At 33.0% G+C, this 144179-nt stretch overlaps 2 protein-coding genes across 3 annotated transcripts; both read left to right on the plus strand.

The window, feature by feature from the left end:
* Positions 1–43672: 43672 nt before the first annotated feature.
* LOC143057343 (uncharacterized) lies at positions 43673–75772 on the plus strand. Its single transcript, XM_076230645.1, has 16 exons — positions 43673–43725; positions 50194–50439; positions 51093–51204; positions 52984–53128; positions 53761–53842; positions 54551–54626; positions 55472–55644; positions 57116–57257; positions 57789–57889; positions 59121–59240; positions 60108–60267; positions 62508–62693; positions 63260–63311; positions 71480–71597; positions 72341–72433; positions 73773–75772. The coding sequence occupies exons 2-16, from the start codon at positions 50237–50239 to the stop codon at positions 75550–75552; spliced, it is 3543 nt and encodes a 1180-aa protein (XP_076086760.1). The 5' UTR covers positions 43673–43725; positions 50194–50236; the 3' UTR covers positions 75553–75772.
* A 4053-nt stretch (positions 75773–79825) lies between these two features.
* Positions 79826–100916, plus strand: LOC143057731 (phospholipid scramblase 1-like). 2 transcript variants are annotated; one of them, XM_076231104.1, is made up of 11 exons: positions 79954–80095; positions 82146–82193; positions 84798–84839; positions 91060–91182; positions 91555–91638; positions 92685–92761; positions 93153–93283; positions 96842–96962; positions 98830–98935; positions 99396–99451; positions 100061–100916. In XM_076231104.1, exons 2-11 carry the CDS (start codon positions 82166–82168, stop codon positions 100100–100102), a joined length of 810 nt encoding a protein of 269 aa, XP_076087219.1. In that variant the 5' UTR covers positions 79954–80095; positions 82146–82165; the 3' UTR covers positions 100103–100916. The 2 variants fall into 2 exon arrangements, with proteins under 2 accessions (XP_076087220.1, XP_076087219.1); XM_076231105.1 differs by lacking the exon at positions 84798–84839 and having other exon boundaries at positions 79826–80095.
* The last annotated feature ends 43263 nt before the right edge of the window (positions 100917–144179 follow it).

A 144179-nucleotide genomic window follows, 5' to 3' on the forward strand; every position in this document is an offset into this window, starting at 1 on the left:
CTATGCTATCAGAATGGACTTTCTTAGTGTTGTGCTATAAGAATGGATTTAACTTTATGCTTTAAAATTGGCTTTAATGTTTCACTCTAAATATGTACCTAGTGTTCTGCTTTACAATTACTCCTAATGTTATGCTATTAAAATTGACCTAGTGTAAAGCTCTTATAATGTACCTAGTGTTCTGCTATACAATTAAACTAAATGCTTTGCTATAAGAATGGACCTAGTTTATTGCTATAAAAATGTACCCATTGGTTCGCTATTAAGCTTTGAGTAAGAATACACCTTCTCATACATGTGATTAAGAAGGGATACATCATATGTGTCTGTATGGCTTAGGGTGGCGCTTTCTCATACATCTGCTAGAGATCCCAAGCTTGTCTCATATGCATCTGTTTGAGAGAGGGCACAGCTTTGCAAACATATCAGAATATGGTTCCAGTCTAATCTACATTTTATTGAGTAATTGTATAGCTTCTCATTCACCTGATTGAGTCCTAGTACTTAAAAAGTATTTCGATAATTGATCCCATGTATAATTGTAGTTGTGTTCATAGTGGTTTGGTTTAAATAATGGACCTATTGATATGCAATAAGAATGGACGACTTAGTGTTCTGCTATAAGAATCAGCATAATGCTTTGCTTTAAGAATGAACCTAGTGTATTGCTATACTAATGGACCTAGTCATTGGCTATGGGAATGGACCTAATACTATGCTATCAGAATGGACTTTCTTAGTGTTGTGCTATAAGAATGGACTTAACTTTATGCTTTAAAATTGGCTTTAATGTTTCACTCTAAATATGTACCTAGTGTTCTGCTATACAATTATTCCTAATGTTATGCTATTAAATTGACCTAGTGTAAAGCTCTTATAATGTACCTAGTGTTCTGCTATACAATTAGACTTAATGCTTTGCTATAAGAATGAACCTAGTTTATTGCATTAAAAATGTACCCATTGGTTCGCTATTAAGCTTTGAGTAAGAATACACCTTCTGATACATGTGATTAAGAAGGGATACATCATATGTGTCTGTATGGCTTAGGGTGAAGCTTTCTCATACATCTGCTAGAGATCCCAAGCTTGTCTCATATGCATTTGTTTGAGTAAGGGCACAGCTTTGCAAACATATCAGAATATGGTTCCAGTCTAATCTACATTTTATTGAGTAATTGTACAGCTTCTCATTCACCTGATTGAGTCCTAGTTCTTAAAAAGAAGTATTTCGATAATTGATCTCATGTATAATTGTAGTAATGTTCATAGTGGTCTGGTTTAAACAATGAACCTATTAATATGCAATAAGAATGGACGACTTAGTGTTCTGCTATAAGAATCAGCATAATGCTTTGCTTTAAGAATGAACCTAGTGTATTGCTATAATAGTGGACCTATTCATTGGCTATTAGAATGGACCTATTTATATGCTATAAGAATTGACTTGCTTAGTGTTGTGCTATAAGAATGGACCTAATTTCATGCTTTGTAATTGGATTGAGTGTATCACTCTAAATATCTACTTAGTGTTTTGCTATATAATTATACCTAATGTTTCTTTTATTAAAATTGACCCAGTGTGAGTCTCTTATAATGTACCTAATTTTCTGCTATAAAATTGGACTTAATACTTTGCTATAAGGATGGATCTAGTTTATTGCTATACAAATGTACCCAGTGGTTTGCTTTTAAGCCTTGAGTAAGAATACACCTTCTCATACATGTGATTAAGAAGGGATATATCATATGTGTCTGTATGGCTTAGGGTGAAGCTTTCTCATACATCTGCTAGAGATCCCAAGCTTGTCTCATATGCATCTGTTTGAGCATAAGCACAGCTTTGCAAACATATCAGTATATGGTTCCAGTATAATCTACATTTTATTGAGTAATTGTACAGCTTCTCATTTATCTGATTGAGTACTAGTAGTAAGAAGTATTCTAAATGCCAAAGTATAATTGTAGGAATGTTCATAGTGGTCTGCTTTAAAGAATGAACATTTTGAAATGCGATAAGAATGGACGACTTAGTGTACTGCTATAAGAATCAGCCTAATGTTATGCTTCAAGAATGAACCTAGTATACTGCTATAAGAATCAGCCTAATGCTATGCTTCAAGAATCAGCCTAATGCTATGCTTCAAGAATGAACCTAGTGTATTGCTATAACAATAGACCTAGTAATTGGTCATGATAATGGACTTAATCCTATGCGATAAGAATGGACGACTTAGTGTACTGCTATAAGAATAAGCCTAATGCTATGTTTCAAGAATGAACCTAGTGTATTGCTATAATAATGGACCTAGTCATTGGCTATGGGAATGGACCTAATGCTAGGCTATAAGAATGGACTTTCTTAGTGTTGTGCTATAAGAATGGACTTAATTTCATGCTTTCGAATTGGCTTTAGTGTATCACACTAAATATCTACCTAGTGTTCTGCTATACAATTATATCTAATGTTAAGCTATTAAAATTGACCCAGTGTGAAGCTCTTATAATGTACCTAATGTTCTGTTATAAAATTGGACTTAATGCTTTGCTATGAGAGTGGATCTAGTTTATTGCTACACAAATGTACCCAGTGGTTCGCTGTTAAGCCTTGAGCAAGAATACACCTTCTCATACATGTGATTAAGAAGGGATACATGATATGAGTCTGTATGACTTAGTGTGAAGCTTTCTCATACATCTGCTAGAGATCCCAAGCTTGTCTCATATGCATCTGTTTGAGTAAGGGCACAGCTTTGCAAACATATCAGAATATGGTTCCAGTCTAATCTACATTTTATTGAGTAATTGTACAGCTTCTCATTCACCTGATTGAGTCCTAGTTCTTAAAAAGAAGTATTTCGATAATTGATCTCATGTATAATTGTAGTAATGTTCATAGTGGTCTGGTTTAAACAATGAACCTATTAATATGCAATAAGAATGGACGACTTAGTGTTCTGCTATAAGAATCAGCATAATGCTTTGCTTTAAGAATGAACCTAGTGTATTGCTATAATAGTGGACCTATTCATTGGCTATTAGAATGGACCTATTTATATGCTATAAGAATTGACTTGCTTAGTGTTGTGCTATAAGAATGGACCTAATTTCATGCTTTGTAATTGGATTGAGTGTATCACTCTAAATATCTACTTAGTGTTTTGCTATATAATTATACCTAATGTTTCTTTTATTAAAATTGACCCAGTGTGAGTCTCTTATAATGTACCTAATTTTCTGCTATAAAATTGGACTTAATACTTTGCTATAAGGATGGATCTAGTTTATTGCTATACAAATGTACCCAGTGGTTTGCTTTTAAGCCTTGAGTAAGAATACACCTTCTCATACATGTGATTAAGAAGGGATATATCATATGTGTCTGTATGGCTTAGGGTGAAGCTTTCTCATACATCTGCTAGAGATCCCAAGCTTGTCTCATATGCATCTGTTTGAGCAAAAGCACAGCTTTGCAAACATATCAGTATATGGTTCCAGTATAATCTACATTTTATTGAGTAATTGTACAGCTTCTCATTTATCTGATTGAGTACTAGTAGTAAGAAGTATTCTAAATGCCAAAGTATAATTGTAGGAATGTTCATAGTGGTCTGCTTTAAAGAATGAACATTTTGAAATGCGATAAGAATGGACGACTTAGTGTACTGCTATAAGAATCAGCCTAATGTTATGCTTCAAGAATGAACCTAGTATACTGCTATAAGAATCAGCCTAATGCTATGCTTCAAGAATCAGCCTAATGCTATGCTTCAAGAATGAACCTAGTGTATTGCTATAACAATAGACCTAGTAATTGGTCATGATAATGGACTTAATCCTATGCGATAAGAATGGACGACTTAGTGTACTGCTATAAGAATAAGCCTAATGCTATGTTTCAAGAATGAACCTAGTGTATTGCTATAATAATGGACCTAGTCATTGGCTATGGGAATGGACCTAATGCTAGGCTATAAGAATGGACTTTCTTAGTGTTGTGCTATAAGAATGGACTTAATTTCATGCTTTCGAATTGGCTTTAGTGTATCACACTAAATATCTACCTAGTGTTCTGCTATACAATTATATCTAATGTTAAGCTATTAAAATTGACCCAGTGTGAAGCTCTTATAATGTACCTAATGTTCTGTTATAAAATTGGACTTAATGCTTTGCTATGAGAGTGGATCTAGTTTATTGCTACACAAATGTACCCAGTGGTTCGCTGTTAAGCCTTGAGCAAGAATACACCTGCTCATACATGTGATTAAGAAGGGATACATCATATGTGTCTGTATGGCTTAGGGTGGAGCTTTCTCATACATCTGCTAGAGATCCCAAGCTTGTCTCATATGCATCTGTTTGAGAGAGGGCACAGCTTTGCAAACATATCAGAATATGGTTCCAGTCTAATCTACATTTTATTGAGTAATTGTATAGCTTCTCATTCACCTGATTGAGTCCTAGTACTTAAAAGTATTTCGATAATTGATCCCATGTATAATTGTAGTTGTGTTCATAGTGGTTTGGTTTAAATAATGGACCTATTGATATGCAATAAGAATGGACGACTTAGTGTTCTGCTATAAGAATCAGCATAATGCTTTGTTTTAAGAATGAACCTAGTGTATTGCTATACTAATGGACCTAGTCATTGGCTATGGGAATGGACCTAATACTATGCTATCAGAATGGACTTTCTTAGTGTTGTGCTATAAGAATGGACTTAACTTATGCTTTAAAATTGGCTTTAATGTTTCACTCTAAATATGTACCTAGAGTTCTGCTTTACAATTATTCCTAATGTTATGCTATTAAAATTGACCTAGTGTAAAGCTCTTATAATGTACCTAGTGTTCTGCTATACAATTAGACTTAATGCTTTGTTATAAGAATGGACCTAGTTTATTGCTATAAAAAATGTACCCATTGGTTCGCTATTAAGCTTTGAGTAAGAATACACCTGCTCATACATGTGATTAAGAAGGGATACATCATATGTGTCTGTATGGCTTAGGGTGGAGCTTTCTCATACATCTGCTAGAGATCCCAAGCTTGTCTCATATGCATCTGTTTGAGAGAGGGCACAGCTTTGCAAACATATCAGAATATGGTTCCAGTCTAATCTACATTTTATTGAGTAATTGTACAGCTTCTCATTCACCTGATTGAGTCCTAGTTCTTAAAAAGAAGTATTTCGATAATTGATCTCATGTATAATTGTAGTAATGTTCATAGTGGTCTGGTTTAAACAATGAACCTATTAATATGCAATAAGAATGGACGACTTAGTGTTCTGCTATAAGAATCAGCATAATGCTTTGCTTTAAGAATGAACCTAGTGTATTGCTATAATAGTGGACCTATTCATTGGCTATTAGAATGGACCTATTTATATGCTATAAGAATTGACTTGCTTAGTGTTGTGCTATAAGAATGGACCTAATTTCATGCTTTGTAATTGGATTGAGTGTATCACTCTAAATATCTACTTAGTGTTTTGCTATATAATTATACCTAATGTTTCTTTTATTAAAATTGACCCAGTGTGAGTCTCTTATAATGTACCTAATTTTCTGCTATAAAATTGGACTTAATACTTTGCTATAAGGATGGATCTAGTTTATTGCTATACAAATGTACCCAGTGGTTTGCTTTTAAGCCTTGAGTAAGAATACACCTTCTCATACATGTGATTAAGAAGGGATATATCATATGTGTCTGTATGGCTTAGGGTGAAGCTTTCTCATACATCTGCTAGAGATCCCAAGCTTGTCTCATATGCATCTGTTTGAGCAAAAGCACAGCTTTGCAAACATATCAGTATATGGTTCCAGTATAATCTACATTTTATTGAGTAATTGTACAGCTTCTCATTTATCTGATTGAGTACTAGTAGTAAGAAGTATTCTAAATGCCAAAGTATAATTGTAGGAATGTTCATAGTGGTCTGCTTTAAAGAATGAACATTTTGAAATGCGATAAGAATGGACGACTTAGTGTACTGCTATAAGAATCAGCCTAATGTTATGCTTCAAGAATGAACCTAGTATACTGCTATAAGAATCAGCCTAATGCTATGCTTCAAGAATCAGCCTAATGCTATGCTTCAAGAATGAACCTAGTGTATTGCTATAACAATAGACCTAGTAATTGGTCATGATAATGGACTTAATCCTATGCGATAAGAATGGACGACTTAGTGTACTGCTATAAGAATAAGCCTAATGCTATGTTTCAAGAATGAACCTAGTGTATTGCTATAATAATGGACCTAGTCATTGGCTATGGGAATGGACCTAATGCTAGGCTATAAGAATGGACTTTCTTAGTGTTGTGCTATAAGAATGGACTTAATTTCATGCTTTCGAATTGGCTTTAGTGTATCACACTAAATATCTACCTAGTGTTCTGCTATACAATTATATCTAATGTTAAGCTATTAAAATTGACCCAGTGTGAAGCTCTTATAATGTACCTAATGTTCTGTTATAAAATTGGACTTAATGCTTTGCTATGAGAGTGGATCTAGTTTATTGCTACACAAATGTACCCAGTGGTTCGCTGTTAAGCCTTGAGCAAGAATACACCTGCTCATACATGTGATTAAGAAGGGATACATCATATGTGTCTGTATGGCTTAGGGTGGAGCTTTCTCATACATCTGCTAGAGATCCCAAGCTTGTCTCATATGCATCTGTTTGAGAGAGGGCACAGCTTTGCAACATATCAGAATATGGTTCCAGTCTAATCTACATTTTATTGAGTAATTGTATAGCTTCTCATTCACCTGATTGAGTCCTAGTACTTAAAAGTATTTCGATAATTGATCCCATGTATAATTGTAGTTGTGTTCATAGTGGTTTGGTTTAAATAATGGACCTATTGATATGCAATAAGAATGGACGACTTAGTGTTCTGCTATAAGAATCAGCATAATGCTTTGTTTTAAGAATGAACCTAGTGTATTGCTATACTAATGGACCTAGTCATTGGCTATGGGAATGGACCTAATACTATGCTATCAGAATGGACTTTCTTAGTGTTGTGCTATAAGAATGGACTTAACTTATGCTTTAAAATTGGCTTTAATGTTTCACTCTAAATATGTACCTAGAGTTCTGCTTTACAATTATTCCTAATGTTATGCTATTAAAATTGACCTAGTGTAAAGCTCTTATAATGTACCTAGTGTTCTGCTATACAATTAGACTTAATGCTTTGTTATAAGAATGGACCTAGTTTATTGCTATAAAAAATGTACCCATTGGTTCGCTATTAAGCTTTGAGTAAGAATACACCTGCTCATACATGTGATTAAGAAGGGATACATCATATGTGTCTGTATGGCTTAGGGTGGAGCTTTCTCATACATCTGCTAGAGATCCCAAGCTTGTCTCATATGCATCTGTTTGAGAGAGGGCACAGCTTTGCAAACATATCAGAATATGGTTCCAGTCTAATCTACATTTTATTGAGTAATTGTATAGCTTCTCATTCACCTGATTGAGTCCTAGTGCTTAAAAAGTATTTCGATAATTGATCCCATGTATAATTGTAGTTGTGTTCATAGTGGTTTGGTTTAAATAATGGACCTATTGATATGCAATAAGAATGGACGACTTAGTGTTCTGCTATAAGAATCAGCATAATGCTTTGCTTTAAGAATGAACCTAGTGTATTGCTATACTAATGGACCTAGTCATTGGCTATGGGAATGAACCTAATACTATGCTATCAGAATGGACTTTCTTAGTGTTGTGCTATAAGAATGGACTTAACTTTATGCTTTAAAATTGGCTTTAATGTTTCACTCTAAATATGTACCTAGTGTTCTGCTATACAATTATGTCTAATGTTATGCTATTAAAATTGATCTAGTGTAAAGCTCTTATAATGTACCTAGTGTTCTGCTATATAATTAGACTTAATGCTTTGTTATAAGAATGGACCTAGTTTATTGCTATAAAAAATGTACCCATTGGTTCGCTATTAAGCTTTGAGTAAGAATACACCTGCTCATACATGTGATTAAGAAGGGATACATCATATGTGTCTGTATGGCTTAGGGTGGAGCTTTCTCATACATCTGCTAGAGATCCCAAGCTTGTCTCATATGCATCTGTTTGAGAGAGGGCACAGCTTTGCAAACATATCAGAATATGGTTCCAGTCTAATCTACATTTTATTGAGTAATTGTATAGCTTCTCATTCACCTGATTGAGTCCTAGTACTTAAAAAGTATTTCGATAATTGATCCCATGTATAATTGTAGTTGTGTTCATAGTGGTTTGGTTTAAATAATGGACCTATTGATATGCAATAAGAATGGACGACTTAGTGTTCTGCTATAAGAATCAGCATAATGCTTTGTTTTAAGAATGAACCTAGTGTATTGCTATACTAATGGACCTAGTCATTGGCTATGGGAATGGACCTAATACTATGCTATCAGAATGGACTTTCTTAGTGTTGTGCTATAAGAATGGACTTAACTTATGCTTTAAAATTGGCTTTAATGTTTCACTCTAAATATGTACCTAGAGTTCTGCTTTACAATTATTCCTAATGTTATGCTATTTAAATTGACCTAGTGTAAAGCTCTTATAATGTACCTAGTGTTCTGCTATACAATTAGACTTAATGCTTTGTTATAAGAATGGACCTAGTTTATTGCTATAAAAAATGTACCCATTGGTTCGCTATTAAGCTTTGAGTAAGAATACACCTGCTCATACATGTGATTAAGAAGGGATACATCATATGTGTCTGTATGGCTTAGGGTGGAGCTTTCTCATACATCTGCTAGAGATCCCAAGCTTGTCTCATATGCATCTGTTTGAGAGAGGGCACAGCTTTGCAAACATATCAGAATATGGTTCCAGTCTAATCTACATTTTATTGAGTAATTGTATAGCTTCTCATTCACCTGATTGAGTCCTAGTACTTATAAAGTATTTCGATAATTGATCCCATGTATAATTGTAGTTGTGTTCATAGTGGTTTGGTTTAAATAATGGACCTATTGATATGCAATAAGAATGGACGACTTAGTGTTCTGCTATAAGAATCAGCATAATGCTTTGTTTTAAGAATGAACCTAGTGTATTGCTATACTAATGGACCTAGTCATTGGCTATGGGAATGGACCTAATACTATGCTATCAGAATGGACTTTCTTAGTGTTGTGCTATAAGAATGGACTTAACTTTATGCTTTAAAATTGGCTTTAATGTTTCACTCTAAATATGTACCTAGTGTTCTGTTTTACAATTATTCCTAATGTTATGCTATTAAAATTGACCTAGTGTAAAGCTCTTATAATGTACCTAGTGTTCTGCTATACAATTAGACTTAATGCTTTGCTTTAAGAATGGACCTAGTTTATTGCTATAAAAAATGTACCCATTGGTTCGCTATTAAGCTTTGAGTAAGAATACACCTGCTCATACATGTGATTAAGAAGGGGTACATCATATGTGTCTGTATGGCTTAGGGTGGAGCTTTTTCATACATCTGCTAGAGATCCCAAGCTTGTCTCATATGCAACTGTTTGAGAGAGGGCACAGCTTTGCAAACATATCAGAATATGGTTCCAGTCTAATCTACATTTTATTGAGTAATTGTATAGCTTCTCATTCACCTGATTGAGTCCTAGTACTTAAAAAGTATTTCGATAATTGATCCCATGTATAATTGTAGTTGTGTTCATAGTGGTTTGGTTTAAATAATGGACCTATTGATATGCAATAAGAATGGACGACTTAGTGTTCTGCTATAAGAATCAGCATAATGCTTTGCTTTAAGAATGAACCTAGTGTATTGCTATACTAATGAACCTAGTCATTGGCTATGGGAATGGACCTAATACTATGCTATCAGAATGGACTTTCTTAGTGTTGTGCTATAAGAATGGACTAAACTTTATGCTTTAAAATTGGCTTTAATGTTTCACTCTAAATATGTACTTAGTGTTCTGCTATACAATTATTCCTAATGTTATGCTATTAAAATTGACCTAGTGTAAAGCTCTTATAATGTACCTAGTATTCTGCTATACAATTAAACTTAATGCTTTGCTATAAGAATGGACCTAGTTTATTGCTATAAAAATGTACCCATTGGTTCGCTATTAAGCTTTGAGTAAGAATACACCTTCTCATACATGTGATTAAGAAGGGATACATCATATGTGTCTGTATGGCTTAGAGTGAAGCTTTCTCATACATCTGCTAGAGATCCCAAGCTTATCTCATATGCATCTGTTTGAGTAAGGGCATAGCTTTGCAAACATATCAGAATATGGTTCCAGTCTAATCTACATTTTATTGAGTAATTGTACAGCTTCTCATTCACCTGATTGAGTCCTAGTACTTAAAAAGTATTTCGATAATTGATCTCATGTATAATTGTAGTAATGTTCATAGTGGTCTGGTTTAAATAATGGACCTATTGATATGCAATAAGAATGGACGACTTAGTGTTCTGCTATAAGAATCAGCATAATGCTTTGCTTTAAGAATGAACCTAGTGTATTGCTATACTAATGGACCTAGTCATTGGCTATGGGAATGGACCTAATGCTTTGCTATCAGAATGGACTTTCTTAGTGTTGTGCTATAAGAATGGACTTAACTTTATGCTTTAAAATTGGCTTTAATGTTTCACTCTAAATATGTACCTAGTGTTCTGCTATACAATTATTCCAAATGTTATGCTATTAAAATTGACCTAGTGTAAAGCTCTTATAATGTACCTAGTGTTCTGCTATACAATTAGACTTAATGCTTTGCTATAAGAATGGACCTAGTTTATTGCTATAAAAAAAGTACCCATTGGTTCACTATTAAGCTTTGAGTAAGACTACACCTGCTCATACATGCGATTAAGAAGGGGTACATCATATGTGTCTGTATGGCTTAGGGTGGAGCTTTCTCATACATCTGCTAGAGATCCCAAGCTTGTCTCATATGCATCTGTTTGAGAGAGGGCACAGCTTTGCAAACATATCAGAATATGGTTCCAGTCTAATCTACATTTTATTGAGTAATTGTACAGCTTCTCATTCACCTGATTGAATCCTAGTACTTAAAAAGTATTTCGATAATTGATCCCATGTATAATTGTAGTTGTGTTCATAGTGGTTTGGTTTAAATAATGGACCTATTGATATGCAATAAGAATGGACGACTTAGTGTTCTGCTATAAGAATCAGCATAATGCTTTGCTTTAAGAATGAACCTAGTGTATTGCTATACTAATGGACCTAGTCATTGGCTATGGGAATGGACCTAATACTATGCTATCAGAATGGACTTTCTTAGTGTTGTGCTATAAGAATGGACTTAACTTTATGCTTTAAAATTGGCTTTAATGTTTCACTCTAAATATGTACCTAGTGTTCTGCTTTACAATTATTCCTAATGTTATGCTATTAAATTGACCTAGTGTAAAGCTCTTATAATGTACCTAGTGTTCTGCTATACAATTAGACTTAATGCTTTGCTATAAGAATGAACCTAGTTTATTGCTATAAAAATGTACCCATTGGTTCGCTATTAAGCTTTGAGTAAGAATACACCTTCTGATACATGTGATTAAGAAGGGATACATCATATGTGTCTGTATGGCTTAGGGTGAAGCTTTCTCATACATCTGCTAGAGATCCCAAGCTTGTCTCATATGCATTTGTTTGAGTAAGGGCACAGCTTTGCAAACATATCAGAATATGGTTCCAGTCTAATCTACATTTTATTGAGTAATTGTACAGCTTCTCATTCACCTGATTGAGTCCTAGTTCTTAAAAAGAAGTATTTCGATAATTGATCTCATATATAATTGTAGTAATGTTCATAGTGGTCTGGTTTAAACAATGAACCTATTAATATGCAATAAGAATGGACGACTTAGTGTTCTGCTATAAGAATCAGCATAATGCTTTGCTTTAAGAATGAACCTAGTGTATTGCTATACTAATGGACCCAGTCATTGGCTATGGGAATGGACCTAATACTATGCTATCAGAATGGACTTTCTTAGTGTTGTGCTATAAGAATGGACTAAACTTTATGCTTTAAAATTGGCTTTAATATTTCACTCTAAATATGTACCTAGTGTTCTGCTATACAATTATTCCTAATGTTATGCTATTAAAATTGACCTAGTGTAAAGCTCTTATAATGTACCTAGTGTTCTGCTATACAATTAAACTTAATGCTTTGCTATAAGAATGGACCTAGTTTATTGCTATAAAAATGTACCCATTGGTTCGCTATTAAGCTTTGAGTAAGAATACACCTTCTCATACATGTGATTAAGAAGGGATACATCATATGTGTCTGTATGGCTTAGAGTGAAGCTTTCTCATACATCTGCTAGAGATCCCAAGCTTGTCTCATATGCATCTGTTTGAGTAAGGACATAGCTTTGCAAACATATCAGAATATGGTTCCAGTCTAATCTACATTTTATTGAGTAATTGTACAGCTTCTCATTCACCTGATTGAGTCCTAGTACTTAAAAAGTATTTCGATAATTGATCTCATGTATAATTGTAGTAATGTTCATAGTGGTCTGGTTTAAATAATGGACCTATTGATATGCAATAAGAATGGACGACTTAGTGTTCTGCTATAAGAATCAGCATAATGCTTTGCTTTAAGAATGAACCTAGTGTATTGCTATACTAATGGACCTAGTCATTGGCTATGGGAATGGACCTAATACTATGCTATCAGAATGGACTTTCTTAGTGTTGTGCTATAAGAATGGACTTAACTTTATGCTTTAAAATTGGCTTTAATGTTTCACTCTAAATATGTACCTAGTGTTCTGCTATACAATTATTCCTAATGTTATGCTATTAAATTGACCTAGTGTAAAGCTCTTATAATGTACCTAGTGTTCTGCTATACAATTAGACTTAATGCTTTGCTATAAGAATGAACCTAGTTTATTGCATTAAAAATGTACCCATTGGTTCGCTTTTAAGCTTTGAGTAAGAATACACCTTCTGATACATGTGATTAAGAAGGGATACATCATATGTGTCTGTATGGCTTAGGGTGAAGCTTTCTCATACATCTGCTAGAGATCCCAAGCTTGTCTCATATGCATTTGTTTGAGTAAGGGCACAGCTTTGCAAACATATCAGAATATGGTTCCAGTCTAATCTACATTTTATTGAGTAATTGTACAGCTTCTCATTCACCTGATTGAGTCCTAGTTCTTAAAAAGAAGTATTTCGATAATTGATCTCATGTATAATTGTAGTAATGTTCATAGTGGTCTGGTTTAAACAATGAACCTATTAATATGCAATAAGAATGGACGACTTAATGTTCTGCTATAAGAATCAGCATAATGCTTTGCTTTAAGAATGAACCTAGTGTATTGCTATACTAATGGACCTAGTCATTGGCTATGGGAATGGACCTAATGCTATGCTATCAGAATGGACTTTCTTAGTGTTGTGCTATAAGAATGGATTTAACTTTATGCTTTAAAATTGGCTTTAATGTTTCACTCTAAATATGTACCTAGTGTTCTGCTTTACAATTACTCCTAATGTTATGCTATTAAAATTGACCTAGTGTAAAGCTCTTATAATGTACCTAGTGTTCTGCTATACAATTAAACTAAATGCTTTGCTATAAGAATGGACCTAGTTTATTGCTATAAAAATGTACCCATTGGTTCGCTATTAAGCTTTGAGTAAGAATACACCTTCTCATACATGTGATTAAGAAGGGATACATCATATGTGTCTGTATGGCTTAGGGTGGCGCTTTCTCATACATCTGCTAGAGATCCCAAGCTTGTCTCATATGCATCTGTTTGAGAGAGGGCACAGCTTTGCAAACATATCAGAATATGGTTCCAGTCTAATCTACATTTTATTGAGTAATTGTATAGCTTCTCATTCACCTGATTGAGTCCTAGTACTTAAAAAGTATTTCGATAATTGATCCCATGTATAATTGTAGTTGTGTTCATAGTGGTTTGGTTTAAATAATGGACCTATTGATATGCAATAAGAATGGACGACTTAGTGTTCTGCTATAAGAATCAGCATAATGCTTTGCTTTAAGAATGAACCTAGTGTATTGCTATACTAATGGACCCAGTCATTGGCTATGGGAATGGACCTAATACTATGCTATCAGAATGGACTTTCTTAGTGTTGTGCTATAAGAATGGACTAAACTTTATGCTTTAAAATTGGCTTTAATGTTTCACTCTAAATATGTACCTAGTGTTCTGCTATACAATTATTCCTAATGTTATGCTATTAAAATTGACCTAGTGTAAAGCTCTTATAATGTACCTAGTGTTCTGCTATACAATTAAACTTAATGCTTTGCTATAAGAATGGACCTAGTTTATTGCTATAAAAATGTACCCATTGGTTCGCTATTAAGCTTTGAGTAAGAATACACCTTCTCATACATGTGATTAAGAAGGGATACATCATATGTGTCTGTATGGCTTAGAGTGAAGCTTTCTCATACATCTGCTAGAGATCCCAAGCTTGTCTCATATGCATCTGTTTGAGTAAGGACATAGCTTTGCAAACATATCAGAATATGGTTCCAGTCTAATCTACATTTTATTGAGTAATTGTACAGCTTCTCATTCACCTGATTGAGTCCTAGTACTTAAAAAGTATTTCGATAATTGATCTCATGTATAATTGTAGTAATGTTCATAGTGGTCTGGTTTAAATAATGGACCTATTGATATGCAATAAGAATGGACGACTTAGTGTTCTGCTATAAGAATCAGCATAATGCTTTGCTTTAAGAATGAACCTAGTGTATTGCTATACTAATGGACCTAGTCATTGGCTATGGGAATGGACCTAATGCTATGCTATAAGAATGGACTTTCTTAGTGTTGTGCTATAAGAATGGACTTAACTTTATGCTTTAAAATTGGCTTTAATGTTTCACTCTAAATATGTACCTAGTGTTCTGCTATACAATTATTCCTAATGTTATGCTATTAAAATTGACCTAGTGTAAAGCTCTTATAATGTACCTAGTGTTCTGCTATACAATTAGACTTAATGCTTTGCTATAAGAATGGACCTTGTTTATTGCTAAAAAAATGTACCCATTGGTTCGCTATTAAGCTTTGAGTAAGAATACACCTGCTCATACATGTGATTAAGAAGGGATACATCATATGTGTCTGTATGGCTTAGGGTGGAGCTTTCTCATAGATCTGCTAGAGATCCCAAGCTTGTCTCATATGCATCTGTTTGAGAGAGGGCACAGCTTTGCAAACATATCAGAATATGGTTCCAGTCTAATCTACATTTTATTGAGTAATTGTACAGCTTCTCATTCACCTGATTGAGTCCTAGTACTTAAAAAGTATTTCGATAATTGATCCCATGTATAATTGTAGTTGTGTTCATAGTGGTTTGGTTTAAATAATGGACCTATTGATATGCAATAAGAATGGACGACTTAGTGTTCTGCTATAAGAATCAGCATAATGCTTTGCTTTAAGAATGAACCTAGTGTATTGCTATACTAATGGACCTAGTCATTGGCTATGGGAATGGACCTAATACTATGCTATCAGAATGGACTTTCTTAGTGTTGTGCTATAAGAATGGACTTAACTTTATGCTTTAAAATTGGCTTTAATGTTTCACTCTAAATATGTACCTAGTGTTCTGCTATACAATTATTCCAAATGTTATGCTATTAAAATTGACCTAGTGTAAAGCTCTTATAATGTACCTAGTGTTCTGCTATACAATTAGACTTAATGCTTTGCTATAAGAATGGACCTAGTTTATTGCTATAAAAAATGTACCCATTGGTTCGCTATTAAGCTTTGAGTAAGAATACACCTGCTCATACATGTGATTAAGAAGGGATACATCATATGTGTCTGTATGGCTTAGGGTGGAGCATTCTCATACATCTGCTAGAGATCCCAAGCTTGTCTCATATGCATCTGTTTGAGAGAGGGCACAGCTTTGCAAACATATCAGAATATGGTTCCAGTCTAATCTACATTTTATTGAGTAATTGTACAGCTTCTCATTCACTTGATTGAGTCCTAGTACTTAAAAAGTATTTCGATAATTGATCTCATGTATAATTGTAGTAATGTTCATAGTGGTCTGGTTTAAATAATGGACCTATTGATATGCAATAAGAATGGACGACTTAGTGTTCTGCTATAAGAATCAGCATAATGCTTTGCTTTAAGAATGAACCTAGTGTATTGCTATACTAATGGACCTAGTCATTGGCTATGGGAATGGACCTAATACTATGCTATCAGAATGGACTTTCTTAGTGTTGTGCTATAAGAATGGACTTAACTTTATGCTTTAAAATTGGCTTTAATGTTTCACTCTAAATATGTACCTAGTGTTCTGCTATACAATTATTCCTAATGTTATGCTATTAAATTGACCTAGTGTAAAGCTCTTATAATGTACCTAGTGTTCTGCTATACAATTAGACTTAATGCTTTGCTATAAGAATGAACCTAGTTTATTGCATTAAAAATGTACCCATTGGTTCGCTTTTAAGCTTTGAGTAAGAATACACCTTCTGATACATGTGATTAAGAAGGGATACATCATATGTGTCTGTATGGCTTAGGGTGAAGCTTTCTCATACATCTGCTAGAGATCCCAAGCTTGTCTCATATGCATTTGTTTGAGTAAGGGCACAGCTTTGCAAACATATCAGAATATGGTTCCAGTCTAATCTACATTTTATTGAGTAATTGTACAGCTTCTCATTCACCTGATTGAGTCCTAGTTCTTAAAAAGAAGTATTTCGATAATTGATCTCATGTATAATTGTAGTAATGTTCATAGTGGTCTGGTTTAAACAATGAACCTATTAATATGCAATAAGAATGGACGACTTAATGTTCTGCTATAAGAATCAGCATAATGCTTTGCTTTAAGAATGAACCTAGTGTATTGCTATACTAATGGACCTAGTCATTGGCTATGGGAATGGACCTAATGCTATGCTATCAGAATGGACTTTCTTAGTGTTGTGCTATAAGAATGGATTTAACTTTATGCTTTAAAATTGGCTTTAATGTTTCACTCTAAATATGTACCTAGTGTTCTGCTTTACAATTACTCCTAATGTTATGCTATTAAAATTGACCTAGTGTAAAGCTCTTATAATGTACCTAGTGTTCTGCTATACAATTAAACTAAATGCTTTGCTATAAGAATGGACCTAGTTTATTGCTATAAAAATGTACCCATTGGTTCGCTATTAAGCTTTGAGTAAGAATACACCTTCTCATACATGTGATTAAGAAGGGATACATCATATGTGTCTGTATGGCTTAGGGTGGCGCTTTCTCATACATCTGCTAGAGATCCCAAGCTTGTCTCATATGCATCTGTTTGAGAGAGGGCACAGCTTTGCAAACATATCAGAATATGGTTCCAGTCTAATCTACATTTTATTGAGTAATTGTATAGCTTCTCATTCACCTGATTGAGTCCTAGTACTTAAAAAGTATTTCGATAATTGATCCCATGTATAATTGTAGTTGTGTTCATAGTGGTTTGGTTTAAATAATGGACCTATTGATATGCAATAAGAATGGACGACTTAGTGTTCTGCTATAAGAATCAGCATAATGCTTTGCTTTAAGAATGAACCTAGTGTATTGCTATACTAATGGACCCAGTCATTGGCTATGGGAATGGACCTAATACTATGCTATCAGAATGGACTTTCTTAGTGTTGTGCTATAAGAATGGACTAAACTTTATGCTTTAAAATTGGCTTTAATGTTTCACTCTAAATATGTACCTAGTGTTCTGCTATACAATTATTCCTAATGTTATGCTATTAAAATTGACCTAGTGTAAAGCTCTTATAATGTACCTAGTGTTCTGCTATACAATTAAACTTAATGCTTTGCTATAAGAATGGACCTAGTTTATTGCTATAAAAATGTACCCATTGGTTCGCTATTAAGCTTTGAGTAAGAATACACCTTCTCATACATGTGATTAAGAAGGGATACATCATATGTGTCTGTATGGCTTAGAGTGAAGCTTTCTCATACATCTGCTAGAGATCCCAAGCTTGTCTCATATGCATCTGTTTGAGTAAGGACATAGCTTTGCAAACATATCAGAATATGGTTCCAGTCTAATCTACATTTTATTGAGTAATTGTACAGCTTCTCATTCACCTGATTGAGTCCTAGTACTTAAAAAGTATTTCGATAATTGATCTCATGTATAATTGTAGTAATGTTCATAGTGGTCTGGTTTAAATAATGGACCTATTGATATGCAATAAGAATGGACGACTTAGTGTTCTGCTATAAGAATCAGCATAATGCTTTGCTTTAAGAATGAACCTAGTGTATTGCTATACTAATGGACCTAGTCATTGGCTATGGGAATGGACCTAATGCTATGCTATAAGAATGGACTTTCTTAGTGTTGTGCTATAAGAATGGACTTAACTTTATGCTTTAAAATTGGCTTTAATGTTTCACTCTAAATATGTACCTAGTGTTCTGCTATACAATTATTCCTAATGTTATGCTATTAAAATTGACCTAGTGTAAAGCTCTTATAATGTACCTAGTGTTCTGCTATACAATTAGACTTAATGCTTTGCTATAAGAATGGACCTTGTTTATTGCTAAAAAAATGTACCCATTGGTTCGCTATTAAGCTTTGAGTAAGAATACACCTGCTCATACATGTGATTAAGAAGGGATACATCATATGTGTCTGTATGGCTTAGGGTGGAGCTTTCTCATAGATCTGCTAGAGATCCCAAGCTTGTCTCATATGCATCTGTTTGAGAGAGGGCACAGCTTTGCAAACATATCAGAATATGGTTCCAGTCTAATCTACATTTTATTGAGTAATTGTACAGCTTCTCATTCACCTGATTGAGTCCTAGTACTTAAAAAGTATTTCGATAATTGATCCCATGTATAATTGTAGTTGTGTTCATAGTGGTTTGGTTTAAATAATGGACCTATTGATATGCAATAAGAATGGACGACTTAGTGTTCTGCTATAAGAATCAGCATAATGCTTTGCTTTAAGAATGAACCTAGTGTATTGCTATACTAATGGACCTAGTCATTGGCTATGGGAATGGACCTAATACTATGCTATCAGAATGGACTTTCTTAGTGTTGTGCTATAAGAATGGACTTAACTTTATGCTTTAAAATTGGCTTTAATGTTTCACTCTAAATATGTACCTAGTGTTCTGCTATACAATTATTCCAAATGTTATGCTATTAAAATTGACCTAGTGTAAAGCTCTTATAATGTACCTAGTGTTCTGCTATACAATTAGACTTAATGCTTTGCTATAAGAATGGACCTAGTTTATTGCTATAAAAAATGTACCCATTGGTTCGCTATTAAGCTTTGAGTAAGAATACACCTGCTCATACATGTGATTAAGAAGGGATACATCATATGTGTCTGTATGGCTTAGGGTGGAGCATTCTCATACATCTGCTAGAGATCCCAAGCTTGTCTCATATGCATCTGTTTGAGAGAGGGCACAGCTTTGCAAACATATCAGAATATGGTTCCAGTCTAATCTACATTTTATTGAGTAATTGTACAGCTTCTCATTCACCTGATTGAATCCTAGTACTTAAAAAGTATTTCGATAATTGATCCCATGTATAATTGTAGTTGTGTTCATAGTGGTTTGGTTTAAATAATGGACCTATTGATATGCAATAAGAATGGACGACTTAGTGTTCTGCTATAAGAATCAGCATAATGCTTTGCTTTAAGAATGAACCTAGTGTATTGCTATACTAATGGACCTAGTCATTGGCTATGGGAATGGACCTAATACTATGCTATCAGAATGGACTTTCTTAGTGTTGTGCTATAAGAATGGACTTAACTTTATGCTTTAAAATTGGCTTTAATGTTTCACTCTAAATATGTACCTAGTGTTCTGCTATACAATTATTCCTAATGTTATGCTATTAAATTGACCTAGTGTAAAGCTCTTATAATGTACCTAGTGTTCTGCTATACAATTAGACTTAATGCTTTGCTATAAGAATGAACCTAGTTTATTGCATTAAAAATGTACCCATTGGTTCGCTATTAAGCTTTGAGTAAGAATACACCTTCTGATACATGTGATTAAGAAGGGATACATCATATGTGTCTGTATGGCTTAGGGTGAAGCTTTCTCATACATCTGCTAGAGATCCCAAGCTTGTCTCATATGCATTTGTTTGAGTAAGGGCACAGCTTTGCAAACATATCAGAATATGGTTCCAGTCTAATCTACATTTTATTGAGTAATTGTACAGCTTCTCATTCACCTGATTGAGTCCTAGTTCTTAAAAAGAAGTATTTCGATAATTGATCTCATGTATAATTGTAGTAATGTTCATAGTGGTCTGGTTTAAACAATGAACCTATTAATATGCAATAAGAATGGACGACTTAGTGTTCTGCTATAAGAATCAGCATAATGCTTTGCTTTAAGAATGAACCTAGTGTATTGCTATACTAATGGACCTAGTCATTGGCTATGGGAATGGACCTAATGCTATGCTATCAGAATGGACTTTCTTAGTGTTGTGCTATAAGAATGGATTTAACTTTATGCTTTAAAATTGGCTTTAATGTTTCACTCTAAATATGTACCTAGTGTTCTGCTTTACAATTACTCCTAATGTTATGCTATTAAAATTGACCTAGTGTAAAGCTCTTATAATGTACCTAGTGTTCTGCTATACAATTAAACTAAATGCTTTGCTATAAGAATGGACCTAGTTTATTGCTATAAAAATGTACCCATTGGTTCGCTATTAAGCTTTGAGTAAGAATACACCTTCTCATACATGTGATTAAGAAGGGATACATCATATGTGTCTGTATGGCTTAGGGTGGAGCTTTCTCATACATCTGCTAGAGATCCCAAGCTTGTCTCATATGCATCTGTTTGAGAGAGGGCACAGCTTTGCAAACATATCAGAATATGGTTCCAGTCTAATCTACATTTTATTGAGTAATTGTATAGCTTCTCATTCACCTGATTGAGTCCTAGTACTTAAAAAGTATTTCGATAATTGATCCCATGTATAATTGTAGTTGTGTTCATAGTGGTTTGGTTTAAATAATGGACCTATTGATATGCAATAAGAATGGACGACTTAGTGTTCTGCTATAAGAATCAGCATAATGCTTTGCTTTAAGAATGAACCTAGTGTATTGCTATACTAATGGACCTAGTCATTGGCTATGGGAATGGACCTAATACTATGCTATCAGAATGGACTTTCTTAGTGTTGTGCTATAAGAATGGACTAAACTTGATGCTTTAAAATTGGCTTTAATGTTTCACTCTAAATATGTACCTAGTGTTCTGCTATACAATTATTCCTAATGTTATGCTATTAAAATTGACCTAGTGTAAAGCTCTTATAATGTACCTAGTGTTCTGCTATACAATTAAACTTAATGCTTTGCTATAAGAATGGACCTAGTTTATTGCTATAAAAATGTACGCATTGGTTCGCTATTAAGCTTTGAGTAAGAATACACCTTCTCATACATGTGATTAAGAAGGGATACATCATATGTGTCTGTATGGCTTAGAGTGAAGCTTTCTCATACATCTGCTAGAGATCCCAAGCTTGTCTCATATGCATCTGTTTGAGTAAGGACATAGCTTTGCAAACATATCAGAATATGGTTCCAGTCTAATCTACATTTTATTGAGTAATTGTACAGCTTCTCATTCACCTGATTGAGTCCTAGTACTTAAAAAGTATTTCGATAATTGATCTCATGTATAATTGTAGTAATGTTCATAGTGGTCTGGTTTAAATAATGGACCTATTGATATGCAATAAGAATGGACGACTTAGTGTTCTGCTATAAGAATCAGCATAATGCTTTGCTTTAAGAATCAACCTAGTGTATTGCTATACTAATGGACCTAGTCATTGGCTATGGGAATGGACCTAATGCTATGCTATAAGAATGGACTTTCTTAGTGTTGTGCTATAAGAATGGACTTAACTTTATGCTTTAAAATTGGCTTTAATGTTTCACTCTAAATATGTACCTAGTGTTCTGCTATACAATTATTCCTAATGTTATGCTATTAAAATTGACCTAGTGTAAAGCTCTTATAATGTACCTAGTGTTCTGCTATACAATTAGACCTAATGCTTTGCTATAAGAATGGACCTTGTTTATTGCTAAAAAAATGTACCCATTGGTTCGCTATTAAGCTTTGAGTAAGAATACACCTTCTCATACATGTGATTAAGAAGGGATACATCATATGTGTCTGTATGGCTTAGGGTGGAGCTTTCTCATACATCTGCTAGAGATCCCAAGCTTGTCTCATATGCATCTGTTTGAGAGAGGGCACAGCTTTGCAAACATATCAAAATATGGTTCCAGTCTAATCTACATTTTATTGAGTAATTGTACAGCTTCTCATTCACCTGATTGAGTCCTAGTACTTAAAAAGTATTTCGATAATTGATCCCATGTATAATTGTAGTTGTGTTCATAGTGGTTTGGTTTAAATAATGGACCTATTGATATGCAATAAGAATGGACGACTTAGTGTTCCGCTATAAGAATCAGCATAATGCTTTGCTTTAAGAATGAACCTAGTGTATTGCTATACTAATGGACCTAGTCATTGGCTATGGGAATGGACCTAATACTATGCTATCAGAATGGACTTTCTTAGTGTTGTGCTATAAGAATGGACTTAACTTTATGCTTTAAAATTGGCTTTAATGTTTCACTCTAAATATGTACCTAGTGTTCTGCTATACAATTATTCCTAATGTTATGCTATTAAATTGACCTAGTGTAAAGCTCTTATAATGTACCTAGTGTTCTGCTATACAATTAAACTTAATGCTTTGCTATAAGAATGAACCTAGTTTATTGCTATAAAAAATGTACCCATTGGTTCGCTATTAAGCTTTGAGTAAGAATACACCTTCTGATACATGTGATTAAGAAGGGATACATCATATGTGTCTGTATGGCTTAGGGTGAAGCTTTCTCATACATCTGCTACAGATCCCAAGCTTGTCTCATATGCATTTGTTTGAGTAAGGGCACAGCTTTGCAAACATATCAGAATATGGTTCCAGTCTAATCTACATTTTATTGAGTAATTGTACAGCTTCTCATTCACCTGATTGAGTTCTAGTTCTTAAAAAGAAGTATTTCGATAATTGATCTCATGTATAATTGTAGTAATGTTCATAGTGGTCTGGTTTAAACAATGGACCTATTGATATGCAATAAGAATGGACGACTTAGTGTTCTGCTATAAGAATCAGCATAATGCTTTGCTTTAAGAATGAACCTAGTGTATTGCTATACTAATGGACCTAGTCATTGGCTATGGGAATGGACCTAATGCTATGCTATAAGAATGGACTTTCTTAGTGTTGTGCTATAAGAATGGACTTAACTTTATGCTTTAAAATTGGCTTTAATGTTTCACTCTAAATATGTACCTAGTGTTCTGCTATACAATTATTCCTAATGTTATGCTATTAAAATTGATCTTATGTAAAGCTCTTATAATGTACCTAGTGTTCTGCTATACAATTAGACTTAATGCTTTGCTATAAGAATGGACCTAGTTTATTGCTATAAAAAATGTACCCATTGGTTCGCTATTAAGCTTTGAGTAAGAATACACCTGCTCATACATGTGATTAAGAAGGGATACATCATATGTGTCTGTATGGCTTAGGGTGGAGCTTTCTCATACATCTGCTAGAGATCCCAAGCTTGTCTCATATGCATCTGTTTGAGAGAGGGCACAGCTTTGCAAACATATCAGAATATGGTTCCAGTCTAATCTACATTTTATTGAGTAATTGTATAGCTTCTCATTCACCTGATTGAGTCCTAGTACTTAAAAAGTATTTCGATAATTGATCCCATGTATAATTGTAGTTGTGTTCATAGTGGTTTGGTTTAAATAATGGACCTATTGATATGCAATAAGAATGGACGACTTAGTGTTCTGCTATAAGAATCAGCATAATGCTTTGGTTTAAGAATGAACCTAGTGTATTGCTATACTAATGGACCTAGTCATTGGCTATGGGAATGGACCTAATGCTATGCTATCAGAATGGACTTTCTTAGTGTTGTGCTATAAGAATGGACTTAACTTTATGCTTTAAAATTGGCTTTAATGTTTCACTCTAAATATGTACCTAGTGTTCTGCTATACAATTATTCCTAATGTTATGCTATTAAAATTGACCTAGTGTAAAGCTCTTATAATGTACCTAGTGTTCTGCTATACAATTAGACTTAATGCTTTGCTATAAGAATGGACCTAGTTTATTGCTATAAAAAATGTACCCCTTGGTTCGCTATTAAGCTTTGAGTAAGAATACACCTTCTCATACATGTGATTAAGAAGGGATACATCATATGTGTCTGTATGGCTTAGGGTGGAGCTTTCTCATACATCTGCTAGAGATCCCAAGCTTGTCTCATATGCATCTGTTTGAGAGAGGGCACAGCTTTGCAAACATATCAGAATATGGTTCCAGTCTAATCTACATTTTATTGAGTAATTGTATAGCTTCTCATTTACCTGATTGAGTCCTAGTACTTAAAAAGTATTTCGATAATTGATCCCATGTATAATTGTAGTTGTGTTCATAGTGGTCTGGTTTAAACAATGGACCTATTGATATGCAATAAGAATGGACGACTTAGTGTTCTGCTATAAGAATCAGCATAATACTTTGCTTTAAGAATGAACCTAGTGTATTGCTATACTAATGGACCTAGTCATTGGCTATGGGAATGGACCTAATGCTATGCTATAAGAATGGACTTTCTTAGTGTTGTGCTATAAGAATGGACTTAACTTTATGCTTTAAAATTGGCTTTTATGTTTCACTCTAAATATGTACCTAGTGTTCTGCTATACAATTATTCCTAATGTTATGCTATTAAAATTGACCTAGTGTAAAGCTCTTATAATGTACCTAGTGTTCTGCTATACAATTAGAATTAATGCTTTGCTATAAGAATGGACCTAGTTTATTGCTATATAAAATGTACCCATTGGTTCGCTGTTAAGCTTTGAGTAAGAATACACCTGCTCATACATGTGATCAAGAAGGGATACATCATATGTGTCTGTATGGCTTAGGATGGAGCTTTCTCATACATCTGCTAGAGATCCCAAGCTTGTCTCATATGCATCTGTTTGAGAGAGGGCACAGCTTTGCAAACATATCAGAATATGGTTCCAGTCTAATCTACATTTTATTGAGTAATTGTACAGCTTCTCATTCACCTGATTGAGTCCTAGTACTTAAAACGTATTTCGATAATTGATCCCATGTATAATTGTAGTTGTGTTCATAGTGGTTTGGTTTAAATAATGGACCTATTGATATGCAATAAGAATGGACGACTTAGTGTTCTTCTATAAGAATCAGCATAATGCTTTGCTTTAAGAATGAACCTAGTGTATTGCTATACTAATGGACAACGTCATTGGCTATGGAAATTGACCTAATACTATGCTATCAGAATGGACTTTCTTAGTGTTGTGCTATAAGAATGGACTTAACTTTATGCTTTAAAATTGGCTTTAATGTTTCACTCTAAATATGTACCTAGTGTTCTGCTATACAATTATTCCTAATGTTATGCTATTAAATTGACCTAGTGTAAAGCTCTTATAATGTACCTAGTGTTCTGCTATACAATTAGACTTAATGCTTTGCTATAAGAATGAACCTAGTTTATTGCTATAAAAATGTACCCATTGGTTCGCTATTAAGCTTTGAGTAAGAATACACCTTCTGATACATGTGATTAAGAAGGGAAACATCATATGTATCTGTATGGCTTAGGGTGAAGCTTTCTCATACATCTGCTAGAGATCCCAAGCTTGTCTCATATGCATCTGTTTGAGAGAGGGCACAGCTTTGCAAACATATCAGCATATGGTTCAAGTCTAATCTACATTTTATTGAGTAATTGTACAGCTTCACATTTATCTGCTAGAGTACTAGTACTTAATAATATTTCGAAAATGGATCCAACGTATAATTGTAGGAATGTTCATAGTGGTCTGCTTTAAGGAATGAACCTATTGCAATGCGATAAGAATGGATGACTTAGTGTACTGCTATAAGAATCAGCCTAATGCTATGCTTCAAGAATGAACCTAGTATATTGCTATAATAATAGACCTAGTCATTGGCTATGAGAATGGACCTAATGCTATGCGATAAGAATGGACGACTTAATGTACTGCTATAAGAATCAACCTAATGATATGCTTCAAGAATGGACGACTTAGTGTATTGCCAGAATAATGGAACTAGTCATTGGCTACGAGAATGGACCTAACTATGTGCTATAAAAATTAACTTTCTTAGTGTTGTGCTATAAGAATGGACTTAATTTTATGCTTTAAAATTGGCTCTAGTGTATCACTCTAAATATGTACCTAGTGTTCTGCTATACAATTATACCTAATGTTATGCTATTAAAATTGACTTAGTGTGTGGCTCTTATAGTGTACCTTATACTCTGCTGTAAAATTGTACTTAATGCTTTGCTATAAGAGTGGATCTAGTTTATTGCTATACAAATGTACCTAGTGGTTCGCTATTAAGCCTTGAGTAAGAATACAATTAGTGTATTACACTTATAATGTACTTAATATGCTGCTATAAGATTAGACCTAATGCTTTGTTATGATTATGTACCTTGCAATAAAGATTTGTGTAAGAATACACCTTCTTTTTAACATGTGATTAATAAGGGATACATCATATGTGTTTGTATGGCTTATGGTGAAGCTTTCTCATACATCTGCTAGAGATCCCAAGCTTGTCTCATATGCATCTGAATAAGTAAGGGCACAGCTCTGCTTATCAGAATATGGTTCCAGTCTTATCTACATTTTATTGAGTAATTGTACAGCTTTTCATTCATCTGATACTTTATGGTATTTCAAAAATGGGCTCAATGCTTTACTGTAATAATGTATACAGTGGTATGCCTTTAAGAATGAACCTATTACTATACTATAAGAATGGACTTGGTGTACTGCTATAAGAATTGGCCTAATGCAATGCTATACGAATAAACCTAATGTATTGCCATAATAATGTACCTAGTCGTTTGCTATTAGGATGGATAAAATGCTATGCTTTATAGTCTAGAGAATTAAATGTTCGTATTTAATGAAACCATTTCATTGTGCACATTTTGGTTATCTATATAACCCCGTGTCTTTAGTGTCTTTAAGAAATGGCGGCGGCGGATTTGGAAATGAATGTTTAGCAAATGAAAGTGTGCAATGTTAAACCACAAATCAACACATTATCCAATGAAACCTAAAATATTGGTCATGGTCAAATGAAACCGGCCAGACATGTATGTACACCTTATGATACAATATTTCCATACACCAACTATTGTTGACTTACTGATAGTATTTGAGATAAAATAACACATACATATGACATGTCATCAGTTTATTTCAATTAAAGGAATAAATTTTATTAACTTCAAATAAAATCCTTCAATTAAAACTTTTTACCATAGATTGATGCCTTACATTTCTAATACTGAATCAACTATTTTACAAGTTTATAACAGTTTACTACCATACAGATTTCATTTAAACATAAACATAACTGTATAATTTTAATTCAAATCCCATGTGATTTTATAATGTCCCATGGGAGTTATATGTCCAATGTGGTTTTTTTTTTTTGTCAATTTATTGGATTTTGTTTTGTCCAATGGGATAAATAAAATCCACGTATCATATTGCCTTGGGATTCTATGTGATAATGCAAAATCTTACGATTTTTGTCGAGCCTTCGACTTTAGTCGAAAAAGCGAGACTAAGCGATCCTACATTCCGTCGTCGTCGGCGTCGTCGTCGTCGGCGGCGTCCACAAATATTCACTCTGTGGTTAAAGTTTTTGAAATTTTAATAACTTTCTTAAACTATACTGAATTTCTACCAAACTTGGACAGAAGCTTGTTTATGATCATAAGAAAGTATCCAGAAGTAAATTTTGTAAAAATAAAATTCCATTTTTTCCATATTTTACTTATAAATGGACTTAGTTTTTCTGCGAGGAAACATTACATTCACTCTGTGGTTAAAGTTTTTAAAATTTTAATAACTTTCATATACTATCCTTGATTTGTACCAAACCTGGACAGAAGCTTGTTTATGATCATAAGATAGTATCAAGAAGAAAATTTTGTAAAAATAAATTTCCACTTTTCCGTATTTTACTTATAAATGGACTTAGTTTTTCTGCGAGGAAACATTACATTCACTCTGTGGTTTAAGTTTTTAAAATTTTAATAACTTTCATAAACTATCCTTGATTTGTACCAAACTTGGACAGAAGCTTGTTTATGATCATAAGATAGTATCAAGAAGAAAATTTTGTAAAAATAAATTTCCACTTTTCCGTATTTTACTTACAAAAGGACTTTTTTTTGCCAGAAACAAAACATTCACTCTGTGGTTTAAGTTTTTAAAATTTTTATTATCTTCTTAAACTATCCTGGATTTCTACCAAACTTAGACAAAAGCTTGTTTCTGATCATAAGATATTATTCAGAAGTAAATTTTGTAAAAAAAAAATCACTTTTTCCGTATTTTACTTATAAATGGACTTAGTTTTCTTCCAGTTAACATTACATACAGTCTGCAATTAAAGTTTATAAAACATTTATTAGATTCATAAACTATCCTGGATTTTTTACCAAACTTGGAAGCTTCTTTCAATCAAAAGACAGTATTGAGAGGGAAATTTTTATTGATGTTTTTCCTCTTTTTTGTCGAATCTGCGATTAACAGCAAAAGTAGGCGAGACACTGGGTTCCGTGGAACCCTTACAAACTTTTTAATCCATGCGATCATGAAAATCCCATATTGTTTGGGTTTTTTTTTTAAATTCAAATTCCATATCAACTTTCTAGTCTAGAGCTTTAAAAACTAGGTATTTATCCTATCTTGAAAGTCGAACTCAACGTGTAGCAATTGGCCCCGTATTGTCAGATGTAATAAACATTAAATATTGCGTTCCGCAAGGTTCGGTTTTGGGACCCCGATTGAATTGTATTTTTGCAAAACCGATCAGTGAAATATGTCGGCGACACAACTTTAGCTATCATGGGTATGCTGATGACACGCAAGTCTACCCAGTTATCAAACCACTCGATAATTGGGACAACATATCTTCCCGTCTAGAGACTTGTTTAGCTGACATTAGTAACTTTTTTAACTTTGTTCTTATCGTTGTAGTATAATATGCCTTTTAATTATGATTATTTATTTTTTAACTTTTCTGTTCCTTCTGTTTTTTATATGTGTTTCAAAATTTTATATCATTCTTATTGCATTGATTGTTTTAATGTTTAACACCTTTTTTTTTTTTTTTTTTTAACTGCATTGATTGTTTTATGTTAAGCGCTTAGAGTAATTTTAATTAGATAATGCGCTATATAAATATTGTAAATATAATATTGTAAATATAATATTGTAGATATAATATATTTAACTAATTTCAATTTATTGTGCTTATTTTGGTTATTCATATAAACTCGTATCTTGAAAAAGGACAGCGGCGGATGTGCAAATGAGTGTTTGGCAAATTGAAGTGTCCATGCAGTGTTAAACCGCAAAAACAACGCATTGTCCAATGAAAAATGAAATAAGGGTCAAGGTCAAATGAAAACGGCCAGACAGACATGTACACATCACGTTACAATCTTTTCATACACCAAATATGGTTGACTTATTGATGATAGTATCTGAGATATATAACACATTCATATGAAATGTCATCATTTTATTTCAACTAAAGGCATAAATTTCATTAACTTTATTTTAAATAATTCAAACCTTTTTATTACAGTTTAGTGACATGCTTTCTTATACTGCATCAACTAGTTTACAAACTTATAACAGTTTACTACCATACGAAATTCATTGAAACATAAACATAACTGTATATTTATAATTCAAATCACATGGGATTTTATTTGTCACGTGCTATTTTATTTGTCCTATGTGGTTTTGTTTGTCCCATGAGAGTTTTTATCATTGTACAAATTAAATCCTATAGGACTATAACTATCCCATGGAATAATGTAAAATTCCACGTTATTTTTTAAATCCATGGGATACTGATAAATACCTAAAATAAGGTTCAATTGTCAAATAAAACCGGCTAGACAGACCTATACACCTTACAATACAATCTTTCCATACACCTATTACGGTTGACTTGTTGCTTAAAGTATCAGAAACATGGTTTTGATTACTGATCCATGAGATGAGGTCGAGATCAGATCAACTCTAACAGACATGTGGACCTGACAAGCTATCAATCAATTAAATATCGTTAGCATGTAATGAAAATAACAGGAAAAATGAAAAACGAGATAAAACTTAAGCATACATAAATGAACGACTCCAATCCAGATACTCATATAAAAGGGGTCCATTCAAGTACGTGTGCATTAACCCAACAATGATGTTTTAATGTTACTTCGAATCCCTTCGTTTTATAATTTTGCATATACATTCGGGGATTTGCATTTCTCCTTGTGTTGCCTATTTGTTGATCAATGATTGCTTGATGGTTGGGTCACGTACAGTGACAAATATTTCATGCATGTGCACGACCAGAACATATTTACAATAAATACAAATAGGTTAGTCCTGGTATAGAAGCTGTCTAGAATGAAAGTTAGAAAATATGGACTTCCCGGGTTGGGAACTTGAAAATGAGGACATATTGGATAGTGACAGCCAAACGGACGTCCTGCTATTGCAAAGGTAGCCATATGGTTTTCCTATTCATCTTTGGTAGTTTGCCTACATTTATAAAACTGTAACCTTTTAGAATAAGAATGAAAATTTCCTTACCTTTCATTTAAATAATGTCCATCTGTTTTAGATTCTAAAATGCTGTTTTCCTTGTCTTTGTCCCTGTCCGTATGGTTGATAGCTGAAAAAAGAATATTGACGTAAAGACACGGGCGGTTCTATTTTTTTTTTCTGTCGTTGCTTAAAGGTGTTCTTGTGTGAACTTAAAAGGAAATAGAATTCAAAAATGATACTATTAGTCAGAAGAGCATTAGTTAGGTAACAAAATAACCTAAAAATATTGATATGTTGTTGAGCTCCTTTTCGATTTTTTTTAAAGGACGGAAAAAGGCTGACTCGGACTTTTACCTTATATTTGCATAATTATTATTTGGGTCTTAAATTAAAAGAAAAGAAATCTAGATAGATATAAGAAGATGTGGTATGAGTGCCAATGATCCAGCTCTCCATCCAAGTCACAATTTGTAAAAGTAAACTGTTAGAATCTGCTTATATTTTAGTAAATGACCTTCGATGAGTTATTGAAGTCTTATATGAAAAGAAAATTTGTAAGGGTTCCGCGGAACCTGGTGTCTCGCCTACTTTTGCTGTTGTCTATGTTTTAAGAGTGATAGAAGAATGCACATGATATACTTACAGTTAGTGAAATTAAAGAAAAGTCGCAGGCTCAACACAAATGGGGAAAAAATATTAAATATTTTATCTAGATACATTGTACTATCTTTTGATAGAAAGAAACTTCTGTCCAAGTTCGGTAAAATTCCAGGATGGTTTATTAATCTAAAAATGTTTTAAAATCTTTAACTGCAGACTGTATGAAATGTTAATTGGAAAACAATGAGTACATTTATATGTCATGAAGGGATAAAAAGGAAATGTATTTCTACAAAATTTCTTTCTAGATAACAAGCTTCTGTCCAAGTTTTGTACAAATCCAGGATAGTTGGAGAAAGTTATTATTTTTTTTAAACTTAAACCACCGATCCTACTTAAAAGCGCCCGGTTATAAGTGTAATGTTAATTAACAGAAAAACTAAGTTCATTTATAAGAATTATAAGGAAAAACAGGAAACATATTTTTAAAAAAAACTTCTGGATACTATCTTATTATCATAAACAAGCTTCTGTCCAAGTTTGGTAGAAATCCAGGATAATTTAAGAAAGTTATTGAGATTTCAAAAACGTTTAGCATAGAGTGAATATTTGTGGACGCCGACGCCGACGACGACGACGGAATGTACTAAGATCGTTATGTCTCGCTTTTACGACAAAAGTCGCAGACTCGACAAAAATGGATGTAATGAGTTAAAATATTTACACTGTATCGTAGGGAAAAAAACGTAGTCCGAACATCTTACAAAATGCCCTTGACCTGACCGAAGTACACCCTTAACTTTACATTTGTGGCGGAATTTCTAACTTAAAATATTCAAATTGTAAATTCTAATCAATAAAATAAGTGAATGCACAGGGACGTTTAAATCTCGAAGATGGTGTCTACTGGTGACTTTAGCCTTGATCTCTGACTTTTCGGAAAACATTGTAATTTTAAACATTTGAAATTACATACCAAAATATTATTTCGAGCCACGAGGGCACATTTATTTATTTCATTTTATATCTAAGTCATAACTTCATCAAAAATTCAACGTCTGATAATTTTCTGTATCATATCCAAAAAAGAGTGATCATGGGGATGAAAGATACCAGACTCATAGATCGAAAATAAACTGACAACGTCATGGCTAAACTATATAAAGATAAACAGACAAACAACAGTACACAAGAAAAAAAATTGAAAACGAAAGCCTATGCAACACGAACCCTTAAAAACTGAGGGTTGTCTCGGGTGCTTCGGAAGGGTAGTCAGATCTTGCTCCAAATTTGGCACTCGTCGTGTTCCTCATGTTATTACAAACTCGGTAAATAGAAACTTTAAAGAGGAGGTACATGAATGTTGTCAAAAATAAGTGTAATAAATATCAACATATTTTTTTACTTTGTTTCGATACTCCATGTTTGTATTATTTTCTGACGTAACAGTCATATCATTGTTTGGATTTTAAACTAACAAAATTCTTATTCATACAACCATTATAATGATCTCGGGAAATATGAAGAGTAAATATCTACCTTGTACATGTGGTCTTTAGAACAGTTTCAAATGTAACATCATATATTTTGCTTCTTTAAAATTGTCCGACGGGAAGTAGCCTTCTAACCAAACTTGAGGGTAACAAACGCCAAACCAATGAAAACCCACAAAACAAGACACACCCTCGGAATTCAAAAACTACTCACTGCATTTGACCACAGCCTTGTTGATCAAATAACTTTCACCAATTGGAGACAAGGATAGCCTACGGATACATTATAGTTAAAAAATAAATAAAACGGACATTCATTTTAATTTGACAAAGTACGTGAAATATTGTTTTTGAAAGGTATTTTTAGAACATATATATTAGTATACCAACTTCGAAATCTTAAATATACGACGTAGACGTAACCGTCACAACTACATTTATAACGGACGTACACCTGATATATAGAATTTAAGGACTCCCGGATTTGAATCTTTATGAAACTTATCATTAAAGATATTTGATCATGTTTCCCGACTCAAGGGGAAAGGTCCAAACTTACTTAGTAGACACACTTTCGACAGCGGTAGACTAACATCCCCGCCCTGCTTCAAATGACCTACGTTCCTGTCTAAAATGTGCATGAAATATTTGCAACAGGAAAACTTCTAAATTATATAACTATTTAATCAGTATATCTGCATGATTTGGGGTGTGGGGTGGGGTGTGTGGATGATTTAACAAATTATTTACATCAACGCCATACCATTTGCCGGTTAATGTAACCGTGATACATGGTTTGTAACAGATTAACTGTAATGAGAGTATGGATGGCGGTTCTTTCATTTCAGCACTGTCTCTTTAATGACCTTTAATTTGTTCGCCCAGTATATGTTTACCCTTATCTTTAACGTTTGCGGTTATTGTTTATAAATAAGCACCCCATTATTCTTCCTTTTTTTTCTCTTTTTTGTACTATAATCGTATTAATTTGGGTTTTTTTCTTTCAGTATTCTTCATGTAATTCCGTATATCCAATCCACACTCTCATTAATCATATGGTTAAGTCATAGTTATTGACCAAGCAAGTCGGTATATGGGATTTAAAAGAGGGATGAAAGATACCAAAGGGACAGTCAAACTCATAAATCGAAAATAAACTGACAACGCCATGGCTAAAAATGAAAAAGACAAACAGACAAACAATAGTACATATGACACAACATAGAAAACTAAAGAATAAACAACACGAACCCCACCAAAAACTAGGGGTGATCTCAGGTGCTCCGGAAGGGTAAGCAGATCCTGCTCCACATGTGGCACCCGTCGTGATGCTTATGTGATAACAAATCCGGTAAATAGTCTAATTCGGTAGGTCACATTCATGAAAGGGAAGGGGATTGTAGTTACTACGTAAAGAACATATCCGATATCATTTGTGAAACGGTTATTCCATAACGGTCAACCAACTCGTGATGGCGTCCGTAAAATTTACGATGGGATGATTTCAACCTCACCATTTGGAACTCTTGGTTTAATAGCTTCCTTTTGAGCAGCAACCCTCTTTCAAGAAAATCATGATAGGAAATGCAAGCACGGGAATATCGTATCAATTGGAAGATATATACCCCGTATGCAAGTGCTACTGGAATGTTAATTGCAACTTAGAAATGGAAAGTTCACAATTGGAAAGCTGAAATCATCTCTTTTGTCGTACAGTTTTGTTTTCAACCGACCCTCATTGTCAATTTCTAAATGTATATAAGTCAAGATATGAGGCCGACTTAACTGTATCTGTAGTATCCTTTATCTCTAGTTCGATGGGATAGCTGCATTCCACATAGTCACCAAATTTTGAATTATTTAGTGAAAGAACATCATCTATATAGTGGAAAGTAGAGTTATTGGCCAATCAAATCGGTATATTGGATTTAAACTGCACGGCTTGTATGACCCTAATTAACCCGAACGACGTAGGAGTTCGAGTTAAAGGGTCACACGAGCCGTGCAAATTAAATCCAATATACCGATTTGATTGGCCAATAACTGTTTTAACACATGATGAATTTACGTGAAGTTTTAGAAATGTAGACGATATTTCACAATCTACGGATCCTAGGAAAGTTTCTTGTAGGGTAAAGAGAGGAGGAAAATACGACTTTGGTAAGTTTTAAATTAATAACTTTTTTTTTAATTTTTAGACTTATTCTAAAATTGCGATTTAATGGTAGATTTTTTTTTTTTTTTCGTTTCTGTTAAACGTATTCACAATTTTTATTTAATTAATGACGATTACTAGACTTTGACAAAATTTATTACAGGGGCGGATCCAGCCATTTTAAAAGGGGGTCCCAACCCAGAGTAACTATTATATGTTCCCATTAAATGCATTGATCGTCCGATCCCCTCCCCCTGAATCCGCCACTGCGAATTATATACTTTCAAATCGGTGTATGAAAAAAAGGGTTATTGAGTTTGGAATAATTGCGTTTGAATTTCTTTCTCTCAATGATATGCGTAGAGAAAGATGTAATATTACCTAAATTTAAAATGTTAGATAAACAAAAAATACGTTTCTCTTTCCAATCTTGTACTCCCCCACCCCACAAGTTTCTTTTCATCTACTGTATGAGTTTTTAATACACGTCCATCTAAATGAAGTCTGATTGATCCCCAGTTAATCCCCCTGTTTTGAAACAATCTTAATAAATATGATCCTCATTAAATTCGATTCAAAAATAGTCACTTTATAGGAATTAATATATTTATATATACATCAAAGTCGTTATAACTTCCATTGAGTCTAAAACTAATCCAAATCAGATTTCTGTTATTCGGATATTCTTACATACATTTCTTTTTGGGCAGAAACTTGCGAGGTTGTTTTCTCAACTGACATCACCCAATCGTTAAGAGGACGTAGAAGTAAAAAAAAGAGAAGTTTATTTAATCAACTTCATCATATAAGCATCTGGGCGACTATCAACTTCATATGTGTTAATTGCATCCTTCAATTCAGTTTCTGCTTGACAAACTGACTTGTCCACGACTGTTTCAGTGCCGTTCATTTTAAGATGATCTTTAAAGGTACGCCATCGCTAGCATTATAGACTCTGTGTGTTCTAACTGCATTGTATCAATGGTATCTACAAGTTTTTTTCTGGGCCTCTGTTTCGCCTGCAGTCTTGTCCTGGATTCAGTACTGTCCCGCCAGCCTCAGCTTCTAGTTTCTCCTTCTCATCCCTTTGGCTAAAATGGCTAAAATGGAAATTTATTTGGATGAGTGTAGAATATTGACAAGAAATGATATTGGTAGAAATCAATGTGAATCAATCACTTTAAACTTTCACGAAGTAGATGGGCTTCATATTATATATGTTCCAAATGGAATCAATATCCTGGAATATTATTTCCACTAGAATTAATATTGCAGTAGATGTTCATTACGGAATAAATGGTACAGAAAATGTAATCCATCGGGAACAGATATTATAACATTCCCAAGACAGTTCTTTTCCACGGCACTATCCTTAATATGAAAAAAAAATTGCACAGCCTGCAGTGAGGTTTTTTTTTTTCGTGCCACATGTTATGCTGTTTTGCTTTTTTCCAAACTTGATATTTTGACTTGGTTTTAGCAAGGATTTGTAACTATACAAATCCTTGGTTTTAAAAAACTTCTTACAATACAAATCCTTGGAAAAACCACAGGGACTCGGTTAGCAGACTTAAATTTTGTTAATCAATGTTTCTTAATTTTTGTTTAGTATTTCCTGTTTATTTGTATTACATTATTCACGTATTTGACGTTAACAACAATATTTCTTTGTTTTTCAGCAATGTGCAGTTTACTATCCATATCCGTATACTGAAAAAACCTAGGTATGGATAGTAAACTGCACATTGCTGGAAAACAAAGAAATATTGTTGTTAACATCAAATACGTGAATAATGTAATACAAATAAACAGGAAATACTAAAAAAAATTAAAAAAACATTGATTTACAGAATTTAAATCTGAGGCTTGTTTAGGGGGGGTATCAATATCCCATATCCCATTAAGTTTTTATCCCAATATCCCGTATTCCTATAATATTTACCCCTAATATCCCAATAAATATTTTTTACAAATATCCCATATCCCTAAAACTATTTTGAAATATCCCAAAAAATCATTATAAATTCATTCCCAAGCCCATATTTTCCTCATCATCACAACGTCAACAATTTTGACTGGGAAAACAAACTGTGTTAAAGGAAATTTACAGTGCATACTTCCAGTGTTAAATATCTATAGGTCACCGTACGACCTTCAACAATGAGCAAAGCTCATACCGCATAGTTAGTTATAAAAGGTCTTGAAATGACAAATGTAGAACAATTCAAACGAGAAAACTAACGGCCTAATTTATGTATAAAACAAAGAACAAAAACAAATATGTAACACAGCAACAAACGACAACCACTGAATTAAAGACTCCTGACTTTGGACAGGCACATACATACAGAATGTGGCGAGGTTAAAAATGTTAGCGGTATCCCAACCCTCCCCTTAACCTGGGACAGTGGTGTATCAGTACAACATACGAACTATACAAATCAGTTGAAAAAGGCTTAACTCATCAGATGGATACAAATAGATATACATCCAACAAAAACAGAGAGTGGACGTGACCGAGTACTTGTACATCCCATCAACAAAAAGACACTAAGTACAGATCTGAGAGTACTCGCAGTTACTTACATCTAGTTCAAAGTCAATTACAACTAATAACCAGATGCTCCGCAGGGCGCAGCTTTATACGACCGCAGAGTTCGAACTCTGAACATTGGGGCAAGTATTGACACAACATTCAAGCTTGATACAGCTCTGAATTTGGATTGTGATTAAATAGTTGACACAACACAGGTTTCTGACACATAATGAATGTGGTCTAAGAACTTAAACTTTAAAACTTTAAATTTTAAATTGAACATTACCTATTATCAATGATTATGGTCCAATATCCAAAATCTAAATACATTGTTAGATTCAGCATATCAAAGAACCCCAAGAATTCAATTTTTGATGAAATCAAATAAAGTTCAATTTTGGACCCTTTAGACCTCAATGTGGACTAATCTGATAACCGGGCCCAAACATCAAAAATTTAAATACATGCATGGTTAGATTAAGCATATATCAAAGAACCCCATATATACAATTTTTGTTGAAATCAAACAAAGTTTAATTTTGGACCGCAATTTGGACCAACTTGAAAACTGGGCCTATAATCAAAAATCTTAATACAGGTTTAGATTCAGCATATCAAAGAACCCTAAGGATTCAATTTTTGTTGATATCAAACAATGTTTAATTTTGGACTACGATGTGGACCAACTTGAAAACTGGGCCCATGATAAAAAATCTAAGTACATATTAAGATTCAGCATATCAAAAAAAAAAAAAGAATTTTATTTTTGTTGAAATCAAACTTAGTTTTAATTTTGGACCCTTTGGACCTTAATGTAGGCCAATTTGAAAGTGGGACCAAAAATTAAGAATCTACATACACAGTTAGATTCGGCATATCAAAGAACCCCGATTATTCAATTTTTGATGAATTCAAACAAAGTTTAATTTTGGACCCTTTGGGCCCCTTATTCCTAAACTGTTGGGACCAAAACTTCCAAAATCAATCCCAACCGTCCTTTTATGGTCACAAACCTTGTGTTTAAATTTTATAGATTTCTATTTACTTTATACTTAAGTTATGGTGCGAAAACCAAGAAAAATACTTATTTGGGCCCCTTTTTTGGTCCCTAATTCCTAAACTGTTGGGACCTCAACTCCCAAAATCAATACCAACTTTCCTTTTGTGTTCATAAACCTTGTGTTTAAATTTTATAGATTTCTATTTACTTTATACTTAAGTTATGGTGCGAAAACCAAGAATAATGCTTATTTTGACCCTTTTTTTGGCCCCTAATTCCTCAACTGCAGGGATAAAAACTCCCAAAATCAATCCCAACCTTCCTTTAGTGGTCATAAACCTTGTGTCAAAATTTCATAGATTTCTATTTACTTAAACTTAAGTTATAGTGCGAAAACCAATAGTCTTCGGACGCCGACGACGACGACGGACGACGCCAACGTGATACCAATAAACGACCAATTTTTTTTCAATTTTTGCGGTCGTATAAAAAGTAATGCATCTGAGACTAAATTATCAATCATTACACATCAAGCATCCAATGGCACGGTAAACAAAAATGAGGATGTGCTATCCCGTTTGAAATAAGTTTTCTACAGGTTGAACCAAACTTCAAAACCAAATCTAGAATTTAAAAAAGATTTTAAGTGATTTGTGGTAATGAAATCCCTGACTTAATAATTTACCAGTAATACATAAATTTCGTTCATTAAAATCCAAAACGTCACAACAGACACGGGCATAGCGGAGGTGTTGTGATATACAAACACCGTAAGATAGTGCCAAACGAACATCACCATCCAAAAAAGGAAAATTAACAATAAGGAACGAAGTATGGAAAGCAAAACAAATACTTTTAAAATTATCAGTACATATGAGCATATAAATATCGAAAATAGATCAATACTTTTAGCTTGGGTTTGGATGACTTCTAAATAAAACGGCCATAAACTTAATTAAAATCAACAAACCACTAAAATGACCTTTAATATTAAACGTTTTTAGGCAATTCTATCAAGTGAGATGTAAATATTTCTGTACTTAACTTTTAAATTCCACTTATTTTTTTTCATGTTAAAAATTCAATATCCTTATAAATGCATCGATATCCCATATCCCATTTACTTTTGAGACAAATATCCCATATCCCTAAAATTAAAATGGCAAATATCCCGTATCCCAATATACCCTATACAAGCCTCAAATCTGCTAACCTCAAAAATTGATGAATACGAAACATGAACGTATCCGTACAGAGATTGTTTTTAAATAATTATGTAACATGAGAACTTCCGGTATGTGAAAGACCAAAACAAAATTATCCAAACGGTTTGTTTTATGTTTCCTTCATTGGCAATTTATTGTTTCAACAATACAGATGCTAAACTTGTCCTACTTGTATTGGGTGTATCCATAATTTTAAGGTCGGAAAATGTAAACAAGATAAACAACATTCTTTCAACATTAGCATTTTTTGTAAATAATATCTGACAGAATTATTTTCCCTGTCAGCTTTCCCTAAAAACTAAATGCGTTTCATATCTTTTCAACTGATACAATTATAGAGCTGCTATTTATAAACATGACCTAAGGGACATTCAAACTCATAAGTAGAAAATAATTGTGATGTCTTTCAAGGCTATAATTTTTCATTTTTTTTCTTTGACACCTTTCTGCGTTGATGTAACGCGTTGCTGTAAGGCGTAAAAGCAAAAAATGAAATAGCCTTTTAAGATCACAGTTATTTCATATTAATTTGGGACATGGACCCCCCTTTTTTGGGGCCCCACTGTAAAAAAGATAATTCTTGTTTTTTTTTATATATATAATTATATATTTACAATTTTATACAAAATATCATGTCTCAACAATCCATAACTGGTCAATAACAATACCTTTTTTCTTTCCAAACTGAGGTAACACGAATGACCGAATAACACTGTTATTATCCGAATAACACTTGTAATGGACCAAATAACACTTGAAATTTTAATATTAGCACATTTTGAGGCTTGTTTAGGGGGGGTATCAATATCCCATATCCCATTAAGTTTTTATCCCAATATCCCGTATTCCTATAATGTTTACCCCTAATATCCCAATAAATATTTTTTACAAATATCCCATATCCCTAAAACTATTTTGAAATATCCCAAAAAATCATTATAAATTCATTCCCAAGCCCATATTTTCCTCATCATCACAACGTCAACAATTTTGACTGGGAAAACAAACTGTGTTAAAGGAAATTTACAGTGCATACTTCCAGTGTTAAATATCTATAGGTCACCGTACGACCTTCAACAATGAGCAAAACTCATACCGCATAGTTAGTTATAAAAGGTCTTGAAATGACAAATGTAGAACAATTCAAACGAGAAAACTAAAGGCCTAATTTATGCATAAAACAAAGAACAAAAACAAATATGTAACACAGCAACAAACGACAACCACTGAATTAAAGACTCCTGACTTTGGACAGGCACATACATACAGAATGTGGCGAGGTTAAAAATGTTAGCGGTATCCCAACCCTCCCCTTAACCTGGGACAGTGGTGTATCAGTACAACATACGAACTATACAAATCAGTTGAAAAAGGCTTAACTCATCAGATGGATACAAATAGATATACATCCAACAAAAACAGAGAGTGGACGTGACCGAGTACTTGTACATCCCATCAACAAAAAGACACTAAGTACAGATCTGAGAGTACTCGCAGTTACTTACATCTAGTTCAAAGTCAATTACAACTAATAACCAGATGCTCCGCAGGGCGCAGCTTTATACGACCGCAGAGTTCGAACTCTGAACATTGGGGCAAGTATTGACACAACATTCAAGCTTGATACAGCTCTGAATTTGGATTGTGATTAAATAGTTGACACAACACAGGTTTCTGACACATAATGAATGTGGTCTAAGAACTTAAACTTTAAAACTTTAAATTTTAAATTGAACATTACCTATTATCAATGATTATGGTCCAATATCCAAAATCTAAATACATTGTTAGATTCAGCATATCAAAGAACCCCAAGAATTCAATTTTTGATGAAATCAAATAAAGTTCAATTTTGGACCCTTTAGACCTCAATGTGGACTAATCTGATAACCGGGCCCAAACATCAAAAATTTAAATACATGCATGGTTAGATTAAGCATATATCAAAGAACCCCATATATACAATTTTTGTTGAAATCAAACAAAGTTTAATTTTGGACCGCAATTTGGACCAACTTGAAAACTGGGCCTATAATCAAAAATCTTAATACAGGTTTAGATTCAGCATATCAAAGAACCCTAAGGATTCAATTTTTGTTGATATCAAACAATGTTTAATTTTGGACTACGATGTGGACCAACTTGAAAACTGGGCCCATGATAAAAAATCTAAGTACATATTAAGATTCAGCATATCAAAAAAAAAAAAAGAATTTTATTTTTGTTGAAATCAAACTTAGTTTTAATTTTGGACCCTTTGGACCTTAATGTAGGCCAATTTGAAAGTGGGACCAAAAATTAAGAATCTACATACACAGTTAGATTCGGCATATCAAAGAACCCCGATTATTCAATTTTTGATGAATTCAAACAAAGTTTAATTTTGGACCCTTTGGGCCCCTTATTCCTAAACTGTTGGGACCAAAACTTCCAAAATCAATCCCAACCGTCCTTTTATGGTCACAAACCTTGTGTTTAAATTTTATAGATTTCTATTTACTTTATACTTAAGTTATGGTGCGAAAACCAAGAAAAATACTTATTTGGGCCCCTTTTTTGGTCCCTAATTCCTAAACTGTTGGGACCTCAACTCCCAAAATCAATACCAACTTTCCTTTTGTGTTCATAAACCTTGTGTTTAAATTTTATAGATTTCTATTTACTTTATACTTAAGTTATGGTGCGAAAACCAAGAATAATGCTTATTTGGACCCTTTTTTTGGCCCCTAATTCCTCAACTGCAGGGATAAAAACTCCCAAAATCAATCCCAACCTTCCTTTAGTGGTCATAAACCTTGTGTCAAAATTTCATAGATTTCTATTTACTTAAACTTAAGTTATAGTGCGAAAACCAATAGTCTTCGGACGCCGCCGACGACGACGGACGACGCCAACGTGATACCAATAAACGACCAATTTTTTTTCAATTTTTGCGGTCGTATAAAAAGTAATGCATCTGAGACTAAATTATCAATCATTACACATCAAGCATCCAATGGCACGGTAAACAAAAATGAGGATGTGCTATCCCGTTTGAAATAAGTTTTCTACAGGTTGAACCAAACTTCAAAACCAAATCTAGAATTTAAAAAAGATTTTAAGTGATTTGTGGTAATGAAATCCCTGACTTAATAATTTACCAGTAATACATAAATTTCGTTCATTAAAATCCAAAACGTCACAACAGACACGGGCATAGCGGAGGTGTTGTGATATACAAACACCGTAAGATAGTGCCAAACGAACATCACCATCCAAAAAAGGAAAATTAACAATAAGGAACGAAGTATGGAAAGCAAAACAAATACTTTTAAAATTATCAGTACATATGAGCATATAAATATCGAAAATAGATCAATACTTTTAGCTTGGGTTTGGATGACTTCTAAATAAAACGGCCATAAACTTAATTAAAATCAACAAACCACTAAAATGACCTTTAATATTAAACGTTTTTAGGCAATTCTATCAAGTGAGATGTAAATATTTCTGTACTTAACTTTTAAATTCCACTTATTTTTTTTCATGTTAAAAATTCAATATCCTTATAAATGCATCGATATCCCATATCCCATTTACTTTTGAGACAAATATCCCATATCCCTAAAATTAAAATGGCAAATATCCCGTATCCCAATATACCCTATACAAGCCTCAAATCTGCTAACCTCAAAAATTGATGAATACGAAACATGAACGTATCCGTACAGAGATTGTTTTTAAATAATTATGTAACATGAGAACTTCCGGTATGTGAAAGACCAAAACAAAATTATCCAAACGGTTTGTTTTATGTTTCCTTCATTGGCAATTTATTGTTTCAACAATACAGATGCTAAACTTGTCCTACTTGTATTGGGTGTATCCATAATTTTAAGGTCGGAAAATGTAAACAAGATAAACAACATTCTTTCAACATTAGCATTTTTTGTAAATAATATCTGACAGAATTATTTTCCCTGTCAGCTTTCCCTAAAAACTAAATGCGTTTCATATCTTTTCAACTGATACAATTATAGAGCTGCTATTTATAAACATGACCTAAGGGACATTCAAACTCATAAGTAGAAAATAATTGTGATGTCTTTCAAGGCTATAATTTTTCATTTTTTTTCTTTGACACCTTTCTGCGTTGATGTAACGCGTTGCTGTAAGGCGTAAAAGCAAAAAATGAAATAGCCTTTTAAGATCACAGTTATTTCATATTAATTTGGGACATGGACCCCCCTTTTTTGGGGCCCCACTGTAAAAAAGATAATTCTTGTTTTTTTTTATATATATAATTATATATTTACAATTTTATACAAAATATCATGTCTCAACAATCCATAACTGGTCAATAACAATACCTTTTTTCTTTCCAAACTGAGGTAACACGAATGACCGAATAACACTGTTATTATCCGAATAACACTTGTAATGGACCAAATAACACTTGAAATTTTAATATTAGCACATTTTGAGGCTTGTTTAGGGGGGGTATCAATATCCCATATCCCATTAAGTTTTTATCCCAATATCCCGTATTCCTATAATGTTTACCCCTAATATCCCAATAAATATTTTTTACAAATATCCCATATCCCTAAAACTATTTTGAAATATCCCAAAAAATCATTATAAATTCATTCCCAAGCCCATATTTTCCTCATCATCACAACGTCAACAATTTTGACTGGGAAAACAAACTGTGTTAAAGGAAATTTACAGTGCATACTTCCAGTGTTAAATATCTATAGGTCACCGTACGACCTTCAACAATGAGCAAAGCTCATACCGCATAGTTAGTTATAAAAGGTCTTGAAATGACAAATGTAGAACAATTCAAACGAGAAAACTAACGGCCTAATTTATGCATAAAACAAAGAACAAAAACAAATATGTAACACAGCAACAAACGACAACCACTGAATTAAAGACTCCTGACTTTGGACAGGCACATACATACAGAATGTGGCGAGGTTAAAAATGTTAGCGGTATCCCAACCCTCCCCTTAACCTGGGACAGTGGTGTATCAGTACAACATACGAACTATACAAATCAGTTGAAAAAGGCTTAACTCATCAGATGGATACAAATAGATATACATCCAACAAAAACAGAGAGTGGACGTGACCGAGTACTTGTACATCCCATCAACAAAAAGACACTAAGTACAGATCTGAGAGTACTCGCAGTTACTTACATCTAGTTCAAAGTCAATTACAACTAATAACCAGATGCTCCGCAGGGCGCAGCTTTATACGACCGCAGAGTTCGAACTCTGAACATTGGGGCAAGTATTGACACAACATTCAAGCTTGATACAGCTCTGAATTTGGATTGTGATTAAATAGTTGACACAACACAGGTTTCTGACACATAATGAATGTGGTCTAAGAACTTAAACTTTAAAACTTTAAATTTTAAATTGAACATTACCTATTATCAATGATTATGGTCCAATATCCAAAATCTAAATACATTGTTAGATTCAGCATATCAAAGAACCCCAAGAATTCAATTTTTGATGAAATCAAATAAAGTTCAATTTTGGACCCTTTAGACCTCAATGTGGACTAATCTGATAACCGGGCCCAAACATCAAAAATTTAAATACATGCATGGTTAGATTAAGCATATATCAAAGAACCCCATATATACAATTTTTGTTGAAATCAAACAAAGTTTAATTTTGGACCGCAATTTGGACCAACTTGAAAACTGGGCCTATAATCAAAAATCTTAATACAGGTTTAGATTCAGCATATCAAAGAACCCTAAGGATTCAATTTTTGTTGATATCAAACAATGTTTAATTTTGGACTACGATGTGGACCAACTTGAAAACTGGGCCCATGATAAAAAATCTAAGTACATATTAAGATTCAGCATATCAAAAAAAAAAAAGAATTTTATTTTTGTTGAAATCAAACTTAGTTTTAATTTTGGACCCTTTGGACCTTAATGTAGGCCAATTTGAAAGTGGGACCAAAAATTAAGAATCTACATACACAGTTAGATTCGGCATATCAAAGAACCCCGATTATTCAATTTTTGATGAATTCAAACAAAGTTTAATTTTGGACCCTTTGGGCCCCTTATTCCTAAACTGTTGGGACCAAAACTTCCAAAATCAATCCCAACCGTCCTTTTATGGTCACAAACCTTGTGTTTAAATTTTATAGATTTCTATTTACTTTATACTTAAGTTATGGTGCGAAAACCAAGAAAAATACTTATTTGGGCCCCTTTTTTGGTCCCTAATTCCTAAACTGTTGGGACCTCAACTCCCAAAATCAATACCAACTTTCCTTTTGTGTTCATAAACCTTGTGTTTAAATTTTATAGATTTCTATTTACTTTATACTTAAGTTATGGTGCGAAAACCAAGAATAATGCTTATTTGGACCCTTTTTTTGGCCCCTAATTCCTCAACTGCAGGGATAAAAACTCCCAAAATCAATCCCAACCTTCCTTTAGTGGTCATAAACCTTGTGTCAAAATTTCATAGATTTCTATTTACTTAAACTTAAGTTATAGTGCGAAAACCAATAGTCTTCGGACGCCGACGACGACGACGGACGACGCCAACGTGATACCAATAAACGACCAATTTTTTTTCAATTTTTGCGGTCGTATAAAAAGTAATGCATCTGAGACTAAATTATCAATCATTACACATCAAGCATCCAATGGCACGGTAAACAAAAATGAGGATGTGCTATCCCGTTTGAAATAAGTTTTCTACAGGTTGAACCAAACTTCAAAACCAAATCTAGAATTTAAAAAAGATTTTAAGTGATTTGTGGTAATGAAATCCCTGACTTAATAATTTACCAGTAATACATAAATTTCGTTCATTAAAATCCAAAACGTCACAACAGACACGGGCATAGCGGAGGTGTTGTGATATACAAACACCGTAAGATAGTGCCAAACGAACATCACCATCCAAAAAAGGAAAATTAACAATAAGGAACGAAGTATGGAAAGCAAAACAAATACTTTTAAAATTATCAGTACATATGAGCATATAAATATCGAAAATAGATCAATACTTTTAGCTTGGGTTTGGATGACTTCTAAATAAAACGGCCATAAACTTAATTAAAATCAACAAACCACTAAAATGACCTTTAATATTAAACGTTTTTAGGCAATTCTATCAAGTGAGATGTAAATATTTCTGTACTTAACTTTTAAATTCCACTTATTTTTTTTCATGTTAAAAATTCAATATCCTTATAAATGCATCGATATCCCATATCCCATTTACTTTTGAGACAAATATCCCATATCCCTAAAATTAAAATGGCAAATATCCCGTATCCCAATATACCCTATACAAGCCTCCATTTTGGTGACTTTTAAAAATTGATTATTGAACAGGGTTGGCAAAAACCCGGGTTTTATGAGTATTGCCCAGCCCAGTGGGAAATACTGGGAAAACCCGGGTTTTACTGGGTTTTAGTGGGAAATACTGGGCAATACTGGGTAATATAAAATATATGTCTGAATTTTAAAGAGGATTCAGTGATAAACACAAATGCAATACATTTAATAAGATATTTATACCCTATTTTGTTTGTTTAGCATTTGTCTAGATTGACAAACTGTAAATAGAAAGCAAATAAATTATTTTTTTTCAAATGAATATAGCTCCTATTAAGAATTAACGATTACAAGTATTAAAGAAACATCACATTTAAATAATGTATATGTACTGTCACTAATTAATAAGTAGTTATTCAGATTAGAACACAGATTTGTTTATGTACATGTAACAATAATCAGTCTTTTCAATTTTATAAGTGTTAATGGCATGACCCTGTAGGGTGTTTATTTAGCAATATGAATGTATAACAATTAAAATTAACAATTCACTTAAACACTGCAATAAAATGCATTTTTTAAAGTTTGGATTATTGAAACAATACTTGGTAATTAAAAGGTATCTTTAAATGTGCAAATCTTGTATTCTGCCTACATATAAAATTAATAGAGAAGAGAATGAAATTGAATTTTCTAGAAATGACTGTCAATGGTTATCTGTATAAAAAGTATATATTTAGCTGTTATACTATGAAACTAACAACAAGTCTTTACTATTTTGTGTTAAAATAAGCTTAAAAAATCATATTGCCCAGTAATGCCCACTATTACCCATTTCTGGGAGTATTGCCCAGCCCGGGAAAACCGGGGTTTTCCCGCCTGGGAATTCCCGGGTGGGTAATACTTTGCCAACCCTGTTATTGAATAATAACATCGATGTATTTTATAACTCAACTCAAAAATGATTTACAGAAAGCAGATAAGTTCATAAAGATCATTTTAAATTTAGTGTGTACATCGAACTTGGCGGCCATTGTGATTTCCGTGGTCATCACATTGGATCTACAGTCAGAGCTCAGACATAAATAAGTCTGAATCTGCTTTTGACTCATAGAGGTCTAAATTTGTAAGTTTTAGGATTTGTCTCCCTTTTATGTAAGACAAAATACGACTTGAATAAGTCCAATATTGTTAAACAAGAAATAATTGACCAGAATCAAAAAGTTGCAAATATCGACTCCTACAAGTCGATGAGTGATCAAAATTGGTTAACTTCAAGACCCACGCATATTTATAAGGAGGTCATGCATCTAAATCAAATAATGACAACATTGAAAGCCAATGCTTTGTCTTCTAAAGAAAAATATGAATGAGAGTCTAAAAAATCGGAGAAAATGTTAATTAACCTTACAATGCAACCACCTGGAATCACACTTAATGAGGTAAAACATCTGTGTTTAGTAAGGATGTTCAATTAGATAATTAAATATAAATAGCTCAAGTCCTTGTGAACTCTCATACAGGTTTTTGCTGTCATAGGTGGTGTAGTTTGGCCACAAAGTAACATTAAGTTTTTTCACCAACATAAATAGACCTAAACAAGTCTGTCATTTTCTGACTTAGATAAGTCTAAAATTGAAACTACATTTTTATAATAAATACAAGTTTCGACTTATTTAAGTCAAAAACAAAAATCGACTTGTTTATGTCTGAGCTCTGACTGATCTACATGTACATACTAAATTTTTAAAGTTTTTTATGAACTTATCTGCTTTCTGTAAATCATTTTTAAGTTACAAAATACATAGATAATATACTAATAATTAATAATCAATGTTTAAAAGTCACCAAAATGTGCTAATATTCAAATTTCAAGTGTTATTCGGTCATTCGAGGTACCAGGGTCCATGCCCCAAATACATTTGTACCTGTGGAAGAGATATCTAAAGATTGATCTCCTGGTCAAATTTGTGAACAACTTTGACCATCCGAGGCAAAAACCACCAATTCTGGTTTAACATGTTTAAGCTCTGATCTGCATGATCTGTGTACCAGAGATCAATGTGTGTTGGAGAGCGAAAATCACCATACTAATGTATACTGAAATTTGCAGCACCCCAATTCAGAATCAAACCCAGGAAATTCAGCACAATTTGGTGAAAAAGAAAAAGACAAAATCGCAAACAACACATAAAACACAAGATGAATAACATAAACATGATAAACAAGCATTTAAACATGTTAAATATACATGCATGTATAATTTAGTGAGCAGACATAAAAAAAAATCCAATTTTTTTATAAGCTAGCACAACTCAAATTCATTTATTTTTTTAATTTGGGCTATGGATATGAAAAAGACTATTCTCATTCAAAATTACAAATTTTTGACTCAAGAGTAACATGTTACTTTCTCTGTGGTAGGACATTCTAGTACTCAATGAACTTGAATCAAAGTATTAGTACACAAACAAAGTAAGAGCAACTGAAATAAGTAAATTCAAGCATACAATAAGTGTAAATTCATGAAATTTGAGAAAAATTAACCATGTTAACAGATTTTCAATTTTTATGTTGTGCACAGATAACATAAAACTGTTAATCATGTTAATTTGTTTTTCAAAATAGCATCAAGTAATGTAAGCTTGAATTTACTTCTTGTAGTTACTCTTACATATTTATGGCTGAGTACCAGAATGCTCTACCATTGAGTACAGTAGTAACTTGTGGAGATATAATAATGTACTCCAGTGTTTAAATTTGGAAATATCAAAATAGTCTTTCAAGAAAAATTCACATTCAACATGTTCAACATATTCAAGATGTACAAATTGAAATATATGTGTCAACATTGTACAACTGTTTCTCCATCAAATTAGGCATCAATACTTTTAAATTTATTACTTTATTTATAAAATTCAAAATATTTAACGCAGGAAGCCATGTTCAATGGAAGATATTGAGAATGTTTGATGTTAGATGACTACAACCATGTCTGGTGAGATATTTAACCCACCTGACAGTTTAGATGATTTAGATGTTACACGATGGAACCCACTCATGTGTTACCTGTGTAATGAGAAATACGAAGAACCATGCATTCTGGGATGTTATCATAGCTTTTGTTCTCGTTGTTTGAGTGGGAGAGACGTTGAAGGGAAAATGACATGTCCACTCTGTGGGTATGTAAGACTTATCATGGTTATCACAACTGCGATTTATTTTGCAGGGAGCAGTCGTTGCAGTAAACATTAAAAAAAGAAATGATATACATTACAGTATTTTTTCCCCACTGAATAAACATGAAAAATACCTTAAATACAGGAATTCATTGTAAAATCTAAATTTTTATGGAAGTGCAAAACCAGTTCATGATATTTTCATATTAGGCAGGCAGGGTAAAGTGGGCATCTGCACCATGTACATTTTGTATTTTGTGTAATCATTTATCATTTATAAAAATTTCAACAAAGTTTTGAGGGTACTTATATTGTGTAATTTTTATTAACTTGTCATACATACATTGTACAGTTAAATCTACTTTTTATTGAACATCATGTAGGTACATGTAGTGATGTCCATGAATAATAAATAATTTTAAAGTATTCACCATGTTCACCAACATTGAGATTTTTTACTGAATTCAATATCACTAACTTCAACAATGAGCAAAATCCACACTGTATACATGTACATGTACATATAGAACCCTGTAAAGAAAAAAATGTTAAACAATTCAAACTAGAAAACTGACAGACTAATTTATGTAAAAATGATAAATATAGTATTAGACAGCAAACAAAGACAACACTGAATTTTTATTTCATATTTATAGACTAAGTACACAAATAAAAGATGGTGAGGATCTGCCTCCTTCTGACAGACTGATGAAGTTTCTGGTAGAATCTACTGGTGAAGAGAAAGAAAAATGTGCTAACTGTGATAATGTAAGTTATAAATGATTGTGTCTCTACTGGTCTATTACTAGTTACCATCACGACAGTACAGATTTGTCTTGAAAGTTGTTAACAAAAACTCTGAATACTTAGTAACTTAGGCCAAATAAAAATATATATGTGGTTCCAGTTACCCTACCTACCCTACTTTTTAGTCTTTATAAAAGCCTACCCTAAAGAATTTGTTGGCATTTTTTATTACGCACTGTTAACAATGGTTAAGGTCAGAATGTTGCTCCCATAGACTCAGTGTAAAAAAAAACAATAATCCCCACCTACTTTTATTTAGTTGTTATGGAACAACACATACTATTTTATTTGGCCTTATGAAGTGTTACCAAAGATATGTTTAGCACCATCAACTTTCAAACCTCTTTTTTTTGCAACAAGAAAACAATTTAAACTGATGTAAGAGTAGTTTGATAAAATTATTGAACAAGAATGATTTAAATGTTTATCAATTTAATCAAAATATGGCTAGCTAAGGTTATGGATGTGATTTTATTTTAGTGTGTAAATTTCTTCCTGCCTGGCTTATAGCTAAAGATAGGTTTTGAACATTGACTGAGACATAAAAAATTCAAAAATAAAATAAAAATGGCAATACTAAAACTTTCAAGATTGATTTTTGACTAGGATTTCAATATAGAGCAGGTGTTGCAAGTCATGCAATGGGTGTATACCTGTAAATGTACATGGTGTACAGAAAATGAATGAAGTGTAGAATTAATGCAGATTTCGCTGAAAATCTAATTAATAATTTTATCTGAAAAAAGTATGTCAAGGTTATTCACCGACATCATTTACATTTAAATAATATAGTTAATAAATCTGACACTCTTGGAAATAGTAATTATTTTGATATTTTAATTTCTGATACTTTAATTTCCATTGTATTTGGTAGTTTTTACACACGGGATAATTTGAGGTTTTTAAATTTTATTCATTTTTTCTTGTTAACAATTGTTGGCAATTATCTTTCTTCAATGTCAAATTAGTGCTTGACTTTTAGATATTGGTAGTAAGGCCTTAAAAAAGTCACAAGACCTAATGACTTTTTGACTTGAAGCAGACTTTAATATTTGAAATGTTTTAATTTGCCACATTTCTCATATCATTTATTGACTTGTTGAAGTTTATGTCAGAACCCTTGTTCATGTTGTTGTAAGTCTTGTAATTCTTTAATTTTTGTTTCAACTAACATCATGAACGTGTATAACAGATTTTCCTTTTTCATTATCTGCCTTATATACTGCAAACAATTTAAGAAAAACTTTTAGGGAAAATATACTTGTAAATCATTATTATTTCAGTATATTAACTTTAAAGATTTAAAAAAAAAATTGCAAAGAGAGCCCTAGACCTTTTCACCACACTACAGTTAAGGATACGCAGTGCCCTGTTTATGAATAGCTCTTTTTTTCTAAAGACGTAGTACAGATCTTTGGTTTTTTTTCTATCAACAAATAACTTAAACTATTTAAAGGCATAAATTTCATTGGCTGGTTAACACTTTTGCACAGCAGAAAGTTTACATTTTCATTCAAGTCTATGTTAGCTAAGGGAGATAACTGGATCTTAATTTTAAAAGATGGCTTTAAATATTTCTATTCTTTAGAATTTCCTGTTGATAAACATGATAAATTAGGAAATTACTGAAAAACAATGATTTTAAGGTCATTTTTGGTTGTTTAGCTCCTTATTTATAAATACCTGTTTTCACATGTTAAAGTTTAAGTAAAATTTGTAAAGTGTTATTTTCATTTTCAGGAATTTGAACAGATGTTTTTCTGTAACACATGTGACCAGCCATTATGTGAAGCATGTAGAGAGGATACTCATAAAGCAAAGATGTTTGCCAAGCATGATATTGTAGTCTTATCCAAACGGACAAAGGAAATCCACAGGGAATGTGGTAAATGTCTTAAAAAATTATTAAATAACAGAATGTTAAAGTTATCAAAACTGAAAAGTTGTTGGTTTGAAGAGCGTTTCTCTGAAAAGCATTCATTTTGTTTATAAAGAATAAAAGGAGATATATATAGCTATACATGCTATAGGTTTTTAGTTTAATACTTCTTTTGCACTATCCAGTTTGCATACTATTAATTCAGTGTGCATATATAGTTGCGATTGTTCAAAAATGGACAAAATGGAAATTTGAGTAATAATAATTCAGGAAATGCTAATTATATACATGTACATATACAATAAATTAAAATGTGATTTTACAATTTTTTTGTAATCTGTCCTGTGGCAAATTTTTTAAGAATAGAAATATCACTGAAATTGCTGAATCAACAGTGTTTTATAATTTAAAAAAAAATACAGTATTTGTGATATCTTGATTTGAACATGAAAAGATTTAAAGGTTAAAATAAAAAGTCATATAAAAGAATTATTTCTACAGATGGTAGGTTTATGTGCATAAGACAACAACCTAACAACAGTCTATAAAAAAAAATAATTGTAAATCTTTATTGTTCTAATAGAAAGTTGTATTTTTTAATTAGACAATTACTATTCAATATATATTGTATGTTTCAGCAATCCATCAAGAACCCTACATTTTATTCTCCACAGAAAGGAAGACAATGTTGTGTATAAATTGTTTCAGAGATATGAAAGTGTAAGTATTTTTTGCTGGAGGGGGACTCCCAATTTACCAAGAGTTGCTTTTAAAAATTGTTCATTATTAGACCTGTTAGACTTAAATATGTAATGTGATTCAAGGAAATTTGATATATTAAGTACATGGAAGACAAATCTTACAACAAAGACAGAAATTATGTCTGCAATCAGCTGACACAAAAATAATTTTTATATGTCTGTTGAAGTGGTAAGGAATTACCTCTTTAGTTTTCTATGTTGTGTTTTGTGTGCTATTGTTTGTCTGTTGGTCTTTTCTTTTTTAGCCATAGCATTGTCAGTAATTTTGGACTTATAATTTTGAATGTCCCACTGGTATCTTTCAACTCTTTTAACTAACATTCCATTGTCAATGTGTTCAACCCTCAGTCTATCTGTGTGCCTAACTCCAGTATACAGATGATTAATTTCCTCATAACTTTATAGTATTACTGAGATTGATAGTAGAAATACCTTTCACATTTTAAAATTTTCCTGGTTTAATGTTTAATGTTTCAATCATGGGACTTTATTCTCAGATTTAAGTGAATTTTTCCCATGGTATACTATGACATGAGTTTGTTTTTATCTGTTTGATCTGGGATTGATTTTCTTGACACTTTACTTATGTATTGAAATTGGTGAACATGACACCCTGTTCCACATAAAAAAGTTATGGTAAATGACAAAGATTTCTTTTCCATTTCAGAGAAAGTAGATCATATTGTGTAGACTTAGAGACAGCTTATACCCAAGGATGTAAGAAGTTAGATCAAAGTATGATGGTAGGTCACACTTAAAAATGGGTTCAGTGGTTGCATTCCATGTTATCAAAATACCTTAAAAATAATTTTGATTGAAAAGTACCCGGTACATAAAAATTTGGATAAAAGTTGATAATGGATATTTTTCACTCATACAGCACTCTAACTACACACAAAACTAAAAGACATCAAAGGGTCAACATATAGTCTAATTAGATTGACCAGAAGCCTATACTTTATGAGCACATTAAATGGTAAACACCCTATCATTTATGATTGGTCCCAAACATGTGTCACACATGACTGTAACTGTAAAAAAGTGATATTGAAAGTGATTAGTCAACCAAATTGGTGTATGGAATTTTTGTTAGTTGACCATGTTCATCCTGAATGGTTTATGTATCATCTTGAACCTATTTTCACGAATCTTGTTAAATTTATGGGGTATTTGTAGTACATGTGTAAAACCTTAATCTTGACGTTCAACATAAAATTAAATCATGATCAGTAAAACAGATGAGATTTCTCAGCCTATGGACTCTTTCTTTTAATGTTATTGTCTCATGTACTTAAATGAGATGTGCGCTGCAGAAAGCTAACAGGACTTAGACTTGAAGCTGAAAATTCAAATATAGTTGCTCTTTACAAAATGTGACTGTATTATTAGTCTCTAAACCTTATGAGTACCATACTTGTGTATTCCTCATTTATCTTTGTAGGTCCTTTACATAACTCATAAGTTTGTGAGATCTGTACTAGAGTGTGTCTCTGTTGACGTTGTTTTAAGAGGTCTCATACTGTACTTTAGTATTTACTTTTTGCTCAGATGTATATAAAAAATTACATTTTATCTCTACATTTTTCAGGCAATCAAAGACTTGCAGATTTCAGTAAGAGATGCTATATTGTTGTTGAAAGTCTTACTTGAAGAAATTGAACATAATGCTGATAAAGAGAAAACAGCCGTCACTGAATTATATGATCTATTGCTGGAGAAAATAACTGAAATGAAAACATCTTTAATAGAGAAGGTTGATAGGTATGAATAAGTGTTTACCTAGTATATGACAAGTTGATAGAGCAAAATACGATAAAGGGAATTCGAGTGGTACCAATAAGTGGTAAACAAAATTACTGTTTCTTTTCATTAAGTAATGTCAAATTGGTGTAGTGATAGTGTTCTCCGTTCATCTAGCATCCTGGTAAACATAGATATTTGAAATACCATCTTGTTTCTAAAAATTATAGCATCAGGCCATGAAAAAGAATAAGTATGTTTGCCCTACCCCTACCAACCCAGAAAATAGCTGTCTACTCAAAATCTTTTATTGCCTTGATTTAAAAAAGTTTTTTTTATTAATCAGATCTAACATCTGACAATTCAATTTCTCTTTGTTTGGGTAGGGTTTTGGCAAACCAAAATATTTTTAAGTGTGGCCTCACACCCATAACAATATCTATAAGAAAACCAAGTCAGATTGCATCACATTTAAGAAATATAGCATCCCATTGCCATGATGCCCCCAGGGAGAACACTGAGTGATTTTTTTGTCTTAATGTATACACCATATCTTTTCATTTCCTTGACTTATTTGGAAGATTGAAAATTGCATTGTATTGTTCAAAAGTATTGTACAGTTACCTTGGCTTTTAAATTTATGAATATTTAAAACAATTGAAAGCATAGTCTATACTTCAACAGTCTGATAGTAGTAATCAGAAATTTTTAAAACTTTCTTAAACTAACCTGGAATTTTAATTAACTTACTAGACTGAAGCTTGTTTATGATTATAAGATAGTATCCAGAAGTAAATTTTGTAAAAAAAAAACATTTTTCCAGTATTTTACTTATAAATGGACTTAGTTTTTCTGCCAGAAAACATTACATTCACTCTGTGGTTAAAATTTTTAAGATTTTAATAACTTTGTTAAACTCTCCTGGATTTCTATCAAACTAGGACAGAAGTTTGTTTATGATCATAAGACAGTATCAAGAGGTAAATTTTGTAAAAATAAAATTCCATTTTTTCTGTATTTTACTTATAAATGGACTTAGTTTATCTGCCAGGAAACACTCTGTGGTTAAAGTTTTAATATCTTTCTTAAAATAACCTGGATTTGTACCACACTTGGACAGAAGCTTGTTTATGATTAAAAGCAAGTTTCTAGAAGGAAATTTAATAAAAATATTGTTCTCATTTTTCAGTATATTTACTTTTAAATAGACTTAGTTTTACTTCCAGTTAACATTACAGACAGTCTGCAGTTAAAGTTTTTAAAACATTTATTAGATTCATAAACTATCCTGGGTTCTTACCAAACTTGGACAGAAGCTTTTACAATCAAAAGATAGAATTGAGAGGAATATTTTTATCAATATTTTTCCTCATTTTTGTTGTGCCTGAGATTAACAGCAAAGGTAGGCAAAACACTGAGTTCCGCGGAACCCTTACCAATTTTACCTCGCTTTACCTGTCATTTAATATTACCTTGGTATTTTAAATTTCAGACAATATCAAAGTAAGGACACGGCCTTCAAAGCAGAGTTAGTGAACCTGAGTACACTGTTACCCACCTTACATACCCACCTAGTTACCAGTGCAGCATTTTGTTCATCAGCAAATAGATTCGAGTTTCTAGACCTAGCATATGTAAGTTGAAATTAGAAATTAATAAAAAAATACATCTATGATTTTGACATTTATATTGGAGATAGAGTTTTATTGATAAAAAATACAACTACTGGCTTACTGTTATAAGTTGAAGTCTAAGGGACCAGAGTTACAAGACACAACTGTTTGACTGATCAAGGTATGAGTCAACTAAGAAAATGACTTTAGTAAGTGTTTCCAGTTTCAATATTGTACCCTGTTTAGTTAACCTGACATAAAAGGTATAGGACGTGAAGAGAGTAAAAAAGACTTAACCATGGACAAAATTCACTTCATCATCAATATATCGGATTATATAATTTGTCTTACTTTTGATTTTTCAGGAATTAATGGAGATACTCAAATCAAGTTATTATTTTACAGTTTTAATGCAGAGATTTAAAATATTTTAATGATTTACTGACATAAATGGAGGGACTTAAATTATTTTATTATTTCGCTGCTAGTATAAGAGAGACTTATTTTTACAGGTAATAATGAAGAGACTTGAATCATTTTATTATTTTTCAGGTATTAATGGAGAGACTTAAATCAATCATACAATTACAGCATCCACTTCATCCATCAGAGGGAAGTCAGATCATCACAGACTTTAAATCCATGTTTGCTAAGTAAGTCACCTACATAAATGTATATACTGATTTATATGGATAACAGAAGATGTGGTATGAGTGCCAATTAGACAACTCTCCATCCTAGTCACAATTTCTTAAAGTAAACCATTATAGGTCAAGGTACGATCTTCACCACTGAGCTCACACACAACAGCAAGCTATAAAGGGTCCCAAAAATGACTAGTGTAAAACCATGCAAACCGGAAAACCAATGGTTTAATTTAAACAACAACTACTGAACATCAGTTTCCTGTACTTATTAAATTATATGATAAAATTAGCCCTAATACAGTTAAAATTTGCAACATTAGTGATGTTGCCCCACTGATATAAACACAGCTCTTTGGTGCATGAGCCTATAGAGAAAATAAAGCTGTATTGGAACATGGGTTAGTACAGGAAATACTCTTCAGGTTGCAAATGATACTTCTGAGTCATTTGGCCAACACAAATAATCTTGAATCTTACCAAGGCTAACACAGCTGACTTAGAACCAATACAACCTACCTTATACAATGTTTACCTAAATCTATATATCAGGGCAAAATCTAAAATAGCTATGGTTCTTTGCTTTCAAACATTATATATACTTGATTCAATTGTTTGCAAAGTGTCATCTTAATCATTATGGTGTTATCAACCAAAGGTATGCTATCACTAAAGATAAATTTTGATTTATAGCTCAAAAGATTCTGTCTAGAAATGAGACTTTCCCCATAAGTTCACTTTATTTTAGGCATCGTACAGTAAGAGAAAATTATTTTTTTCTACCTCTTTAAAACCACATTTTTTAGTTTAAAAATTTGAATATCTTGAGTGTTCAAAGATTGTTGAAATTACTTTACCAAAAATTTCACTCTACCTTTAGACATTGTTACCATGGTTACCTTTATCATTGTATTATTATAGAAACAGTTTCTAAAATATTATTTTAGCTGAATGTAACTTTATTTTTCAAAGTTAAAAAATATTGTTATAAATACAAAATTGAAGATGGGGTATGATTGTCAATGTGAAATAACTCTCCACAAGAGACCAAATGACCCAGAAATTAACAACCATAGGTCACAGAAGGCCTTCAATAACAATCAAAGCCCATACCCCATAGTCATCTATAATGGCCCTGAAAGGACAAATGTAAAACAATTCAAATGAGAAAACTAATAAATTTTGTAAATAAATAAACCTGATGTGTGGTAGAATATATATATTTTATATTTCTTTTCAGATGTTTAGAACCTCTGTTGTTTCCACCACCAAAGACGACAACAATAATCACTAGTACTTCTACCATAGGGTTGACTGGATCATCACTTAATTTGTCTTCATCATCATATTCAGGTCTAAGGTAACAAAATACAAATGAAAGACCATTTCCCCCCAAAAAAAAATCAATGGGTTTAATTTATTAGAAGTAAACAGAGTTATCTTCTTTGAAATAATAACTTTATTGAAATTTCACCTAATTGACCACAACACTTAAAAAAACTGCATCATTTATTGGTCAATATATTTGTTATCTCCATGTTATAATTAGTACTTTTAATGTTGATGAAGGTTTGATATAATGAATTTATTGTATAATTAGGTATAGCTGGTAAATTAAATAAATTTGTATTATAAGGGAAGTAATGAGGAGATTTCATTAAATTGAGATTAAAAAAAAAACCTTCAAATTGTTGGCAAATAAAATTTAAAAAACCCACACATTACGAAATGAAAATACATGCCCATCAAAACACACAATAAAACATGGTACCATATATATTTCACCAGTATAACCAATCTTTAAAAAGTTAGTACTGCCAAAACAGATAGAATCAATATTCAATATGATAGCAAGGAGAAATTAAATATCTTCATCAAATACTATAAAATAGGAGATGGATGAAAAGAGGTCTACATGGTATATAAAAAAGTCAATTGTTGTATTTTGATATCGGGTAAAGTTCTAATTATGCATCTGTATATCTTAGAAAACTACATTTGTTCAATTTTTGTGGGTCTCCACTTTTGTGGATTAAGAAAAAAATGTATAATTGAATTTATAGTTTTGCTAAGGTTGTTTTAAAAGTTCATAGAAAATGTGGACTACCTTGAACATTGAAATTCATTGAATCCTTGAAAATTTGTATTTAGCATAAATAATGAATCAACAGTAGATTTGTTTTGTTCTTACCTTATATGAGATACACATATCTCTTGTTTATTTCAGAACTGAGTTTCCTAGTACAGTATCTGTAAACTCCTCACCATCCCACACTCCACAGTATCCACAGAGAGGACATGCAGGGTATAATTCACTCAGATTCAAACTCATAGAGAGTAAAGGAATATTTGCTGAGCACTGTGTTGAGTTCGATACTTCACATAAGGTTGGTATTAGACATAAACATTTTTAGGAGGAAAAAGTTAAGGGGTACCACTTGAAAGTGGGCAGTCTAGGTTTCCATGTTTACTTAATTTGAAAAAAAACACTGAGGAAAGGACTAATATAGCCCCAACTCCTAGAGGTGGATATAATTTTTATATGACCGCAAAAAATTTGTGTGTTCATATAATGGTATAATGTCGTCGTCTGCGTCTACGTTGTCCGAAGACACATTTGGTGTGAGGACAATAACTTTAGTTTAAGTGAATGGATCTCTATGAAATTTTATAAAAAGGTTCAATACCTCAAAAGGAAGGTTGGGATTGATTTTGGGGATGATGGTTCCAACTGTTTTGGAATTAGGGGCCCAAAAGGGGCCCAAAACAAACATTTTTCTACTTTCAGGATATCAACTTGTGTATAGTTATTTCAATTGCTCTGAAATTGTACCACAATGTTTAATACCACAGGTAGAAGGTTTGGAGTGATTTTGGGGGTTATGGTTCCAAAGGTTTAGGATATTGGGACCAAAAAAGGGGCCCAAATAAGCATTTTTGTAGTTTCCAGTCTATAACTTGTGTTTAAGTGTTTAAATCTCTCTGAAGTTATACTACAAGGTTCCATACCATAAAGGGATGGTTAGTATTGACTTTCGGGGGTTATGGCTTAATATGTTTTTGAATTAGAGGCAAAAAAAGGGGAAAACTAGTTTTTTCTGGTCAATGGAAAATTAAGATAATTTAAAAGCTGTGTAAGGGAGGTAATTCAAAAACATTTACCATGCAATGTTGGGTATGTTCAGATTTACCTCCTTTACACTACTTGTAAATTATGTATAAAGAAATTTCAGGTTTTGTACTAATTGCAAAAAAGGGGGGTGGAAGTATTTTTCAAAAAAAAATAATTCCAAATTTCTCAAATTCCAAATTTTTGAAAAGTTTGAAGAAGAAATCTTTGACTGCACAATATTGTGCAATAGATTTGTAAGAACTTGACATTTGTTCACAATCCAAATTCAGAGCTGTATCAAGCTTGAATGTTGTGTCCATACTTGCCCCAACTGTTCAGGATACGAACTCTGCGATCGTATAAAGCTGCACCCTGCTGAGCACCTGTTTTTTTTAATTGAGGCTATTTAGACTTGACATTTTTTTTATAAACACCTTGTCATGTGAATCTTATAGTATTATATGTATACTTTTGATAAAATATGGAAGGAGCTATATATTTTGGATCTAAGTTTAGAGAAAGATATCGTTATAGTGTTGTATCTCCACTATTTTGAATGATTTTAGCTTTTGATATTTTAATTTGAAAAATTGACTATTGGCAGTAGAAGTCAGGCACGTAGCTTCCAATACACCAACACACACATGCGTGCACATCGGCATGCTGAACAAAAAAAATATTCATGATTTTCAGCATTCTTTCATATGTTAAGAGAGTATAAAACGGAATACATTTCTATTTAAATTAATCGGATTAACTAGCCTAACTCATTCGTCAGTCATCACTAAAAGACAGTCGTTCGTCCAGCCATTTATGAACTTTAAAAAAAGCATTTTATTATACTTTAACGATGTTCATTTGTCCTAATATCATTTTTCGTAATATGCCCCTGCAGAACGGCGACTGAACATTTAGGCTTTACCCAAGTATGTTCGTACACCCATTCAACATTGGTTTCCGATCTCTTATTTTAGTTTGCATCAACCAAATTTGTACTATGTCGGTTGAAAACTTATGTTCGATCAACCATGAATAACAATAGGTCATCAGTGCTAGCATTAATGTATATTCATCAGGATTTCAGTGTGAATATTGACAAAGTAAAGGAGAAGTTCGTTTCTGCTACGAACTGAAGAGCCGATTTAGGACACTTTTGAGTAAATTCTGTCTCAGAAACATGTGCTGCTTAATTATGTATTCAATGTACAAAGATTTACCCAATTCAAAACAATTTTAAATAGTTTTGCATTAATGAATTTTCTATAAGTCCTATCTGCCTGTGTAGCACAACCTTCTTATGACAGAAAAAAAATATATATATAATTTTCTGCATAAAAAGGTCTCAATTTTTTTTTGCCTCGCTTTCGCTCAGCAATGCTTGCACAGCTTTTTCTCCTAGCTACGCCCCTGGAAGTGCATAGTCTAAAGTATATACCAGTAGTATTTTCTGAAAAGAAGACAAAGTTACAACTGTATATTTAAATTCAGTGTAATATGCTTTTCACCTTTTGATAGGAACTTTATTCGAATACTGAGAAGTTGAAGACTCAGATCCAGGAGTTACAGAGAGATCTGACCGTCAGAAGATGTTTGGCTAAGATGACCATGGTTACAGAGTTAGATGTACAGATTGAAGCATTGCAACAAAGTCTACAGGAACATTTTACTAAGAATGAACAGAAACAAATCTTACTGGAAAAGGTAAATGACTAAATTGTCAAATTAAGAATCCTTCACACTACTAGTTAGAACCAGCTTTGGGATTCAAATTAAGATGGTATTTTTACTTAAAAAGAATTGACTTTATTACATTGTCTCTTATTTTCCGTTTTTTGAAAAATCACCACCACCAGAATTTTGTTTTGTGCTTATGCACAGAAATGAGTGAACAATGTTTCCCACTCCTGAATCTTTGACAAGTTTGTTTATTTTAATATTTATTCAAAAAGTCTAGAAATATTGATATTTGTTAGTCATCACATTAATTTGGACTTGAATGATCAAGATAAAAATTCAAACATTCATAATTAGATCTGTCGTTGTCAAATGTTATTATGCATATATCTATTAAGCCGAATTTCTTAGACATAAATATAGATTTTCTGCAGACAAAAAAAGATCTTTTATTTCCCTGGAAAAAATTATAATGTCAAAGGCTTGCAAATTAAGCTAGTTTCTTGTGGAAATATCTTTTGTATTGCAGAATTCTACTGCCATGTAATCTTTACTTCAGAATTATTTTTGAAGCTATGATATTATATTTTAAGCATTGGGAAGATTCAGTTCAGAGAATAGCTACAGAGCAGGAACTTTACCAAGGTTTGTTAAACCATTTTGTACTGTAAACAGATCGGTGCGTACATTTACTCTATAATTATTTTCACATCTTCAGATTTTTATTATCAGGACAAATACATTTTCTGTTAAATGACTTCAACTTCAACTTTAACTATCAGTGCTCTAACTAGAAATTGAAAGGGGCATGTTAGATTGTTTATTTTCTTATTGTCTACTTTTTTGTGCGCACCTATCTGGGACTTGTACCAGGGCTTCCAAAAAAGATTTGAGCCAGCCGGACATTTTATATCTGATCCCGATTTTAATCCCTTAAGACTAAGTCAAAAAAGGCAATTATGGTAATCAGCTGGCCATTCCAATGATAATGACATTAGATTAAAAAACGATTTTAAACTTTACTTTGTTTTGGATGTAAACTGTTAAATTGGCAGTGCATCATTCAAAGTGTGCACATCAGCGTGCTCATATCTGCCATAGACTCTTTATTTGTGCAAAATGACATGTCAAAAACTTCATTTTCGTTTTTAAAATCACGTTTTTCTAAAACCGGTTGTTGACTTGACAATGGTAAAACATGAACCGTAAACGGATACGTAAAATCCGTGTACCTTTTCAAAGAATGACTGAGTGAAGAAGCTCTATCCACGTTATTTCTTCAACAAAATGCTTGAAATGAACGTTAAGATACAGGTATCAATGATAATTAGCATTTTGAAGAAATAAAGGATGCATAATTAAATTTCCCACCTTTGCACATGCGCACACGTGTTCTAGTTCATCGACGTAGTTCTGACGATTTTTCATTTAAACCTTTTAAAAATTTTTATCACATCATGTAGATAAACTAATTTCTAATAATTTTAATCTTTTGGACTAAATCAATGAGCTACAAACCGCTGAAATGTAAGAAAATAATTGTGAATAGACCGATCAATTTATACGATGTCCGGTACTGAACATAGTTTACCTGTCAACTGAACAGGTAGATATCACCTGTCCAACAACTAATTAGTCTTGATTAAAATAAGAAAGTATTGAAGTAGGGGTTGTTTTGATAGTAATTAATCATCATGTCACTTTTATGACCGGAAATGTGTAGATGTTAAAGGCAAAAGGTTGGGTCAAAAAGATCGTGACTTATGTTAAAATGACCGAAAAAGCCTTGAAAACTAAAATGTATATGACCGTTTCATGCTTTGCCCAGCAGGACTTTTATCGGATATTAATCAAATGTCCGGAATATATGACCGTTTTGGAAGCCCTGACTTGTACATGTATCTATTAATACCAGATCCTATTGATATAAAACATAAAGCTTGCAGTACCTATAGTTGTTTCTTATTTGACAATGTAAACTGCATATATGTGATGTGAATTTGAATTTTCCTAACAATATAATTATCAGGTACACAAAACCTACTTGCCATTTCACTTATCAGGCCTCTACAATAACTTTTTTTTCAACTTGTCCTGTAGGACAAGTACATACCAAACTTAACTTGTCCGAATGAAATTGTTACTTGTCCAAAAATTTCTATTAAAAATAACCTTTTTACATGTTTAGTTGATTAAAGGAGCAAAACGAATATAAACAATATAACAGAATTTGATGTATTTTTTTAAAAATACTTTTCAAAAATATGAGTCAAGTACAACTGCGAAACTAGTCATATCACAGGAATTAGATTCTAGTTTCCATCAATGCTAGTCTCATCAGACTCTAATCATGAGGCACCATCTGATAGGCCTGTACACTGTTTGGATTTGTATTCTGTTTGTTTTTTTTTTTAAGTTCAAAAAAGTGTATTCAAATGCAATCAATAAAAAGAAGAAGATAAGCCATTATAAGGTCTTATTGCCAATGAGACAACTCTCTGCAAAAGACCAAATGACACAGAAATTATCAACTATAGGTCACCATATTGCAAGTATTGTTTTTTCAGTCGTCGTCGTCCTGCATTAACTTTTACAAAAATCTTCTCCTCTGAAACTACTGGGCCAAATTTAACCAAACTTGGCCACAATCATCATTGGGGTATCTAGTTTAAAAAATGTGTCCGGTGACCCGGCCAACCAACCAAGATGGCCACCATGGCTAAAAAAGGAACATAGGGGTAAAATGCAGTTTTTGGCTTATAACTCAAACACCAAAGCATTTAGAGCAAATCTGACAGGTAAAAGTGTTTATCAGGTCAAGATCTATCTGCCCTGAAATTTTCAGATGAATCAGACATTTCGTTGTTGGGTTGCTGCCCCTGAATTGGTAATTTTAAGGAAATTTTGCTGTTTTTGGTTATTATCTTGAACATTATTATAGATAGAGATAAACTGTAAACAGCAATAATGTTCAGCAAAGTAAGATCTACAAATAAGTCAACAGGACCAAAATGGCCATTTTAGGAGTTATTGCCCTTTATAGTCAATTTTTAACCATTTTTTGTAAATCTTAGTAATCTTTTAGAAAAATCTTCTCCTCTAAAACTACTGGGCCAAAATTAACCAAACTTGGCCATAATCATCATTGGGGTATCTAGTTAAAAAAATGTGTCCGATGCCCCGCCCAACCAACCAAGATGGCTGCCATGGCTAAAAATAGAACATAGGGGTAAAATGTAGTTTTTGGCTTATAACTCAAAAACCAAAGCATTTAGAGCAAATCGGACTGGGGTAAAATTGTTCATCAGGTCTAGATCTATCTGCCCTGAAATTTTCAGATGAATCGGACATTCCGTTGTTGGGTTGCTGCCCCTGAAATGGTAATTTTAAGGAAATTTTGCTGTTTTTAGCTCACCTGGCCCGAAAATCTTCTCCTCTGAAACTACTGGGCTAAATTAATCCAAACTTGGCCACAATCATCTTTGGGGTATCTAGTTTAAAAAATGTGTGGCGTGACCTGGTCAACCAACCAAGATGGCCACCATAGCTAAAAATAGAACATTGGGGTAAAATGGAGTTTTTGGCTTATAACTCAAAAACCAAAGCATTTTTAGGAAATCTGACAGGGATAAAAATGTTTATCAGGTCAAGATCTATCTGCCCTGAAATTTTCAGTTGAATCGGTCAACCTGTTGTTGGGTTGCTGCCCCTGAATTGGTAATTTTGAGGAAATTTTGCTGTTTTTGGTTATTATCTTGAATATTATTATAGATAGAGATAAACTGTAAACATCAATAATGTTCAGCAAAGTTAGACTTACAAATAAGTCAACATGACCGAAATGGTCAGTTGACCCCTTTAGGAGTTATTGCCCTTTATAGTCAATTTTTTTAACCATTTTTCTTAAATCTAAGTAATCTTTTACAAAAATCTCCACTAATACTACTAGGCCACAATCATCTTTGGGGTATCTAGTTTGAAAAATGTGTCCGATGACCTGGCTATTCAACCAAGATGGCTGCCACGGCTAAAAATAGAACATAGGGGTAAAATGCAGTTTTTGGCTTATAACTATGAAACCAAAGCATTTAGAGCAAATCTGACAAGAAGTAAAATTGTTAATCAAGTCAATATCTATCTGCCCTGAATTTTTCAAATGAAGTGGACAACTGGTTGTTGGGTTGCTGCCCTGCAATTGGTAATTTTTAAAGAAATTTTGCGGTTTTTGGTTATCTTGAATACTATTATAGATAGCGATAAACTGTAAACAGCAATAATGTTCAGCAAAGTAAGATCTACAAATAAGTCAACATGACCTAAATGGTCAATTGACCCCTTAAGGAGTTATTGCCCTTTATAGTCAATTTTTAACAATTTTCATTAATTTGGTAAATTTATGTAAATTTTTACCAAATATAGTTCTCTGTTACTAATGGGCAAAGTTCATTATAGATATAATTGTAAGAAGCAAAATCGTTCAGTGAAGTAAGAACTTCAAACACATCACCATCACCAAAATACAATTTTGTCATGAATCCATTTGTGTCCTTTGTTTAATATGCACATAGACCAAGGTGAGCGACACAGGCTCTTTAGAGCCTCTAGTTGGTTATTATCTTGAATATTATTATAGATAGAGATAAACTGTAAACTGCAAAAATGTTCAGCAAAGTAAGATTTACAAATAAATCAACAGGACCAAAATGGTCAGTTGACCCCTTTAGGAGTTATTGCCCTTTATAGTCAATTTTTAACCATTTTTCGTAAATCTATGTTATCTTTTACAAAAATCTTCTCCTCTGAAACTACTTGGCCAAATAAAATCAAACTTGGCCACAATCATCATTGGGGTATTTAGTTTAAAAAATGTGTCCAGTGACCCGGCCAACCAACCAAGATGGCCGCCATGGCTAAAAATAGAACATAGGGGTAAAATGCAGTTTTTGGCTTATAACTCAAACACCAAAGCATTTAGAGCAAATCTGACATGGGGGTAAAATTGTTCATCAGGTCTAGATCTATCTGCCCTGAAATTTTCAGATGAATCGGACAACCAGTTGTTGGGTTGCTGCCCCTAAATTGGTAATTTAAAGGAAATTTTACTGTTTTTGGTTATTATCTTGAATGTTAACAGCAATAATGTTCAGCAAAGTAAGATTTACAAATAAGTCAACATGACCGAAACGGTCAGTTGACCCCTTTAGGAGTTATTGCCCTTTATAGTCAATTTTTAACCATTTTTTGTAAATCTAAGTAATCTTTTACAAAAATCTTCTCTGAAACTACTGGGCCATTTAGTCCAAACTTGGCCACAATCATCTTTGGGGTATCTAGTTTAAAAAATGTGTCTGGAGACCCTGCCATCCAACCAAGATGGCCACCATGGCTAAAAATAGAACATAGGGGTAAAATGCAGTTTTTGGCTTATAACTCAAAAACCGAAGCATTTAGAGCAAATCTGACATGATGTAAAATTGTTTATCAGGTCAAGATATCTGCCCTGAAATTTTCAGATGAATCGGACAATCCGTTGTTGGGTTGCTGCCCCTAAATTGGTAATTTAAAGGAAATTTTACTGTGTTTGGTTATCTTGAATATTATTATAGATAGAGATAAACTGTAAACAGCAATAATGTTCAGCAAAGTAAGATTTACAAATAAGTCAAACCGACTGAAATGGTCAGTTGACCCCTTTAGGAGTTGTTGCTCTTTATAGTCAATTTTTAACCATTTATTGTAAATCTTAGTTATCTTTTACAAAAATCCTCTCCTCTGAAACTACTGGGCCAAATTAATCCAAACTTGGCCACAATCATCTTTGGGGTATCTAGTTTAAAAAATGTGTCCGGTGACCCGGCCATCCAACCAAGATGGCCACCATGGCTAAAAATAGAACATAGGGGTAAAATGCAGTTTTTGGTTTATAACTCAAAAACCAAAGCATTAAGAGCAAATCTGACATGGGTAAAATTGTTTATCAGGTCAAGATCTATCTGCCCTGAAATTTTCAGATGAATCGGACAACCCATTGTTGGGTTGCTGCCCCTAAATTGGTAATTTTAAGGAAACTTTACTGTTTTGGGTTATAATCTTGAATATTAATAATGTACAGCGAAGTAAGATTTACAAATAAGTCAACATGACTGAAATGGTCAATTGACCCCCTAAGGAGTTATATATGTTGTCCTTTATAGTCAATTTTTAACAATTTTCATAAAATTTGTAAATTTTTACTAACATTTTCCACTGAAACTACTGGGCCAAGTTCATTATAGATAGAAATAATTGTAAGCAGCAAGAATGTTCAGTAAAGTAAGATGTACACACACATCACCATCATCAAAACACAATTTTGTCATGAATCCATCTGCTTCCTTTGTTTAATATTCACATAGACCAAGGTGAGCGACACAGCCTCTTTAGAGCCTCTAGTTTCTACTTATGATCAAATATGATTTTGTGAATTTTATGGTAAATAAAAAAAATTTTTTGTGAAAAAAATTACTGGACATGGTATTTATTTTAAGGAACAGAATAAGGTAGCATAATGTGGTACTGATTTGTCTTGGTCCCGAAATGTCTCCTGCCTTGTCAAACTGTCTATCAATCATGTCTACTAAATATGTCTCCTATGGTGCCAAACTGTCTCTTAAACAATTTGAGCTGAATCTTTCGAGGTGACGAACTATCCTGTAAAGTTACCTAATCTACAAAGTGCATCATTGATTCGTATCAGTAAGACTGGTTTCCGAGAATAGTATACCTTTTACCTGATAAAAAGTACCTGACAAAGAACCAGTTAAAATTATCGATTGCAAGTTAACATGTTGAAGAAAAAGGTTTTGCATTTGAATAAACATAATACAGAAACATGTCAAATTAATATTTGTTTTCTTGTTTTTTGTTTATAATAAATTACTTTGTTCATCAAAGTTGGATTAAATTTATTTTCTTTGAATAATTGTACTTGTCTCGACGGACAAGCTTGATACAGCTTTTACTTGTCCAAACTTTTTTCCCTCTGGTACCGGACAATCGGACAAGCGTTATTGTCGAGGCCTGCTTATCCCCTTGATTTCCTTATTGGTTTTTTGCTCACTTGGCCCAAAGGGCCACGTGAGCTTTTCTCATCACTTTGTTTCGTCATCCGTTGTCCGTCGTCTTCGTTAACTTTTAGAAAAATCTTCTCCTCTGAAACTAAAACTTGGCCACAATCATCATTGGGGTATTTAGTTTTTAAAATGTGTCCGGTGACCCGGCCAACCAACCAAGATGGTCGCACTGGCTAAAAATAGAACATAGGGGTAAAATGTAGGTTTTGGCTTATATCTCTGAAACCAAAGCATTTAGAGCAAATCTGACATGGGGCTAAAATTCTTGATCAGGTCAAGATCTATCTGCCCTGAAATTTTTAGATGAATCGGAGAACCTGTTTTTGGGTTGCTGCCCCTAAATTGGTAATTTTAAGGAAATTTTGCCGTTTTTGGTTATTATCTTGGATATTATTTTAGAAACTGTAAACAGCAATAATGTTCAGCAAAGTAAGATCTACAAATAAGTCAACCTGACCAAAATGGTCAGTTGACCCCTTAAGGAGAAGTTGCCCTTTATAGTCAATTTTTAACATTTTTTTGTAAATTTTTGTAATCTTTTACAAAAATCTTCTCCTCTGAAACTACTAAGACAAATTTAACCAAACTTGTCCACAATCATCATTAGGGTATCTAGTTTAAAAAATGTGTCAGATGGCCCCGCCTGTGAATCAAGATGGCCGCCATGGCTAAAAATAGTACATAGGGTAAAATGCAGTTTTTGGCTAATATCTCTGAAACCAAAGCATTTAGAGAAAATCTGCTGGGAATAAAATTGTTCATTAGGTCAAGATTTATCTGCCCTTAAATTTTCAGACCAATCAGGCACTTTATTGTTGGGCTGCTGCCCCTGAATTAGTAATTTTAGGAAAATTTTGCAGCTTTTGGTTATTATCTTGAATATTATTATAGATAGAGATAAGTTATTAATAACAGTAATGTACAGCAAAGTAAGAGCTACAAATAAATCAAATTGAACAAAGTGGTCAATTGACCCCTTTAAGGAGTTATTGTCCCTTATAGTCAATTTTTAACAATTTTCATAAATTTTGTAAATTATTGTTTGTAAATTTTTACAAAATATTTTCCATTGTCACTTCTGGGCCAATTTCATTATAGATAAAGATAATTGTAAGCAGCAGGATTGTTCAATAAAGTAAGATCTACAAACACAACACCAACACCAAAACACAATTTTGTCATTAATCTTTAATATGCACATAGACCAAGGTGAGCGACACAGGCTCTTTAGAGCCTCTTAGTTTCAATGTCACATGGGATAGTCTCATCCAATCAAATGTTTATAGCAAAATAATGTCTCTTGTTTATAGATATAAGATGTGGTATGAGTGCCAATGAGACAACTCTACATCTAAGTCATCCAGCCCTGTGACATTACTAAATTGATAAAAAAAAATCTGCAAATGTAATTTCTCTTAACCTTCCTTATCTTTGACTGGATGTGAAAGAATGAAAAAAAACATGTTTGGTGTAAACAAAAAATTCAATGAAAACTATATGAAGAAAGAGCACAGACATTGAATATAAAATACAGTACTGAAAACTAAATTAAAGACTTCCCAAAATGGGTCCTTTTTTTGAAAAATGAAATGAAACATATTTTTTGCCATGGAATAATTCATAAATAGTTGTGTTGAAGTCTTTGATTAACTTGAATAAAGGGTATGTTAATTTATAACTTATGTTTACTTACATTTCCAGCACAACTACATGACATCATAAGATTAAAAGAAGAAACAGAAAAACTGAAAACTATTCTTTCTAGAATGAGTTCATTTGTCAGCTCCATAGCATCAGTTACTGAAAGGATTGCACCTAAGTAAGTCTTTGGAATAGTAGCATACATTTCCATTATACAACGGTCTCATGGGTCTGAAGTTAAAAATGCCTTTGGTTTACCCCTTGCCTTGGTCAAACAGAAATTGCTATGTTTCAGTTCAGAAACGATTCATTATTTGCATCCCAAAATTTCAAAGAGTAAACATTTTTCCAATGTATTTAAACTTTTGTTAGTAACCAACTAATTTAGGCATTTTTAAACAATGCAAAATAAGTTTGCAATCATGGGCTTAATGTAATTAAAGAAAGTATCTCAGATTAGTGTGTCACAAGTATATTGATAAATGAATGAGGAAAAAATTCTCTAAATGTTTTAAATTTGTGGTACGGTGTTATCATAATAGGCCCAAACATTAAAATTCAACATATTTTTGTGTCAAATATGTAATTTTTATAAAGTAATAACAAATACATATTTTAATTACATCAACTTTTGGTTTGCGACATCATTTAACTGGATGTCATTTTGAGTAAGGCTGTTGTTCAGATAGGATTGTACTAACTTAAGGTTTTGTTGCAGATTTGTTTTTAATGCAAGATGTTTAAATGCTAAATGTAGTTATTATTTAAAGACAAAATTACAGAATTTGTTGAACAAATACTGCCACAAAATCAATGAACTAGACAATTTTTCTTCAATTCTCAAAAATTTACACCCACAAGGACAAATATATAGTACTGTATAAGTGAATAAAAGGATGACTTTGTACTGTATTTTTACAGACTTGGCAAGACCACAAAGGACTGTGAACATGATACAAAAATAGCACAGATATTTGAACAGATCAGTACAATGAATCCAGACTCACAACACAGGTAAGTTAATTTGAACCTATTCAACAGAATGAGTCCATTCCAATAATAACATAACAACAGAGGGTTTGGAGGGGTGTGTGGAAGGACCTCTCTTTTCTATAAATCCCATTCAGCCCCTCATACAACTATGTTATTCTTGAGTTATCATGCTTTCCTTGACTGACTGAAGATGTTGGTTTGATTCCCTATCTGGTCAACCAAATATTTTATGAAAATTGGTACATGTAGTTAACGTTGCTTTTTGATTTGTAAGCTTACACCATCAGGAATATGAGCAAAAACTGGTCACTTAGGAGTCAGAATAGTCTCTGTGAGGTGATCTGTGTCACTGGACTGTTACTTAATATAAAAAGCATTTCCTGAATTATTTGTTTGAAATGTTAAAGGATATTAAAGCCCACTTACCATATGCCATTATTTCAGTACTGGCATGATTGAAATGACAGATTTTGTTTCAAGTTTCTATTCATATATTATGTACCAGTAATTATACTAAAAAAACAAGGCTTCATTTCTTTAGGTTAAGTTGAAATAAGATTTAAATGCATAAAGGGGATGGTAGCACTCAAATCAAACAAAATGTGATTGGTAATTTAATTATATCATACAGTGTAGGTAGTTAACCAGTTTTAAAATGGTACATTCCATTGTGTGCGCATATCTTTTTAATTCAATTAACTGTAGTTGAAGAAAACAGAAAATTAGACAAGAACGTTGGTTTAAAATTATTGTCTTCTCACTATGCTCTAAATAACTGAGAGAAAGGGGGATAACTGGTACGGCATATACTTTAAAAGTCAACCAACAACTACATGTATTAAGAAATAGTTCCTTCATGGCATGCTCTATGCTCATTTTAACATGGGTAGGCATTAAATGTGTCTTTATTTTTCTCTGAGCGTTAGAGAAGTGTAAAATATGGTAAAATTATGCCTACCCTGGCTTTCCTATTTCCTCCTCATAAATTATGCAAATTTCATTTTAATATATAATAAGTTTAAAAACTACAAGCAGGGAATATTTATGAGGTTTTAAAAACAATATTTAATAAATTTTTATGTAAGCAGCTAAAATATATATAATTAAGTACGAAAATGGAAAATAACGAGAATATAAACAGGAATTTTGTGCGCAATGTGTAAACATATTTTGTGCTGATTAGAACACGGCTTTGTTTACAAAGGGAAACAAGGACGTCATATTAAAATACATTGTTAACTAACATTTATTTACTATTGTTTTAGAGGTGATGCTATTAGACTATAATACATTGAAAACTAACATTTATTTACTATTGCTTTTTATACATTATGAAGTAACATTTATTTACTATTTTTAGGGTTGATGCTATTAGAACTGCACAGGAAGAGAGGGAAACACTGGCAGCAAACCGACAGAATCCCTTGGATGAAGAATTGATCAAAACAAAAGGAAAGTTGAAAGCCCCTTCTGCCAGGAAGGAGGTCGGTAGGAGAGATTCTACAAAAAGGAATTCTAGAGAGGTTAAGGAAAATGTTTTAGATTCTCCCAAATCAGACACAATGAATGAAGAAAAGGAAACAATTCAAGATAAACAAAATGGGCTAGAGAAAGATTCGTCAAAAAATCAAAAAGACATAAATACAATAGAAAAAACAGATACTACCCAAAATGTGATGGTTAATGGTATAACAGAAGATAGTATAGTGTTCGATCAAAGTATTGAGGAAAACGATAATGTTCAAAATAAAAATAGTGAAATTGAGGCTGAAAGGCTTCCAAAATTAAAGCAGAAGGAGAAAGATGAGGTAATGCTGAAATCACCAACATTAAAACAAAATCAGAAAGAAGGCTGTCTTCAAAAATCACTTACTTCTTCAAAGTCTGCTGAAGCAAATCAAAATAAAGAGAAAAAAGGTGATGAGAAAAATAAAGAAAGTGCAGTTGAGACTAAAATATTTCCAAAATTAAAACAAAAGGAGAAAGATGAGGGAATTCTAAAATCACCAACATTAAAACAAAATCAGGAAGCAGACGGTCTTCAAAAATCTTCTCTTCCTAACTTTGATAAAAATAATCAAAATACTGAGAAAAAAGATGATGAGAAAAGTAGAAAAAGTGAAATTGAGGCTAAAAGACTTTCAAAATCAAAGCAAAAGGAGAAAGATGAGGGAATTCTAAAATCACCAACATTAAAACAAAATCATGAAGCAGACGGTCTTCAAAAATCTTCTCTTCCTAACTTTGATAAAAATAATCAAAATACTGAGAAAAAAGATGATGAGAAAAGTAGAAAAAGTGAAATTGAGGCTAAAAGACTTTCAAAATCAAAGCAAAAGGAGAAAGATGAGGGAATTCTAAAATCACCAACATTAAAACAAAATCAGGAAGAAGATGGTCTTCGAAAATCTCATTCTACGCCAAAGTCTGTTGAAAAGATTTATACAAATCATGATGCAATTGGCGGCAGCATGCAAATAGAATCAAAACTAGAGGGAAAACAACAGAGAAAAACACAAAATACTTTTGATTTTAAAGATATTGACTGTGTTAAAACATTTGAAAAACTATTAAATGATGACCTCAAACTTGAAAATGTGCTAGAACCTAGTGATTTGAATAAAACTGATGATGAAGCATTCACTTTACCTAAAGATTTTGTTGCATCAACTGTGAAAGGATTTGAAAGTCACAGTTTGCAAAATTCTCCTGAAAAGGGAGAGAACCCTGTCAGGAGAACAAGAAGGTCAAGGAGAAATAAACAGTCCCATGAAAACTCTCTTTCATTATTGGACACAAACTGTAATAATACTCAAAAAAATGATATTCAGGAAACTAAATCTGACAATAATACAATTAATGGAACTTTAGAGGATCTTTTAAACACATCAATAGGAAGTAGCATTAGTGGAGATTTAAACACATCAATAGGAAGTAGCATTAGTGGAGATTTAAACACATCCACAGGAAGTAGCATTAGTGGAGACTTATACACATCAACAGGACGTAGCATTAGTGTAGAACAAAATGGTATTGATCAAACTTTCGAATCAAATGTACTTAAAGAAAACAATGCACTTAGCAAGAAATGTAATCAAGTTAAAACAGTTGTGAGAAAGTTGTCAGAATCTGTTCAATGAGTGTGTCCTTACTGACATTTTGTGAGGAAGTTTTCAGGATCTGTTCAATGAGTGTGTCTTTACTGACATTTTGTGAGGAAGTTTTCGGGATCTGATATGAGTGTCTCCATATTAACATTTTGAGAAGTTGTCTGAATCTGTCCAGTGAGTGTCTCCACATTTGATATTTTGTTAGAAAGTTGTCAGAATCTGTTCAATTCATTTTGTAATTGCCTTCTTTACTCACGGGGGGGTCTCTTCCTATATAAAGGTATATACATATGTGCCGCTGGAATGGGTCCCTTTTTTGATCCGTCAAATATATCAATGGGGTGCAATTTCACCGAGGAAATATATCAATAGGTAGTAATTGACCGATTGTGATATATCTAATGACTATTTGAGCTGATAAATATATGAATGGGTTATGATTTCGCTGTGAAATATATGTATAGGTAGGGATTTCACAATTATTCAATATATGAATGGGGGGTGTTTTTAAAATCCCAGCTGCACACCTGTACCCAAAATCCCATGTTGAGACCCCCCCGTGTCTTTACTAATATGTTATCAAAACAATTGGTGCTAATTATTAAATTATTTTATAATCTTGTTGCTTGACTGCTAATTAGCTGAAGTGACACATAGGGGTCTTTTCATATGTTTTGTCTATTGGACAACATCACATTAACAAATAATTGAGTTAATCCTCAACTGCTTGAAAACAGTCTGACAGATGCCTGGCTTCCAAATTCAAGCAAAATACCAACCTTCATGATTTTTAGTGGATTTCGTCCGTGAGACATGTGAGAGGTGTTGACCTGAAGTTTGCAATTCTTTATTATAATCTAAACACCTCAAACAATGTCAAAACAGGCACTCAAATGAGTGAGTTTTAGGGTATTTGAAAAATACATATTTATTCAAACAACATGAACAATGTAGTAGAAGATTAAAAGCAATTATGATTATATAAGACAAGCAGAGAACTATAGGTTTCTGTACGTCCTTCAACAATGAGCAAAGCCCATACCACATAGTCAGCTCTAAAAGAAGTTGGTTATAAACTATTTTAAAAGTTGATCGAAGTCATTTTTTAGTCACCTTTAACAACATGGTCAAGAAATAACAGTGGCAGCACATTAGAATACTCATACTTTTAAAAAACAAATTATATTAAATAAATACTTCCATGTGATAAATATAAAACATGTCGGACAATTGATCAAACTAAAATTATAGAATATTTAAAAAAAAAGTATTGAATATTATACATCAATCAGACAGGAACAAAACAATAATACAAAACAATAACAAAAGACATCTAGAGGTTATCATACAGTCTAAAAAAAACCACATAATAATGAATAAACTTAATGCATACCTGCTTATAAAGAACAAGTCTTCAAACCTCCAAAATAGGAATCAAATTTTTCAGAGAAAACAAATCAAATTTTTCATGAACTAATTCATGTTCTTTGGCATTTTCTCCAGTCTTATCTCATCTTTTTTTTGCAGTTAGATTATTGAAAGGTTTTTTTATTTGTGGTTATCCATTTAAAATATATTGTTAGCTAAAACAATATTTCAGGTACTCCATATTGTTAAAACAACTTTGTGCTTTAAATAATTTGTATTTTTTAAATTTTATTTAATGAATGGCTGTTATTTATTTTGAATTTATTGAACCATAAAATTAATTTATGACTGTTCACATTGAATAATCCGCGAAGCAGATTATGTTAAATGTGAAGAGTCAAAAATTAATTTTATGGTTCAATAAATTCAAAATAAATTATTGCCAAGACAAGACAAGCCATTCATTATAAATAAATTACTATCAAAAATAAGGCTCAAAGATATATATTAATACGAATAACAACGTACACAGATGTTTGCGTATGAATACAGCGTTAGAGTGGGCGTGTCTCCATAAAAATTGATAACATTGAAAATAAAGCTAATTCTTTTAATCAATCAGAAGACAGTAAATACACCAAATTTATTTATTAATCAATCAAATCTGTGGTTCTACATTCAAAGTGATAGATTACTGCCATTATTTATCATTTGTGCTTATTATAGATACTTGAAACTTTCTTTTATTTATTTTGACACCTTTACTCTTCACATCTCTTCTTTAAACAACATATTTAGTCATTCAAATCACTGTAGTGTGTTATAGTACTTATTGCACAGCTTATTGGTAGAACAGAAGAATCAAAAAGAGAAGAGTAGAAAAAAAATCGAATATTGATTGTGCATGAAGACATTGTGCTATTAATACTGAAGAAGAATGAATTTTGGTGTTATATAATGGCTTTTGCCATTATCAGACGCAAGTTAGAGAGTTTTCCAGGGGGCCCTCCCCTTTCCCTTTTGTGGGAAAAATTTTGCTGATTATTTAAGATATGACTAGGGTGGGCCCACTCTCAGACAGTCAGTGGGTCCCCCATTTTGAAAATTTCTGGATTCCCCACTGAGTGTATGCAACACTGAAATAATCTAAAAAGTTGTATTGACAATGAGATGTACATATCATTATATTTTACAACCTTGAAATTAAATCTCTTCAAACATGATGTGATAAAGGGACAACATCAAAAGTTCAATGTAGGATAAAAAAAACTTAATTCATATAGTTTTTTCACTGGCACCCCCCCTTTCTTACCCCCCTCTTAACTAAATTGATCCATAAGGATATATATAAAATCGATGTCAATTAAACAAACCTTGCAGCAATTTTGACCCCCACCTCCACCCCCACCCCAAACTATTTGAATTAAGTTTTTAATCCTTCATTGATTTATTTGCATGTATGTCATCCCTAACAATAGTGTGAAAATTTGACTCAGTTGAAAATGATACCTTTATGTAACATGAGTATTGATTTTACAGGAGATGTATTGATATTCTAGGGTTTCGTATTTGACAAGAAAAAAACATTGAAATATTCATTTCCTTCCTTCATTTTATTTATTTTATTTGTCCAAGGTTTAACTCCATGTTTGTTTCGCCTGCAACAAAAGTCACTGAAAGTGAGACATGGATTGCTTTTCCATCTTATATTAATCCCTTTCCACTTTGCAGGTGTGTAAGACAGTTTTCACTTGACCTGGACCTCATTTCATGGATCAGCGAACAAGGTTAAGTTTTTGGTGGTCAAGTCCATATCTCAGATACTATACGCAATAGGCCTAGCATATTCGATGTATGGAAGGACTAAGGTGTACATGTCCAACTTGCAGGTGTCATCTGACCTTGACCTCATTTTCATGGTTCAGTGGTTAAAGTTCAGTTTATGTGTTTTTGTCTGTTTTTCTTATACTGTGTGGCTATGCGGGGTGTACAAGTAAGCAACCACTTGTCAGAATAGGATGCTAAATATAATCATCATGTAAAGAGAGTACCACGCTTTCTGCAATTAAAGAATCATTGTATCAATTCTTTGAGTGTTCCTTTGGTGGCCTGTTACAGTGGCAGTCCAGATATTCCCGATCTCTATTACAGGACTTGCCTACAATATTGCCTGTATTGTTGTTTGAACATACATGAAATATTTGCCACTGGAAGTTAAAAGTAAATAACAATCAGTGTATCATTAATTCGTATTTACGTTTGAAAAGTAACATGAAAAACTTTTGAAGTCGATAAACAGCTTTTTGTTAAGTTATTTCATCTTTTTGTTTGTTTTGTTATAGCCAATATGGGACGATGAGAACTTTGATCTACTGTTTTAATCAGACTGACCCGAGATTACATGTATATATATATATATATGTATTATAACACAAAGTTAATTTAGCTAAGCTTCATCATATCAAATGGCAAAAAATGGCTGTATAATTTACACCTCAAAAACTGCTCCAAGTACAGACTGATCTGTGCATTTGGAAAACTTTTAAGGCCTGGCATCCGCCAGATACATAAATTTGAATGTATTTTGTGTTTCAAAAAAAAAGAAGATAAAACTATCTGAAACACAAAATGCATTTAAATTTTATAAATCAAGTGGCTGTCAGGCCTTACAAGTTTTCAATCGCACAGGTCAGTCTCTTCTCGATCCTCACTGTATGAACGTTTCTCCACACATGATTTTTCAATTAATATTTGGATGTGTTTGCAATCTTGGACATGATATATATTAAAGCATCATATAGTATGACCAAGCTGCAGTCTAGAAATTAACCTGACCAATCAGACCGATCGATTGGTCTTGTGACTTATTTCAAAATACCTGTCATGTGCTTTTATTTATAACATATATCATACACAATTTAAATACCATTTATTTTGATCTATTTTTAAACGTACAGAGTTTTTCAACCCGCGTATCAAGGATAAAGGATCCTTATACTTAATAATAATTACACATGTGTGAATGGTATTAAACATTCCAAAAAAAAATAAAAGAAATAAATTGTTTCAAATGACGTACTGATCGCTATTACGAAATTGGATGTTTACTTTAAGATATAAGTACCGAGACTGACCTAAATAGTATATTCTACCTGTTCATACATTCTTAACGGGTACATTCAGAAGATCTGTAAGCAATTTCCAGGTAAGATGTTAACTTTCATCTTAAACTATTTGATATAAATTAAATGAATATTTCAAAATATATATATTTTTGTATTACTCTAAATAAATTTCAATGAATAAATATTGGCCTTTTTATATTATTACTTTCGTAGTGTCTGATCGCTGGTCACTCATATATTGGAGGTGCTTGAAAAACAGCTGCAGGACAAACATTGGAATCAAAATTACATTGGCACTTTGCTTAGGAGGCAATGATTTTATTCCAAAATTTCATGGAATGTCACATAAAAAGATACTTGAAATTTTCTTGAAAACACCTCGACTAAGATGCAGTTTGTTTAATATACAATTTGAAGCTGTTCATTCAGTAACAATTGACAGTAGTTTATATAAAGATCTTGTCAAACAACTCCAAATGTCATTAGAAGAAGTAAGGAGATTAACCATCAAGCCTAGACAAAAAAAGACAGAACGATCCTCTTGCAAAAAATACTAGAGGTCTACAACTTTGGATGCCACCTTCATCTGTATTAGACAGACTGTTCTCCTAATAGGATGTCAGGTTGTTTAAGGAGTTCAAACTGGTCATATAATATGAATGTATTAAATCAAACAGTAATTACTGGACACGTTTATCATTGACTTCTTTGCAATTAGTATGATTTTTTTTCTTTAAATGTTGAATTTTATATCAAATACTATTACTTTATGTGTGTTGATTAAAGGGGGATTTCAACTTTACATTAACACATATAAAACTGAATAAGATTAAGAATTTTATTATTCCAATCAAGAAACCACGAAAACAAATGTATGTTAAAAATATAAATTCAAAACATTTTTCGGTGTTGTAAAATAATTATTATCTAGTTCATAAAGAAAAATGTATACTTTATAAAAAAAATATAAATATCCTTTTATAAAATCTTTACTAAAACTTATTGTCTTATTTTATACAATAAGATTTCAGATGTGTAATCAGATATATAATTACTTATCTACACACTTAAGTACTTCACAGTAAAACATTAAAAACAGAGGAATTTGGATTTTGAAACCAAGCGTGTGTTGATATCATAAGTATGTCAACTTTTGTTTAAATTTACATTAGTATCATTTACAGCTGCTGATAACAAACTTCTCATTTTGAGAGGAAAATTGTACCTTAGTCTTAGGACTGAATACATAGGCCCTAGCTTTTAACATCAATGGTTATTCATACATGAATGAAATGAGATGTGGGGGTAAACGTCAGTTAGACAGCAGCCCCAACGACACAAACAGGAAATTCCTCTCGAGAACAAAATTGTGTCATCATCAATAGACAAATGCCGATACCATAATGTTTATTGTAGCACCGGTTTGTTATCTCTAAATCGATCCGAGTCTTCAAAGTTAGAGAATAAGTTTATAAAGACTAACAAAAAAGTGCAATCTGCAACAACAACTTTCCTAATGACAAAACATTAAACTCATGCCGTTTAACAAAGCCTACCAAACTTATGCAATCAACAACAACTTTCTTAGCTGACAATACATTTAAATCTAACAGAGACAGATTCCTGACCTAAGACACTGCATGCATAAAAACTCGGATTAACTAATTTATTTTAGGACTAAACAATCTTTTTTCAACTCAGTCAGTGAACTTACAAACACATGCATTTTAGAACGCACGTACTACCACAATTAGGAACAGTTATCAACTGTAATATATAACTTTATTAAAGTATCACCACTTGTTACAGCTAAAATAAACAGCATAGTTACACACAGGTTAACAACAAGACCCACTCTATAAGAGTTATGAGAGACTATAAAACAATCTTTATAAATATAATACAGTTACAAGTCATATATATTATGAATATAAAATCCATTTTGTCTTTAATAAAATTTCATTGCAATTTTTGGCAGTAAAAACACCATATTTCATTTGTAAAAAGAAATACCAATTTCATATAATACTATATAATACCTATAATAATAACATTTCAGGGCGGATGGCAGTACAGGAAATAAACTTAATTTTATAATATTGGTAAACAATTCTCTGTTTTTATTTTCAGAACTTAATTAAAAAACAAAGATGTCTAGCGCAGTAACCTCACAGCCTGGTAAGTAACACACATTTAAACACAAATACAAACGAGAAGACTCAATGAAGATCCTAATTAAACGAAAAGCAGAGGGAACGTTGCCCTAACATGCGAATACATTTGTTTCTTGTCGCAACCGTTTGGACATGTACGCAAATGGAATTTAAATTCTGCTTGTATCCATGAAAGATATATATATCCATACAGACATGTGGTTAATAAAATAAAGTTCATTGAACAGCATAATTAAGTACATTCAAAGATCAAGTTAAAACAGTGGTAAGAAAAGAATAGGCCATTATCGTATAGATGTTTTATGGTCCATGTACATGTATTATATAGACGATAAAATTGAGAAAGGAAATGGTGAATATGTCAAAGCGACAACCACCCGACCATAGAGCAAACAACAGCCGAAGGCAACCAATGGGTCTTCAATGTAGCGAGAATTCCCGCACCCGTAGGTGTCCTTCAGCTGGCCCCTAAAATATGCATAATAGTACAGTGATAATGGACGTCATACTAAACTCCGAATTATACACAAGAAACTAAAATTTAAAATCATACAAGACTAACAAAGGCCAGAGGCTCCTGACTTGGGACAGGCGCAAAATTGCGGCGGGGTTAAACATGTTTATGAGATCTCAACCCTCCCCCTATACCTCTAGCCAATGTAGAAAAGTAAAAGAATAACAATACGCACATTAAAATTCAGTTCAAGAGAAGTCCGAGTCTGATATCAAAAGATGTAACAAAAGAAAATAAATAAAATGACAATAATACATAAATAACAACAGACTACTAGCAGTTAACTGACATGCCAGCTCCAGACCTCAATTAAACTGATTGAAAGATTATGTCTTTCATCATCACGAGTACAAAAACTGTACATTAAATAATAAGATAGATTTAATAAAACAAGATTATTATATTTTAACAATGTCAATGACCATAAATATTTGTCGATAAACTTTTAATTTACTCTGTGAATATTTAAATAGATTATGACGAGCTGAAAGATTATAATTAATATCCCATACAATAAATAAATTTAAGTACTTTCAATGTTATTTTAAAATCCACTTGGTACAGAAAGAGAGAGACCTTCTCTTGCATCTTTTCTTTTTACCTTATACGTTATACTGACAAAAAACTGGCCATAGTTTATAAACATATTTGCAACATAATTTAGAACCTTTTATGCTTCAATCTATGGTAGTATGTCATTGGGTTCTGCCCACTAGAGCCGTATAGTGACATTTGATAAGCTTAAATACACACTTTTGCGATTTAATAAATAGCCAAGTTGTCTCATTCACAATCTTACAAAATCTCCCATATTTTATATTGTTGCTATATAACGATATAAGATATTTTTTTCATCAGCCTTGTGTAGATCTACAGGCTGCACGCCTCATTTACACACAAAACTCATTATATATCTTCAAACATATTAGGGTATACATTATTTATTGCGTACTTGAGCTAAAAAGTTAGCTCATAAATGGGTTTGGTCCAAGTATTAATAAATATTTATGTGTTTGTAGTTAACAAATATTTAACTAATACATGCACATGTTTAGAATGCCAAACTTAAACTACACCTGGATCAAAAACAATGCTGTGGTCATTTGTATAGGTGTTTTACTACAAGGATCGATTACGTCGTAAAGTAAAATTATCAACGTACACTGGCCAATTATGTACATTATATACAATGGCTTTTTAGATTTCTTTTACATTATCGTGTTGCTATAATCGGAATCTCAAAATTCCTGAATGTATGTTTCCACCCAGCCATTACTAGTTCATAGTATATTGACTCTTCACAGGCCAGGTCATCGACTTTTAGTTATGTTCTGTACACGTAAAAGGTCATTCTGAACATTGGTAATAAAGGCAATTTAGTATTATTGAACAATATTTCTCAATTTGATATGAAACAAATCCTGGCGTTCTATAAACTTTAAGGAAATTCATGAAACATACACAAAGAAACAACTAAAAGATGTGCAGACCACAGTCATCAAATCTTAACACAGAAAATATGAAGACAAGACAACCAGTCGTATACTTATAAAACGGGCTTGCAATAGGGACCTCCTAAAAATCGATTGTTTTTTTTTCTTCTTCTGCTCCTTATTGACATCCGATCGATATATTACATGTACCGCCACTTTTTCAATACGGCTATAATTCATGAAAACAAAAACGGGCATATCTGTTGTTCAGTGGTTGCCGTTTGTTGATTTGGTTCATAACTGTTTCTCGTTTTTTATATAGATTATACCGTTGGTTTCCTGTTTGAATGGTTTTGCATTAGTCATTTTTGGGGCCCTTTTATAGTTTGCTGTTCGGTGTGAGCCAAGGCTCCGTGTTGAAGGCTGTACTTTGACGTAATCTACTGGTTTATTTGTTTTTTAAATTGTGACTTCGGTGCAGAGTTGTCTCACTGGCACTCATACCACAACTTCTTATATCTACATGTATATAGTCTAAAATGGTAAATCAAGTTATCATTTGTTTAAATAAAAGGAGTTGCGAAGTATATACATTCTCATTTTAAAAAGCAGTATCAATGAATATCTTTTTAATATATCAAACTACATATACATTGCCTAGTCCTAGGAGGGGCCAGATTTGCTGGATATTCCTCAATTGTAGGTGAGTAAAATGGCTAAAAAAACCAACTCATACCAAAATAATATTTGCTTTAGATAATCGAACAATACTTGCCTTTTCCTGAATATAGGTACTGAAATTGTAAATAATACCTTGAAGCACAGTATTTTTTATGTTATACATGTACACTTTGATAAGATTTGGATCTATAACAGAACATATCCGATACAAGACTATTGAATTTATATTCACAAAGTGACTTATTTTTATGCATTTTCCTTTTTTCCTGTTTTAACAAAAAAAAAAATGGTTACCTTAATATACTGAAAAGCTAACTATTAATATAAAGCAATTCGATAAATTCGAATGGAATGTCAAGTTATGAAACTAAAAAGGTACAGTTGGTACCAGTGTAATTAATTATAAAACTGTAGCATAAATGTCCGATACGGAAAAGTATTAATTATAAAAACAAATTAAAACAAAATATAGCTCTATATAATTATTTTACCAATTAATATTACCTGAAACATTATTGATGTAAATTAAGATTTTTTGGGTCGGGGATAGGTAGACGTTGAATGCATATAATCACATTACCCTAAGATATTGCTTTTCTTTCAACCACTACCCAATATAGTGGGAGATATTGTGGAGATAATTGTGCAAATCGTGATAAAAGCATGAAATTTGGTAAAGAGGTTGACTAAACGATAATTAAAAAAAATCAGCTGCTGGCCATAAAAAAATTTCATTTTTTCAAGATGGCCACCGCGCATTTTAAAAATGGCGTCATATCCAATTCGCTACATTTTGTAAATCCGTTGAAAGCTTTGCTATAGGTATAATCCAAAGTCAATTTTAATAAAACGTAAATAACAGTTCCTAAAGTACGATAAAACAATACATAAATGACGAAAAAGTTACTTCCGGTAAAAAAAATGGCGGCAATTACGTTTAAAATGGCTACATTTCGTATATCCTTTAAAAGCTGTATATTTAGGTTTAATCCAAAGTATGGTTGGATAAAACGAAAATAACAGTTCCTAAAGTACGATCAAACAATACATAAAACACGAAAAAGTTACTTCCGGTTCAAAAATGGTGGTAAAGACGTTGAAAACGGCTATATTTCGTAAGTCCCTTGAAAGCTGTGTTGTAGGTATAATCCAATGCAACTTTTGATAAAACGTAGATTACTGTTCCTTAAGTACAATGACACAATACATTCACGACGAAGAAGTAACTTCCGGTTCCAAAATGGTGACAAAAACGTTTAAAATTTCATTATTTTTTCATTTTCTTCTAATTAAAAAGAGTTATCAATTAATTTGTTAAGTTCAAATACCTAATTTGGTTAGAAAAAAGATAGTTTGCATTCCGTAATATTATATTATCTGTCAGTTGCCAACACAAACGCGTACAAGGTAGGCATATATATGGATTCGTTTACAGTTATCAACAACGCTTGAATTTTTGCATCCGCTTTTCAAAAGATTCTGATCTAATACGAGGGTGCAATTGCAGCCAAAGAAGTTCATTTTGGTTTCCAACTGTCAGTGCTTGTTTTTCATTCATCCAAACCCAGTGTTCATGTCTTGGTACATTGTATGTGTACCTGTCGAATGCACACATCCGGTTGAGCCCACTTTGATATGCTTCTCTTTCGATGTGAGTCGGAAGAGACCATCTTGTAGGGGGAATATCATCATAAGGGCGCTGCTTCCTGACAAATGATTCAAATTGTGCCTTGTTAACAGCAAGTGTTGATGTTGCCGTACATAATGCAAGCAAATACTTTTATGATGTCCATATCTCTGCCTTCATACAAAACTAAAGCGAGCAACAGCATTCTTAACATCTGGAAATAATTCCAATGTCTGCCAAGCTGACCTATTCACTTTCCCACCAAATGCTGACACAGTGTCACATTCACAGAATGCATGGAAGGAAATAATAGCAGCTGCACAAGGACCAATCACATTTGATATGTCATATACATGAAGTCATCGAAAGTCTTTATTTCCTCAAAAACCTATCCACACTTTGTCCATACCTAATACTGCGAGATTAGATCTGCAATACTAATACTACTACATCTGTATCAGTACTACTTAAAATTACTTTTATCAACCATTTTCCGTAGCAAGCTTATCATGGACAAACATACGTGTATCTGCTTGTTCTTGGTTATAAAGGGATAGCTGGGAAGTATCCGTATTGAAATTGCAAAGAACATTTCACCTTGAGTAACATAACAACAATTACAAGTCTCTAAAGAAGCAATTATGTCGGCAACAAACTTGAATCATTCCGTTTTGTTGCCATCTACACAAAGAAAACCACTGCAAATCCCTGGCGTTCTATTAGAACCATCAACTTTCAGTCTAGCACCAGCACCTTGCATTTTCGCTGTCCAGCCTTTAAATGATCAAAAACAATGTCTTCTCTTCAATACTTATCGGTGCAAGATTTTATGTGAGCCAGTATGACATCCATTGCATAATCACCAAAAAGTTTTGCACGTGGTGGCTTGGAATTGACCATTGCTGACCCCCAATCGGTTAATGCGTCAGAATTTGGATCAGTTGATGGCAAATCGCACAATGTTTCAAGTATACCCATTTGCTGCGATTTAATAACTGTTTAAAGTGACATCCGTAGACAAAAACAGAGAAGTAATTTTGTTTTCATGGATAAAGAAATCTTCCAAGTCAAACTGTCTACTTTGACAAGAAATAAAATGTCTAGAAAAGAGATCGCAATAACGTTTAATGTTCTTCAGCTTTGGTTTTTGACATAGCCATTTCCAGTTTCATTTTACGGCTACAATAGGAAATTGTTCTTTTTTATCTGGTTATAGAATGCAGATTTTCCTTCGTTTTGCATTTTCTTAAAAAGATCTTCGAATTGTTCGGACCCAATATCTTGGAGTTTATATACATATCTCACCTGCCTCCGAGTCAATTATTTTCTTTGTACAAATCTTACGACTGTTCTAGAAGAAAGTAAAATCAGAAGATGGATTTTCAAACTCGGTCATCACTTTAGAAAGCCTTTTACACTTTAAAAAAAATCATTTTGTGTTTTCGTTAGAGTTTTCATGATGTCGTCCATTTTAAAATGACTAAAACCACTATTTCGTTCAAAATCATCTACCAGTCTACTGATATCCATCCATCCATCGTCTCAAGGGAATCTTCGGTGGCACCAACATCGCTCTTCACAATTGCATTATTCTGTATTTGTGCCTGATCAATTGTGATATAAGAAAAAAAACCTTCTGGTCTTACGTACAGTGAAATTACCATTGTCACCTTGTTGTAAATGCTCGTGAAGGCAAGTCATATCTCGGAGATGGATCCGTAACCGTCAAACATACTTTTCATAATCTGGACCAAAAAATTACGGTATCATGCTTGATATGGACTGTTTGTGATGTACGATATCTGACTCATACAATGGGCGTACCACCGAAAGAACAAAAGTTTTTAATTCACAATTATACAATTGAACAACAAATATTAAACTGTGGTAAAGATGACTGTCTTTCCTTGCACCTGTCTATCAAATAATCGAACGACACAGAGTCATTAATTGTTCAAGCAAAACACACGCAGTTATCCGATTCGCATGTCTATTATACCTAAGTTTATTTGAACATATATGAAAATAATGTGACGCTAGGTGTTGCAATGTCGGCTTCAGTTAGGCACAAGTCCATCTATTTTCAGGCAATATATCCCCATGAATTTTAAAACAAGCCATTGTAATGTACTTTCCACCAAACAAAACTATAACCTTATCTTCTCCGTACAAATCTGGCCATTCATACTGAACTTACTTACCCAATACTAAAAGTGGTTGATCTGCAGCTATAATTGATGTTTGGCCAGGATTTTGAAAGTTTAACCACTTTTGTTCACCTATCCATCGTATGATTGATCAATTCAACTGAATGGGCATGTTTTCAAAAAGTGGAATCATAAAAATTACAGTTATTGAATAGAAGAGTATAATTTTTAGAGGAATGAAATGACGACCAAAATATGTTTACGAAATTCAAATCCTCCTCTGAACTATGATTTACATCAGTGTGCCCTGGTAGTAGGTGCAAATCGCTCTGTATGTCTATAAATAGATTGCACATGCGCAAAATTGATAAACGCATTTTTTTCATAACCTTAAATAATTTTATCAAACCAATTCATATCATTAAAAATCAAAAAGCACCAAGTAAATAGTAAATAGTTCAAATGTTTATGTGTGAGTTTTGTTACATTTTCGCACATGCGCAAACCATGAAGAGTCAAATATTTATTTCTATTAAATACGTCAAATGCAAGGAATGTCACCACCAAACCATAAACTATTTTTCACTAAAAGAAGGTCAAGAAACAAATTTTGTAGAAAAATAAGTATTTTTGAACTCGAAAAAACAGCCATTTTTGAAAAAGGACGTGGCCATCTTGAAAACATGATTTTGTTTCATCCAGCAGTTTTTTCTTAAAAAGTATATAATAATGATGCTTCGTGCTTATTTTTATGCTTGTATCATCATTTGCACAATTCCCTCGATTTTGCTTGCTAATATCTTCCACTAATAATCCTATCTGCGCATCCCCCTGTTCCGTTTCAATAATACATTTGACTGTTAGTACGCATGCTTTAAAAACTATTCTGTAGTTGGCTGACACAGGCACACTATTGTTTCACAAAAGAACAAGAATCTCGCTGTGTTGAAGACCTATTGGTTGCATTGGACTAATGTTTTAGTTTTTTAAGCTGTAGAATCTATATTTTGCAGACAGTATTCTATTACACACAGAATGAATCATACATCAGAAGTTTTGGTGTCATTTTCAATGATTAAAAAGGAAAGCAACATATTTGCAATCGGTACATGTTATTTTAAAGTTGTTCTAACCAATTGCTGGTTTGTTTTGAATAATAATCATTAAGTCTTAATTTAAAAAAATAATACTAGTAAAGTAGTATATATCTGTATAAATGTACATACAATATTATTCAAGTTTCGGTGTCTTTAACTTTCAACATGCCCCTTATTGTCTGCAACATCTTTATAAAGATAAGTTAGCGTACAGGACCTTTGTACTTTGACTTGACCTCTAATTTTATATTCTAACTTTGAATATGGTATTCATTTTTGTCGAGCCTTCGACTTTAGTCGAAAAAGCGAGACTAAGCGATCCTACATTCCGTCGGCGTCGGCGTCGTCGTCGTCGGCGGCGTCCACAAATATTCACTCTGTGGTTAAAGTTTTTGAAATTTTAATAACTTTCTTAAACTATAATGAATTTCTACCAAACTTGGACAGAAGCTTGTTTATGATCATAAGAAAGTATCTAGAAGTAAATTTTGTAAAAATAAAATTCCATTTTTTCCGTATTTTACTTATAAATGGACTTTGTTTTTCTGCAAGGAAACATTACATTCACTCTGTGGTTAAAGTTTTTAAAATTTTAATAACTTTCATAAACTATCCTTGATTTGTACCAAACTTGGACAGAAGCTTGTTTATAATCATAAGATAGTATCAAGAAGAAAATTTTGTAAAAATAAATTTCCACTTTTCCGTATTTTACTTATAAATGGACTTAGTTTTTCTGCGAGGAAACATTACATTCACTCTGTGGTTAAAGTTTTTAAAATTTTAATAACTTTCATAAACTATCCTTGATTTGTACCAAACTTGGACAGAAGCTTGTTTATAATCATAAGATAGTATCAAGAAGAAAATTTTGTAAAAATAAATTTCCACTTTTCCGTATTTTACTTATAAATGGATTTAGTTTTTTTGCCAGAAACAAAACATTCACTCTGTGGTTTAAGTTTTTAAAATTTTTATAATGTTCTTAAACTATCCTGGATTTCTACCAAACTTAGACAGAAGCTTGTTTCTGATCATAAGATATTATTCAGAAGTAAATTTTGTAAAAAAAAAATTCACTTTTTCCGTATTTTACTTATCAATGGACTTAGTTTTTCTTCCAGTTAACATTACATACAGTCTGCAGTTAAAGTTTATACAACATTTATTAGATTCATAAACTATCCTGGATTTTTTACCAAACTTCTTTCAATCAAAAGACAGTATCGAGAGGGAAATTTTTATTGATGTTTTTCCTCATTTTTTGAGTCTGCGATTAACAGCAAAAGTAGGCGAGACACTGGGTTCCGCGGAACCCTTACAAATTTTAATTAGAACGAAACTATATATGGCTATATAATTTCATTTCAGGTCAAGAAAAAAGTGGGTTTAGCAGCTCTGGCGCTGCTCCTCCTATTGGATGCCCTCCTGGACTTGAATATTTGGCTCAGATGGACGAAGTTTATCTCAATCAGAAAGTTGATTTATTAGAAAGTAAGTTTAAATATATATATATACAGATAATTATTTGTTTCGTTTGTTTGTTTTTAAATGTAATATATATATATAAGCTAACATGTATATCTTAATAGAAATGTATATATGGTTTCAACCCCGTATTGATAACGATAAGAGGGAGATATGATACATCATAAAAATGTCCTCACTTTATGTTAGGAAATAAATGTGTATTTAAAATGATACCGTCTTTGGTTTTAGAAGGAATAGAAATTTGTATGGAGTTTGTGGGTTGGGGAGGGCGTAATGAATATAATATTTTGTTTTCAATTTAAAGGATGCATTCCCCAATAAATTTTCAATTCTCTCACTTCTAAAACAGATCAACTTTACATTATTTATTCACAGTTTTAACAAACACAGCTTTAGAAGTTCCAAACAGATACAGCGTTGAGAATGCTAGCGGACAGAGAGCTTATTTTGCACAAGAAGGTATTAAAATAATATTCTACAACTGTTACAATGATCAGTTCGGGGAAATCGACGTGTTTTATAAAGCTTCACTCTATACAAGCTGTACGGGCAACAACTTCTCTAACGTTTTGTGGCATTATACTCGCCTTGAGATCTAGAAGGTCATAAAACACAAACGGGATTCAAGGCTCGGCGGAGTAAAGACCAACAAAGATTTGGAAATTGGAATTTGGCTGCTACTATTTTGCTACAGTGAGACGTATCTTTGCTAGAAAGACCTGTCAAATGCTGAACTGGCCCAAAAAAAAATCCAGTCATATGTTTTCGTCTAGTAAAATCAGGTTTCATATCAATAATTATAGGCGTTGATTGACTGACATGTTTCTGGTCTCATGTTAGTATGTTGGCCTTGAGAGAGCTACTAAAGTCTTACAACACTAATCATTGCTAATTGGGCTCTAAACCCGGTTAAGTCATTATCAAAAATAGACCGGAAAATTTCCATTTGCTGCCTTTGTCTTGCAAGGGTGACGTGTACGTGTAACTAGAGAGACACGGCATCCTGTCAATTAGCCGATGAAAAGGTTCGTTTATATCTATAACAGACGTTCATCGACATGCTCATGCCCCTAATACGCAAGTTTATCATTGTTGCCACTTTGATTTATGTAGCTACACATGATCATATATATATATATATAAATGTATATAAAACAACTTATACTAGTACTCAACTTAACAAAGATTTCACGTGTAGCGCTTATGAACACATGACCTAGATGAAGTGCTGTTGATATGGCTGTACATCTATAATTCATAAAAGACACAACATTTGCATTTAGACAATAAAACCCATAAATCTTACAAAAGATGATATCTCAAATATGTTACTTCAAAAATGCAGCGTTTTGCTTCAACTCCATTCAAAGTTTTTTGTGTGGTGTTTTGTTTTTTGTGAATTTGAATGTCGTCTGGTCTGTTCATAGGCCGTCAATCATTCTTTCACTGATATTTGATTTCCCGTTGGTATCTTCTTGCCTATAAGATTTGAATCCTTTTTTTAGAATCTGAATGTTGTAACAGAATATGCTGTGGACCAAACCGAGGATTTCAAATGCACATTACAATGAACGACGGCAGGGTAAGGAATATACTAGTAATAGCCGACACAATGAAACTTGTATATAAATTTAATCATACACTTGTCATAACCACTATAACATCGTTTTTCCTTTTTAGTGATAGAACTAAATGCCATTTAGAACAGATTTTTGAGTTGCGTTAAGTAACACACCATTGTCACAAACTCCAAAGTGATTCTTTATTTACTTACATTTAATACAGTAAGGTTTGTACGAGGAAATATTTCCAGGTCTTGTTTTTTAACTGCAAAATTAGTTCAAACTGACAGAAATTCTACATTATCCATGTTATCAATTACAGAAGAATTTTTCTAAATTTGTATCATGCACAACTTATTTTATAGATTTTATTGATTTTACATTAAGTAAAAAGTTGATTTTTCTTCACAGGAAGTTATAAAATGTGAGAGAGAATTTAAATGTTGTGCAGGGTGTTGTTGGTGTGCAAATGGGGACCATTGTGGATGGGAAATGACCGTCGAAGCTCCACCTGGTAATCTGATTGGATATATTAGACAACAGTAAGTGTATCCCTCCACTGTTTAATCAACAGAATTTTACAATGGTATTTTAATAACTATATATGGTTGTTTCCCCTTTGATAAAAGATTTTTAAAGTTAGACTAATAAAGTCCTCGCTTCGATCAGAATAAGTTGTCACTAGGTATATTATCTGCCTTGTTTAAACCCTATATTTTAGGCTGAATTTGTTCAAATATGAATTCAAGTGCTAATTGCTTTAACAAGGTTAAATAGTTAATTAAACTATTATAGTAAGTTTGCATTTGTACAATTCATTCAAATGAAGTATCATTATGTTCTAACGGCTTTATTTTATTTTTTTTAATCAATTTTCCATAGACGTTCCTTAAGGGTTCATATATTCAGTTTAAAGAGTAGGATAATCCATGAGTTCGTTTTTTTGTCGATTCTGCACTTAAGAGTTCCCGATACTGTTTGTGTTCAGGATTCGTATGTTAATTTAAGTATAGGATTAAACATGAGTTAGTTTCTTTTTTGACGGTACCTCACTTACGAGTTCCCATTTCGGTATTTGATCAGGGTTCGTATGGTCATTTACGACGAGAATAAGAAATGAGTTAGTGTCTGCAGTGTTTATCGTGGTTGGGTCTGAGGTAAAGATAACATAGGTCAATTTAATTTCACTACTACAGTCGGAACTCTACAGGAGCGATTTACAAGTTTGACATGTCTAATAATTAATGCAGACAAGTGCTTCGGACAAACGAAATTTTCTTGGTGGTAATTGCATTAACTTGTCAATGATCCTGAGTGTTGACTTTTAGTTCTCGGTGTTATCAGAAGCTCAGTAGGAGTGTTCTCTTATATTTGTTTTCTGAATTCCCCGTTGATAAATCAATAAATAATTTAGACGAGGATTCCAACTCCCTTATGCAAAGTATATCTAAGATATGTTTTGGTATTCTTCTTCGATCCATATTGGTCATATGGAACATTATATTTTTGGAAAGATTAGAACTTGTTCTAAATCTTTGCTTAGGCACCGGCCTCCCTAACAACAGGACAGGTTAGCTACTGTTACTAAATGTATTCACACTGAAATATAGTTCCCTATGGTTATCATCTATGTGCACATAATACACATATAAACTAAAAAAAATAGTATATTATTGGAGCAGTTCATCTAAGAATGTATGTCATTAAGGTGTGTTGATGTGCAGGCTTTTTTAAAAACATTTTGATTAGGTAAGTGGGTATTGATTTAATACTAGTATGATTGACAACTGTCATTATCACTAAACAATCAGAGACAAGGTGGACCTTTAATTACAATACCCCACCTCCTAAACTACCAATCAAATTGACAACATTACCTATCAACCGCAGTCTTACATAATTATACATAATGTACATCTAATTCTTAATACACAAGTATTTGACCTCATAATTGAATACACAAATGTGTATATTAGATGTTTGATATATATAAGGATGATAGATTTATTAATTGCCTATTACTTTTGATCTACTTAGCATAAAGTGATTCTGTAAATTATATCTAAAAGATAAATGATTAATGGATTAACAAGATCTTAAAAAAAGGAAATATGAATATAAATATGAATATATAAAAGGTATTCAAGTAAGGCCTATAATTTACTTGAGTAATTTCCAATAATCATCTGTAATTAATCAACAATTTAGATTAGTTCACTTTTTTCATCAGGAATTGGCTTGAAACAGTTTAAAAATTGTATAACTTTTAATTATAACAAACCTTTGTTTATTAGTTTATTTCCCATCAATCATTATGTCTATTTTGGTCATTTGAAATTTTATTAGACATGTTAGAAGTGAATATATATTTTTGCAATCAAGAAAGAATCCACATTTCAATAAAATAAGTTTTTTAATTGGTTTACTTTGAAAAAGTACATTTTCAATGCTCTGTGTTGAAAAAATGATCAAAAGGCATTCTTAAACTTTAATCTTCAATGTCATAAAACCTCTGTTTCAACTAACAAAATGCCCCAAAACTACAGTTTTAGATTATTTTTGTTGACACTTTAAAGTTTTTAGCTGTTGGTCTAGATTTATGTCCTACAAGGATAATTGGTAACATTTACTAGAAGAATTTTTGATTTGCATTTTTTTTTTTTTTTGAAACATATTCAGAACAGGTAACATAATTTCGATAAGATATAAACTGTATTTTAAATAAAATTGTTCAAATTAAGAGACCCATATTATTTAATATGAGCTCATTTTATCCTCATACTGGAAAAGCAAGTTTCCTTCTAGGGACCTACTGTTAATGCAATTTTCAGCAATGGTACTTTATAAATGTTCATTTTCCCCCACAATACCTTAATATGAAATAATTCAAACTACTCTTCTAATCTTTCGATGAGTGATTTCCATCACTTTGATTGGTGATATTTGTTAACTTTCTAATTGTTTATGTCATACTTGTCATATATTCTTGGCTGTCAAACTTTGTGGTTTTGAATTAAACTGTTCGCGTTAAATCCAGAAATGCGCACCGGACGCCAGAAATTATATATATATATTGCCTGTTACTGATGCCCCTCATGGGGTGTCCAAGTAATCAAATAATCACAATGTAATAAAATAATTACAAATGCAGTCCTTGATTATCAAATAATCAAATAATTACAAATGCAGTCCTTGTTTATCAAATAATCAAATAATTACAAATGCAGTCCTTGTTTATCAAATAATCATGCAGTCCTTGTTTATCAAATAATCATGCCGTCCTTGTTTATCAAATAATCATGCAGTCCTTTTTTATCAAATAATTATGTTGTCCTTTTTTATCAAATAATCATGCAGTCCTTGATTATCAAATAATCATGCAGTCCTTGTTTATCAAATAATCATGCAGTCCTTGTTTATCAAATAATCATGTAGTCCTTGTTTATCAAATAATCATGCCGTCCTTGTTTATCAGATAATCATGCAGTCCTTGTTTATCAAATAATCATGTTGTCCTTTTTTATCAAATAATCATGCAGTCCTTGATTATCAAATAATCATGCAGTCCTTGTTTATCAAATAATCATGCAGTCCTTGTTTATCAAATAATCATGCAGTCCTTGTTTATCAAATAATCATGCAGTCCTTGATTATCAAATAATCATGCAGTCCTTGTTTATCAAATAATCATGCCGTCCTTGATTATCAAATTATCATGCAGTCCTTGTTTATCAAATAATCATGTTGTCCTTTTTTATCAAATAATCATGCAGTCCTTGATTATCAAATAATCATGCAGTCCTTGTTTATCAAATAATCATGCAGTCCTTGTCTATCAAATAATCATTCAGTCCTTGATTATCAAATAATCATGCAGTCCTTGTTTATCAAATAATCATGCAGTCCTTGATTATCAAATAATCAAATAATCATGATTTTTTTGTCTGGTAATCGTATAATCCCTATATAAATAGCCAAGTATTCACATCATCAAAAATCCCTTGAGGATGCACATTAGTGGTAGAACAACCCCTTTATCCTTGACAAACACCCAAGAATGTTTGATTAATTAAGCTTATTGAATTGATCTTTGATTTCAGGGGTTCCAAATGGAAGATGAATCTAGCACTATACGATGCCAACCGTGTGAAGCTGTATGATATATGGAGTAAATGTTGCCCAATATTCTGTGTTTGCTGTATCGATGACATTAATTTTTATGTAAGTGAATGTGCTATACTTGACAGTGAAATACAGTAGCATTAATAATATATGACGTCTTCATTAATAATAGCCGTAAAGTCATAATACCTTTTGAAACCTACTGACCTCTACGAATTCATAAAGGATTCATCATATGATGGCATTTAACCATTCACGATGTCACTTATATTCCTGAGGTGTGATATTAACCATACAGTACTGATCCAAATTGTATGATCAGCGTGAAATAATGACAGCACCAGCAACAAAAACATATTTAAAAAGAAACTATTAAGAATAGATAGGAAAGTGTGTAACGAAATTATAGCTTTAGGGGTCATCCATATTTGTCAACCATTTTCCAAAGTGTACAAAACGTACACTTGGGGGGAGGGAGTTAAAAAATCAACATTTTTACCGTACGCTTTTTTTTTTAATTTCCAGATTTTATTTCATTTCCGTAGGGAAAGTCGATGTATAAAATCGTGGACTGGCTTGGTGTGTTTCTCTTCTTATTTCTTCTTTATTATTTTCACTTGATGATATTTATTTCGATATCATGATTCTCCTCAATTCGGATTGAACGATTAAAAGATCAGATCATATGAAAACTAAATCTTTCAAAAATGTAAACTTGTAAAAAATTTTAAAAAAAAGTTTGCGAGGATTTCTCAGTACCCCCGATTGTCAATTTCACCTGATTTATTATAGATCGTTATCGTTTCACTCTGTTTAATAAACAAAACTGATGGAAACACTAAATTCTTTGAATGTTTTGATTTTGACAAGACACCATTTTGTGAAAAGATTTTAAACTGGTCCTTCGATTAATTTCCTTGTAATGTATTTCAAAAACAGTAAACCGGAAGTAAACTTATTTTTCTTAGTATAAGCCTCCTTTAATTAGGAGCACCTCCATATGAAGTTTAACCTTAACCTTAAAAATTACACGTTACAGTATATATATACATAAACGATAATAGTGCCATGAATGACATATTTACAGGGACCATTTAAATAGAAATACAGGCGGGAAATTTAAAAACTTAAAATGTTTTAAAACATTACACTTTTATTGATTGCTGTCTTGAGCTCTGATTCCATCAACAACTGTCAGTACATACTTTACCAATGCAATATAACCATGCATTTCCCTTTCTTTGATTCTTTGCATAGTTTATGTGCCCTTTTGTTAATCTTTTGCATGCTCTAGGTGCCCTTTTTCATTGGAGTTCCCACTGTGTGATAGGGGAAACACTAATCTTTGAACTCTTTATTCAAACAAAACACAAGCATCACAGATAGATGTCATCAAATAAAACAGTCAGATATGTTTTAGTTTATTTTCAATGCAAATTTCTATATTAAACTAAAATATAATAAACAGGATCTTCTTTTTATTAAGAATGATTGATTCCTCTCTTGAAATCTGAAAATGGTTGATATACACCTTTTGAGGGAGGAAAATGGTTGACAATTATGGATGACCCCTTACACATTATATTTAAAAAGTGTTGTTTTATATGAAAAAGTAAGAATACTTATGTGCTCTTTCTGAAATCATTTAGGTGTTGCTCATATTAAAGGATATTATCAAAAATTAGAGAACATTAATTTCTATAGTTGTTTTATGTACATGTACCTGCTTTTCTCATAGCATTTCTATAATGATAAGCAATTCAGTTAGCATAAAAAGCGCTTTACGCGCATTTAATAAATGCAAATATTAGCTAATATAATCATTTCAATGATAACATTGTGTTTATATTGTAGCCCAAATTTCCAAAAATCTAAACCATAATCAAAATTATATTATCCCAGTCTATGATAAATCAGAAAGTTTAACATCAGGAATAACAAAAACATATATTGCTTATTTTTCAAGGTTCATGATGTCAAATCAGGAAACCGATTAAGTCCAAGAATTTACAAGAAATGGGCTGGATGGGTCAGAGAATGTTGTACCAGAGCTGATTTGTTAGTTTGTGAATGTAAGTTAAATTCTCTTATTTTAAGATATACCTCTAAATATTTTCACCATTTAAGAATTGCAGACCTAGGTTAAGGGAAAATAATACTTAAAATCACCAGTACGTTTGTATCAGCCATTTTCATAAATATATTGTTAGCAACCACAAACGCATTAATGATTTGAAGAATTATCTTCCTGAAATATATATCAAATATCGAAAGATGAATAATTCCTTTCAAATAATGTCAAATACTTTTTCTGATGCAGTTTTTTTGTAGAAACAAAATATGTGATAGAATTTTTGCGGATTGTTATACTTAATTTTGAATAAAAATGATATGTTCTCCAATGGAAAAAAATGTTCTTAGATTAAAAGAATACAATAGAAGTGAAACGTTGCTCACAATGGGACGGATTTAATAAACGGATGGCACATTTTAGTGAATTTAATGAAATAATACAATATATATTTTATACAGTTCCAGGAATGGACGTTAAGGAAAAAGCTTTGTTTGTCTGTGCGTGCTTCATGATTGTAAGTTATATAACAGTGAATATAAACAATTTGTATACATATATAATATATTAAGTTGGTATATGTCAACACTATTATGTACATGCCATTTTTGGTCAAATTTTTCGAACACTTTAATTTGCCTTACTGTATATAGTAAATACGACTATTATCCACTTGCATGTATCACAAATGAATAACAATGATGAAGGTAAATGCTTTTAGCACTTACATGCAATTACTGCAACAAATACGATGATAAACTCTAAATACTAAAAGTTTATGTGTGTCATGGAACAGAGGTATACTACTGTTGCGTTTATTTAGATATTCCATTAAGAAAAGCTCCTATTAGGTACCCTCTGGATCAACATTTAAGTAATCTGTGCTTGACAGAGTACTTGTTACAACCTAAGTTTTAAGTATGTTTAGTACGATAATATAATAATAAATTAACAAATTGTATTCACTGAATTTTGTAAGTACCAAATAATTTGCTACCCAAAAAATTAATCAGATAGCAATAGTAACCATCCAGTTGTAGCAAACAGAATGACAAAAATGACTTTTTAATAATTATTACATTATTGATGGTAAAAAGTTATATTTTTGATGTATTTTCTTTTGCAGGATGTTATGGTATTTGAACCACAGAAAAAGAATAACAACTAGACTTTTAAACAAAAGAACAATTGATTACTTGAGAAAAAAAAAAAAAACAATTGTAATGTGTTTGACTACAATGCAATGATCAAAAAAAAAAATTCAATTTGTTGTTTGCTTTTGTGAGAAAAACTTAAAATATTCACTGAAGCATAATCAAGAGCATATTTCAGTTACACGTAGAGGACATGGAAGGCAAATTGTCACGTTCTGTGAAAATGGGAAATACAATCTTAAACGTTAAACCTTTTAAAGTGTAGGTCCAGTCATTGAAGAAATCAAAAAATCCTTTCAAATTCATATTCAACATACCGCTTTTCCTCACAAAATATGTGAAAGTTAATTTCCTTTACGTTCCTTGGACCATTTGTCTGCGAAGTAATGCATGTTGTTTAAAAGTAAGAACAATAGTTGAATCATCTCTTGTGTTAAATAAGGGACTACTTAAATACAAGTTCATCATTCCTTGAACAGAGCAAATGATTCAATATGGTACTATTACAGAGAGAATAACATTTCTTGTTATATCTTCATTCAATTGTTGTCAATAACAAAGAAACAATTGCGTTTAAAGTTAATATAAGAAGTTTTGCAACTTATGGACAATGGTCCTAAATGGGAAATCTTATGTATGGATTATTTTAAGAATCTTACTGAACGGTAAAACTCAACATTCACATATTAATATGACCAAGTAAAGATAGTGTCTAATGTCCTAGTCTACACAATTGTATGCCATATTGTATATTCTATTATTTATTATGTTATGCTAACTATATTTATTTTATATTTTCATGTGAAAAAATAAACCATTTTAATGACATTTAGTAAATTATTCAAAATATTTGAATTGAAGGCATACATTTCCCTAATCCATAATAGCAATAGCTCTAAAACTAATTAGTTATCAAATGTACCAAGATTGTCATTTGATACGCCAGACGCGCGTTTCGTTTACATAAAACTCATCAGTGACGTTCAGATCAAAATAGTTATAAAGCCAAATAAGTACAAAGTTGAAAAGCATTGAGGACCCGAAATTCCAAAAAGTTTTGCCAAATACGGCTAAGGTGATCTAATCCTGGGATGAGAAAATCCTTAGTTTTTCAAAAAATTCAAAGTTTGTTTTGTAAACAATAATATTCTAAAATATTCCTTGATTATACTAATGGTCCTGTTATGCCGAAGATTTTGTCTGTCATATTTCCAGTGCCCTAAACTTCATTTTAATGGTTATAAGTGACTGCTTGAATAAAGAATGTTGAGTGTTTTGTCACGTGACAATATAACTATAAGTGTTGTATTGGATCTTTGTAATGAATACAGGAGCATCTGTAATCATCCGGAGTTTTTGCTGTGGTTTGTGTTGCTTAGTCTTTAGTTTTCTATGTTGTGTCTTGTGTAATATTATTTGTCTGTTTATCTTTTTTTTTTTAGCCATGTCATTGTCAGTTTGTTTTCGATCTATGATAAAATTGAGAATGGAAATGGGGAATGTGCCAAAGAGACAACAACCCGACCATAGAAAAAAAAACAACAGCAGAAGGTCACCAACAGGTCTTCAATGTAGCGTGAAATTCCTGCACCCGGATGCGTCCTTCAGCTGGCCCCTAAACAAATATATACTAGTTCAGTGATAATGAACGCCATACTAATTTCCAAATTGTACACAATAAACTAAAATTAAAATAATACAAGACTAACAAAGGCCAGAGGCTACTCACTTGGGACAGGCGCAACAATGCGGCGGGGTTAAACATGTTTGTGAGATCTCAACCCTCCCCCTATACCTCTAGCCAATGTAGAAAGTAAACGCATAACAATACGCTCATTAAAATTCAGTTCAAGAGAAGTCCGAGTCTGATGTCAGAAGATGTAACCAAAGAAAATAAACAAAATGACAATAATACATAAATAACAACATACTACTAGCAGTTAACTGACATGCAAGCTCCAGACTTCAATTAAACTGACTGAAAGATTATGATTTCATCATATGAACATCAGGCACAATCCTTCCCGTTAGGGGTTTAGTATCATACCATCATAACATATATGAGAAGAACATAACCCGTGTCATGCTAACAACTGGTTTTTAAATAAATGTGTTTATTTCCGATGCAAAGACCCTATAAGTGAATCAATATTAAAGCCAAAATATGCAATCTTTAATGACCTGTAACTATATCCCTTCTTAATAAGTCTATTCAAAGGTTTTGTTAGTTTTTGAGGTGAATACTGACACCTTTGTGCTTTATAAAGAATATTTCCATAAAAAATTGGATGTGAAATACCTGAACGTATAAGAACTCTGCATGTTGAGCTATATTTACGAATGATGTCCTTATACCGATGATAAAATTTAGTAAATGTTTTGACTAGTTTGTGATATCGAAAACCCTGGTGTAATAATTTTTCAGTAATACATACATTTATCTCGTTAAAATCTAAAACATTGTTACATACACGAGCGAATCGTACAAGTTGAGATATATAAACACCGTAAGATGGTGACAAGGGAACGTCAACATCTAAAAATGGACAATTAACGATAGGAAATGAAAAATCATCTCTTTTATCATAAATTTTAGTATTCAGCTTTCCGTTAGTGATATAGATATCAAAATCGAGGAAAGGGCAGTGGTCATTGTTAGTATTAGCTTTATTTAAAGTTAGTTCAACATGATAAGTTTCTTTAATATACATACTGAAGTCGTCATTATTGAGAGCCAAAATATCATCCAAATACTGTAAACCGGGAAATTTTCGCGCCGTCTTTATTTCGCGATTTACTTACACGATCCGAATTCGCGCCGTTTTGAATTCGCGATTTCCCAGTGGTCTAGATAAATATTTTCATAAATGATTTGGAAAGTGAACAGCTTTACATATATCTTAAATCAAATGATAAAATCAATCAGAAATATTTTTTTTTCGGTTCATTAATTTTAAAGTAGATTGAAAGTTTGGCATGTTTCAATGCTCGTAAAAACACATACACAACAATAGAAAAGTAAACCTAATTAGGAATGAATTAAAATAACCAGCTGTCAGGATAAATACTAATTAGTCGATCTTTTGATCTAATCAATCTTTGTAGTAGATTCAACGATGTGATACTTTTATTACTGATTGACAGGTGTCATTAACATAATGGTAATGAGTGTTTGTTTACATAACAATATCCGTAATGCTCGCTTCAGTGAAATAACTGATTTGAGTTAAAGACATGACTTTTAACATTGCTTTTCATTAAGAGATACTGTTATAATTTAAATTATATAGTTGTCGTCTTTAAAATCAGTATTATACAGTATTCCTATATATATTCTATTCATATAGATGTGGTATGTGTGCCAATGAGGCAACTCTCCATCCAAGTCACAATTTGTAAAAGAAAATGTAATCAAAAGAGTTTTTCCTTGATATTTTCGCGGTCGTTTTATTTTCGCGTTTCACTTCTTACCGCGAAAATAGCGAAAATAAAACTACCGCGAAAATTTCCCTGTTTACAGTATCTAAATGTATTATTAAATTTGTTTATCAGATGTTGTTTCGATGGGTCTTTGCTTATCTTTGTCATAAATTGTAACTCATAGCAATACAAAAACAGGTCCGCAATAAGTGGTGCACAGTTAGTCCCCATTGGAATCCCGATAATCTGACGATATACGGAATCCCCAAAGCGAATAAAAATGTTATCTAGTAAAAATTCAAGGGCATATATAGTATCAAAGCATGTCCAATTGACATAGTGTTTTTGTTTATTGCTACTAAAAATGACCTAAAAGAGTTTGAACATATATTTCACATTCTGACTTTTTAAATGCCCATTTAATTAGGTGTGTGAATTTTTTCTTAATTAGAATGTGAGGCAATGTGGTATACAGGGTAGAAAATCAAAACTTTGAACAGATTCAATATAACCAATATAAGCATACAATTTATCAAGTACTTCCAACGAGTTCTTGACACTCCAAAAGTAATTAATTCCACTATTTTCGAAGGCCTTATTTGAACAATTTATTATCAGGTTTTTGATTGTACCAAGTGTGCTGGTAAGAAGAATAGACAATTTAGGAGTGGAACAATGGCTTGAAGACGAAATAAATCTATATTTGTAAGGTGTTTTGTGTAGCTTCGGAAGCCAATACATAGACTTTCATTGACTTTTTTGTATTTGGCTCTGCTTGTAAAGCGGTAGCTAAAAGTTTATGTTTGTTACAGATGTCGTTTTCTGAAAATGGAGTCAGTTGGAATGTTGGTGAATTGGTGATTTCTGTTTTCAGAACCTCAATGTAAAATTTACGTCAAACAAATAATAATATTATTAGCAGCTTTATCGGCCGGGACAAAAACAAATTTCTTGGCTAGTTCTTTTAGTTTATTTTTGATACGAGAAATAGGTTTATTGTGGTAATGGTTAATAGTAAAATGTTCTTTAAAATGTTGAATACGTATATCAACCATCTTCATTACTGAATTAAAAAAAGGAGCCCAAAGATTTTTTGTCAGCTTTTTCCCGTTTAATCCATTTTATACAGTAAGTATAAAGTGAGTCGTTGATGATATTACGACACTCATTCCAATTATTAATTGACGGGGGACGATATTTAGGTCCTTTACTGAGGAATGATTTTAACTCTCGGTCTTGAACGATGTTAAGATCTCCTGTTATAACATGGGAAATGGGTCCATAAATATATTCGGAGGTACTACAATTACATGAAGTAGGTGTATTTTCACTGATATTTACATCTTACACATTTGGCTATAATTAAAAACAAATTTCCGGTTAGATTTCTTGTAAATATAACAAATAAGAGGTAGCTCAGTATTGTCAAAATATCCAGGAATTTGTTCTTTAACAGAATGGTCGTTAAATATACCGGCAATATTTACAAAATCAAAACCTTTATTGACATACTTTATTTTAATAAAATGTTTTTTATGATCTTCAGGGCGATTAATTTTGGGAAATAGTTTAAAATAACAATATGCCATAATAATTTGAACAATTTCATACTTAGGACTGCTATATGAAATTGTGTTGCAATCCTCCAAAATTTTATTTAACTTATTAACTGGTAATGAACAGAGTTTTGTTAACAGATAATGTCTGCCGTTGTTTTTTGAAATAGAAATTAGGTCCGAAATATTGGTATGATTGATCGGAAATTTTCTTTGTTTGCGATTTGTTCTACGACCGTGAGAACGGTATTTACGAACAGGTTTAGAAACTATATCCAAAATGTTAATGGAATGGGTTCTAGATATATTACCAATTCCCATGATATTATCATTAAGACCGAGAGGGAAGACTGTCTGTAATTTTTTAATCCAAATTAATTCAATTATTTTCCGTGATCGTACAAAATTTGAATGAGATTCACCAGGCTAGGCTGCTTATTTACTACTTCTAAAGGTTGAACTGCTAAATATTTAAAAGGATGGTTGTGCTTCTTAAGGTGTTGGTAAATGATACTTTTGAATTTATTAGGTCTTTTAAAACGATACAGATGTTCTTGAGTGCGTTTAGATAAATATCGCCCAGTTTCTCCTACGTACTGAATACCACATCCCGGTTTGTTTCATGTGAGTAAATAAATAATACTGTTTGTTTTTCAAGTTATATCAGTTTCAAAATTCAACGAAAATGTGCGACTATTACACGTGGACCTTACCGTATTGTTGGTGGAAAGACGGGGACATGTAAGTCATTTTTTGGCATGACACTTATCGATAAAAGGGTAACCACGTTTTTAATTGTTAAAAATGATAGCAATGGTAGTATTTTTAGATAACCAATGTTGAAGATTGAGACGTGTAGATACCCTTTAAACAAGTTTAGTATTTAATATTTTTCCATTTCTAAGCTTCATAATTGTTTTTTGTTAGTGAATTATATAATAAAGGAGCGAAGACTGGCGTTCAGAATATGAACCAGCATACAATAATTTAAGTTATGTAAAATTGATAAGTCTGTTCGGCTAAAAATGTCAAACGCTATCAGTATTAATTACCCGGAAAAGATAGGGTAAATCAGGGTAGGACTGATGGCTGATTAAATAGTAGAATGGGGCTTAATATTGAAATACTACTTTTTGATAAATATTCATAAAGTAATGGACTAGAGCAGTTCTCGCTCGGACACACACTCCATAATCTAGTATATTATAAGAGCATAAACCTGAAGCACGGGGAGGCACTCTACTGCCTCCACACGGCACTAAAGAGTTTGACTACCTCTGGTATCTCTTTTACAAAAGGGTTCGCCTAACTCGACCAAGTACAATCTTTGTAAGTTAATGTCCAAGTCCGTATCTCAGATACTTTAAGAAATTGATCAACTATATTTTTATATACGGAATAAATGTTAAGTGTAATTGACAATCTGTCAGTTTTGATGTTTTATTTTTATCTCTTTTTTTTTTGGCCAATCTTAAAGGGCACTAGCTACGAGATATGTAAAAAAAAATAGAATAGGATTTCGTTTGGTTCAATCATTAATAAAAGTGAAATTATGAAATAATGATTCGTTTTTATCAGCCAATTTGGTTCAATTTTGTCAAAACAATCAAATAAATGTCGCTGATGAATTGTTCACTTGCAATTGAACAATTTGAGCTCTTTAAAGCCGTATTTATTTGACCTTTAATTCAATCCATTACACTCATCGTTGTAAAAATAACGGAATTTGATGCGACTGTCATAAAATGAGATGTTTAGTGCTATAAAACCAGGGTCAACCCACCATTTTCTACATTTGAGAATGCCTGTATCAAGTCAGGAATATGACAGCTGTTGTCCATGTGTTTTATCCTTTGATTTTGCTATTTGATTAGAGACTTTCCGTTTTGAATTTTCCTCGGAGTTCAGCATTTTTGTGATTTACTTTTGTTTAGCTAGAGATTGGTGACGGATGCATAAGTCGTCTTCAATCATTTAAAGGAAACTAATGTCAACATTGAAACTGAAACAAAGGTGAATCACTTCGTTCACTGATTCGATCGACAAAAAATCATTCTTACATAAGTGAAAGTGTTAATAAACTTATGTTTTAACCCATAACATGAAATCAAACAGACCGATAAAAATTCTATAACACGGGGGTTATATATTGATAGTTTTGTTTATGTTTATTATATTGGGTTATAAATGTGACCGTCGGTAGTATTCGGAAGACACCTCGTTAGTTACTTAGATGACGTCTGCACTGAAATTCACACAAAATTCTGATATATATATATACATGTATGTGTGTGATCCGATGGATAGATCTGTTGTAGAGTTGTCACTGACTCAGACGTACTTATAAATATAATTATTTTCTGTGACTGTATCTTGCATTAATTTGTAGGATCCTTTATTATAGATAATTGAGCTGATCTGTAACAATAACATCTCCATGCCATATATATCATGTACTGTAGTACGACGCTAGATTAAAACTGATGAGGAAAGGTAACACACGACCACCGAAAACTTTATCCTTGTGAAGCCTAGGTGGTCGTGTGGTTTAGCGGGACGGCTTCAGTGCAGGCGATTTGGTGTCACGATATCTCAGTAGCATGGGTTCGAATCCCGGTAAGGATAGAACAAAAATTTGCGAAAGGTTAGGTTGATGGTTAGACGAGTTGTATATATATATATATATATATATATATATATATAGATTGCCTAACAATGTAATTTTAACACACTATTTAGTATGTAAATATAAGAATTTTAAAAATATTTACAAAATGATGAAAAAAAACGCAATATTTCGCTAGACCAACTAGCTTTATCAAGCGTGCATCTATCCAGGTAAAATCGGATGTAGATGATAAGAAACTTTTGCAGCTCAACGTCTATGTTGCACTTGCTGCCTTTAAAATAAGAAAATAGACATTGAGCTGCAAAATCATCTCTTTTGTCGTAAAGTTTTGTTTTCAACCGACCCTCATTGTCAATTTCTAGATGTAAGTGGGATAGATGCGTTCAACATAGTCACCAAATTTTGAATTATTTAGTGAGTGAACATCATCTTTATAGCGGAACGTAAAGTTAAAGGATATTGCTAACTAAGTAACTTCTTATCGTTCTTCCAAAAAAGTTCCAGTATGAAGTCAGCCTCACAATAATACAGGAACAAGTCGGCAAGAAGACGGGCACAATTGGTTCCCATTGGAATGCCGACAGTCTGTTGATAAACACGTCCTCCAAACGTAACAAATATGTTGTCAATCAAGAAGACAAGCAGCTTGATAATGTCAGTTTCAGAAAATGTTTTGTTAGAATCAAAGGTGCAACGTACAACAAACGTAATTTAGGCGAATAATTAACAAATAAGTAACAGGGTATTAACCGAGCGCTGGAACGGGTACATACGCGCTAATAGGGTCATTTCGTCTCTAAGAACACATTGTTACCACCAGAGACACGGACACAATTGAAAATCCTTTTCTAAAAGGTTCAACGTACAGCAAACGTATTATAAGTGAATAGGTAACGAATAGGTAACAAATAGGTAACGAATAGGTAACAGGGTATTAACCGAGCGCTAGAACGGGTACATACGCGCTAATAGGGTCATTTCATCTCTAAGAACACATTGTTACCACCAGAGACATGAACACAATTAAAAAACAATTTATTTCAAAGTGCAGCGTATACCCTGCACATTAAAAGCGAATAAGTAACCGGGTATTATCCAAGCGCTAGAACGGGTACATACGCGCTAATAGGGGTATTTTATCCATAAGAACACATTATTACCACCAGAGATATGAACACAATTGAAAATCCTTTTCTAAAAGGTGCAACGTACAACAAACGTATTAAAAGCGAATAAGTAACGAATAAGTAACAGGGTATTAACCGAGCGCTGGAACTGGTACATGCACGCTAATAGTATCATGTCATCTCTAAGAAGACATCGTTACCACCAGAGACATAAACACAATTGAAAATCCCTTTCTAAAAGGTGCAACGTACAACAAACGTATTATAGACGAATAAGTAACGAATAAGTAACAGGGTATTAACCGAGCGCTGGAACGGGGACATACGCGCTAATAGGGTCATTTCGTCTCTAAGAACACATTGTTACCACCAGAGACATGGACACCATTGAAAATCCTTTTCAAAAAAATGCAACGTACAACAAACGTATTATAAGTGAATAAGTTACGAATAGGTAACGAATAGGTAACAGGGTATTAACTGAGCGCTGGAACGGGTACATGCGCGCTAATAGGGTCATTTCATCTCTAAGAACACATTGTTACCACCAGAGACATTGACACAATTGAAAATCCTTTTCTAAAAGGTGCAACGTACAACAAACGTATTATAAGTGAATAGGTAATGAATAGGTAACAGGGTATTAACCGACCGCTGGAACGGGTACATGCACACTAATAGGGTCATTTCATCTCTAAGAACACATTGTTACCACCAGAGACATGGATACAATTGAAAATCCTTTTCTAAAAGGTGCAACGTACAACAAACGTATTATAAGTGAATAGGTAACCAATAGGTAACGAATAGTTAACAGTGTATTAACCGAGCGCTGGAACGGGTACATGCGCTCTAATAGGGTCATTTCACCTCTTAGAACACATTTTTATCACCAGAGACATGGACACAATTGAAAATCCTTTTCTAAAAGGTGCAACGTACAACAAAGTATTATAAGTGAATAGGTAACGAATAGGTAACAAATAGGTGACAGGGTATTAACCGAGCGCTGGAACGGGTACATGCGCGCTAATAGGGTCATTTCATCTCTAAGAACACATTGTTACCACCAGAGACAATGACACAATTGAAAATCCTTTTCTAAAAGGTGCAACGTACAACAAACGTATTATAGGCGAATAAGTAACAAATAAGTAACAGGGTATTAACCGAGCGCTGGAACGGGTACATACGCGCTAATAGGGTAATTTCGTCTCTAAGAACACATTGTTACCACCAGAGACACGGACACAATTGAAAATCCTTTTCTAAAAGGTTCAACGTACAGCAAACGTATTATAAGTAAATAGGTAACGAATTGGTAACAAATAGGTAACAGGGTATTAACCGAGCTCTGGAACGGGTACATGCGCGTAAATATGGTCATTTCATCTCTAAGAACACATTGTTACCACCAGAGACATGGACACAATTGAAATTTTCTAAAAGGTGCAACGTACAACAAACGTATTATAAATGAATAGGTAACGAATAGGTAACGAATAGGTAACAGGGTATTAACCGAGCGCTAGAACGGGTACATACGCGCTAATAGGGTCATTTCATCTCTAAGAACACATTGTTACCACCAGAGACATGAACACAATTAAAAAACAATTTATTTCAAGGTGCAACGTATACCCTGCACATTAAAAGCGAATAAGTAACCGGGTATTATCCAAGCGCTAGAACGGGTACATATGCGCTAATAGGGGCATTTTATCTATAAGAACACATTATTACCACCAGAGATATGAACACAATTGAAAATCCTTTTCTAAAAGGTGCAACATACAACAAACGTATTATAAGTGAATAGGTAACGAATAGGTAACGAATAGGTAACAGGGTATTAACTGAGCGCTGGAACGGGTACATGCGCTCTAATAGGGTCATTTCGTCTCTAAGAACACAATGTTACCACCAGAGACATGAACACAATTAAAAACGATTTATTTCAAGGTGCAACGTATACTTACCCCGCGCATTAAAAGCGAATAAGGAACGAATAAGTAGCAGGGTATTATCCGAGCGCTGGAACGGGTACATACGCGCTAATAGGGGTATTTCATCTATAAGAACAAATTATTACCACCAGAGATATGAACACAATTGAAAATCCTTTTCTAAAAGGTGCAACGTACATTGTACAACAAACGTATTAAAAGCGAATAAGTAACGAATATTTAACAGGGTATTATCCGAGCGCTGGAACGGGTACATATGCGCTTATAGAGTTATATCACCTCTAAGAACCCAAATCTACCACCAGAGACAACAAAACAATTGAAAATCATGTTTTAAAAGGTGCAACGTATGATACACGTATTATAAGCGAATTATAAGCGAGTGATGGAACGATTTAAACAAGGTAATAGCATGCTCCGAAACGATGTACACCCTGCTAACATGTTTAACCCCACCACATTATGTTAGTATGTGCATGTCCCTAGACAAGAGCCTGAAATTAAGTAGTTTTCATTTGTTTTTGTGTAACATATTTGTTTTCCGTTTATTTTTTTGTATATGAAATACGGCCGTTAGTTTTGTTTTTTGAATTGTTTGAAATTGTCATGTCTGGGCCTTTTATAGGTGATTACACGGTTTGGGCTATGCTCATTGTTGAAGGCCGTACATTGACCTATAGTTGATAGTTTCTGTGTCATTTTGGTCTATTGTGGGGTTTTGTCTCATTGGCAATCATACCACATCTTTCTTTATGCAAGCGCTAACACGGCGATTTCATCCCTTCGAACCAAGATCCATCTTCAAACATACGGACATAAAGCAGTTAAAAGGTAGAACGTATAAAAATCAAATAAGGAACAAATGAGTATCGAACATAAATTAAAATGATCGGTTGAGCACAAACACATATAAATAGGTCATAAAAAGATCATTTTACCTAAACAAATTTAGAACTATTACCAGATATAGGAGTATAAACAATTAAAAAGGGGGAAGGATATTAAAAATCGAATAAGTAACGAATAAGGAATAGGGAATAAGTAACGAATAGGTAACGATAGGGAATATGGAATACGTAACGAATAGGTAACGATAGGGAATATGGAATAAGTAACGAATAGGTAACGAATAGGGAATAGGGAATAGGTAACGAATAGGGAATAGGGAATAGGTAACGAATAGGGAATAGGGAATAGGTAACGTATTGGGAATAGGATATAGGTAACGAATAGGTAACGAATAGGGAATAGGTAACGAATAGGTTACGCATAGGGAATAGGGAATAGGTAACGAATAGGGAATAGGGAATAGGTAACGAATAGGGAATAGGGAATAGGTAACGAATAGGGAATAGGGAATAGGTAACGAATTGGGAATAAGGAATAGGGAAATGGTAACGAATAGGTAACGAATAAGGAATAGGGAATAAGTAACGAATAGGTAACGATAGGGAATAGGGAATAAGTAACGAATAGGTAACGGATAGGGAATAGGGAATAAGGAATAGGGAATAGGTAACGAATAGGTAACGAATTGGGAATAGGGAATAGGTAACGAATAGGTAACGAATAGGGAATAGGGAATAGGTAACGAATAAGTAACGAATAGGGAATAGGGAATAGGTAACGAATAGGGAATAGGGAATAGGTAACGAATAGGGAATAGGGAATAGGGAAGAGGTAACGAATAGGGAATAGGGAATAGGTAACGAATAGGTAAGGAATAGGGAATAGGGAATAGGTAACGAATAGGGAATAGGGAATAGGTAACGAATAGAGAATAGGGAATAAGTAACCAACTTGACGTCCATCAATTAATTGAACCATTCAAATTTTACAATGTTCAATATCAATAGGTTGTTTGTGTCATTTGGTCCTATTGTCCCTGACCTCATATTGTGATTCATAAGATATACGAGTTTGAAAGTCCCTTTAGTATATTTCGTCTACTTCCACCATTTTTATTATTTGGAAAAGAGTGTTTCAACATATACGGTTTGACGGATATTTTAACGTACTTATAACGTTTTTTTAGAATGTTGATTGGATCTTACGCAAGATCAAGCGAAAGACAAAAAAACGATTTCCGCAAATCAAGGGCAAAGATTACATGAAAGGTTTGGTGCAAAAATTTGACCTTGTGAACATCCTTTAAAAAACGACTAAACATGTCGATTGAATACTTATCAGAACATTTTATATCACATTAGCATGTTATTATAAGTATAAAAAAGAAGATGTGGTATGATTGCCAATGACACAACTATCCACAAAAGACCAAAACGACAGACATTAACAACTATAGGTCACCGTACGGCCTTCAACAATGAGCAAAGCCCATACCGCATAGTCAGCTATAAAAGGCCCCGATAAGACAATGTAAAACAATTCAAACGAGAAAAACTAACGGCCTTATTTATGTAAAAAAAAATGAACGAAAAACAAATATGCAACACATAAACAAACGACAACCACTGAATTACAGGCTCCTGACTTGGGACAGGCACATACATAGATAATGTGGTTGGGTTTAACATGTTAGCGGGATCCCAACCCTCCCCCTAACCTGGGACAGTGGTACAACAGCACAACATAAGAACGAACTATAAAAATCTGTTGAAAAAGGCTTAACTCATCAGATGGACAAAAGTAAGTTTAGTATATTATTGTTGTACTTCCACCTGGGTTAAATGCAACTGTCAATTGACCAATCAAAATTTATAATGTTCAAAATATATATGATGTGTGTTTCGATTGATCTCATTGACTTATTTTCCATATCTAAATTTCTACCTGTTTTAGATATACACTTATCTCCATGTTGAGGTCCTGATACAATGAATGATAATATAATAAAAACTAGAGGCTCTCAAGAGCCTGTGTCGCTCACCTTGGTCTTTGTGCATATTAAACAATGGACACAGATAAATTCACCACAAAATTGTGTTTTGGTGATGGTGACGTGTATGTAGATCTTACTGTACTGAACATTCGTGTTGCTACAATTATCTCTATTTATAATGATCTTGGCCCAGTAATTACAGTGGAAAATATTTTTTTAAATTTAACAAAATTTATGAAAAATGTTAAAATTGACTATAAAGGGCAATAACTCCTAAAGGGGTCAACTGACCATTTCAGTCATGTAGACTTACTTGTAAATCTTACTTTGCTGAACATTATTGCTTTTACAGTTTATCTCTATCTATATATAATAATATTCATGATAATAACCCAAAACAGCAAAATTTCCTTTAAATTATCAATTCAGGGGCAGCAACCTAACAACAGGTTGTACGATTCATCTGGAAATTTCAGGACAGATATATCTTGACCCAATACACAATTTTACCTCCTGTCAGATTTGCTCTAAATGCTTTGGTTTTTGAGTTATAAGCCAAAAACTGCATTTTACCCAAATGTTCTATTTTTAGACATGGCGGTCATCTTGGTTGGATGGCCAGGTCACCAGACACATTTTTTAAACTAGATACCCCAAAGATGATTTTTGCCAAGTTTGGATTTATTTTGGCCCAGTAGTTTCAGAGGAGAAGATTTTTGTAAAAGATAACTAAGTTTTACGAAAAATGGTTAAAAATTGACTACAAAGGGCAATAACTCCTAAAGGGGTCAACTGACCATGTTGATCATGTTGACTTATTTGTAGATCTTACTTTGCTGAACATTATTGCTGTTTACAGTTTATCTCTATCTATAATAGTATTCAAGATAATAACCAAAAACAGCAAAATTTCCTTAAAATTATAAATTCAGGGGCAGCAACCCAACAAAAGTTTGTCCGCTTCATCTGAATATTTCAGGGCAGATAGATCTTGACCTGATAAACAATTTTACCACATGTCAGATTTGCTCTAATTGCTTTGGTTTCCAAGTTACAAGCCAAAATCTACATTTTACCCCTATGTTCTATTTTTAGCCATGGCGGCCATCTTGGTTGGTTGGCCGGGTCACGCTACACATTTTTTTTAAACTAGATACCCCAATGATGATTGTGGCCAAGTTTGGTTTGATTTGGCCCAGTAGTTTCAGAGGAGAAGATTTTTGTAAAAGCTAACGACGGACGCCGGACACCGGACGCCGGACGCAAAGTGATGAGAAAATCTCACTTGGCCCTTTGGGCCAGGTGAGCTAATAAACCGAATATTATCTTGTTTTTGGTAGAAGGTACATGCAAAACTAAACACAATAAATCAAATGCGTGTCTAAGCTTATTACTCATTTATTTAAAAAGTCTAACAAAAACAAAATTGTTAACTTTATTGAAAAGTATTCACTGCTTATTTTGTTTTTGCCGAAATGCAACATCTTTAAAACTTAATGTTTTGTCCGTTTTTCTATATTTATTTGACGTGACTCTATACGTATACATCCCGTCCTTGTGTTATTGTTCTATGATAATTTTTGTATTCTTTTCTTTCATTTTTGCTAATCTGCTTTGTCTATATGCCTTTTTGTGTTGTTTCTTTGATACATACGAGGTGGTTTTGTACTTATACATCCCGTCATTGTGTTATTGTGCTATTGTAAATTTTGCATTATTAGGTCTTTCCACCTTTCCGTGTGGAAAGACCTATTGAATTTGTTCTGATTGTTTTTTTTTCTTCCGCTTAATTTTTTTCTTGCGGTGTAAAAATGTTTCAAAAGATGTCGCTTAGTTTTTTTGTATATGATATCATACAGTCTATACGCTTTTGAAACCCACCCTGTTTAACCAAACACTTTTCTTTGTAAGAGTTATCTCCCCAAACACTGTTTTTCTTGTTATCAGATCTCCTCTGCAACCGTAAAAGAAAGCGACAAATTTATTTTTCCAAATTGCTCGTTATATCCTCCGGATGTTTCGTTTTCTTTTGACCGAACCGTTACGAAGACCCCATATGAGAGTAATTTCCCCTTTTGTATTGAAATAATCGAAATTAATTTGTAACCATAAGTGATAGAGGCCTAGGGTCTTTTCATTTGAGGTCCTTGGTCCAAAAATATGAAAATGAGGTCAAGGTCAAAGGTCAAGATCATGTTCAAGTTTTTGATTTTGGCTTGTTATCTCTTATTTCAGAAATCATACAAGATATCAACAAAATATTTTCAGACAATCGTTAGTTGCAACATGTCGTAACACGTAAATTTTACTTAAAATGGTATGTAACATTTAATGCAAGTTTTGCCCCCTTTTATATCTAATATTAGTTGTTTGGTAATATAACTCATTAACAATATAAAGTAGAGGCCTAGAGTCTTTTGATTTTAGGTCCTTGGTTGATGACCTTGAAATTGAGCTCAAGGTCATAGGTAAATTTTAAAAAGATTATGACCTTTGCTTTTTCCTCTTATATATACATGACAAAGCCATGGGACTTTTGGCAAAAGGTTGCAAGCAATGTGACCTTGAAAAAGCCAACCGGAAATGACCTTTTGTAAACCGGAAGTAGCCATTTTTTGTACTAATTTAATGTAAAAGTATATAGAACCATCTATTTTTGGAATCAGTGTCAAGTAAACTATCAAAACATACCGGAAATTACATCTTTTAAACCGGAAGGTAAAAATGATCTCCCTTATGTATATCTTTTTGTATAGAAACCATATATTTTAGGAATAAGCGTTCAATAAGCTGTCATTTGACGCTAAAATTGACATTTAAAACCGAATTTTAATATTTTCATATAAAAAAGATCCTTACTGGCGGAAAGACCATCAATGGTTCTCTGAACAATTGGTTTTTAATTGTCTTTTATTTTTGCTAATGTGCTTTGTCTATATGCCTAACATGATAACATAGAAAGACACAATATAAACTATCAATTGAAATGGCTTAACTCAATCAAAAGACATATTTACACGAGTGAACATACACTGAACAATTAAATTTGATCTATGATACAACGTAAATACAAAATCAATAGCATAAGAGATGAATAATTAAAATAGCAGTATTATACCGCTTTGTTTTGTCTGTTTTTATCTGTTTTGTCTATTTTATCATGTCTGTTTGTTTTGTTCACACATCGTTGTCAATTGATGGAATTTGATGCGACTTTCCTACAAGTGAGAGGTTAAGCTAGCTTCAAAACCAGGTCATATCCACCATTTTTTACATACGAAAATGTCTGTACCAAGTCAGGAAAATAACAGTTGTTATCCATTCGTTTGATGCGTTTGAGCTTTTGATTTTGCAATTTTATTATGAACTTTTTTGACGTTTTTAATTTTCCTCGGAGTTCAGTATTTTTGTGATTTTTTTCTAGCCATGTAGAAAAAACAAACACACAGTTATATGCACAGTAAAACTGAGTTTGAAGAAGTCCGAGTCCAATATCAGAATAGGCAACTAAAGAAACTAAACAAAATGACAATGATACATAAATTAACAAGGGACTGCTAGCAGTTACTGTCATGCTAGCTTTAGACCTAAATTTAACTGATTGAAAGATAATGTTTTCATTATATGAATATCAAGCACAATCCCTATTGCTATTGGTTTAGTGTCATACCACTTAAGCCTATGTGTAATGTATACTCTGGTTAATTATTCGAGTAAAGAAAAGCAGTTTGTTTCATTAATTGTATCAACTCGTTATTGAGAAGATGCAATAAAAAGAACACTTAAATAAAGACCAGCAACCATTTCACGTTGACTGATTTTGCTTAGTGTTTACAGAATTAATTTCCTTTGAAAGGCACTTGTGCGTTTGTAGACAATATCGGACGCAAAAACTTGGTAACACGTTTACTTTAATCGAAACGCGATAGCGTGTTAAAATGATGAATTTTAAAATCAAGTGATGTACAGAAAGCTGAATATCGATATTTTACGTAAACTTCTACTCGATTTGTTTAAGTATTAGACGTTATAATATCTGAAGGTCATCGTATTTTTGGCACATTTCAGCCAAAAATCTGAGTTTACTTACCTAATCTTTTTATTCAAAGAGGCGGGTAGAAGTTTTATATCACTTTGGTACACAAGCTGTCTAAAGATAACAATTCTTAGAAAACAACACTGTCTACACGTTAGCACTTTCGAGTTTTCTGTTCTCACGGTTATAAATAGATTTTGAGTGTCACATGATAACCACATGATAATGTGAGAAATTAACAGAATGCAAAAAAGTTCATTTTCTCAACATACTAGAAAAACAAAAAAATAAGCAAAGTGAACTATTAATGTGTCAAAAAGTCTTTTTATTTAAAGTTGAAATTTGACAATCATTTTCTCATTATTTTGCGAATACAGCATTAACCTATATTCGGCGGAGTACCTGCTTGTTAGAGCCTAACTACAGTGAAAGTGTTATAAACATCAAAGAGGCTCGATTGCTTGTTCTGCATGTGTACCGCTATCCTATCTCCCACTGCCAAATTCATGTAGATAGTTTGAGTTGCCATGTGCCATGGGCTACCAGTAAATAGCCACACTCTAATAATATTTTCATTCTTTCTTAGAGTAAGCCAAGTCTCTACAAGGCCTGACATCATGGTAACAGACACCAAGTGACGACCATTCCTTAATGGTGCAACAGTATAAAAACCATCTACGGGATTGTAACTATTATCAGTATTTCCTTCAATGACTTGGTTGTATATGATACGACCATTTACCGGAAACGAATGTGCACCAGTGGTTAATGTCGCTGTAAAGTCAGCTGTAAAAAATATTTCAAGGGATTTAACAATATATAATATACACATAAATATAACCGTACATTCAGTACTTCATGACGAAAATTCATAACTTCATCTCAAGCACAATTTATTCTGCTGTCAGCAGTTTTTTGTTTTTTGTTTGTACTTTTTAATGGCCACTTGTTCCTTTACTGTTATGAATCACAGTGTATGGCCAAACTCAGTAAAGATAGGTATCACTGTCATTTAATTGATTCAACAATACCTACCGTTATCGTGTTGATATTTGATATATTAAAAAGAGAGTGGTATTTGTACAATAGTTTCACGCAAAGCCATGGGATTGAGAAAAACTTCTCATTCGTATTTACCGTTCAAGATCTGGCATTTTAACGTAGAGTGTTTTAACGCATTTGTTTAACATGAATAGGTGGTATAAATATGCAACAATAAGTTTCAATCTTAGATACATGTATGTATAATTGTTATCGAAATTTCATAGACATTAAACGAGTTGTATGCACAAAATGCATACACTGCATTTTTCAATAAAACCTCTGTGTAGATGTGTTAACAACAATATTATTAAATAAACCAAGAACCAAAGACTTTCCAATCTTCCCTCAAAAGAGTAAACAAAAATATTTATGTGGAAAGTAAGTATAACATAACATAACAGGATATTACTAGCGCTTTCTTAATATTTAAGATAATAATCAAAAGAGAGACGAACTATACAAAATAAACTGACAAAAACCATGGCAATAGTACAATAGATTGTCCTTGAAATATAATCACAAAGAACCAAATTTAATGTCAATTTGGGTTTCCCATAAGTGTCCTGCCATAATTTAAAGAAGTTGTAATCAAACGAAAATAAATAGATCTTTTTTTCAAATTTCACATGTAAGGGATTAAAGGATTATATTCTTTTATTAATTAAAACTAAAACGCTCCAGACACATGTACAGCTAAGCATTTATATTTATAGAATAAATTGCAATTTAATAAACCAGAATTTGTAAATTATAACAATTAGGTCAATGGTATTAGATGAACAATCCCATAAAGTTTGCTTGGCTGACAGGTGGCAAAAAAATACACCCGACTAAAAGCATTTAATAACTAAGATTTATAAAAAAATTCAAAATCATAAGGTGACATTAGGGTATTTTTAAACAAAACCGGAGGTATTACAAACTTATCCTATATGCTGCTTAAGAACAAAGACATAAATCCAACGGCGTTATATTCGCTCGCTTTGCCTTATGTGGTGAGCTCTGTTATTTAACACTTCTAAACATAACGATTGTTTACAGTTGAACTGCATATTAAGCCTTCAATTGTTTAATTAATTTATTACCGATTTACGAGTTCTTTATCATACCAGCATACAATTTTCATTAGCAGTTATCAGAATGAATATAGCCAGTGTTGTTGATTAATGTGGTGATAACTTTTGTTAAAAACTTCCCCAGTAACCACAGACGTATGCTCGAAAGGTCACAATACGGCCCTCCTTTTGTAACTTAATGTTTAAATGAGGATTTGATTGACATTATGACTTGGTATCATTGTTTAAACACTAGGAACAAAATAGGTATGTTTGTTTGAAAAACAACATGCAACCGTTTTTTTTTACCACAAAAGTGACGTTCGTCTATTTTTTACACCAAATTCAAAAGTAAAGTGCTAATATTCAATTTGTTTTTGAGACCGGATAGGCGTATTCGTCGAAAAAAAAATTATAATTTACAAACTCTTAAATCGCTCCCTAGTAAACAGGTTTACCAACTTATGAGACAGGCATACACTTTTTTTCCACAAAAATACATATTTGGTATTACTCATTGATGTGAGTAAACATTTTTATTACATAAAACATATGTTAAAAATAGAAAAGAAAGGATATGGAGCATCCATCATTGACTCAAAATGAATACCTTCACATTAACTATTTATTATGAAATATTGGCACTTTAAATAAAAGACTAACATTAGTGTAATATGTGTTTACCAATATTGCTGCCATTTTGTATGCTTTTATCATATATTGTACCCTGAGAGACCAAATTTTGAATGTCATCATCAATATATTTCAATTAAAAATGTGCATGTCACCATTTTTAATCGATGTTATCATAAATTCAGACAAAGCATAGGGATTTAAGAATCTGATAACTTAAAATCGTGATTAGTAAAAAAGCTTACCATGACATGTACCACACATCAACACAAACAAGATACAGGTAAAAATATGAGTCATTATCATTGCAATTGATAGTTGGTTAGTGTATCTGCAAAAAAAATATAATTATATTACTATCTCATTCAGCAAAAAATGTTTCAACCAAAAAAAATCAAAGATAAATAAAAAAATGTCCATAAAACCTAAACAAAATCAAACTGTCGACTATATCAAATAGTGAAACATGCGTAAGAAGGTGTCAACTATTCAACTTTGAGCGTTCTAGATCAAGGTAAATCCGGACATGCGCTGCGGACGCAGGAAGTTTTTCTGTTTTACAATAAAATCATGTTGGCACACTATCACCAACTAGAAATATTTTTATGTAAAAATTAATTTAATTGATTGAAACCATGAATTGTATATTTGGAAATAAAAACAAACAATATTTGATTAGCCTTTTTAATTTCTAACACAACTTATGTTTGCTTCTATGAGTCGTATTGCGGTCTGTAACAAGGGGATGTTGGGCATCAATATTGTTGTCTTATTTTGTTAAAAATATGGGTTAACGTAGCTGTCTACGATTTAAAATACAGGCATTCCAATCAAATTTTGAAGTTAAAAAGCACAAAATAAAAGAGATAGATTTTGCTAGCTATAAAACCAGGTTTAACCTACCGTTTTATACATAAGGAAATGCATGTACCGAGTCAGGAATATGACAGGTGTTTTCTATTAGTTTGATGTGATTTATCTTTTGACTTTGCCATTTGATAAGGGATTTTCCGTTCTGATTTTTTTTTGCAGCAAAACACAACCTGACTTTATTTAATCCGTATCATTATCTACCTTGACCGGAAGTTTGATTATAGAAAAGAAATATCACTTTCATTTCGATTCAAATTATTTTTTAAATATTGTCCAAAAGGAGGTGATAATACTTCAATCATGAATAATGACACATTTCGGATATTTCGTATTGAATCGCATGTGTGTGCTTCTAGTCAGCTAATAAATACATACTCATTTCAAGTAACGATAAAAAACAACATCCTCAACATTAGAGTTTGTGATTAATTTGTCAATAAAATAACCTTGTGTTATGTAAAATTCGCTCTACCGGTTTTGTTTGAACCAAATCATATTAATGAAGACAGATCAATCGCAATGTTTGTTTTAATCGGCTTTTTAACATTCATTATCAACGAATTCAATTCAGCTGCATTTGAAGAAGAGGTAACACTATATATATAATGCCACAAACGTCGCTCAAAGTGAACTACCATAAGTTTTTATTGCATGTTCATTTGATGCATGAACAACTACAAAAATAATTGAAATATGAGTCTTTTTCTCTTAAATTATAAACAATGTGTGTAAACACTGTCTGTCAAACATAAAAACCTTGTGTCTTAAAAGAATTGTCTAAATCAAATAATTTATGCTTTATATATATATATATTTCAAAGTCTATAATAGTTGAATTCATACCACTTAGCTCTGTTCATGCAGCGCATTTAATCTTTTGATCTATTCTATAATAATACTTTTCACTTACCTGGTCTTAAAACTTTCCTAAACTGACGAATCTGCTCTTGTGGGAACTTGTAACGGACAGGGAACAACACTCTTTTTATAGTCATGTTATTCAGTTAATGTATTCAGATTGTGTAACATATTTTTGAATGCCACGTTGATATCTTAAATGCTTTTTTTGCAAATTTTGTAATTATGTAAGCAGTTACATGATATGCATGATTTATTGAATAATATTATTATTATATTCGAACACCTTATTCTTTGTACTGCTTATTACATTTGAAGATGACCATATGTGATAGTATGTACATCTAGGTGTTTGGTCTCCGCATCTTTGTTTGTGTTCAATTTGTTTTTATTTTTTCTGATATCCTTCTTTCCGGTATTGACCACTATCACTACCTGGACGATATAACAAGGATATAAAACTAGGTTTAATTGGCACTCACACCACATCTTCCTATATCTAATTAATCCACTCTTTTCTACATAAGAAATTGCCTGTACCAAGTCAGGAATAGGACAGTTGTTGTCCATTCGTTTGATGTGTTTGAGCTTTTGATTTTGATTATGTTTATCATATATATATTTACTATATTGTGAAATCCATCTGATGAGAATAGTCTAGTTGACATTATAATTGTATCTATCATATATTATTTTAATTGTGTAAATCTCATGTGATAAAAATAGTTCATCTGACGCGATTATCATGTTTATCATATATTTGTCTATAGTGCTGTTTATCATAGTCTACAAGGTATCTGAATAATTATCTTAACAAACATATACATTTGTACATGTATTGCCATTCTATATGACTTCAAATGTGCATGACGTTTGGTGCCTTCATATAAGAACATCCTTAACTGTTGTCACCACTTGTTGGGTTTTTTGTTGTTGTTTTTTTTCTCATATGTGTCTCTATATACACGAATTTTGGACAAAGGTCTTTTAATATGGATGATAAAATCACTCGGAAACCTAAGATATAATAAACGACACTTTCTGAGGTTTATATCATGTTATAGCCATGCCTGTTTCATTTGTTAGTAATATATGTTATTTAGACATATTAGGTATGTTATTCAGACCAATAATATATTTAGAATGTGCTTTCAGCCTTGTATCACCATCACTGGTGATCCGATGAATACAATCTGAAATAGAGTTGTCACTGGTTCAGACGTACTTATAATATAAGTATTTCTGTGACTGCATTCTTCATTAATTTGTAGGATCCTCTACGATAGATTATTCAGCTGATCTGTAATTTTCCATCTTCATGCCTAATATATCATGTACTGTGTTACGACGCTAGATAAGAACCGACGAGGAAAGGTAACACCCGTTCACCGAAAACTTGATTTTTGTCGAGCCGAGGTTGTCGAGTGGTCAAGCGCGCCGGGCAGATATTGCAAGACGATTTGATGCCACGATATCTCAGTAGCATGAGTTCGAATCCCAGCCGGGGAAAAAAGAAAATTTGCTTCCGCAAATATACAGATCTAACATTATTGGGCTGTTATTTATACATTATACGATGACTGTGGACTAGGTTGATTCGATGGTTAATACAATATTTCATTTTGTCTTTATTTGTCCTTATTTTTGGCCTAAAGAAATCACACTGTATATCAATCATCATGAGTACTTTTGAGAGATTTCAAATAATCCTGCAAATAACAATATTACTGTAACAAAAAAAAAGTATGATTTGATTGCCATTGCAAATACCCCGCATAAAGTAGCTGTCCAGGAATTGAACTTTTAAAATTCTGCATAAACCATACATTATAGTTCATGTAGTAAACCATAAAAGTACAAGTAAAATACCTTTAAATGCCAATGAATTTATCGGAATTTTGTCACGGAAATTGCATAGGAAAATATACACAGCTGAGATTACATGTTCTGTAATACATTTGTGAATAATAATGCTGATTAATTATTTTTTTTGTATAATTTTTTATTTGTTGAACAGTACAAAAATATGTTTTTGTTTTGAATAATTTATATGTTGTTGTAATAGAAAATGGACATATTACTTTTATAGATTTTACTATTTGAATATTTGTCAATGCATGTACTTGTGAAGACGACTAATTGGCGTTATCAAATTTCATAGTTTGTTTGTGTGTACTGAATGCTACACTTCAGCTTTACTATAGCAAACACAAACTACTAGATGGTACCTGTGTCAAGGGATTTTTCCTTACAACATGGTCTTCAACGTGAACTTTATCTTCAATTCTACATGCTTAACATGATGCGACATGAATTTCAGTTTTTGTCAGATTTGTTCATTAGCATTTAGATTTATTGTGACTTCAGTTTTATTTTTAATGTGTATTGTTATGAAACTAATTTTGGGGGATTGTGATCACATTTGTTCATTATAGTGAAAGTAATTGCACAATAATAGGATTTTGTGAAAACATTGTTAAAAAAGAGATAATATATCATGTTCATTTTGCATACTCTTTAATTACCAGACTATCAGCCATCTACAAAACGTGCCCGGTTTCGTTTGAATTGATGTGTTTAACTCTGCATACATTCCCCTGTTCAGAAAAGGTTTTTTTTGTTATGAAAAGAGTATGCTTTTTCATATCTTATTAGTCCACAAAAACCCACAATATATTTATTTTATAAGAAAATAAAATTTGATTGACTACGGATATTTGAGGTTGATGTTGCATGCATATTGTTTTTTATCAGGATTTTTTTAACCATGTCTTGCTTTTTATCAGTTGAAAATTTATACCGTGTTTGGATAAATTCTGCATATTATACTATTTTCTACAACAGTATTTACTTTTCAGAAAACAATAAGCTTCTTTATATTGCTATGCGCATATGTATATGGTAGTTCAACGGTACTTCATGCATTTTTATTCTTTAACTAAATCAAAAAATGATACTCATATAAGCTGAAAATTCATTATTTTAAATACATTTGCATGCATACTTTTCTTGTAATAAGACGATTAATAATGGCCACAACAAATGCTTTTTATCGATATGATTGGTTTTACATTCAATTCCATCTTAAAACATGAGATCGATAAGCTGTAAATGCACAAATGGACAAAGACACAGTCACCATCACAAATTGGTTGGTCGATACGATATGAATGTGTCTGAACTCAAGAGTATTATGACATACGAATAGGTGTCTGATATCTAAATTTATCACATACTTATAGGAAATAATTGTACTCCATGATACAACTAATATGTACATATATTTATTCATTTAATTTAAAGACCTGCTTCAGCCGTGTGATATGACTTTTGTTATCAATTGCTTCCGGTTTATATCAACTGCTTCCGTTTTATATCAACTACTTCCAGTTATTATCGCTTGCTTTCCGTAACGTTATCGCATGACAAAATGCAAAGCAAATATTACAACAAATGCATTTTTTAAAAGTTGAAAAAAATAGTTTTTGTCTGTATGTCTTCTCCTGTCGGCTCTTGGGCTGATATCATGACCTAGGGCTGATAAGGTGTCTGATATGAAAAAATACCATGTTATGATCTATATATATGAACTTTGTTATGTGTTTTATTGTGACATTTGCATTGTATGGGTATTCTACTACTGGTATATAAACACGTATCAGCATAATGTTACCTTATTGACCCAACCTCCTTCTCTCTGCTTGGAGATCATTCGGTTTGCCTATATTTTGTTTGGTAATCTTTTTTTATGTAGTTTAAAGAGGTTTGCAAAATTTGAACATTAGTCAAATACTGGTTCCCCTAATTTAAAGACACATTTAAAAACAAACAAACAGCTTATGGAAGAGAATTGTATACAATATAATTATATAACGTTTATTCTATTTTATGATAGAACTTAAAACATATAAAATGTATCTTGCATGTGCATAAGAAATAGGAAAATGATATTAAATGAAAAAGTTTTGATGTTGACCTTTAGGCATGTGGAATTCGATAAGTTTCTTTTTCTGAACCACTTTACCGGCACTGACTAACTCTTTAATTTAAAGTGTTCATGACACATACGCATCATTAAAAAAACATATATTGTAATTCAACCTAGCAATTCATAAACTTATGAGTCTTTAAAATTTCTGTTTTGTTTATGAGTGTATCTCAATCTAAACACTAATTTCAAAGTGCATGCATAAAGAACAGCTTTCACGTTTAAACTATGCTTTACCTATAAAATTGTAGTGTTTGTTAATGTTTGAGTTTGAACATGATCATCTATACAACTAGAATACTCATGTTTGCAGTATACCGAAGGAAGAGCAAATAACCATTCACTGACTAAATCCGTTTATTCAATGACATTCAATGACATGCAAAACAAATACGAGCTTTCATCTGTTTATTTTAATCTGAAGGCACAATAAAAAAAAATTATCAAAGGTACCAGGATTATAATTGAGTACGCCAGATAATAACTCCAAGGATAAAAGATTCCTGGCTTTCTTTCTGTGTCTGCCTATTTTCTATGTTGTCAAGTTTTATCAATCATCAAGAAAGATACTTGTGATTTAAATCTTCAGCACTTACTTTGGATAAGAGAAGATGTCTTGTAGTACAGGTGCACAGTCATGCCTTATTTTTGCCGATTTGAAAATGTTGATGTATCATATAGATCTTCAAATACATCATCACAGAAAAAATACATTGCTGTCATTGTTTTTGTGTTGATTCAGTACTACTTTACAGCTAGTGTCTGATTTCTCATTGTTTTCTTTCATTTGGCAACTTATCTTCAATATCAGATGTATGTTTTCACTTTTACTGATGAATTATTTTGAGGTCTGAATTTTGACAGGATGTGTGCCATATTGCCTTGTTATTCAGGAATGCCTCTGCAGTTTCATAGCCTTCATTCAACTGTTTCAAATTGAGCCAGCGAAAGGAAAACCAATTCATGACCCAACATCTTCGTTAAAGGAGTAATTGACTGCTCAAATGTCTGTGTCTGTTCTGTTGACATTGCAAACCGTCACATGTCCTTTCTTGTCGTTTCACACATTCCTTCTAATCTATTCGTGCATTAGTATCTTATAATTCCAGCTCCAGTGTTTTCGAAATCTACAATTTTGATCCTTTCCAACAACAACTTTCAGTCATACATTATATCATATATACGTAATTTCTGTTTTAGAAAATTACTTAGGCAAACCTGTAAGAAACAGTAATACTGATATTGATATCTTTATTTCGTAAACATGTGCATGCCTTATCTGACCACTTTGTGAATATCCTATATAAATTAACAAAAAAATATGAATGCAAACAGTAAATTAATAGAAATAGCGAATAATGATATATTGGAAATTCATGTTTGTAAATGGCCATCATTCAAGACGGCTTCCAAACAACCAATATATGAAGTTCTCATATGACAGTCCTTGTCATCTGTGATGCATGTACCATATGACTATATAATACCTTTCTGCAGCAAGCGTTTAACTAATTAGTCAAAGTTAACACGGTTACCAAGGAAATACAAATGAGTAAAGGCAGTATTAAGTTGTACTACTTTGTGTACATGTGGAGAAAAAAAATTGAAAACAACACGTTTAATAATTTCTTGCGTCCGAAGCGCTTTTCTGGACATTGTGATAGAATAGGATAGTCAGATTGTGGTTTGACAAAACATGTACATTTCATTTATTGTGAGATATTTTTGTGGTCAATAGATATCATTTCAGCAGTTGATGTTCTTATAACATTACTTGTATGATATGAAACTCATTATGTCTGCAATCAAGGTTTTTGATGAAATTTGTTTCATATAAACACTACGCATTGTACTTTTTCAACAACGTTTGCAGACAAAGAAAGTTAATAATTTATTTTTTATCATAGTTATTCACACATATGTTACAGAAATTTGAAAATTCTATTGATTACATGTAAATATTTCCAGTTGTACAATGTGACAAAATTCAACAAATTCAATTGACATTTCAAAGTACTTTATAGGTACAATGTACCACCTTTACCAATATCAACAAAACAAATTATCCTATAATCAGCTAGTGTCTGATTTCTCATTATTTTCTTTCAATTGGCAACTTATCTTCAATATCAGATGTATGTTTTCACTTTTACTGATGAATTATTTTGAAGTCTGAATTTTGTTTTGACAGGATGTGTGCCATATTGCCTTGTTATTCTGGAATGCTTCTGCAGTTTCATAGCCTTCATTCAACTGTTTCAAATTGAGCGAAAGGAAAACCAATTCATGACCCAACATCTTCGTTAAAGGTCAAATGTCTGTGTCTGTTCTGTTGACATGAAAAACCCTCACATGTCCTTTCTTGCCGTTTCACACATTCCTTCTAGTCTATTCGTGCATTAGCATCTTCTGATATCCAGCTCCAGTGTTTTTGAAATCTACAATTTTGATCCTTTCCAACAACAACTTCCAGTCATACATTATATCATATATACGTAATTTCTGTTTTAGAAAATTACTTAGGCAAACTTGTAAGAAACAGTAATTCTGATATTGATATCTTTATTTCGTAAACATGTACATGCCTTATCTGACGACTTTGTGAATATCCTTTATAAAGTAACAAAAAAGTATGAATGCAAACAGTGAATTAATAGAAATAAAGAATAATGATGTATTGGAAATTCATGGTTGTAAATGACCATCATTCAAGATGGTTTCCAAACAACCAATATATGAAGTCCTCATATGACAGTCCTTGTCATCTGTGATGCATGTACCATATGACTATATAATACTTTCCTGCAGCAAGCGTTTAACTAATTAGTCAAAGTTAACACGGTTACCAAGGAAAAACAAATGTGTAAAGGCAGTATTAAGTTGTACTACTTTGTGTACATGTGGAGAAAAATTGAAAACAACACGTTTAATAGTTTCTTGCCTCCGAAGCGCTTTTCTGGACATTGTGATAGAATATGATAGACAGATTGTGGTTTGACAAAACATGTACATTTCATTTATTGTGAGATATTTTTGTGGTCAATTGAGATCATTTGAGCAGTTGATGTTCTTATAACATTACTTGTATGATATGAAACTCATTATGTCTGCAATCAAGGTTTTTGAAATTTGTTTCATATAAACACTACGCATTGTACTTTTTCAACAAATTTTGCAGACAAAGAAAGTTAATAATTTATTTTTTTATCATAATTATTCACACATATGTTACAGAACATTTAAAAATTCTATTGATTACATGTACATATTTCCTGTTGTACAACATGACAAAATTCAAAAAATTCAATTGACATTTCAAAGTACTTTATAGGTACAATGTACCAACTTCACCAATATCAACAAAACAAATTATCCTATAATCAGCCAACTTTTATAAATGACAGGTATATAAATCTTTTTTTTGCTTTAGTTGTACTTGTAAAATAAATTTCTCCTGTTATTATCATACACTTATCCAGGAATTACCTTTAACCCGGAAATTTACCTTTATCAAATTACCCTTAACCAGGGAACAAACATCGTCTGTGATTCTTTTTCAACAAAGCAAAATTTGTTAAGTATTTCTTGTTAATTAGATTTACAGCTAATTAATAAGTTTTTATTGGTATATAGTATTTCGATTATTTTGAATAACGAACTAATATTTAAATAATTCTTCTTTGCAAAGGTATAGTTTTTAATTCTAAAAACGCATAATTATATGCGAAGTTCGTTTTCTTCTACATTTCGAAATTCTCTACTATCTATAGTATATGTTCAGTGAGTACTTTTAAGTAACTTTGTAATCATTATTAGATATATTTTCGATTAGTTGCTGAGTGACTATTCGGACAGAGAAATTTGTAAATTGTTAGAATTTGGATTTCCAATTGGATTTCACCGAAATAAGGAATCTATGAGTTTATTACAAGATTTTAAGGTTCAAAAAGAGGTGTTATAAGTTAAAAATCATCGTGGGGCAGTAGAGTTTCCAAATGATATGGAGAAATATTTGGTAAAAGAACTTACTAAGGGGGCAATCATTGGCCCTTTTCATGTGAATCCGTTTGATCATGGTTTTATTTTATCTCCATTGAATACTGTTCCTAAAAAGGATTCAACGGAAAGAAGGATCATTTTAGACTTAAGTTCGGCTGGTGGAACTGGGGTAAATGAATTCATAGATAAAGATAATTATTTAGGTGAACCAGTTTCTTTAACATACCCAAGAGTAGATGATTTAGTTTCGTTAATAAAGAAAAAGGGAAGTGGATCTCATCTTTTCAAGCGGGATCTTGCCCGGGCTTACAGACAAATACCAATTGATATTAGAGATACCTTTTTAGTAGGATTTGCTTGGAATGGGCATACATTTTTTGATATTGTGCTGTCTATGGGCTTAAGATCAGCTGCACAAATATGTCAACGATTGACAAACGCTATTGCTTATATTTATAGATCTTTAGGGTTTGATATCATAAACTATTTAGATGACTTTGCCGGGGTAGAAATTCCAGAATTGTCTGAAAAAGCCTTTTTGGAATTACAAAATGTGTTAGTTTCCTGTGGAATTGAAGAGTCCGAACATAAAGCTGTGGGTCCTTCAACTAGAATGGAGTTTTTAGGAATTATTTGTGACTCAGTTAAAATGACTTTAGAAATTTCAATTGAAAGATTAACAGATATAGATTTAATTTTATTGGAGTGGGTAGGAAAAGAATTCGCCTCTAAGCGTGAAATTCAATCACTTGTTGGAAAACTGAATTTTGTAGGGTGTTGTGTTAGACCCGGACGAGTGTTTATTTCTCGAATACTTAATTGGTTAAGATATATTTATCAAGATGTTAAAAAGAGCGAGGTGCCTGAACTTGTTAAAAAAGACATCAAATGGTGGAAAAAGTTTCTACCTTTATATAACGGTGTATCAATGATGTTAATAGAGGAATGGTCGAAACCAGATGAAATATTCTCTTCTGATGCATGCATGACAGGTTGTGGTGGCATGTTCAAAGAACACTTTTTTCATGTTGAATTCCCTGATGCTATTGTAAATGAACAGCTTCATATTAATGCATTAGAAATGTTAACAGTAGTGGTATGCTTGAAATTATGGGGAACTAAATTGAGAGGAAAGAGAATTATAATTAAATGTGATAACCAGGTTACAGTAACAGTAATTAACACTGGAAAATCAAGGAATCAGTTTTTACAATCTTGTTTGCGTGAGATTTGTTTTGTAGCTGCCATTAACGAATTTGAGTTGAGGGCAGTTCACATTGCAGGTGTTGACAATCGTTTAGCTGATATGTTGTCTCGCTGGCATTTACATAGTAATTATGCTAAAACATTTTTTGAAGAGACAAAATATATACATTTAGAAGAATTTGAAGTGCCAAATGAGTTGTTTCAGTTTATTCACGAATGGTAAATTATGTTTTCAGATAGACAAATTAGAGAACTAGAAAGGGATGTAAAGATATCGACATTATCAGCCTTTGCTGTAGGAACAAAAAAGAATTTATTGGTTCAGTGGCGAGCCTTTTTGCTTTTTTGCTTTTTTGTACTTTTTTTTAATTTAAATGACTGTCCTGTTTCATTAAAAACGATCTGTTTGTTTATTCAGTCAGTTCTATAAAAAATTATGTATGTGGGGTTAAAACTATGCATTTGATGTTAGACAAACCTTTTGTTCATTTAGATGAATTTTCTGTCAAGTTATTATTGAAAGGGATTGCTAGAGAGAAACAGCATTTACCACAACAAGCTTTAGCTATTACTGTAGATATGTTATTAGATATTAATAGAGTTATAAATCACGACGATCCAAAGCAGTGCACTATATGGTGTTTATTTTTATTTGCCTTTTTCTTAATGGCGCGCAAATCTAATTTAGTACCTGATTCTAAAATGTCTTTTGATAAAGATAAACAGTTAACTAGAAATAAAGTAATTTTAGAGGGTAATATTGCTATTGTAATTTTTAATTGGTCAAAAATCACACAGATGGGTAATCGAATTTTGAAGATACCGTTGATTGAAAATACTAGATCTGCATTATGTCCATTGAGAGCATATAGAAACATGTGTAAATTAATTCCTGCCGCCGGAGATCGTCCAGCCTTTTTATTTCCTAGTAAACACAAGTTAGTTCCTGTGACTTATACAGATTTTCAGCAGTATATTAAGGCGTTTATTAGTAAGATAGGCAGGAATCCACGACTATTTTCTACCCATAGTTTCCGCCGAGGGGGTGCGACGTTTGTCTTTGAATCTAAGGTGCCTGCAGAGTTAATACAAGTTGATGGTGATTGGGCAAGTGATGCCTATAAATTATATCTTTAATTTTCTTTATCTGAAAAAGTCTCTGTTGCTAAGGCTATGACTAAATTTATCCCTTAATTGCAGTAATGAAGAAGAGGGTGTTAATCTTGTGCGTCTCTATTGGGAAATATTTGGATGGGATGAAAGACACGGTTGTACAGAGTTTTAGCGGAGCTAATTTAGGTTACATTAAATATGTTATTGATAAGGAGTATATGAATCTTCATGATTTTGATAGCTTTTCTCATGTTATTTTACATTTTGGTACCAATGATGTAGAGAAACATACTCTAGAGATTATTTTATGTAAATTTAGAAATTTGATCTATAGTATAAGAAATAGAAATAGAGACATAAATATATTGATATCTTCTATTTTACCGCGACCAGTTGATTTTGTTCAGTTAGGAAATAAGGTTGTTCAGATTAATAAAGCCTTAATTGGTATTTGTAAAGATGAGAAAATAAGTTTTATTAAGTCTTATAGAAGATTTTTATCAAAGGGCTCTCCTAAAAGAGATTTATTTGCAATTAAAGATGGAGGTTTGCATTTAAATGAAGCTGGAGTTGTCCAGCTTAGAATGTGTTTTATTCATGTCATTTCGCATTTGTAAATTGTATATGTTTAATTAAGTAGTTGTAATTTGTAGTATGTTAATTTTTTCTTTGTTCATATTTTGTAGATAACCATTCTAGTATGTGGCTTACAATGAAGTTCTTTATTCGTTGAGTCAGAAGATTTTCAAAGAAGTAACATATTCTTTGGATCTTCAGTAGGAGATTTACAAGAAAGTATCGTTTTGATTTCTTGAGTCTCGTCAGGCTTACACAAGTGTATATCAGTTTGTGGGTCTGATTCATTGCTATTCTAAGAGTATTTTGTTTTGTTTTAAATTTATTTTTATTTTTAGTTATTTTTCTTCTTTTTTTTTTCTTTTGCGGGCTTGTTTGGCGGGTTATTTTTGTAGGGCCCGCAATTGTGTATACTCTATGTCTTGTATGTGTATAGATTATTTGTTTAATGAACTTGTACAATAGTTTTCGGCCAAAATAAAAGTTTTATTTATCTTGTTTTATATTCTGAGCCAAAGATAATTGTATAGTTTTTAATTCTAAAAACGCATAATTATATGCGAAGTTCGTTTTCTTCTACATTTCGAAATTCTCTACTATCTATAGTATATGTTCAGTGAGTACTTTTAAGTAACTTTGTAATCATTATTAGATATATTTTCGATTAGTTACCCTCCCACCCATCCCTAATGTTAAATTATTGTACTTGTGAGTCATTTTTGACAGATTTAACTTGTGCGGGTTATTTTTGTAGGGCCCGCAATTGTGTATACTCTATGTCTTGTATGTGTATAGATTATTTGTTTAATGAACTTGTACAATAATTTTCGGCCAAAATAAAAGTTTTATTTATCTTGTTTTATATTCTGAGCCAAAGATAATTGGAGAATACATTAAAAATTTAATTCCATGGAATGGGAGACACCTGAAACTTATTACTCTTAAACGGAAACGCGTTTACTCTTATCAAAAAATGTAATGTTTTATTATTGACTTATTGTCAACACAGGAGGGCATTTCCAATATTTAATCAACTAGAAATAAATAGTTAAATGAACAGCCAAATCAAAAGTAATTTTATTTCCTCAATAGACTTGTAGCTTTTTTTTTTGGAGGGGGGGGGGTGCAAAAAGATTTAGAAAAATATACCCTGGCCTGGCCAAAACAAACACAGTGCAGGAAACAGTTGTGGTCAAAAGTGGAAATCAATTTTCGGCCAACAAATTAACCCGAATAATGTCAGTCGTTACATTTGTATATTCTGCTGATCTCCGTCTAATCTATTGCTACATTAACCTCGATAGTCTATAGGCCGCTAGTGGGCGCATAATTATTCGAGTTACCAACAAATGTAAGCGTGCATAACTTTAAGATAGATAGCAATGAATAGCCAATCTGCAAATACGACCACTTAATTTGAACTTTAGAAGATGGCTGTCTCAATTGGCAATTTCCACCTAATAATCAGATGGTTCTTTGAATTACTCCTTTCAAGATTGTCCCCCTCAAATTATGATTTTTGACTTGTTCGTGAAGTGTGCCTTTTATATAGAAAATTATGATCGGTTGGAAATATAAATAATCAACAATAGATTAAGGCTAATATATATAAATCAAATTAAATCTGTTAACACTCCTCACAAATTATTTTACGTATTCAACACACAATTATATGGAAAATATACTATCTGTTGATCCTATAAGCTCCGTTTAAAAATACGTACGAAATAGAAAACAATTTGATGCATATAGATAATAAAATTGAGAATGGAAATGGGGAATGTGTCAAAGAGACAACAACCCGACCAAATAAAAAACAACAGCAGAGGGTCACCAACAGGTCTTCAATGTAGCGAGAAATTCCCGCACCCGGAGGCGTCCTTCAGCTGCCCCCTAATCAAATATATACTAGTCCAGTGATAATGAACGCCATACTTATTTCCAAATTGTACACAAGAAACTAAAATTAAAATAATACAAGACTAACAAAGGCCAGAGGCTCCTGACTTGGGACAGGGGCAAAAATGCGGCGGGGTTAAACATGTTTGTGAGATCTCAACCCTCCCCCTATACCTCTAACCAATGTAGTAAAGTAAACGCATAACAATACGCACATTAAAATTCAGTTCAAGAGAAATCCGAGTCTGATGTCAGAAGATGTAACCAAAGAAAATAAACAAAATGACAATAATACATAAATAACAACATACTACTAGCAGTTAACTGACATGCCAGCTCCAGACTTCAATTAAACTGACTGAAAGATTATGATTTCATCATATGAACATCAGGCACAATCCTTCCCGTTAGGGGTTTAGTATCATACCATCATAACATATATGAGAAGAACATAACCCGTGTCATGCCAACAACTGTTTTTAGAATAAATGTGTTTAGTTCCGATGCAAAGACCTTATCAGTGACTCAATATTAACGCCAAAATATGCAATCTTTAATGACTTGACAACAGTATCGTAATTATATCCCTTCTTAATAAGTCTATTCAAAGGTTTTGTAAGTTTCTGAGGTGAATACTGACACCTTTGTGCTTTATATAGAATATTACTATAAAAAATTGGATGTGAAATACCTGAACGTATTAGAAGTCTGCATGTTGAGCTATATTTACGAATGATGTCTTTATACCGATGATAAAATTTAGTAAATGTTTTGACTAGTTTGTGATATCGAAAACCCTGATGTAATAATTTTTCAGTAATACATAAATTTCTCTCGTTAAAATCTAAAACATTGTTACATACACGAGCGAATCGTACAAGTTGAGATATATAAACACCGTAAGATGGTGACAAGGGAACGTCACCATCTAAAAACGGATAATTAACGATAGGAAATGAAAAATCATCCCTTTTATCATAAATTTTAGTATTAAGCTTTCCATTAGTGATATAGATATCAAGATCGAGAAAAGGGCAGTGGTCATTGTTAGTATTAGCTTTATTTAAAGTAAGTTCAACAGGATAAATTTCATTAATATACATACTGAAGTCGTCATAATTGAGAGCCAAAATATCATCCAAATATCTAAAAGTATTATTAAATTTGTTTATCAGATGTTGTTTCGATGGGTCTTTGCTTATTTTTGTCATAAATTGTAACTCATAACAATACAAAAACAGGTCCGCAATAAGTGGTGCACAGTTAGTCCCCATTGGAATTCCGATAATCTGACGATATACGGAATCCCCAAAGCGAACAAAAATGTTATCTAGTAAAAGACTACCTTATTAATATTTAGATTATACTTTCAACTGAATAGTCTGGCTTTAGTGTACATTTTTTTATTTTGAATGTCAGTACACTTAGCCCGTCAATATTTTTTTTTAAAGAAAAGTACATGTATGATTAAGTAAAAGTTGACAGTTTCTTTGATACTGTTGTTTTCACTCCTTTCTTTCTGAATGAATCAAAGTCCCTGGTATACTTATGAAACTGCTAGCATCTTATAAATAAAGTAAATGCGCCTTGAACTGCACATTGACACTGCTAATTGTTTTTTTTCCTTATCAGTCTGAAAATCATATTTCGGTACTCTTATCCCGGAATATGTTATGAATGGAAAACTTGTGATGCAGCGACAAGCGGGCTGTAACTGTGATGCTTTCGGATGTCTTCACCTCTCTTCAAAATAACATACTTGTATGTATATATTCATATAGGTTGTACTTTGATAGATACAAGTACACACCCGTGATATCGCGGGTCCGTGACTGAATTAAAGTATATAACTATGCCTAAGCCTTATTTTAGTAATTGGTATTGTCATCTGATAAAGTCATGTCGATTATAAGATACACAGTTTTCTCTGCTTTCAAATCTTTCTGTTTGAACCCGTCAACCTGGAACTTATCAATTATTGGAAATATTAATTATTTGGAAAACAAAAGGTCCAGGCTATCCAGGAATGGGGTATTTTTTAATCAACATCATTGTCCTATATTAGTTATCTTAGAAAGTCTTGCTGATTGCTGAATTTGATGAATTTAGTAGTGTCAGCCCTTTGATTATGACCCGTGTATATAGCAAAACCCTAAATCCTAAATGCACCGTTTGGTGGTGCGCCTGTCAAATGCGGAACGTACAGATAAGGTAATAGATAACAGGTGAATATACTATTGGTATCGGTATCGGTATCGGATTAACCCGGAACTTGTTAATTATTGGCAATATTAATTATGTGGAAAACAAAAGGGTCTAGAGTGGTGTAATTTTTAATCTACACCATTGTCCTATATTAGTTATATATAGAGTTGAATTCTTTGATTTGTCGTTTTTACCCGATGACGGCTGACAAATTGGACCTCGTAATTTTTGTCGAGCCTGCAACTTTTGTTGCAGAAAGCTCGATATAGGGATAGTGATCCGGCGGCGGCGGCTACGGCGGCGGCGGCGGTGTTAGCTTACTTCTTAAAAGCTTTATATTTTAGAAGGTGGAAGACCTGGATGCTTCATACTTTGTATATAGATACCTCATGTTACGAAGTTTCCGTCAGTCACATGTCCAATGTCCTTGACCTCATTTTCATGGTTCAGTGACCACTTGAAAAAAAAAGTTAAGATTTTTTGTAATGTTGAATTCTCTCTTATTATAAGTAATATGATAACTATATTTGATATGTGCGTACCTTGAAAGGTCCTCATGTCTGTCAGACAGTTTTCATTTGACCTCGACCTCATTTCATGGATCAGTGAACAAGGTTAAGTTTTGGTGGTCAAGTCCATATCTCAGATACTACAAGCAATAGGGCTAGTATATTCGGTGTATGGAAGGACTGTAAGGTGTACATGTCCAACTGGCATGTGTCATCTGACCTTGACCTCATTTTCATGGTTCAGTGGTTATAGTTAAATTTTTGTGTTTTGGTCTGTTTTTCACATACTATATGCAATAGGTCTACTATATTTGTTGTATGGAATGATTGTAAGGTGTACCTATCTAGCGGGCAGATGTCATGTGACCTTGACCTCATTTTCATGGTTCAGTGGTCAAAGTTAAGTTTTTGAGTTTTGGTCTTTTTATCTAATACTATATGCCGTAGGTCATCTATATTTGGTGTATGGAAATATTTTATGATCTTTATGTCAGTCGCGCAGGTTTTATTTGACCGTGACCTCATTTTCACGGTTCATTGCACAGTGTTAAGTTTCTGTGTTTTGGTCTATTTTTCTTAAACTATAAGTAATAGGTCAACTATATATGTTGTATAGAAGCATTGTTAGCTGTACATGTCTGCCTGGCATGGTTCATCTGACCTTGACCTCATTTTCAAGGTTCATTGGTCTTTGTTTAGTTATCTTGGTTAATGTTAAGTTTATGTGACAGTTGTATTAAAGCTTAGCTTTATACTTAGGACTATCAACATAATATCAATGATTAGTATAGAAGGTGAGACATTTCAGCGTGTGCACTCTTGTAGTATTATAGATTTACCTGAAAAAATTCTATTACAATTTCATTTAATATGTCGGTACCCTTATCCCGGAAATATGTAAAAAGATAAAATATGTATATGCTCCTTTTTGTTTTAGTTTTTTGCTTTGTGTGCAAGGCCTCACTGTGACTTTGAAATGATGCAAACTAAAATATTACTCCTTCACATTTTTGTTTTGCTTTGCACATGCTGATTTCGTGTCTTTGAAAGATATCACATATCCTATACTTTCTATCAGGATAGTATCTCCGGTGTCTAAGTTTTTTTTTCTAATAATCATATTCTTTTCAAGTTGCCCACATCATATATTTTTTTGAATATTTGTACATTCTAAACGGGCATTCGAGCAAAAATAATATATTATCATTTACCTCAAACTGTGTTTGCAATACACAGTTAAACGAAATAGCGACTAAACAATGCTATTCTTTTCTTAATTTTACCATTTTCCATATCAATCTCAAAAATTTAGTCTGTAATTTTATATCATATGTTGGTAGTCTTATCTCCGAAATATGAACATGAAGGGAAAATATGAAATGCAGGGAAAAATGGCTAGTAACAGCAATGCTAGTTCATTTTTTTATATAAATAAGGCCGTTAGTTTTCTCGTTTGAATTGTGTTGCATTGTCTCATCGGGGCCTTTTATAGCTGACTATGCGGTATGTGCTTTGCTCATTGTTGAAGTCCGTACGGTGACCTATAGTTGTTGATGTCTGTTACATTTTGGTCTCTTGTGGACAGTTGTCTCATTGGCAATCATATCACATCTTCTTTTTTTTATGTTTAATGTTATTGTAACATGTTTCCGGGATACGAGTACAGACATATAATTTAAAAGTACGGGGTTAATTTCGCGGACAGTATAATTTCAATATAAAAATCGTTTCACTTTCAAGTCATATACATAAAGCGACGATGTGTATACTTATATCTAAATAAAAATCATACAATTCTATATCTTTTTTAAAAGATTATATCTATATAGAAATGCATACATTTTAAATTATATGTCGATACCCTTATCCCGGAAATATGTCAAAAATAGAAAATATGTATTAATATACTCCTATTTTTTTTATTATTACTATGCCAGTCCAAATTCAAAACCATTCATTCCAGTCGACATACCATGCAAAACGTGCCAACTTTGTATTGTAGATAGTTTCTCTGAATCTTTATAATAAATTGCAATTGGAATTCGGTGTGAGTAAATGCTCCGTGTTGAAGGCCGACCTTTTACCTATAATTGTTCACTTTTAACACATTGTGACTTGGATGGCAATTTGTCTCATTCGCATTCGTGCCACATCTTCTTTTTTGTTTGTTATTTAAGCAAACAACAACCAATTGGTCATCAAATTTGAATTATAGTTACTTTTTTTTTTATCCCTTGTATTTCATACAAAATGATCAAACCAAAAAATGACACCACTTGTATCATTGAATAAATCTATTTCATAATCATGGATTCAGTTAAAAAAGCTTTATACAACATTTAGAAAACGAAGCTTCGAACCCTCTTCGATTACATTTTTTTCAATTATCAAACTGCATCCAAACCAAACAATGTCTAAAACAATCTGTTTAAAACTAGTATACCTTGTTTGATGTTATTGCTGTTGTACGAATAAAGATGAAACAATATGAATGTTTAGATAACATTGTAACAACCTATCATGACATGCTAAAATATAATAACCTCCAGAGATGTACATATATATTATTATAAAGATATTTTTTCAATACACTGCAACTTAAAATACCAAAGATAGGAAACTATAACACTGTGTGTCTGTATTTGTAATCTCAAGAAGCCGACGAAGCTAATAAGTAGTAGGGACGGATCAGTTTTAGTCCCCCCAAAAACGCAGGGCGCTAGGGCGCTGACGTCATATGCCCATGCCCCGCCCCCAATATGATATATGGGCATATACTAGCCCTAATGACGTCAGCGGAAGTAAGGAAGATGAATCACGACGGATGGACGCCGGTCATATTTGGTCATGACGCAACCATGAATCATCAGGATGCAAGATCAGGACATGACTCACTACATGACAATACCATGATATACGTATGAAAATTCGAGAAGTATTTTTTCTGTTCGTTATGATGTTTTATGCAACCACAAAAACGCAAGGCGCTAAGGCGCTGACGTCATATGAACAGTATGACTTACGTAGATCTTTGCCAATTCTAGTATGAAGGGCTATATATCAAAAACGGAAGCACCAGATGTCGGATTATGACTCTTGGACCACCATATGATGAATTCCATATATGGAAAGCGACCACAATACCCTATGACCATATATGGAAACTATGACCAAATTTGGTAAGAACCTTATTTTCACTCAAAATAAACATACATGACCATATATGGAAATCGACAAAACAACCTATGACCATATATGGAAATCATGACCAAATTTGGTAAAAACCTTATTTCCGTTGAAAAATCAAAATAAAATATATGACCATATATAAAACCCGACCAGATACCCTATGATCATATATGGAAATGATAATCAAATTTGGAAAAAAACCTTTTATTTTCACTCAAAAATCAAAATAAACATATATGACCATATATGGACAGCAGGTCACGTGATCGTATCGAGGAACGTTAACTCTGGTACAAAACAAGGGAAGCAACTCTGTATATATATCTCTCGTGGAGTGACAATTCAACGAGGCAAGGTCACGTGATCGTATCGAGGAACTCTGATACAAAAAAGGGAAGCAACTCTTCTTGATGTGAACATCAATCACCGATTAATCGTATCGTGTTCGGGGCAAATAGAAGAAATACCACCGCATATGTCAGTTTCATATATATTTATTACATTCATTCGTACAATGCAAGCAGTTTGTCGTCGTTACTCATCAAGTCTCTAGACGAAAAATCTTTCACAATGTCTTCCATGCTAATGTTTCTATATCTCATCTTCACGAAATGTACACAATAGAGTCTGCACGTATCGGATGATCCCGGTTGCACTTGAGTCGTACTGAATCTGTATTGAGGTCCATTGGCGATGAGCACGTTCCTGAAGCGACGAAGGTAATACTTCGGAGAACGTCCGAGTGAATCGAAAAATTCGACGGGTCCCTCTCGCGGGAAGTGGAACGCCACCCAGTGAATGCCCTTGCCGTCGCAGTCGTCCGTGTTGACGACGAAACTGCGGGGCCTGTTCGAGACTTCATCCGGCAGTTCATCGGCACAACACACGGTCGCCGGCAGGTCTCCGAGGTAACACTCCAGTTCGTATCCGTAGGTTCCCTCCACGCCGTCGTCTTCCGTTCTGCATCGTTTGGCGGATGGTTCTTCGCCACAGTCCCTCTCCTGATGGATCTCGAGTCCCCGGGCGTGCGCAAATACCAGTCCGCATGCGCGGCAAGCCATCAGGTCCGATTCGCTTCCGACGTCTTCTTCCCCGAATTCCATGGTGTTCGATTCGCTTCCGGTGGAATCGACGTCTTCGTCCTCGGCTTCGGTGTCGTCCTCGCCTCCGCCCATGACGTCGCTACGTAATCTCAAGTGTTCGGGTGTAGCGGCCTTCAGATCCACCAGAAGGTATCCGAAGGGTCTCCTCGTGGCCTCTCGGAACGTTTGCATCGAGAGGTGTCTCTGACTCGGATACATCTGTCTACCTAGCGAGGCGACGGGCTGGCGATCGACTGGATTGTCGAAGAGGACCAGGTAGTGACAGTTTCTCCTCTGAGTCGGATCCTTCCCGAAATACAGGTTCTGATTCACAGCCACCACCGACAGGTTCCGATGATGCGATCCTTCCGTGAACAAGTCGTGGATGCGACGGTCTTTGGCCGAGGTCGACATCAGGTCGTCCAGCACGAGTAAGTTTCTGGTCCGAACATCGAAGAAGTGATCGGCTTCCAACTCGGTCGGGATACCGCGAACGAATTCCACGGTGGGCACCACCGTCTTTCGAATCTCGTCGTAGAGGGGTTGTCATCGTCGGTACAGCCAGACGATCCTCTTCGGCACCGGGTTGCACGTGGATCTTCGCAATGCTTCCTTCACGAAAAACGTCTTGCCGCAGGAGGTCGGACCGGAGACGATCATGGTGAAAGGGTGTTGAAAACGAAAACTTTCTTGCGTCGCATTTTGCGGTGACGGCGGCGGCGGTGGTGGTACGCCAGTACCATGCTTATTTCGATGATGTCTCAACATGACGTCTCTTCTCGAAAACATTCTTTGACAGCTAGGACACTCCATCCTCACTTCAAGGGTGGAACTTTCCCTCTTATAACTTTTGTCGGAAATGAAGCAAGCAGAACACGTGATCATCTTTGCAACGGCACACGCGAAGTCGATCGTCTCTCCAGGTGATTTCCAATATTTCCGTCTCGCCTCCCCTCGACGCGAGGCAGAGCGGTCTCTCGAAAATTATCTCCGTGGTCTCTTCTTTTCTGATGGCTACGGATTGAAGCAGTGGCAGGTAAGAGTCTCTTACGTAAGATTCATCCCTTACGAGATCGCAACACACGTAAATCCTCTGCATAGACGTTTCAAAAGCCGGTACAAAGGTCATCTTCAACAGAGCACACTCCCACGTTCCTTTCATTAAGTGTGATCTAGGTAAATGTATTCTGAACTGTCCTCCCATATTCTGGGGAAAAAGTTGGAGCGAGTCTCCACTATTGACGAATAAGTAAAACTCGTCCATGGTTTTGATTAAGCATTCGATCCTCTTCCTCTTATAACCATCGCCGCCGCCGCCGCCACCGCCACCGCCGCCACCGCCGCCGCCACCGCCGCCGCCACCGCCGCCGCCACCGCAAAATGCGACGCAAGAAAGTTTTCGTTTTCAACACCCGTTCACCATGATCGTCTCCGGTCCGACCTCCTGCGGCAAGACGTTTTTCGTGAAGGAAACATTGCGAAGATCCACGTGCAACCCGGTGCCGGAGAGATCGTCTGGCTGTACCGACGATGGCAACCCCTCTACGAGGAGATTCGAAAGACGGTGGTGCCCACCGTGGAATTCGTTCGCGGTATCCCGACCGACTTGGAAGCCGATCACTTCTTCGATGCACGGACCAGAAACTTACTCGTGCTGGACGACCTGATGTCGATCTCGGCCAAAGACCGTCGCATCAACGACTTGTTCACGGAAGGATCGCATCATCGAAACCTGTCGGTGGTGGCTGTGAATCAGAACCTGTATTTCGGGAAGGATCCGACTCAGAGGAGAAACTGTCACTACCTGGTCCTCTTCGACAATCCAGTCGATCGCCAGCCCGTCGCCACGTTAGGTAGATAGATGTATCCGAGTCAGAGACACCTCTTGATGCAAACGTTCCGAGAGGCCACGAGGAGACCCTTCGGATACCTTCTGGTGGATCTGAAGGCCGCTACACCCGAACACTTGAGATTACGTAGCGACGTCATGGGCGGAGGCGAGGACGACGCCGAAGCCGAGGACGAAGACGTCGATTCCACCGGAAGCGAATCGAACACCATGGAATTCGGGGAAGAAGACGTCGGAAGCGAATCGGACCGCGCTTGCCGCTCATGCGGACTGGTATTTGCGCACGCCCGGGGACTCGAGATCCATCAAGAGAGGGACTGTGGCGAAGAACCATCCGCCAAACGATGCAGAACGGAAGACGACGGCGTGGAGGGAACCTACGGATACGAACTGGAGTGTTACCTCGGAGACCTGCCGGCGACCGTGTGTTGTGCCG

Source organism: Mytilus galloprovincialis, chromosome 13 (genome assembly GCF_965363235.1).
Source record: "Mytilus galloprovincialis chromosome 13, xbMytGall1.hap1.1, whole genome shotgun sequence".
Classification (NCBI taxonomy): Eukaryota; Metazoa; Mollusca; class Bivalvia; order Mytilida; family Mytilidae; genus Mytilus; species Mytilus galloprovincialis.

What these genes read in the sequence shown, in the direction of transcription:
- LOC143057343 (XM_076230645.1), top strand. Translation starts at nt 50,237, where the DNA reads ATGACTACAACCATGTCTGGTGAGATATTTAACCCACCTGACAGTTTA. An exon ending in AGTTAGATCAAAGTATGATG is followed by an intron (nt 54,627 to 55,471) that starts GTAGGTCACACT and finishes TACATTTTTCAG; the next exon opens with GCAATCAAAGACTTGCAGAT. An exon ending in AACAAATCTTACTGGAAAAG is followed by an intron (nt 62,694 to 63,259) that starts GTAAATGACTAA and finishes TTATATTTTAAG; the next exon opens with CATTGGGAAGATTCAGTTCA.
- LOC143057731 (XM_076231104.1), top strand. Translation starts at nt 82,166, where the DNA reads ATGTCTAGCGCAGTAACCTCACAGCCTG. An exon ending in TGGATATTCCTCAATTGTAG is followed by an intron (nt 84,840 to 91,059) that starts GTGAGTAAAATG and finishes ATTTCATTTCAG; the next exon opens with GTCAAGAAAAAAGTGGGTTT. An exon ending in TGATTTGTTAGTTTGTGAAT is followed by an intron (nt 98,936 to 99,395) that starts GTAAGTTAAATT and finishes TATTTTATACAG; the next exon opens with TTCCAGGAATGGACGTTAAG.